Genomic DNA, 102,998 nt, shown 5'->3' with positions numbered 1-102,998 from the left:
GTGAAATGGTACCAGTTGAAGGGAGGCAGTTCCTGAATCCAGCCTACCATGTATGGGAGACAGCCAAGCAATCCCGTTGTTCAAATACTAAACTTCCTTTTTCAGGTGTTTTTCCAATCATTAAAAACAGTCAAGAATTACTTAGATTACCTTTAACAGACACTAAAGTAGGGTACTTTTAATCTAATCGATCATCAATTCAAAATTAATCCAAGAGGACAACAATGGATCCATCTGAACCATTGTTTCAGAATTCAAGTATTAAAAAAAAAAAAGAATTCAAGTATTCCCTGATTTCACCTGCAATCACTTTTTTGAAAAAGTGTCTAAAAATAGTTGTTCCCTGTTCCAATAAAAACAACAGCTGTAAATCCTAATTCACAAAATACAGAGTATGAGGGATTACCAATTAGCATGGCAACGTTTTTTTTTCCCTTTACAAAAGAATTCTCTGTCGCTTAAAAAACAGTCCAGAATTATTTATATTACCTTTAACAGATACTAAAGTAGGGTACTTTTAACCTAATCGATCATCAATTCAAAATTAATCCAAGAGGACAACAATGGATCCATCTGACACATTGTTTCAGAATTCAAGTATTGAAAAGAAAAAAAAAAAAAGAATTCAAGTATCCCGATTTCACCTGCAATCACTTATTTGAAAAAGTGTCTAAAAATAGTTGTTCCCTGTTCCAATAAAAACAACAGCTGTAAATCCTAATTCACAAAATACAGAGTATGAGGGATTACCAATTAGCATGACAACTTTTTTTTTTCCCTTTACAAAAAGAATTCTCTCTTAAAAAGGCGTAACAGTGAATGGATGCCTGTATTAACTTCCCTAATAAAGACGTCGCTCAGTGGAACAACTTAAGGGTAGGATCCAAAGCCACGTGAAGCCTCTGGAATTATAATGGAAATAATCAAAAGTGACTTGATTTACAAAATTGGGATTTAAGGACAACTTTCTGGAACAAGCCCACCGGACACTGCAAGGTAGGAAATCTTTTAGTTAACCCATAAAGCTGTAGGGCTTTGTGCAAAGAATTTGGGAGTTCGGTGGAATAGAGGGACGAGGGAAACTGGGGTTTGCCTGGTTTTCTTAACCTTGCTGGGCTTCCTTTACTCACGCATTCCGTGCTCTGTTAGAGAAAATACGTTCTCACTACAGTTTTGTATTTTATCAGCAAATAAAGTTTCTCTGCTTTAAGTCACGAGATCACAGCACGCGAAACTTACAGAACATACTTGATAATCTTTCTTTCTCGGGCCGTTCAGTTTGATCACCTTCAACCTGGGTTCCCACCGTGGTTTTCACTTTAGGATTGCAACGTCAGGCACACACTTACTTGTGCCTCCACGCTTATCACTTTCCCGGAGATACTCTGCTGCCATTTTAAATCGGGCTGCACGGTCGGTCCAGTCCCTGGAGGGAACTGCCCTGGGCAGCGTCCCCTAGCAGGGGGACCACACACTGTGGAGTCCGTGAGACCACTGACTTTTCTCCGTTCGCCTCCCAGCGGAGGCGCCCCGGAGGCTGCAGAGGGCCGGCACAGCGCCCCTCGTGGTCGTTCCCGAGAGCCTCCTCCCCCGCCCGATCCACTCCCGACACGAGCCGCCAGGGCCACGCGGGCTTCGCGGGGCTTCACGCGCACCCTGAATGGGGTCCGAAACTTCGCCGACAGCCCCCGCCCCGAGACGGCCCTTGCTTCCTCCAACCACTCCCAGGGGAAGGGGCGGCCGCTCCCGGAAGGCGTTCAGCGCCCGAGCCCCGACAGAACCCCACTCGGGCCCGGAGCAGGGCGGGGGTCCCGGGGCCGCCGCCAGGTCTTAGCCTTCCCGCGCCGGAAGTCCGCGCGTGCGCGCTAGCCAGCCGGGAGCGCGCGTCCGGCGCGGAGGGGCGGCGGGGGCGGGGCCGTGGCTGCTCACAGGGTGTCCCCGCCCCCGCCCCCCGGCGTTCCGCGGTCGCCGTGACAACCCGAGCGGCGGCAACGGCGGCGGGCGCGCGAGTCCGGCGCCGCCTCCCGGCCGTACCGCCAAAGCAAGCAGCCGCCGCCCGGCCTTGCTGCTCTCCCCGCCTCCCGGCCCGCGGGGAGGGAACGGCCCGCCCTCCGCCCGCCCGCCCGCCCGCCCGCCGGAGAGTGAGCGGCGCCCGGGCCGCCCCGCCAGCCCGCCGTTCCCCGGCCGCCGTCCGGGCGCGCGCAGCGAGCGGGCGCGACTATGCCAAGATGGTCCTGCAGGCGCGGAACAAGCACCGAGAGGCGGCCCCCAAGCCGCCCCAGCCGCCCCGCGCCTCTCAGTCGCCGCTGAGGGGGGCGCCGGACGCCGGCGCCGGGGAGCCCGGGCCCGAGCGCGCGCCCCGGTCCCCCGGGCGCAAGGGCGCCGCGGGCAGGAAGGGGCCCCGCGCCGAGCCCGCCGCGCCGTCCGCCGGGGGCGGGCTCGGGGGGCGCCTGGTGGCCGGGCTGCGCGGGGCGCTGGGCCTGCGGCGCGCGGGGCGCGGCCGGACCTGGACCACGCTCCTGCTAGGTGAGCAGCCCCAGAGCTCGGGCGCCGCCGGGACGCGGAACTTTGAGGCGCGGGCCCCTTTCCCCCTCCCCTAGACTCTCCTCCCACTTCCGCGCCGCCGAGCCCCGCCGCCCGGTCCCCGCCAGTTTGCAGCCCTCTCCGACTTTTCCTGGGACGTCCTCACCTCCTCTTCCCCTCCCCCTCCGCCTGGCTCAGCCTTCCTCGCTCCCTTCCCGTCCGCTCTCCGTCTCCGTTGAAAAAAAGAAAAAAAAAAAAAAATGGCCCCGAGATCAACAGCTGCCCGGCCTGGCGGCGAACTGACAGGTCTGCGCTAACGAGACTTGGGCGCCGCTGATTGGCGCGGACCGGCCGCTTTCCCGTTATCTCGGCCCCTGGCCGGAGAATGGTTTGCTTTTGGTTGGAAGCGATGCTGTGGAGCTCAAAAGCAGAAGCACGTTCCCTGTCCTAGAAAGTTGCTAAACTTATAATTAAATTTTAGCGTGCTTTTTTTCTTCTTGGCCGCAAACACTGCCGGTGCATTCCTCTCGGCACGTCACTTTCCAGGTTGTGTTGTGCTTGGGGCACTGGAGCTCTAATCCTCTCTGCTGACCTGGGAACATTTGGTGTGGAGGGCTTCCCTCCTTTTCCGCTTCCATGCACCAAATGGATGATGTGCAGCGATGTGCTGGGAAAAAAAAAAAAAAAAAGTTGAAAGAGTCACAGGTTGTGGACCGACTTTAGGTATCCTTTGTTTCCTGACTGACATTCCGATAAGGCGAGTTGTAGCAGTTTAGGTAATGGGCCTAATTTTTCTAAGCCAGTAAAATGTAATACTGCCTTTAGTATATAATACCGTTAATGGGCTTTGGCTACTGCATTATTTAACTATTGGTGATTTATGCCTAATTATCCTTTCAAATTCCCTCAGTGGCCCAAAACAATTTGGATTTCAATATAGGCGAAGGATTAGGACTCAGCAATTCGGCTTCCCCTGACATAACATCCACCACTAGAAGCCGCTCAGTTATAAAAGGCCAGAGTCATCTCCGTGTGTGTGTGTGTGTGTGTGTTTAATGGGCTCAGAAAGGTTGATACTGTTATTTGGATACTTTTATGTATTGTAGATTCAAGCCAAGAAAATTCAGTATTTTCTGTATATTCATCCTCTTTTCAGTAGCGAGCCTGAAAAACCTTACCAATGTGCAGGTTAGATAAGTTCACCTTGGGGAGGCAGCATGGTACAATGGATGAGACAAGCTCAAAATCCTGTGCAGAGTGGTGGTTCGGTTTAAGTTTCAAATTATTTCCTCTGTGAGCCCTTCCTTCTCTGTGACCTGAGAGTATCACCTCCCCTACTTACTGAGTAGAACTAAAAGGGGGTGGCTAATATATGGGAAGGCATTCTGTGTCTAAAGCCTTTAATGAGTTTTAATTGCTGTTATAAAAGCACATGCATAATACTGATTTGTGACAGAATGAAGCTGCATTTTTATTGAGTGGCTAGTGTAAACATTAACCACTTCATAGTGAAATATGGAAGGGCACCACTTCTTTTTCAGGGAGGTTACAGTAACACCCATAGGATAACCATCTTGCAGTTTTCTTGTAATTTGAATCTTTTATTGGATGGCTTAGCTTTGGATTTAGTAAGCATTATATTTAATGCTTATACCTAAATGCAGTTTTGTATTAATAGAACACTGTGGCACTTTACTTGACTTCCCCTTTGGGTATTGGTAAGAGGTACAGGGAAGGAGCGGTCTCACATCTGTGGGTGTACTCTGGACACTGGTCGTTGGATGGAGGTTGGATGATTTTCTATACATTTACAAAAGGCCATCTACCAGATTCTGGAGAATGAACGGACATAGGATGTTTGGTTCTTCCTCTGGCCTTGTACCCTTGGGTCCTGCAGGAAGGAGCAGAGTTTAGACATTTTTGAAAGCTTTCTCATTCCCTCTCTTTTTGCCCTTTGCAGAATGAGTGTGAATTGAGTTGACACCATGCAAGTCTTTAGTGAAGGATTTTGCTATCACAAAAATGGCTTTATTTCTGTTTGGGAAGAAATTTTACAACTTGAAGCTCCCTGATAGCACACATACTTAAGTGTTAGAAACTGACTAGAGGTTCTCGATTCGGTTTCTTTCATCTCCTCCGTATGTACTAAGCACTGATAAACTCACTACCTACCACGATGACCCTTTCTGCTGTTGGGCAGTGTTAAGCACTGTTTAAAAAATCTACTTAACAAACACATATGTTTTTCTTATTTTTAGACCTTATTTATCCATCCAGCGACCAGTGTTATTTAGTGGTAACAGTGATTATGAATTGTTTTTCAAATGTTTGTTTTTTGCAGTTTCACTCTAATAGCTCCCTACATCAGTCAAGGGGAGCAGCAATATAGTAAAGAAAAACCATGATGCTGTTTCTCCAACGTTATTGACCATAACTCACAGTAAGAAATACAATGTACATTAAATCTGCTCACATTTCTAGAAGTACAACCCAGTACATATACGCATGTTTCTGTTATTCCATTTAGGTATGTCGGTGTCCTGGTAGGAAACAGATTTAATAAATGGACTGTTTTCAGAAGTGAACAGTTTTAAGGAACCCATAAAAGACACTGAAACATCCCTGCCTATCAGCAGTCAGAAGGTGCTGCCACCTCTGGGCCTCCAGGGGAAGGGGTGCTTCATCAGGAGCTGACCCCGGGGAAGGCTGTGCTCTGGGAGCAGTATCTCCCAGGAAGGGGGACCCCAGATCCTCTCCTCCCACCCTCTGCTCTCCCGCTCATGCCCCTCACTGGCTGACCAACTGGAACCCCTCTGGCAACAGACCCAGCTGAAGCATTCTGTAGGCCCTGGAATAAGGCAGAGAAGGGAAGAGAGTGGGTTTAGAGATGCAGAAATGTGCGTATACTTGAAACAAGTGTCGTGTAACAATATTTACTCCTATAATGTGCGGTATACTCTGATTTCCTGTTCTGTTGTTTTTAAAAAATAAATGCCATTTACTAACTCTCGAGTTTTATGACATCGTATTAAAACTTATGGTTTGAAAACACTGCCTTAGAATAACTTTTTTGATTCTATACCTGTTTTTAACTATACCTAGTTAAAAACAGGTATAGAAAACAGGGCCTGAGGAAGGCATTTAGCTTCCCTGAGCCTCAGTTTGTGTATAAGTAAAAATGGGAGGCCTGGGTTAGACTGGTGGCTCTCAATCTTAGCAAAACTGGACTAGAGTCACCTGGAAGCTTTAAAAAAATCCTGATAGCCAAGCCACGCATCAGACCAGTTAAGTCAGAATCTGGGGTAGGGTTAGGTGGAGGGAAGTGTCAGTAATTTTAAAGCCCTATGTCCTGCCACTACTTAGAAGCAAACTGTCCAGCATCACGGGGCTGACATTCCTACATATCAGCGATCCCCTAGTACTAAGTGCTTCTTGCTTCCCGTCTTTTATTTATATTTTAAATTTATTTATTTTTAAGATTTAATTTATTTATGACAGAGATACTGAGAGAGGAAACACAAGCAAGCGGGGAGATGGAGAGGAAGAAGCAGGCTCCCTGCTCCGATATGGGGCTTGATCTCAGGACTCTGGGATCATGACCTGAGTCAAAGGCAGATGCTTAACTAACAGAGCCACCCAGGCGCCCCCCTCTTTTATTTATTATTTTATTTTATCTTATTTTTAAAAAATTTTAAAAAAGATTTTATTTATTCATTTGACACAGAGAGAGAGCACAAGCAGGGAGAGTGGTAGGCAGAGGGAGAGGGAGAAGCAGGCTCCCTCTGAGCAGGGAATCCAATGCAGGGCTCAATTCCAGAACCCTGGGATCATGACCTGAGCCAAAGACAGATGCTTAACCGAGGGAGCCACCCAGGTACCCCTCCCCTCTTTTAAGGCAGGGGCACAGACAGTCCAGTTTGCCCATTTCTCCTAGTCTCTGTTGTTTTCCCAAACCTGGGGTTGTAAGTTGCCATTCTTTGTCTGATATGGCTGTTAGTTTAGAGTTCTTTGTACCCATGTCTGTTATCAAAAGAGGGTAGTGAAAAGGATAACTGGAGAGGGGTCTGTGTTTCAAAGAGAAATGGAAGGAGTCCTTTCTTTGGCGGAAGTGAAGAATATGCATGTTAAGCACGCAAATAAAGCATGCCTGTGGCAAAAGGCTACAAGGTAAGATGTCATCTACAAAACATAATAAAATTGTAACCTGAATACGGAAGAGACAGGTAATGAAAACTATTGTTTTTCCCCTTACTTCTGTCCTACTTGACTCGTTTGTTACCTGTCTGGTTCCTAAAGTCAACGGCAACTTCACCCTACTGTAAGTGGGTCCTTTATTGGCAAGGCTTCTCATAGGCACCGTGAGGACATTTTGGATTGAATAATTCTTTGTTTGGATGGAGGCGGGGGAAGCTTTCCTGTGCATTGCATTGTGGGATGGTTAGTGGCCTCACTGGCTTTGAAGTAGCATAGACATCTCTGTACTGACCTGAATCTGAATCTTGTTTCTCCACTTAAAAGCTATAGGTCCTTTAATATTTCTGACTCTTGGCTGCCTCATCTTTAAAATGGGGATGATAAATGTCCCACATGGTTATGGTAAAGAATAAATAATATATGTAAACTGCAGCTTTACTCGTGTTTACCAATTACTGAATGCCTACTACGTCTGATGCTAGTTTAGGGGGATAAGATGGAAGAGAAGACAGCTGTAGCCTCTGTCTCCATGGAACTCCATTCTAAAAGGGTCAGGGACAAATAAAAGTAATACTACCTTGCAGTAAGTCCAGTGGAGGAAAGAAAAAGTAGCTGAGATAGAAAAAAAATAGGAGATACCTGCTTAAGAATCAGAAAAGTCTTTGGGGAGGTAGCCTTCAAAGTGAGCCCTATAAGCAGAGAAGAAGTGCACTGTCCAGAGGAAGAGAAAGGGCAATGTGGATGTGGCACACAGCATTTGCTGTGGTAGGCCACAGCTTAGCCTGTCCTACACGACAGGGGCACGGACCGGGTCTCCTTAAGGAGCTTGGGTTTTATTCCTTGTATTATGGGAAGCCACTGAGGAGTGTTGAATAGGAGAGTAGCATGATTTAATTTTTATTTTGAGAAATCTACTCTTGGGAAAATGGCTTGTGGAGTACAAGGGCAGAGCAGAGAGAAACCATGCAGGGGAGGCTCTGGCGGGGATCTGTAAGAGAATGGTTGGCTATGATGAAGGGGAGGAGATTTGAGATCTGTTTTGGAGAGTAAAATGGTAGGAATTGCTGATGAATTGGACTTGTATTGAAGGAAAGGGAAGAGTTATGAATCATTTCTAGGTTTTGGTTGCTGTAAGCAGGAAAACAAGGTGGCATTAATCGAGATCTTGAAGACGAGGGGCATGGGTGAGGGCATAGGTTTGAGAGAAAAGATTGTGAATTCTATCCTGGTTATGGTACCTTTGAGACATTTTGTGATGTGTCCAAGTAAAACTGCCAAGTGGGCCGTGGGGCATAAGAGATGTCAGAATGGAAACACAATAGGGCATCACCAGCAACTGGGTGGTATTAAATTAATGGGAATTGATAATAGCATCTTTTACTGATTCCGGGTTTACTCTGTGCCAGGCATAGCTCTAAGTGCTTTAGGTTAATTCATTTATCTTAAACTCATTTATTTCACTGCTAACTCAGTCCTGACAATGACTTTGTGATCGTCATACCCGTTTTATCAGATAGGAGATTTGGGGCACACAGATGTTAAATAACTTGGCCAAGATCATTCCTAGAATGTGGAAGGGTCAGGATTTGAACCCAGGCAATGTGGCTTCAGAGTTCATGCTCTTAACTGCTATGCTGTATTTCATCTTCTTTTAGGGCGGGTATAGCAAAAGAAGAAATGAAGCCCCAGGACTCAGTTCAGAGAAACCGCCAACTTTAGTATTCAATAAATGTTAGCTTTCTTGTTCCTTCCTAGGGGAAATAAATAAAAGAGGGATCATGCATAGAGATATGGGAATAAGAAGTGGGCATATTGGGGTGGCATAAGGGACAAAAAAAAAAAAAAAACTGAGGAACTATGAAGACACAGGGACCACTGGCCATCTTAGTGGGATGGCTTTCAAAGAAACACTTAGATACAACTGAGCATCAGCTCTAAGGGTGTAGGAATACATAGATGTTGGGCCAGTACATTTCCTTGGAAAGCCAGTGAATGAAATGGGAATTTTTGCATATTTAGATGTTGCTAAAATTTGAACTATAGCTGTTTTTATAAGTTCTATACACTTAGCCTGTTAGACTGTATTAATGTTTCTTAAAGTTTATCTTAATGAGATTTACATTATCGCAGAGACTGTATGTCTGTGTGCCCATTTCTAAGCGGGGTAGCTTTAGGCTTTATAATTTACATCTTTAGTGCTAAATTCCTGCTTTGCTAGTTTATCTTTTGCCATCAGATTATACTTTGCTCAAACCATTGGAACATTACTCTTCCAGGGATGAGTTTGCTAGTTTTCTTTGGTTATCATTCTAAAGAGGATTAATCATAAAAGTTAGTAAAAATTACATCTATTTCTAGGTCAAGACCTTTATGCTGCTGTTTAATTCCATAAAAGGCAGTATCATTTCATAGGAAAGATCAGTTCTCCATGAATGATCTTTCATAATTCAAGAATCATTGAATAGGAATAAATTTAAAAGTGGAAGAATTGATTTTTAGAGTACATAAATCTACAACTATTGTTAACTTTTTTCCGCTTCAATACTATTTTTTAAAAATTTTTTTCAGCATTGTTATTCTTTCCCGAATACATTTACCCCTGAATACATTCCCCCTGAATACATAAATGAGCAGCTCACACATCTTCACGCTTGTCCAGAATATTCCTTCGTGTTTGACTTCCTTTTCAAAGTAACCAGTTGCTGGGTGTGTTTTTCAAGTCTGTCACTGCACATGATCAATGCTTGGGCAGCATTTTGTAATTTTAACTTTTAGCAGCAAATGTTAACATAATAACCTCGTCACCAAGATCACTCACAGAAGTTCTATTGTGATTCATTGTACTGACCAAGGATGGGGGTAGTTTTTCTTCTAGTTTATAGTAGTACCAGCTGTATTTTAAACACAGTTTATAAATTACTTGGCCAATTACTTTTGAAAACTTGCCACCTTGACAGATTTTTAACTTGGGAAGTTTGTTATAATTGAGAAGAGTGAGGCTTTAGTCATATTTTTATACAACTCAACTCAAATTTGCCTAAAATGCTATTGCTCTGCACCGGATTTGTCTATTACTTCCTAACAGTAATCACTGCTTTTTGTAATGCAGCTTTTCAGTGCTTCAGTTGTCAAACCTCAGAATCTTTTCTCCACATTTTAATAATAATCATAAAGAACTTATGTAACTAGCACAGTGCCACTGTTTTCTACTACATTTAAAAGTGTGTTTTTTTTTAATAAGACCTTATTTCTCATTCTTTTGTCATCTTTGATCTCCATGGAAATATCATAAAAAATCTAGAACTGAAATGTTAGTTACTGGAATTTTACATGTGAAGAAAGTAAAGTAGGTCAGGTGAGTGGCCTGACGTCATTAGTGAGTTCGCAGGGGGAAGTCTGAGATCGAAGTTAAGGTCTCTTGGCTTGTTGAGCATATCTGTCAAATTGTAGGTTTCAGATCTATAGTTTTAGGCAGCTGTCAAAAAACTATCAAAGAAACATTAATACAGGGTGCCTGGGGTGCTGCATTTGAGTGTCTGAGGTTTCAGCTGGAAATCTCAGGGTTCCAAGATGAAGCCCTGTGACTGGCTCCGCCCTCAGTGCCTTGTCTGCTTAGGACTTTCTCTGCCCTGGTGGCCCCAAACCCCCTCCTCTCAAATGAATACTCAATTTTTTTTTTTTTTTTTTTTAAAGACACACTAATGGGAAGATGACCTCCTATATTCTAAGACCTGATAACTCTCTTGGCAAGAACACTACTTTTCTGCTTCTGCTTATTTGGGGGGAATCACTCTGTTATATCCTTATGGTCAACCTGTTAGTTTCCATTTTGTTTTTCCTAACTATTTTTTTTTTAATGATTAGATTTTGAATTATTTTGGATTGGTTGGTTGTTTGGCATTAGTATAAAACAGAGTAAAATAGTAATCAGTGATATCATGGTTTTCTTAACCTTTAAGGAATAGGGTATTTGGGATATCCAAGGGCAGTTTGTAATTTGTGGGGGACTCTATAACCTGAAGATTGGAATGATTTCTTGATTTTTTGTTTTTAAAGATTTTATTTATTTATTTAACACAGAGAGAGATCACCAGTAGGCAGAGAGGCAGGCAGAGAGAGAGAGGGGGAAGCAGGCTTCTGCGGAGCAGAAAGCCCAATGCGGGGTTCGATCCCATGACCCTGAGATCATGACCTGAGCCGAAGGCAGAGGCTTAACCCACTGAGCAACCCAGGCACCCCGGAATGATTTCTTGATTAATGAACTTGTTAAAATCTCTTGCCTAATGTGATAGGCCTAGGTTTATATTGTATATGTGTGGATCTTTTTTTCCCCTCTAAAGAAGAGCTGCAGCTTCTACGCTTTTTCCATTAGGTTTATTAAAGTTTTGCAGTTTTGCTGTGATTGCTCAGAAGCATTTAATGGCCTAGCATATTATTTTGGGTCTGTATTTATCTAGCTACTTGTACTTAAAACACTGAAATGCCTTTCTTTCAATAAAGAGAAAGCTACTTTGTGAAGATTAGTAATGTAGGTTACTGTTTGATTTATAAATATTTGTGTTCACATTATGTGAGGATAAGATTTTAAAGGAAGTTAGAATTTATTGCTGTAAAAACCCATATGCGGGTAATTGTTCTATTAAGTATTCCCTACTTTAATATATGTATATGCATAAATGTTTAAAAATGTGAAAATTTACTTTGTATATTTCTCTGTTTAGAAGCCTAATTATATTCTTTTTGAGAGTGGTGATATACATTTTCTATGCTCTGTTTTCATATATTCATTTTAAAATAAGACTTTGTCCTTGATTTTTAAATTATTTCTAAAGAATTTCCTTCCATATGTGAATGCATTCTTTTGGTTAAATGTGCTTATTAACATTTTCATGCCCAAGCTTCTAATTCAAAGGACATCAGTGGTCAGAGTCATAGAATCCAGGCTTTCCTCCAGGTAATAGTGTGTCCCACGCATGTGACCTTGTACCTCCTAGGAAAATAAGAGTCATATTAGACTCATGAGGACTCCTGGATCGTTTTACTTAATATGTGAAAGTGTTCTGTAAACTGCAACTGAAAAACAGATATTAGACATTGTCATTGTAATTGAGAGCTTCCTAGTTTTTTCCATGTATAAGGTACTGTTTTGGTTAATGCCAAATATATGGAGGAGATTCAAATGAACTAAAAGTCAGCCTTGCCGCCATAATCACATAGACCCCTGAATTCTAGAGCTTGGTAGTAGTGTCTTCATACATGACTGAATTTTTAAAGCGGTCATGGTCCTTGGGACTCAATATCTCTAGTAACAAATTGAGTGCATTTCTTTTTTTTCTCCATTCAAAAGAGAAAACAAATTAAAAGGGCCAAACCTGCAAAGACTTTTAGTTTAGGGAGCAGGAAGATCAAAATGAAAACAGAAAATAACCAGGCAGGCATCTTGGAGAGTGTGAAGTCCGATGTATTAGTAGTAATTGTAGCTATACAAGGTTTTTAAGTACAAGGGAAAGAGATAACTGAGGAAAAAACGCTTATTCACATTTGGTAAAAATGAGGCTGAGAGAGGCTAAATAACTTATAAGTCTTAAAAAATCCAGGGACCTATTTTCTTTTTAAGAGTGACTTTCTTGCCAGGGGAAGTAAAGAAGGATTTGATTTTTAGTTTAAAATTTTTCCCTTTCTTAATCATGTTTTCTGCTCTAGGATTTTGATAATTTCTCCTTCGGAGTGTCTTTTGAACTAATATTTGCCTTTTCCTAATAAAAATAGCTATAAGTGTAGATGTCCAAGCCCCAAGTGAAAGCTTTTGAGTCGGGGCCTTTGAGAGTGGGGGCCCACAAATGAAGTCTTAATATGCCTCTCCTAGATAAACACTCTCAACCCTCATTGAGAACATTAGAATCACCCCCTGTGCCAAACCTAGCAAATGTTCAAAGCTCCCAGGTGATTTCACTGTGCTGTCAGTGTTGACACATTGTCCTTAAAAGAGTTTCTGTATCATCCATCTAAGGGACCTTGTTAAAATGTACATTTGGAGTCAGGCTTCTGGGATGGGACCCGAGAGTCTGCATTTCTAACAAGCTCTCAAGTGATACAATTACTGCTGGAGGACACTTGGAATACACAGAGCCGATTTCACATTAAATTTTGTGAATTACCACCTACATTTTCTTCCAGTCATTTTTGTACCAATGATAATGAACCTTGACTATATACCAGAAACACTTGTGAATTTAAAAAAAAAAAAAATTCCCGAGGCACCTTGGGTGGCTCAGTCGTTTAATCTCTGCCTTCCGCTCAGGTCATGATCTCAGGGTCCTGGGATTGAGCCCTGCATGGGGCACCCAGCTCAGCTGTGAGTCTGTTTCTCCCTCTCCCTCTGCCCCTCTGCCTGATAAATAAATAAATAAATAAATATCCCTGGAATTTCAGATATAGAGGCTCTGGGTTAATTCTCAAGTATCTCTAGTTTTATTTTGTGCCACTGATGATTCTAATGCAATCTCAGGGTTTAGACCACTATGACTCTGTGTTACTGCATGGTGATGTAATCTCTGAAACTTGCTTTGGTTCTTTATTGAGTGGCTCAGTGCTTCCCAACCTTTTTCATATCCTGGCACACATGGAAAATAACAATATTTGTGTGGTATGGAGTGGGGAAGTGGTGTCTTCAAAGCCTGGAGGTTCTTGGCCCCCAGGGACTCTAGTTCTCTCATCCTTAGCACTCCAGGCCCCACTGGTTGAGAAGCTTTGTAAACTAGTATTCATGGAGCTCTGAGAGCCGGGCACACTATATATATATATGTGTGTGTGTGTGTGTGTGTGTGTGTGTGTATGTGTGTATGTGTATGTGTAGTGAGTAGGCCCTCAGTAAATGTTGTCTTGTTATTGCCTTTATCATTTATCATTTATATTCTGTACTGTGTATTAGTGATGGGAGTTTTTTGTTTGTTTGGTTTGGTTTGGTTTGGTTTTTTGTTTTTTGTTTTTTTTCCATGTTGGAGTCCAGGCCACATGCGGCTTTCCTGTAGCTGTCTTCTTTTCTGGCTACCCACCATAAATCCTCACCTAGATGGTAATCATATCTTGAGCCCTATCCCTCCCTCCCATCCCACTTTAATAGACCTGCCTTGAGAAGGTCACTACTAATCTGCCTTTTCAGATTTTTTTTTTACAGTTCGTAGACTTTGTGCCCTTTGCTTCAGTGCCTAATGTGTTCTCTCATTATTTTATGTGCCTAAATCTTATCTCTCAAAGGTTTTATTTTTAATGTTGGCTAATATTTCTTTAATGTTGTTGGTTTCTAGGAAAATGCATTATGCATCTAGTTGGCATTTAGATGCTTGTTGACTTTAGAGCACTTATATCTCTCAAAAATTCTAGGTGCTAGAAAGAAGACGGGAGCTGAGCTTGTGTATACATGACTCTTTTCCCTTTTTAAATTGGGTCCTACAGAATGTCTTTTCACTTGTTGCTTCATTACACAGAAACTGACCTCTGTTTCATTCTAGGTACTATAGACTGAAAATATGATTTCTTTGAATATTAATTTTATTGTAATATATATACCTACATGTAATGGGAACCCTTTGAGCAGTTTGGAATGCTTAGATATTATCTTTAGGAATGTATGTTTTTGTTTAGTTCGGTACATTCTGTAGTTTCTCTTACACAGTGATCATCATTTAACATTTCAACCCAGTGAGGTACCAGGCATAATGCTAAGGGTGTCGATATTAAGATGAATTAAACACAAGCTCAGCCTCAAGGCCTTTGCATTCTAGCAGAGGAAGTTGTTGTGTGCATGACTAGCTATTTAGGTGCTATAATAAAGGTTTTTTAGCTAGGGTGGCAGGATAAGCTTCACAGAATGTCAAGTTTGAATTCCTGTGACTTTGAAGGATGAAATAGGAGTTTACCGGCAGAAGCAAAGGTGTAGCCTTATAAAACACGTGGTATTTTAGGGAATGGTTGTCCAGTGCAGAGGGCAGGAAGGGTGTGTGGTGCGGATTAACTGGAAGTTGACTAGAATGTGGGCTCCATGGTCTGAGCTATGGGAAGCCATGTAACTTTTCAAAGAGGGGGATGAGACGCTTAAACCTGTACACTTAGAAATTGACTTCATTCTCTAGGATGATGGGGAACAAGAAGACTATTTACTGTTGTCCTTTCCATTTGGAAAGAAACTCTTAGACTCTGAATAGATCCTTGAGAAATAAAAAATGACTAGTAATATTAGGAAGAGGTTGAGTAAACTTGTCAAGGTTGACTTGGAAACCTTGTCCAATAGATTTAAGGGGAGGATCCTTAACCTCTTTTTGTCATTTGTCACTTGAGAGTTAGAAAGGTTAAAACTCTTTAGAATGCTTTAAGTATGGATTAACCTCAATTTAGGAATAAAATATATTAAATTTCACAAGTCATTTTGGACTTAGAATATATTTTTCCATATAAATATTGTTACAAGACGAGGTCATCAAATGCCCATGTGGGAGAGGAGGCAGTTCTTCCCCAGTGGAAAAAAATGGAGGTTTTGAATTAGAACCATCTCCAGGTGGTTCTTGCCATTTATTAGCTTTGTGCCTTTGGGGGAAATGACCCCTCGAAGGCCCAGTTTTCCATTTGTAAAATAGGAATAAATACCCCCAAGGCTGTGTGAGAATCAAATGAGAGAGTTGGTGAAGATGCTCTGAATTTCAAGTCAAATACTGGTTAGGAAGTACACACATAAGGGCAAAACGTAACCTGGATGGGAGTAACCTGGATGGGATAGCGCGGTCCTTATCAGGAATGCCTGTTGCTGGCTGCAGTTGCGGGCGAGTCTCCTCTGGGGTTACCACAGAAGGGCAAAGGGAGAGGCAGCCCCCCTTGGTTTTGTGGTTCTTGCTTTCCTCCCTTGAGGAGGAGAAAGAAAGAAAGGGCAGTGGGTCTCTAGCCCTAGAGTGCATGAAACTGAGTTGGGTATCTTTTTTTTTTTTTAAGATTTTATTTATTTATTTGACAGACAGAGATCACAAGTAGGCAGAGAGGCAGGCAGAGAGAGAGAGAGAGAGAGAGAAGCAGGCTTCCTGTGGAGCAGAGAGCCCGATGCGGGGCTCGATCCCAGGACCCTGAGATCATGACCCAAGCCGAAGGCAGCAGCCCAAACCACTGAGCCACCCAGGCGCCCCTGAGTTGGGTATCTTAAAAATGTATCACAGGGGGCACTACTTTCCAGCAATCCTGATGGCAGTGTGCGGGTTATCCACAAAGAAGCCCAAGACTTCAGAGTCATCTTCTTAGAAGGGTCAACTTGAGGGAAGGGAGGATGCTGGGAGAGGAGGTGAGTGCAGGAAGGGTTTGGGTGCTGGGTGGAGAGGGAATAGGGTTTAGGAGCCCCTGAAGATTGAGTGGAACCTATGGAAAAGCCCCCTCTCCCACATCTTTTCTGTTCCTCCTGCCTTCCCTCGGTTAGGGTACAGAGTCGACCACCCCTCAATTAGACAGAGAACACTCTCGATAATGCAGGTCACACAGCGAGGTTTATTTCCAGCTAGCTGGGGTCCAAGTGTCTGCCCAGTGCAGCGGGTTTCAACAAGGACCCCAGCACTCAAAGCCAAGGGTTTATATAGCATTTTTCAAGGCACTTCTTCATGGCTACATACATATCCTGTGCCACCCCACTTTGACAGTTTAACTTTGTTTAAACTTTTGCTACCCCAGCATCACCCTGGCGCCATCCTGGCGGTTAAGTGAGATTTAGGTTTAGAAGAAATTTAACTTTATTTACATTTCCTTCTGCCTCAGCCTCCTTCAGTTTTATAGTGGGGAGGGTGACCTTAGGCCTTGAGGAACTGAGCCCTTTGTCCCTGGAAATTGGGCCATTGAAGAGATAGCCCTTTTTGTTGTAAATCACCAGGACATTTGCAAACCAAGGGAGACTCCTGTCTTGCAGGATTGTGATCTCTGCAAGTTAACTATTTGTTTTTCTTTAACATCTGGTCCCTGTGGTGCTATCACCTAACCGCCCTGGTGGTATATGATTAAGTTGTTTCTTAGGTTTTAGCTACTTTCTCTTATCTCAAGTTCCATGCGCCCTATGGGCTGGTTAGGGACACTCAGTAAAATGGCTTCCTGGCCTTCAGGATGGCCATTCTTATGCTAACCCACTCTTACAGAGCAAGGTGCTGGCTTTTGCTTTGCCAAGATGGCTGTACTTAAGTCAGGGCTAGACTCGAGGTGGGTACAGCCTTGTTTTTCTTGGCCTCCACACCTGGAGCTGGTTTCCAGGACTTGTTTTTAAGGCCCTTGGGGGGAAGGGGAGCAAGGACAGTTTAAGGGTTAAACAACAGTTATTGTTTAACTTCAGTGGAAGCCTCTGGCTAAAATAGAGTGGCTCAGTGGTTTGGGCTGCTGCCTTCTGCTCAGGTCATGATCTCAGGGTCCTGGGATCGAGCCCCGCATCGGGCTCTCTGCTCCACAGGGAGCCTGCTTCCCTCTCTCTCTGCCTGCCTCTCTGCCTACTTGTGATCTCTGTCAAATAAATAAATAAAATCTTAAAAAAAAATAGAAATATAAAATAGGTCCTCACACCTCCTGCTGCTGACCACTGTGGGCCAGGCATTAGGGTAGGGCAGGAGGCATCCCCTCCCTATTCTCCCAGTGCACTGTACTTGCTGGTGTGGGACCATCCAGAGGAAAAGACATGATTTAGATTATTTCATTTTCCTCCTTAATTTTATCAGGTTGTGTCCATTAATTCAGCAAACATTTGAATTGAGCTCTGTGCTCAGCTTTGTGCTAAATACTATAGTATAACTTTCCGGTAAACATTGTTTCTGTCCTCAGGAAGTTACATTCTAGTTTGTTTAAAGGAGATTCTAATAACAGGAAGAAAACAATTTTCAGTGGAGAGGCTGTTCATCCCATGAAACTGAAAATCGATACATTGTGACATACAATCTGGTACAAAATTTCTTTAATCAAAAAGTGGAAGGAGTGTCTGGTTTAGTTTCAGAGTGTTGGTTATTTAGGTGCTTCCAGCAAAACGTTAAGAATTCTTTCAGAATTCTCAGCCATAGGATTGCAGTGTTTTGAATTAGATTACAGAGCAAATCTTCCTTCCTTGAATGCTTTTTTTCTTATGGGATAGGCTTAGATTTTTGAAATTTCAGTGTTGGGTTTTGTTTTTGTTTTTGTAATGTTCTGATTAAAACAAACAAAAAATGCTATATTTACTACAGTCCCTTAGGATGACAAAAAATAACATATGTATTAAAATGGAAAAAGGGATTATCAATTTTATTACACTCACAAAAGACTAGATGGGGTTGGTAATCACTGGACTAAATTTAGAGAAAATCGTTTATAATCTTTTCTGTAGGCAAGGAAGCAAGAAAAGCTCTAGGGGTGCCGTTAGGAATTTTTTGTCATTTTATGTCTTTATGCTTAAATTATATGCTCACAAGGCTGTATCTGCTTCACTGGGGCTTTTGTTTTCAATGACATATAGATATACACACATGTACTTACTTCAATTTTGAATTAATTAAAGTGTAGCTAATATGTCTTTCTCTTTGAGGGGGCAGGGAGAGAGGAGGAGAAGGGCAAAGGGAGAGAGAGAGAATCTTCAGCAGGCTCCATGCTCAGCACGGAGCCCTGTACAGGGCTTGATCTCATGACTTCGAGATCATGACCTGACTTGAAATCTAGAGTAGGATGCTTAACAGTCTGAGCCACTTAGGCGCCGCATAACTCTACTTTTTCTTTCTTTTTTCTAAATTTATTTTTATTTTTTTTTTAGAGAGAGAGAGCGTGAGCAGGGGGGAGCAGCGAGCAGAGGGAGAAGCAGGATCCCTGCTGAACAGGGAGCCGGATGTGGCACTCAGTCCCAACACCCTGGGATCATGACCTGAGCTGAAGGCAGACGCTTAACTGACTGAGCCACTCGGGTGCCCCTCTATGTTTATATATAAAACTTGGTAGTTTCTGTAAAACATACTGTTTCTAACAATAGATGAATTGCAACTTTCCCTCCCTTTTATCTTGGAGGGGGAGAAGAAGGGGAATAAGACACTTTATGGTAAGGGGAAGCCTGGCTTTTGTCTTTCCACTGCCCCCCACCCTCCAGCCCATTCTCCTCAACCCATGCAGTGTAAGGCTTTCTTGTAAGACTTCTTGTCCTTGATTAACTTCCCTTTCTCCGTCTGCTCACTTTGATTACACAAGTTACTCAAGTTAGTTCTGGTAAAGTATTTAAAAAGTATCTGGCATGTAATAAGAATGCAAATGTTAGCTGCTTTATTATTATTACTACTAAATTGAAATGAACAAAGAAATTAAAACTACTGGGCAGGTTATGAATTGACCCTGGAGGCTGGGAAAGAGTTCCATTCAAAAGCCTAAGAATTGTTTAGTGCTTGAGCTATTGAATTTAAGGAAGGCACCAAAAGCCACTCGGTGCCTTTGTTCTTCTGCAGAATTGTGGTATTCTGAGGAACTACAGAGGTGATGGCCTTGAGAAATCCTATTTATCACTCTGGAATTGTGAAGGTTAAAGTCTAATTTAAAAGCATATGTGAAATGCATTGCCCTTAAATTTAGTAGAAGACCTCATGCATTCTTTTACCAGAATTTTTGTCAAATAGTAGGCCCCCATTTTGTTGAATGACTGAATAAATGAAATTTGTAGATATTATTCTAGAAATGTATTACTGTTGTCAAATGAGAAGAAACCAATAGCAAAATTATAAAATAGGAGCAAAATTATCATTTTTAAGTAATATCATTCAGAATAGAAGATTGAGGATGATAAACCAAAAAACTGTAAGAATTAATGATAGTTTAGTAAATGAGTAAAACAAGTACATTGCAAAATAAGTACACGTCAAAAATAAATACATTAACAGCATCTAATAAAGTATAAAAAAGATTTCATGGATCTTAGTAGGAAAAATGTTAATTAAGCTTACAAGAAAGACAATATGAATAAACTGTAATAACTATATTAATTCTACTGATAAGATTTTTGTCAAGGCAATGGAAAAAGGAGTTGAATAATTGAAGGTATATACCATGTTTATGGTTATAAACATATGGATTCCTACTGTCAATGTGTAGATTCTTTCCAAATTATAAATGAAATCCCAATTATAATCTCAAAAGGATTACCAAAGTATTTGTGTCAAGTGTTATGTATGATAAAGATGGCATTTACATTTTATGAGAGGAGATTGATTTATTCAGAACATGACAGATTATTGAGAAAATAAAGCCCAAATTTCATTATTGCAGGGTTAAGTCTTTAAAGGCAGAAACCAAAAAGGAAATGGATGGTAAATTTGGCAACAACGACAACAAAAAAAATCAAAATTTTGAAAGCTCAAAGTACCATATATAAGCAAATGTCAAATGACAAACATGGTTAAATATTTGCAGTTGTAGTGATCTAGAAAGAGTAACTTTTGTCTTGTATAACCATTAAGATCTCCTAGGTAGAGTGTATTTTTTAATTTTTAAAAATATAAATACTACAGGCTCCTGGGTGGCTCAGTGGGTTAATGCTTCTGCCCTTGGCTCAGGTCATGATCCCAGGGTCCTGGGATCAAGCCCTGCAGCGGGCTCTCTGCTTAGCAGGGAGACTGCTTCCCACTTCTCTCTCTGCCTACTTGTGATCTCTGTCAAATAAAAAAATAAAATATTAAAAAAAATATATATATATATATAAATATTTCTTTAAGAATAAAGGCAATAAGTTCCAGACTGGTTTTCATTTCTAAGAGCATTTTCATACTTCAGTTCCTTATTAGTTATTTAATCAGAAGCCTGCAATAAGATGAATCTTGTGGCATAAGAAAATTGGTATTTTCTGGATTCTTCTTAGTACATTCTTTTTACTTGGACAGAAAGCAACTATTGATTTTCCTATGAGACTGATTTTATTATTACCTTGTTTTCTCTTCCTTACCTTTTCTCTCTTCCTTTTACCCTGATAAGAGAAAAAAACTCTAAAGGCCTGAGATATAAGGGAAGTCATTTTAGATTTCTTTCTAAGTCAGCATAACTATACATAAACTTGGTTTAAACCAAAAGCCTGATTTATGGCCTGCCACACATACATTATACACCTGCTTTGTAAATGAGTAGCCTAAAGGGAAACCATGTTGTCTTTAAGATATCGATCAATGCTCCTACTCTCTGCATTCCTTGACATTAAAACTTGTGTTCCCTGCCTGTATGCTAATCTATAATCTTTTGAACTTCTACAAGATGTAAAAAAGTATATAACAGTAAAAATTGTTTATTCCACAAAGCACTTTCTTCCCTGTGAAGAGTGTGTTTCCTGGACAGCTGTCTTAACTTGGCCTCTACTTTTAGAGATTCTAAAATGTTTGCTTGTTTTGCGTCAACAACCCCTCCATCTCTTGTTTTTATTTCATTCTACATTTGTTTAAAAAAAATAGGAAAGTTTATCATAAAAATCCAGATATTGCAACAATATACAAAAAGTTGTAAGCTCTCGTTTTATTCATTCCCAGTGCTGTGCCCTGAGGTCACCATATTTCTTTATTCTAGAGTTACCTTTCACTGCTGGTTCTGTCCCTGTGGCAGTGCTATTTGTGGAAGTTTCCATCTGAGGTTTTCTTGTGTAGTTTTTGTCAAATAGTAGGCCCCCATTTTGTTGAATGACTGAATAAATGAAATTTGTAGATATATGCCTAATTCTTTTATAGACCAAGCTGTTGGATTTTAAACCTAGCCCTAGGGTTTCTTTCAAAGAGTCACTCTCTTTCCCCAGTTGCTAAGAGTCCAACATCACATATCCCAAATGCTTATCTTTATAATGCTTTTCCATAAAGTGAAAACATTTCTTTATGCTAGTATACTAATTTAAATTTCTTTTTTTTCTTTCAGCTGCCTTTGCAGCAGTGTTGCACTGGTAAGATTGTTTTTTTTCCTCTGGTGTATTTTATGCAGATGTTTACAACTCACCGAAGCAATTTCTTGTATATATAAAGAAATAATTTCAGGATGATAAGGGTGAATATATATTATTACATGCAACACAATAGTCTGAAGAAGTAGTTTAATTGATAAATCAAGGTCAGAATAATGTAATTTTTTAATAAAAAAAGAGATCCATTATTAAAGAGGTTATATTTGAGACTCTATTTCACTTAACGTTAATATAGTGTTCATGTTGAGAGGAAGATTAATTTTTTTAATCTTCTGGATAGAGTGAAATATGAATTTCATTAATCAGACATTTCAGAGATGGTAATCCAATGACATTTATAGTTCAATTTATAATTTTATTGTACTTGACTTAAATTATTGTTATTCTGGTTCATTCTAATTTTAAGATCTCATTTGAATGTGTTTTCTATTAGAAATTTTAGTGGAATGTTACGACAGAGTGGAAAAATAGATACAGATACCACTGTATTTGAATTTTATTACAAAATTATGTGCAAGTTTCTAGATACCTTTATTTTTGCTCTTAGAGTTTCTTTTAAAAATAATACTTAGTATAAGCATCAACACTTGGTCTGTCACCCTTTTGTTTTTACAGGAGCCATATAACACACCTCTTTGAAAATGATCGTCACTTTTCTCACCTCTCAACATTGGAAAGGGAGATGGCTTTTCGCACTGAAATGGTTAGTTTTTATGTGATATTTTTGGGATCTAAAAACTTTTAAGCATTTTCTAATGGAAATTTTCAAAGAAGTTTGAAAAAAGAAAGAGTAGACACCTCCCCTTGCCCATTCCGCAGCTTCAACAACCGGTGACACAGCCATTTTTCCTTCGTATATACCTCCACACATAGGAGACCTTAGACATCATCATTTCATCAGTAAATACTTTTGTATGTATCTCAAAAGAAAAGAATTTTTTATTACCTACAGTACTGTTGGCACACTTGAAAACAATGAACGGTGATCTCTTAATATCGTTAAGTGTCAGCCACTGTTTAATTGGCATTATTTTTTCTTTTTATATTGATGTGTTTGTAGTCTGGAATCAGGATTCAAACCATGTCTGTACATTTCATCTAGTTGATGTTTTTCTTAAGTCTTTTAATCTATAAATTCCACTTCCCGTTTTTATTGTTTTACTATTTAGTTATGGAAGAGTCCAGGTTATTTGTCTTATAGAATTACACGTAGTAATTTATGTTATTTATTATGTCCACTGTCCAAAGTTCCCTGAAAATTGGTAGATAAAAGACTTGATAGCTGAAAGTTCAATTTTTTTGGGGGGTGGGCAGGAATATTTCATAAGTAATGTGCATTTATTGCACCATACAAAGAGGCACACCACATCTGATTGTCTCACTTTCTGTGATGCCAAGATTGATCAGTGGCATTAGGTATTGTCATGTTGGTCCTTCTGTTATAGCCTAGCCATCAGCCTAGATCAGGTAATTCATTAAGATTACCAAATGGTAATTATCTATTCTATTATTTTTCCCCTCTATTTGTTAACTGCAGTTCTTCTATAAAGAAGAATTTTCCCGTAATATTTATTTGGTTTCTATGATGTATAATTTGTACAGGTATGAGAGGTGAATATTTGATTTTTTTCTTTTTATTTACCACTTTTTGGAAAAATGAGTTGGTTTCTTAGCATTTTCTTCTGGTAACCAATTGAGTACCTTCTTTCAGATTCTATCATTATTATCTAATGGATTTTAGTATGTTTTGTGAACGTACCTGACAAGAGCCTTTGCAATTGACTCTGTGTCCTTTTGACATGACCTCACTAGTATTCTATAGCTTTCTTACTTTCTAGTACTATTAAGACATTTTCTCTATAGACCTGGAATCCTACCATTTTCCAAGGAGCCCCAGTTCCTTTCAGTGGCAGATGGTATCCAGATACCACAAATTTGGTGCTGGAGGTCTTTATTGCTACTACATTTGACCCTTAAAACAACAAGGGGTTAGAGGTGCTGACCCCCGTGCAGTCCAACATCCATATATAATTTTTGACTCTTCCCAGATTTAACCGTTAATAGTGTATTATTGACAAAAAGCTGATACCATAAACAGTAAGTTAACACATATTTTTTATGTTATCTGTATACTATATTCTTTCAACAAAGTAAGGCACAGAAAAGAAAATATTAAGAAAATCATAAGGAAGAGAAAATAAATTTGTAGTACTCTATTTATTGAAAAAAGTCAAGGTGTACGTGGAGCTGTGTAGTTCAAACCTGTGTTGTTCTAGGGTCAATTCAAATTTAGGATTAAGTGGTTTTTACTTACTTTGTTTTAAATTTGTATCTACTATTGTATCTTGGTTTCATATTACTTATTTTTGTGAAATAAAAGTACCAAAGATTATTAAAACTAAGATGATTGAAAACATTTTAAAACTTTCTTGCATTCCTTTTTGACTTTGGGATATGTGCCATTAGGGATGTACAGTAGAATCACTGTATCTTAAAGTTACTTGAAATCTTCTTCTAATTTGATAGTTAATTTCTCTATTTTATTTTTATTTTGATATTTAGGGACTTAAAATTTTTCATTTTACAATTAAATAAGATGTTTACATGATTCCAAAACAAACCTATGAAACAAGATATGTTGTGGTGGTGTTCTACAGCTGCCATAACAAATATACCATAAACCAGGTGGCTTAAAGAGCAGAGATTTATTCTTTCAGAGTTCTGGAGGCTAGAAGTCTGAAATCAAAGTGTTGGCAGGACTGTGTTCTCACTGAAGGCTCTAGGGAGAATCCTTCCTTGCCTCTTCCTAGCTTCTTGTGCTTCCTGGCAATCCTTGGTGTGCCCTGGGTGGCATCGGAAATGCTATCACTCCAAGCTGTGCCTCTGTCTTCATGGGCACTTTTCCCATTGTTTCTGTGTTTAAATTTCCCTCTTACTATAAGGATACCATTTATATTAGATGACCTCATTTTAATTTGACTACATCTGCCAGAACTTGCTCCAGATAGGTTCATATTCCCAGGTTCCCAGAGGATATGAAATTCAGGGAGATATTATTCAACCTAATACAGTTGGAAATATTTTTAAAAATAGTGATAGGAAAGCTAAGCATCTTAATATCAACACTGTACAGAAGGTGAAGTTTGTTTTTTGTGTTCATCTGTCAAACCCTGTTCTGCCGCTTACCCCCTCACAAGGGGAGCAAGTACTAGTACTTGTTGATTTTTTTGATCCATGCATTATTCCAATCTTAATATCTGTCTGAATTCCCTCATAATGAGAGTACCGCTACTGCACTCCTCCCTGATTCACACAGCCCCAGTCCTCCAGGGTTTTTACCTTATTCTGAGCTGGAAGGAAGGAAAATAGTCTGTAAAATTAGTTGGCATCTGAATGTAACTTACATGTAATATATTAACATGTAGTCTTCCTAATATATTTGGATTTTTACATGTAAATCTGGAGGAAGGATGACTGATAACACCATTTTGGGGATTCATAATGGGTTGTAGCGGGAAACATTTTTGGCTAGGGGAGGTTTCTTGGATCCCAGTAACTTAAGTTCCATAGTAAACCACTCATTTTCTAACACTTAAATTAGTAGGGATATGGAGTTTTCTTAAGTTACATATGTTGTCTGAGTTATGTATATTACTTTTTAAAAAAAATATTTTATTTATTTATTTATCTAACAGAGAGAGAGAGAGAGAGAGAGGCAGATCACAAGTAGGCAGAGAAGAAGGCAGAGGGGAAGGGGGAAGCAGGCTCTCTGCTAAGCAGAGATCCCGATGCGGGGCTTGATCCCAGGACTCTCAGATCATGACCTGAGCCAAAGGCAGAGGCTTAATGCACTGAGCCACCCAGGTGCCCCTGTATATTACTTTTAAACGTTGAAACTCTTTTTGAAGATATTTTGAGTTCAATTATTTTAATTAAGACAAGGTTATTCTAAAATACGTAGTTCTTTTTTATAACCCAAGATTCTATTAGTGATCAAACACCATGAGAATAATTGTAGCTATTATTTGCTTGATTGCTTTGTTTTTCAAAAACAGTGTATTTAATTTTTTTAAGCTGGTAAGAGGCATAGAAATTATGCATTTTAATTATAACTATAACATATGCTTGTTTCAGGGATTGTATTATTCCTACTTTAAGACTATCGTGGAAGCACCTTCATTTTTGAATGGAGTATGGATGATTATGAATGATAAGCTGACTGAATACCCCCTTGTTATTAACACATTGAAAAGGTTCAATCTTTACCCTGAGGTAAGTCACTTTTTCAATTGTGTGGGTTTTTTGTTTTGTTTTGTTTTGTTTTTACTTTTTAAAAGTGTTATTGCATTAAATACTGATTCTAAATGTGAGATGTATTTCAATATATTTCACCTCATTTTTAAAGAAAGATGTGTCTGTTTTCTTGGAAAGGAGTATGGAGAAAAGACTTATTTTGGTGGGCTTTAACTGATTTCATGGAAACCATTACGATTGCATGGTCTAGAAAATTTAAAAACTATCTAGATTTGGTGTGTTTGTAGAGATTATAGCAAGGAAGCACCATTACATGTCATTTGCCAAATAATCTTTCTTCCCTCTCTGGGATTCTTCACTTAATTGAATGCTCTTTTTTGGGTGGAGTCGGGGAAAGGGGATTCACCCAGGAGGTGAGGAAGGAAGCCAGTGATATCAGTAACTTTTTTGGCCTCTCGTTTACCATCCCTGCCCTAATTTGACACATCCGTAAGCATTTTCCAGGGCCAAGCTGAGAGGTGACTTCTTCAGCCAGATCCTCCCTGACTTGATATGAGGGTCATCTGTTAACACACTGTCCCCGTGACTCCCCCTTCTTAGCTTACTGATGTTGCTGGACAGCACGTCCTCGTGCCAGAGCCCTGGCTGCCTTGGTCCCTGGGGATCTCAAGCCCAGGCTCAGTACCTCAACTTATCTATCGGGGCTCTCAGGCATTTCCCATTGAATGAGAGAAGTCCTGTTTCCATCTAGATCAGTGAGTAAGCCAAATGATTAATGAGGAGATGGAGGTAGAGGAAGTAGAGACAAATAAATAACCACCAAGGTGAAGTATTGGTTCACTAATGTACTGTTTACTGAGTACTTTCTATGACCATGTACACATTTACTGCTACAGAAATGGGATCACACAGCAAATATTTTTTTATAAGTGATTTTTTTGTCTTTTAGAATATTTTTAACGGTCTTGTGTCCTCTTTTCTTCCTCAGGATCAGTTTTAGTGGCTATTTATACAGTCTTCTATTGTTTATTTAGTCCATCTTTTGTGAAAACGTTCATTGTTTTCAACTTCTAAAATATTCTAGAGCTGCCATAAGCATCCTTGAAGCTAAATTTCTGTTCATAGCCTTATGTTTTTTAAACTATAAATTTGTTGATGTGTAACTATATTTAGTTCAACAGAATATATACTTTAATTATTTTGATATGTGTTGCCAGAATGCTTTCTAGATAGGTTATACTAACCAAAGTTACCATTGGCAGTGTTTTTGAAAATGCTTATTTCCCTGAATCCCTGCCAATTTGGTAGACAAAAAAATTAAAATCACAGGGTATACTTTGTTCATTGCTATATATTTGTGTATATATGTATTTAATTCAATGCTATACATTAAAAATACATTTGAAATTTTAAAAGTAATTGCTTGCTTATGCCCTTTGTCTATATTTCTATTTGAGTATAGAGTAAGACCTCATTTATTACATGCTGGATATTAATACTGTGCTATATGGGTAAACATTTTCCCCCCAGCTTTTTGTTTGCCTTTCAACTTTGTGTGTGATCTGTGTGTATTCTTTCTGTATAGAAATGCTGTTACCTATTCACATCTGGAGAAATTAGATCTACTCAAGAAGACAGAGTATTTATTTGTTCAACTCTTCTTTTATGTACCTTACTAGAATTTTATACCTTTCAAAAAATATAAATCTTGGTGTGTTTCATGTTATATTTTATTCTTATGCATCAGTGGAGAGTTGAACACTGACCAATGCAGAATCTGTGTAGTGTAGGGGATTGTAAGGCTTATTTTACTAGGTTTAAAGGGAGCTAAGTAGATAGATGGTAGAGGGAAGGAAAATTTGATAACTATCAAAATATCTCAAAAGTATTTTAGTAATGGAACTGTTGATGATAATATCTTTTCTCTAAAAAAATCTAAAAAATGTCTTTATTTCTTTAAAAATAGGTAATCTTAGCCAGCTGGTATCGAATTTATACCAAAATAATGGACTTGATTGGTCTTCAAACCAAGATATGTTGGACAGTCACCAGAGGAGAAGGACTCAGTCCTATTGAAAGCTGTGAAGGCAAGTTTCTTTCCTTCTTTCCAATTTCTTTCCAGATCTTTGTTGGAGCACGTTAAACTAACTACAAATTTAGTGATATAAAAACTATTTTATTGTGCTTGTGGATTCTGCAAGTGAGGAATTTGGGCAGGGTATAGTAGGGTTGGCTTGTTTCCACCATGTCAGAGGCTTCTGCTAGACTCAGGTGGCTTGGGAAGACTGAAATTAATTGGAGACTGCTTCACTGACATTCTAGCTCCTGGCTGGGGTCTCCGCGAGGCTGGGCTCAGTTGGGACTCTCAAATGGGACACCTACATAACGCCCTGTCCACACACCTTGGGCTGTTGTATAGCATGTACCTCAGGGTAGTCAGGCTCTTCATGGGCTCCAGGTCAGACACTGCTTGGCTACTTCCAGCCGTAGAAATCCCATGTATGACCTCCGACGTCTTCTGTTGAGGCAGTCACCAACCCAGCCGTCATCAAAAGCAGGAGCAGAGACACCCCCCCCCCCTTTACAGGAGGCGTGTCCATGAGTTTGTAGCCCTGTTTAAAAACCGCAGCTCCTGCCTTGTTCTCATCTTTGCTCCGCAGTAGTGTCACGTGTTCATATGGGAACCAAGGCAACCATTTAATATATCTGTGCCATTTTCAAAATAAGCACATTTTAATATAAATTGCCAGACATACAAAGTAATTTATAGTTAGAACATATGTTTTATTTTTATTTTTATTTTTAAAGGATTGGGAGATCCTGCTTGCTTTTATGTTGCTGTAATTTTTATTTTAAATGGACTAATGATGGCATTATTCTTCATATATGGCACATATTTAAGGTAAGACCATTCATTGAGAATATTTTGATATGTGTTATAATACTATGTACTAAAATAGTGAGATAAAGATTAACTTGCAGTTCAGTTTTATAACTGTGTTATTTCTAATACATCTACTTATAGATATAAAATTCTTTCCTATTTGTATGATTTCATCATTGCATAGTCAGCTAAACTTAAAATAATTTTAGATGCTTAAATAAAGAGAATGGTGGAAATATTGGATAAATTTTAAATATTCACAGGCTTTTGAGCATAAACAGTATATTGTTTGCATAAAATATAAGGACCAGTCATCAAATGTTATTAATGACTATTTTGCTGACATTAAGATGGAAGCATATTCTATACAGATATTTAATATCTGACCTGATTAATAACGTCATAGTCCAACAATATTCCTTAAACTAAAAAGATTGACAAATTTTTTAAGGTTTCTATGTTTCTTCTTCTTTTGACAATTTGTTACATTGTATACTTGTTTAAATATTTAACTTGAGATTATCTTTAGAATTTTTTTTTTTTATTTTTTTAATTTTTTTTTTTATTTGGGTTTTTTATTTATTTATTTATTTATTTTTTAATTTTTTTTTTTAATTTTTTATTTTTTATAAACATATATTTTTATCCCCAGGGGTACAGGTCTGTGAATCACCAGGTTTACACACTTCACAGCACTCACCAAATCACATACCCTCCCCAATGTCTATAATCCCACCCCCTTCTCCCAAACCCCCTCCCCCCGGCAACCCTCAGTTTGTTTTGTGAGATTAAGAGTCACTTATGGTTTGTCTCCCTCCCAATCCCATCTTGTTTCATTTATTCTTCTTCTACCCACTTAAGCCTCCATGTTGCATCACCACTTCCTCATATCAGGGAGATCATATGATAGTTGTCTTTCTCTGCTTGACTTATTTCGCTAAGCATGATACGCTCTAGTTCCATCCATGTTGTTGCAAATGGCAAGATTTCATTTCTTTTGATGGCTGCATAGTATTCCATTGTGTATATATACCACATCTTCTTGATCCATTCATCTGTTGATGGACATCTAGGTTCTTTCCATAGTTTGGCTATTGTGGACATTGCTGCTATAAACATTCGGGTGCATGTGTCCCTTTGGATCACTACATTTGTATCTTTAGGGTAAATACCCAATAGTGCAATTGCTGGGTCATAGGGCAGTTCTATTTTCAACATTTTGAGGAACCTCCATGCTGTTTTCCAGAGTGGCTGTACCAGCTTGCATTCCCACCAACAGTGTAGGAGGGTTCCCCTTTCTCCGCATCCTCGCCAGCATCTGTCATTTCCTGACTTGTTGATTTTAGCCATTCTGACTGGTGTGAGGTGATATCTCATTGTGGTTTTGATTTGTATTTCCCTGATGCCGAGTGATATGGAGCACTTTTTCATGTGTCTGTTCGCCATCTGGATGTCTTCTTTGCAGAAATGTCTGTTCATGTCTTCTGCCCATTTCTTGATTGGATTATTTGTTCTTTGGGTATTGAGTTTGCTAAGTTCTTTATAGATTCTGGACACTAGTCCTTTATCTGATATGTCGTTTGCAAATATCTTCTCCCATTCTGTCAGTTGTCTTTTGATTTTGTTAACTGTTTCCTTTGCTGTGCAAAAGCTTTTGATCTTGATGAAATCCCAGTAGTTCATTTTTTCCCTTGCTTCCCTTGCCTTTTGCGTTGTTCCTAGGAAGATGTTGCTGCGGCAGAGGTCGAAGAGGTTGCTGCCCGTGTTCTCCTCAAGGATTTTGATGGATTCCTTTCGTACATTGAGGTCCTTCATCCATTTTGAGTCTATTTTTGTGTGTGGTGTAAGGAAATGGTCCAATTTCATTTTTCTGCATGTGGCTGTCCAATTTTCCCAGCACCATTTATTGAAAAGGCTGTCTTTTTTCCATTGGACATTCTTTCCTGCTTTGTCGAAGATTAGTTGACCATAGAGTTGAGGGTCTATTTCTGGGCTCTCTATTCTGTTCCATTGATCTATGTGTCTGTTTTTGTGCCAGTACCATGCTGTCTTGATGATGACAGCTTTGTAATAGAGCTTGAAGTCCGGAATTGTGATGCCACCAACGTTGGCTTTCTTTTTCAATATCCCTTTGGCTATTCGAGGTCTTTTCTGGTTCCATATAAATTTTAGAATTATTTGTTCCATTTCTTTGAAAAAGATGGATGGTACTTTGATAGGAATTGCATTAAATGTGTAGATTGCTTTAGGTAGCATAGACATTTTCACGATATTTATTCTTCCAATCCAGGAGCATGGAACATTTTTCCATTTCTTTGTGTCTTCCTCAATTTCTTTCATGAGTACTTTATAGTTTTCTGAGTATAGATTCTGTGTCTCTTTGGTTAGGTTTATTCCTAGGTATCTTATGGTTTTGGATGCAATTGTAAATGGGATTGACTCCTTAATATCTCTTTCTTCTGTCTTGCTGTTGGTGTAGAGAAATGCAACTGATTTCTGTGCATTGATTTTATATCCTGACACTTTACTGAATTCCTGTATAAGTTCTAGCAGTTTTGGAGTGGAGTCTTTTGGGTTTTCCACATATAGTATCATATCATCTGCGAAGAGTGATAATTTGACTTCTTCTTTGCCGATTTGGATGCCTTTAATTTCCTTTTGTTGTCTGATTGCTGAGGCTAGGACCTCTAGTACGATGTTGAATAGCAGTGGTGATAATGGACATCCCTGCCGTGTTCCTGACCTTAGCGGAAAAGCTTTCAGTTTTTCTCCATTGAGAATGATATTTGCGGTGGGTTTTTCATAGATGGCTTTGATGATATTGAGGTATGTGCCCTCTATCCCTACACTTTGAAGAGTTTTGATCAGGAAGGGATGTTGTACTTTGTCAAATGCTTTTTCAGCATCTATTGAGAGTATCATATGGTTCTTGTTCTTTCTTTTATTGATGTGTTGTATCACATTGACTGATTTGCGATGTTGAAACCAACCTTGCAGCCCTGGAATAAATCCCACTTGGTCGTGGTGAATAATCTTTTTAATGTACTGTTGAATCCTATTGGCTAGTATTTTGTTGAGTATTTTCGCATCTGTGTTCATCAAGGATATCGGTCTATAGCTCTCTTTTTTGGTGGGATCCTTGTCTGGTTTTGGGATCAAGGTGATGCTGGCCTCATAAAATGAGTTTGGAAGTTTTCCTTCCATTTCTATTTTTTGGAACAGTTTCAGGAGAATAGGAATTAGTTCTTCTTTAAATGTTGTAGAATTCCCCGGGAAGCCGTCTGGCCCTGGGCTTTTGTTTGTTTGGAGATTTTTAATGACTGTTTCTATCTCCTTACTGGTTATGGGTCTGTTCAGGCTTTCTATTTCTTCCTGGTTCAGTTGCGGTAGTTTATATGTTTCTAGGAATGCATCCATTTCTTCCAGATTGTCAAATTTATTGCCGTAGAGTTGCTCATAGTATGTTCTTATAATAGTTTGTATTTCTTTGGTGTTAGTTGTGATCTCTCCTCTTTCATTCATGATTTTATTTATTTGGGTCCTTTCTCTTTTCTTTTTGATAAGTCGGGCCAGGGGTTTATCAATCTTATTAATTCTTTCAAAGAACCAGCTCCTAGTTTCGTTGATTTGTTCTATTGTTTTTTTGGTTTCTATTTCATTGATTTCTGCTCTGATCTTTATGATTTCTCTTCTCCTGCTGGGGCTTAGGGTTTCTTTCTTGTTCTTTCTCCAGCTCCTTTAGGTGTAGGGTTAGGTTGTGTACCTGAGACCTTTCTTGTTTCTTGAGAAAGGCTTGTACCGCTATATATTTTCCTCTCAGGACTGCCTTTGTTGTGTCCCACAGATTTTGAACCGTTGTATTTTCATTATCATTTGTTTCCATGATTTTTTTCAATTCTTCTTTAATTTCCTGGTTGACCCATTCATTCTTTAGAAGGATACTGTTTAGTCTCCATGTATTTGGGTTCTTTCCAAACTTCCTTTTGTGGTTGAGTTCTAGCTTTAGAGCATTGTGGTCTGAAAATATGCAGGGAATGATCCCAATCTTTTGATACCGGTTGAGTCCTGATTTAGGACCGAGGATGTGATCTATTCTGGAGAATGTTCCATGTGCATTAGAGAAGAATGTGTATTCTGTTGCTTTGGGATGAAATATTCTGAATATATCTGTGATGTCCATCTGGTCCAGTGTGTCATTTAAGGCCTTTATTTCCTTGCTGATCTTTTGCTTGGATGACCTGTCCATTTCAGTGAGGGGAGTGTTAAAGTCCCCTACTATCATTGTATTATTGTTGATGTGTTTCTTTGATTTTGTTATTAATTGGTTTATATAGTTGGCTGCTCCCACATTGGGGGCATAGATATTTAAAATTGTTAAATCTTCTTGTTGGACAGACCCTTTGAGTATGATATAGTGTCCTTCCTCATCTCTTATTATAGTCTTTGGCTTAAAATCTAATTGATCTGATATAAGGATTGCCACTCCTGCTTTCTTCTGATGTCCATTAGCATGGTAAATTCTTTTCCACCCCCTCACTTTAAATCTGGAGGTGTCTTCGGGCTTAAAATGTGTTTCTTGGAGGCAACATATAGATGGGTTTTGTTTTTTAATCCATTCTGATACCCTGTGTCTTTTGACAGGGGCATTTAGCCCATTCACATTCAGGGTAACTATTGAGAGATATGAGTTTAGTGCCATTGTATTGCCTGTAAGGTGACTGTTACTGTATATGGTCTCTGTTCCTTTCTGATCTACCACTTGTAGGCTCTCTCTTTTGCTTAGAGGACCCCTTTCAATATTTCCTGTAGAGCTGGTTTGGTATTTGCAAATTCTTTCAGTTGTTGTTTGTCCTGGAAGCTTTTAATCTCTCCTTCTATTTTCAATGATAGCCTAGCTGGATATAGTATTCTTGGCTGCATGTTTTCTCTCGTTTAGTGCTCTGAAAATATCATGCCAGCTCTTTCTGGCCTGCCAGGTCTCTGTGGATAAGTCAGCTGCCAATCTAATATTTTTACCATTGTATGTTACAGACTTCTTTTCCCGGGCTGCTTTCAGGATTTTCTCTTTGTCATTGAGACTTGTAAATTTTACTATTAGGTGACGGGGTGTGGTCCTATTCTTATTGATTTTGAGGGGCATTCTCTGAACCTCCTGAATTTTGATGCTCGTTCCCTTTGCCATATTGGGGAAATTCTCCCCAATAATTCTCTCCAGTATACCTTCTGCTCCCCTCTCACTTTCTTCTTCTTCTGGAATCCCAATTATTCTAATGTTGTTTCGTCTTATGGTGTCACTTATCTCTCGAATTCTCCCCTCGTGGTCCAGTAGCTGTTTGTCCCTCTTTTGCTCAGCTTCTTTATTCTCTGTCATTTGGTCTTCTATATCACTAATTCTTTCTTCTGCCTCATTTATCCTAGCAGTTAGAGCCTCCATTTTTGATTGCACCTCATTAATAGCTTTTTTGATTTCACCTTGGTTAGATTTTAGTTCTTTTATTTCTCCAGAAAGGGCTTTTATATCTCTCGAGAGCGTTTCTCTAATATCTTCCATGCCTTTTTCGAGCCCGGCTAGAACCTTGAGAATTGTCATTCTGAACTCTAGATCTGACATATTACCGATGTCTGTATTGATTAGGTCCCTAGCCTTCGGTACTGCCTCTTGTTCTTTTTTTTGTGTTGAATTTTTACGTCTTGTCATTTTGTCCAGATAAGAGTAAATGAAGGGGCAAGTAAAATACTAAAAGGGTGGCAACAACCCCAGGAAAATATGCTTTAACCAAATTAGAAGAGATCCAAAATCGTGAGTGGGGAGAAAGGGGATAAAAAGAGGTTCAAAAAGGAAGAAAGAAAAAAAAAAAAAACAAAAAGAAAAGAAAAAGAAAAAAAAAAGAAAAGAAAAGAAAAGAATTTTTTTAAAAAAGAAAACACCTAAGAAAAATGTAAAAAAAAATATATATATATTAGATAAACTAGTAAAAAATCGTTAAAAAAGAAAAAGGTAACAGTTAAAAAAAAAATTTTACCCGAAGGCGAGGAAAAAAAAAAATGAAAAAGAAAAAATTAAATTAACTGCAAGACTAAAAAAAATCACAGGAAAAAAGCCATGAGTTCCGTGCTTGGCTTTCTCCTCCTCTGGAATTCTGCTGCTCTCCTTGGTATTGAAACCGCACTCCTTGGTAGGTGAACTTGGTCTCGGCTGGATTTCTTGTTGATCTTCTGGGGGAGGGGCCTGTTGTAGTGATTCTCAAGTGTCTTTGCCCCAGGCGGAATTGCACCGCCCTTACCCGGGGCCGGGGTGAGTAATCCGCTCGGGTTTGCTTTCAGGAGCTTTTGTTTCCTGAGCGCTTTCCGTAGAGTTCCAGAGGACGGGAATACAAATGGCGGCCTCCTGGTCTCCGGCCCGGAGGAGCCGAGAGCCCAGGGCCCCACTCCTCAGTGCGCCCTCAGAGAACAGCGCCCAGTTACTCCCGTCTGCCTGACCTCCGGCCGCGCTCCGAGCTCACCGAGCCTGCGACCGGTTCAAGGTAACACGGAGCTGCGAGCTTATTGTCAGCTCTGTCTCTGTAGCCGGCTTTCCCGTTCCAATATCCGCAAGCTCTGCGACACTCAGACACCCCCGATCCTTCTGTAACCCTGCGGGACCTGAGGCCACGCTGACCCCGCGTGGGCTTCGCCCCGGTTTAGCCTCTGGAGCGATGTCCCTCAGCGGAACAGACTTTTAAAAGTCCTGATTTTGTGCGCGGTTGCTCCACCGCTTGCCGGGAGCCGGCCCCTCCCCCCGGGGTCTATCTTCCCGTCGCTTTGGATTCACTTCTCTGCCGGTCCTACCTTTCAGAAAGTGGTTGTTTTTCTGTTTCCAGAATTGCTGTTCTTCTTCTCTTCGATCTGCCGATGGATTTTCAGGTGTTTGCAATCTTTAGATAAGCTATCTAGCTGATCTCCGGCTAGCTGAAGCAGTCTCAGCTTGCTACTTCTCCGCCATCTTGACTCCTCCCCCCTAGAATTTTTTTTTTTTAATTGCTTACTGATTTCTTGTTAGTACAGAAGTGTGAGCATAGATATATGATTTTCAGTTTGGGTTAATGAGTTTGAATCTACTATTATTCTATTATACTTGCTTTGGAAGTATGGCATTTTCAGTTTAGTACCTCAAAGATCTACTGCATTCCTTGCCTAAGTGCTTGAGCAGATAACGGTTACTTGTTAAATATTTGTCAAATGAGGAAGTTATTAGAAGATCAATTTAGAGTATATTTGCATATAGATTTAAGATACTGTGATGCTAGTACTTCTGATTTAGCTATAAGGAAGTTCTTTTAATTATGTAACTGGGGGAGATGGAAATGAAAATCCATGATTAAAAGAAGAGGTCATAAATTTTGTTTTTGAAGCAAGACACAAAGATAACTAAACTTATACGTAATCAGAAGTATACGTAATCAGAAGAGGAAGCTGACTTGAAAGAAAGCAAGGCTGGTGTGCCTGGTATGATGAGCCAAAGGTTTCTACTTTAGCTGGGGGGGGGGGTGCTATCAGCTATTAGTGCTGAGTACTAATGGATAGCTTTTCTACATTTGGGAGATTTGATTTTGAGTAAGAGAAGTTAAAGTATGGAATGTGGCAATGTTGCTAAATCGCTGATCTGTATTATGCTATTTTTTAAAAAAAGAATTAAAGTTTAAAGAAGAATTTCTAAACGTTTATTAAACATTCAGTATCGTTTTCTTATAGTGCTTATTACAGCCATTGTTTCAAAGGCCAAAGGTATACTGTCTGCTGTGGAGAGCCTGATGTTCTGGTTCTGACTGAGAGGTTCTAGGTGGTTTGGGCCCTGACCTCGGATTTCTCGGTCTTCAGCCCCAGCAGTCCCCTGACAGCAGTTTTCTCCCTGCATAGGAGATACATGTGCATTTGTCTAGTCAACATAAAGTATAGACCAGGTGGCTTCTTTTGGAGATGGCATGCTTGGGTTTTGAAACTATGTGGTGGGGTGAGGTGGGAGCTGGAGCCGTGCCAGGTGTGTCAGTGGGACACAGACAGCAAGGGGAAAGTGCTTATAATGCTGGAGGCCAGAGACATTTACTCTGTGTGGAGGGTTCCTTTAATTGTGTCTTGGAGCATCAGAGCATTTTGGACAAGTTGGGGAGAAAAGAATCCTAGGGAGAGGCAAAGGTGGGCAAGCTGGGATGTAAAACCTCGGATCAGTTTTGCTGGGATGCAGGTTATTGAGGGCCGTTGTAGAAAATGAAGACTGATAAAATGGGTTGGGCTGGTTGATGAATGACCTTGGCTGGTCTGAGACCATTCCAGAGCCAGTGAGAGGAATCAGAAATCTGACCAATAGAGGGGCAGAATTCAAGCTGAACTATCATCTTAAGAGACCATTGATTTCACCTCTCACTGAGGTTAGCTGGTGACTACTTGAGCATGCTGTCTGCCAAACTGCAGGGTGATTTTAGAATCAGTTTAGTGGGTTTGGCCCAGGACTTTTTTTTTTTTTTTTACAAGAAAAAGGAAAGATTATAAACATCAATAAGGGAGTACACAACACTTCGTAAGATGGGTGTTATTTAGAGCAACTTGTTTGTTGATTGTATATACATGTCTACATGTGCATATGCTGAGTTGTAGTGTAAAGTCTCATTTCTCGTAGTTTGAGTGTAGAAAAAAGATCTGTAGACCACTGCTTAGGGTAGCAAGAGGGAGTGACTTTGCTTAAAAGCATTTGAGTCTTGGGGCACCTGGGTGGCTCAGTCATTTAAGCATTTGACTCTTGATTTTGTTCAGGTCATGATCTCAGGGTTGTGAGATAGAAACCAGAGTCTGGCTTTGTGCTGGCTGGGTGTGGAGACTGCCTAAGATTCTTGCTCTCCCTCTCCCCTCTGCGCCTCCCCTTCTGCTTGTTTAACCCTTGCTCTCTCTCAAAACAAAACAAAACAAAAACAAAAACAAGAGGCATTTGAGCCTTTCCAGAGAGCTGTTTTTTGGTTTCTCTTTCTGGCTCAGAAGGCTGTGAACTGTTTCAGCTTCACCCACTTGACTGCTCTGGTCCCTTGCTGGCCCCCTTGACTCTTAGGCCCCCCGGGGTGCTCTGCTTTATGCCTGTGCTGGGCTGTAGACACTGCAGCGGTGGCACAGGTTTCTCTTTTTTTAGTTCTCCCTTTGTTCCATTTGCTAGTGTTTTGTTTTGTTTTAACCCTGGCTAATCATTTTAGCTCTACCCAAATACATCCTAAACTCATCTCCTTCCAGCCCCAAATGAGCACATGATAGAGCCCCTTGTATTCTCTGGAGCCTTGGCTATTGCCCTGTGCCTTGAGGAGGGCGGGTGTGTAAATTAGATTCCAGTGGTGATCCTGCTTTATACTGTGTTGAATAAAGTCTTCTGTCACTTCTTTCATCAGTCTTTTTCATCATTTTAAAAAATGTTCTTGACATGAGTATTTTTAGAGGTCTCAAATTGCTAGGTAGTTCTTATTGTTTTCTTCCTTGGTGGTTAGTTTTGTCACCCTTCTAACTTTTAAAGTGGGATGAAGCTGCAGACTTCTTAACATGTGGGTTAAGAATAAAGAGGAGGATATCTATAATTGTGGTTAGAATCTTTTTATAAATTGTATTATATAAATTTACAGGCAGATTGAGTATGACATTTTTACTCCAGAAGCATATTTCTTTTAAGATAGTACAGATATAAGTTTTCTGAAGTCAGATAAGCCAATCCATTTCACAGAAAATGAAAGTGGAAGAGAAAATAGAAAACACAGCCAAATGGTGAAGTGGGGCTGGGCTGCCAAGCTCTGGCTTGAGGAGATGAAGTCAGATGTTTTTGCAAATACAACTTATTCATGCTGTACCTCTTTTTCTAGAATTCTCAGTGTTTTGGTATTTTTAAAAGCAAAACACATTGTTTTTATTATTTTCTAAAAGCCATGTTGTTAATCCATGATTATAGTTATTTATTTTATAAGATGCCCTGACATGTGTCAGCTACAGTTTCTGGAGGCCAGTTCCTTAAGACTTGGTGTGTGTAAGTCTCTATTCTGTAGGGAGGAGGGCTCCCGGAGGGAACCTTCAGGGACTGTTAGTAGCTCCGCTGAGCTAGGTAGGATGGGGAGTTCAGCTGCCAGGTACTGGGGTAGTTGTTTAAAGCAATAAGCTAAAAACAAAAGAGTTAAGCCTTCTATTACTTACTGTGATGGTGTAACAAGATTCTAAAACTGGAAAAAACACAGACTCCCCTGGTCCACTTCCCCCCCCTGCAACAGTACCCGGGCTGAGATTGAGGGAATAGTGCAGACCTGGGGGTCATCTCGCTGTTGAGGAAGCCCTGAACAAAAGGCTCCAGCGTTTTATGTACACTGAGGTAGGAAGGGGGAGGGCGAGGGGAAAATGGCAAGGAATGGAAAAGTACTGGGTACTGAGTCAGACTGGGCAAAAGTGTCTTCAGGGTTTTTTTTACCCCTCCATAAGTGGACTTCCACCCCAAGTCTCAGATAAAGAGACCTAGGAATGAAGGTGCTGGGGTTAGGAATGCAAAGGAGGGCAGGGCTGGCCAGGGCTTCCTGAGTCCTCAGAGACTGCATTGTACTGACCATGAACCAGGAGTGTGTGAAGAGGGTAGCTGTCTCAGTGAGGCCTGTCAGGTAAACCTTTGTCATTGTGTATGGTTGGGCTGCAGAAATCATATATAGGTTTTTAATCAGGAGTCCAGCTACCTAGGACATTAGTAGGCAAGGTCGTGAGCTAGTCCTGGCATGTAGGGCAGGGGGATCTGGAAGAAATGCGGTGTGGGCCTGGTCCTGAATGTCCAGCAGAAATACTGTGATGGGAAGAGTTGTCGCCTGTTTCCAAATTCACCACTATGTACCCTGGCTCTCAAGAGCATACCAAAGCAGAACAATTTCTGTAGGTGAGATGAGTGTCTTTAGCTGATGCCAGCAGTAAGGCATGTAGAAGCCAAGACAAAATATAGACAACAATCTGTCCAGGCTCACTGGGGCATTATTCTCGGGTTAAATAAAACAGGAGGATCTGGGCATGAGTCAGTACTTGATTCTGGACTGACTGCTTTCTGCTGCTGGTGTGCATCTGTCACCTTGGCATTTTCCTTCACTATCCAGAGTTCTTTCACTGCTCTCATGATGGCATCTCTTATGCCATATTCTATGTATTCCTCTTTCTTGGTTTATTCTTTTACTCTGGCACATCTTCCATCTTCTAGAAGTTTTTGAGAATGAATTGATGGAAAGTAAATTTTTGAATCCATGTATGTTTGAAAATGCCTTTATTTTGTCTTCATGTTTGATTGAAAGTTTTGCTTGAGTATTAAACTCTGGATTGGAAATCATTTTCCTTCAGAATTGTGAAGTCCTCACACTGTTACTGCTTCGTGTGGTGCTATTCAGGCATTCCTAAATTATTCGGAATCCTAAATTTTTGTATGTGACCTTTTCTTCCCCCCCCCCTTTTTTTTTTTCTGAAACACTGTAGAATCTTCTCACTGTCTCCGTGGTTCTGAAATTTCACAATAAGTCTCGCTCTAGATCTGTCTGTTCCCATATTATCTTGGGCATGTGATGTGTTGTTTCAGTCTTGCACCTTATGCCCTTAATTTCAGGGAAATTTTCTTGGATTATTTCTTCACCTACTTGAGTCCTTTCGTTTTCTCTTTCAGAACTTTTTGTTATTTGGTTATTGCATTTCCTGATCCTCTAGTTTTCATGTATTTTCCCATTTTTAATATCATTGCTCTTCTATATTCTGGGAAATTCTGTCAACTTTATTTTTCCAACTCTTCTATTCAGTTTTTTATTTGTTATCTTCTAATTTTCAAGAATTTTCATTTGTTCTTTGAATGCTCCTTTTTTTAAAAAAATAGTATTTTATTTTTGTTTCATGGATTCAGTATCTTTCTTCCTGAGGATACTAATGATTTTTTTCCTCCCTAAATAATTTGGTATCTTCTAGTTCACTTTTTAAATTCTTTTGGTCTTTGCCCACCGTGTTAGAAGTTTCCCTTAGCTATCTGGCTATCCTAGGCTGTCATGATTGAGATTGGAGGACAGAAAGCTATATGGGAGCTCCAGATCGTGGGTGGAACCTGTTAACATTGAGTTTTTATATAATTTGAATAAATGATGTGGGAAGAACTTAGAGTGACTGCCAGTTCTTTGGTTTGCCTTTGGATGTAAAAGAAAATTTAATGTAACAAAGGTTTTTCAGGGTTGTAATAGGGAAATGAAGTGTTTCATAAGTTAACTGGAATACAAAATTATAGAATTTTTAAGAAGCGCCATGGTTGGAGGGAGAACACCTAAATGAGTTAGGAGACATTGTCTTCTATGTGGTAATACAATAAATTAATGCTTGCAAGTCACCTAGAAGAATGCCTGCTTTCAGAAAGTAGCTTTTAGTTGAATGAAGTGAATAAACAAATTAATTGGGGGAAAAAAACCTAACCCCTTGATTATTATTTACAAAAGACACAAAAATAATATATTATCTGTCACATAAGCTTTGTTAGAATTTTACCAATTTAGGAAATATTTTTTTCAGTGGACTCATCTGAAGCATTTACTCTGCAAATTCCACTTTTTTTTCTTTTCTCAGATTCTGGTCTTAAGATTGTTTATGTACTGAAGAAAGATGTATCTAGCACTTTAAGAGGTAATTCTGAGGAAACAGAGTCACAGGAAAGTTACTGATCCTAGAGGTCAGACTTGGGCAGCAAGCGGTGCGGTTAAATGTCATTTGCTGAGATAATGACCTAAAAAGGGACAGGTTTTAGAGAAAAGATGCCAGTATTTTCAACCATTAACTTTCATCAATTTTTGCATACTAAGGAGAAATACTTATCTTTTAAATATTCATATACAACTGTTAGACCAAATGATTAAAGATGTGCAAGAAGGCCAAGTTAATAGAACATTCCAACAGCAAAAAACAACAAAACTAAACAACCCACAGCAACACAGAGTTGAAAATTTTGAGCAGGTATAATTCATAGCTTACTTAAGACATGCTTTTAGTCAAAAATCCAGACTGCATAAACAGTAATGCTTGATATTTTAATGAAGCATGAACAACAGACAAATCTCAAATAAAACAATGGAAGCAAAGCTAAATTGGCATAAAGAATAAGAAGTTCAGCCCTGCCTTAAAACAGGTACAGGAAGGGGGAGGTGTGTATTGATTGATGTAAATAATTGACAGGAAAAGCTACTCTGTTCTGCAGCAGAGTAAAAAGGACACTGAGTCACTTCATAGATAACTTTGGCTGGATCATGAGAAGAAAATAGAGAAACTGGTTATATTAACTATGACTATTCACTCTCACTACTCAGGATAGAAAGGAGGATGTTAGCAAAATTTAAAGGAAGGTTTGGCATATAGATTAATCTACAATGCCTTCAGGGTTTCTGGAACACATCTACAAATAAAATAGTTAAAAATTCTTTCTGGGTGGGCACCTGGGTGGCTCAGTGGTTAAAGCCTCTGCCTTCAGCTCAGGTCATGATCCCAGCCAGGATCCTGGGATCGAGTCTGCATCTGGCTCTCTGCTCAGTGGGGAGCCTGCTTCCACCTTTCTCTCTCTGTCTACTTGTGATCGCTGTCTGTCAAATAAACAAAATAAATAAAATCTCTTAAAAAATACAGTTAAAAAAATTCTTTCTGGTATCAAAGAAGCATGAACTTTCAATGACCAAAGAAAACAATAGAGTAGAAAATCAAAAGATGAATACATTATGCTCTGTGACTGCTTGGTTCCTCCTGTGGAAGAAAAGGCATTTTCTGATGACTAGCTGTGTCTACAAAAGAATGGGCAGGCTTTTCTGACAAGAGCTGAGAAGCTGTGGAGAAGAGTAGAGACAGAGAAAGGTAAATATTCAAGAGGAGGAAGAGATCAGAGACAGATCTGAGTGGTCACAGTGATACAGAGCAGCAGACATTAAGTCTAGAGAAGCTCATAAAAAGGATCATTAGAAAGTTCTCAAAAAGCCACCTCAGTGCATTAGAGGGAATGGAGAAGAGGAACAGGGGACCCTGGACCCTGACTCTGTGAGTTAAGACTCTAGACATGCCCTTGACAAAGGAGAACAGCTGTGAATTATGGAGAACAAGCTGGAGTACTAGGAGAGAACTTCTGTGAGGAGGCAAGTGAGAGAAATGAGCTCAGAGAAGTAGGCTTTCATGAAGGGTCCCAGGTGAGGTCTGAAAGTAGCAATAGAGGAAGCTTTAGCCTTATCTCTGGGCCTTGAGCCATATAGGTGCATGGTGCCATGAGGAAGGGAAACTTCTCAGAGGAGGGTAAGGTTTCATGGTAGGAGGAGAAGGAAGCATCTGAGTAGAGGCCAAGGTTTCCTGGAAGGAAGTTGTTCCCCATGCAGTGGAGGTTCTTGAGGGCACAGTAGTAGGTCTGGATGGGGAGTCAAGCAGTGTGGTGGTTGGGTCACAGTAGACACTCCACTGAACCCATGGCTCTGATGATGAGCAGGTAGTGTGTCCAGGCCAGTGATCAAGGATGGCAGTGATGAGAAGTGTGGTGTGTTTGTCTGACAGTGTCCCCTCTCCTCAAAAAGGAATGCCAGCCTACTTTTGGTTGGGTAGTTTTTATGTTTTCATTTACTGCTGAAATACCTTTTGACTCTGTGCCATAGACAAGGCTCACGCCCAGTATTAGGCACTGTGAATGCTATGATGATGACCTGGGAAGTTCACAGTCTAGTAAATAAAATCTTCCGTTTCTTGGCCCTGGCGGACAAAGAGTTAAATTAAAGGCCTTAATTAGTTGCCTAGAAGTACTTAATTAGACTGGAAGGACTAAGCTGAGACCTTTTCTTGCCTTCCTGATGTCATTCTTATTCCTTACCTGTACTCTCTGCAGCTTTCTTTTATGCTCTAGAGAAGCCAGTGGATCCATGTGTGAATTTAGGGGAAGAGGCTTAGCTCTCAGCAGGTCTGCTGGGCATTTTTTCATCTGGCTAGCAAGGTGCTTGTGCCTTACCTTTCAAACTTGAGACTGGAATTCTCTTAATTCAATTATTTCTACATTATTCTCTCATTTTCTCTTGTATTAGCATTCAGCAGAAGTTCTTTAATTTAACTCACTCCAAGATTTATTTAATAACGTTCTGAAGTAATCTTGATTACTTTTTCTCCTTGAATGTTGAACTTTGTACATTTTGTGATTTTTTTTTGGTAAATCGATGTACAAGTATCAGTGATTAACCAAGCCTGCCAAAATATGATGATTGATTTGAATCCATGATACTTAGAGATGTGAGAAAGAAGAGAATTGTAAATTATTAAATGTCAGAATTGAAAATTTTTTTAAGATCTTTTGCCCCTTCATTTTATACCTGAGGAAATTGAGGCTCAAAAGGTGAATGAGATGAATGAGTAAATGTGCAAACTTAGACTATTTTAAAATTTGCACAATGGGAGCTTTCATATTTTCTGATGGTGGTAGTATTGCAGAAGAATCTTCTTTTTTTAACCACTAGGGAATGCTGAAATATCAACTGATGAACTATAATGGAAAAAAAAATCAGTCTTAAGTTTTCTGATTATTACATCTTTTCTGGTTAGCAAAATAAAATGACCTATGTGCTAGTCTATAAGGATTGGAGGGAAAGGAGGTAAAATGCTGGGGACGCTATTTTAGAGTTATTTTCAGTCACACCATTTCAAAATGATCATAAGTCAGATATTTATTGTAGATAAGCAGACTTTGTTCTCCCTCCTAGCTGTGCAGGGCATGAAAGTACCAGAAAATCTGCCTCCCTGGTTAGGTAAGCAAAGCTGTCTGTGTTCGTGGAAGATGCTGGGCCACGACCTATCTGGCAGTTATTTAGTGAAAAGAGAGTGATGTCACATTGATTCTACCATTGGGAAAATGTCCAGTCCCAGAGCCCCACAGGTCACATGGCACTCGAGTATGGATCGGAGACTTCTTGAGCAGACCCCATCATGAGACTTGGTTGGGAAACTGGACTTGGGATTTTTCTGTCCTTGTCCTCTTTTTATCCCTGTCCCTCTCTTTACTCTGCCATTAAAAAATTTTTTATCTTGTGGGGGTGCCTGGGTGGCTCAGTGGGTTAAAGCCTCTGCCTTCAGCTCATGTCATGTTCCCAGGGTCCTGGGATCAAGCCCCACGTCGAGCTCTCTGCTCAGCAGGGAGCCTGCTTCCTTCCTCCTTTCTCTCTAGCTGCTTGTGATCTCTATCTGTCGAATGGATAAATAAAATCTTAAAAAAAATTTTTTTTGATCTTGTAAAATTTCAATTTTGAATCTTTTTCCATTCAGGGCATTTTTAAAAGGGAATTTTATATTAATTTCTCAAAGTGTTGTTGTTGTTTTTCAGTCTCTCTTGTGTAGGTTGTTTTTGGATTATAACCAGAGAATGAGGAGTCTTTCCAGCTAGGTGTTCCAGATGCTATACAAATCATGTATATTCTCTGTATAATCAAAGTACTATATATAGATTTATAAAATTGAGTTTATTGATGATCTCATTCAAATCCTTAGTATGTTTTCTTTAGCTTATATGACCTGCCAAAGTCTGAAAGTGTTAAAATACTATACTATGATCAGATTTTATCATATCCCCATGTTTTTAGAAGTTTTAGCTCTAGATATCTGGTGGCTGTATTGCTTCTCCATAACATTTTTATTTAAAGAAATAGAATTGAATAAATGGAGAGAGACATACTATCCAACTGAATGGGCAGAATTACCATCACATAAATGACAGTTCTTCCAAAATTATATATAAATTTAATGACCTTATGATTAAAAAAACAGCACTTTTTTGTGTGTTTTGTGTGTGAGAGGGGGCACTGGTTAGAATTACCTAAAAAACGTTAGAATAAAAATTAACAAGACAGTAAACAACGCATGTTGGAGAGGATGTGGAGAAAGGGGAACTCTCTTAAACTATCGGTGGGAATGCAAGTTGGTGTAGCCACTTTGGAAAACAGTGTGGAGATTCCTTAAGGAATTAGAAATAGAGCTTCTCTATAACCCTGCAATGGCACTACTGGGTATTTACCTCAAAGGTACAAATGTCATGAAAAGAAGGGCCATCTGTATCCCAATGTTCATAACAGCAATGTCCACAGTCGCCAAACTGTGGAAAGAACCAAGATGCCCTTCGATGGATGAATGGATAAGGAAGATGTAGTCCATATATACAATGGAGTATTATGCCTCCATCAGAGAGGATGAATATCCAACTTTTGTATCTACATGGATGGAACTGGAAGAGATTATGCTGAGTGAAATAAATCAAGCAGAGAGATTCAATTATATGGTTTCGCTTATTTGTGGAGCATAAGGAATAACATGGAGAACATGGGGAGATTGAGAGGAGAAGAGAGTTGGGGGAAATTGGAGGGGGAGATGGACCATGAGAGATTGTCGACTCTGAAAAACAATCCGAGGGTTTTGGAGGGGCAGGGAGTGGGAGGTTGAGTGAGCCTGGTGGTGGATATTATGGAGGGCACGTATTGCATGGAGCACTGGGGTGTGGTGCATAAACAATGAATTCTGGAACACTGAAAAGAAATTTTAAAAATAAATAAAATTTAAAAAAATGTTAGATGGAAAAAACCTAGATATCCATCAATAGATGAATGGATAAAGAAGATGTGGTATACGTATACAATGGAATACTATGCAGCCATCAAAAGAAATGAAATCTTGCCATTTGTGATGATGTGGATGGAACTAGACGGTATTATGCTTAGTGAAATAAGTCAATCAGAGAAAGACAATTATCATATGATCCCCCTGATATGAGGAAGTTGAGAAGCAACGTGAGGGGTTTAGAGGTAGGAATAGAATAAGTGAAATAAGATGGGATTGGGAGGGAGGCAAACCATAAGAGACTCTTAAATCTCACAAAACAAACTGAGGGTTGCTGGGAGGAGCGGGGTAGGGAGAGGGTGGTGGGGTTATGGACATTGGGGAGGGTATGTGCTGTGGTGAGTGCTGTGAAGTGTGTAAACCTGGCGATTCACAGACTTGTACCCGTGGGGCTAATAATACATTATATATTAATAAAAAAATAAAACAAAATGTTAGAATACTTAGGGGTGGAGAATTTTCCTTATCATATGTTAATATTACAGAAATGAAAATATTTTGATATAGAATTAAATCAATTGACTGGAATTAACAGATTCTAGTATTGTGAGAAATTAATGTATGATAAAGTCTGAATTTCATTATACTGGAAAAAGGAATGTTTATTTGATAAATGGTGTTGGCATAATTGGCTGTTTCAAAGAGGACAAAATTAGGGCTTTATACATACATTCTGTGGGTGAGAGATTTAAATGTAAAATACAATGATACTAGAAGATTTAGAACACTGTGTCATTTTGAGGTAGGAAATATCATCACAGACAAAACAAGGAATATAGGAGAAATAAAGGAAAATATTGACATTTAACAACATAAAATTTAAAATTTCTTTTTGGCAGAATACACCATAACTTATATCAAAAGACTTAATCACACATATAACAGTCAAAAAATTGATACCCTTAATCTTTGCATAGGGAAATAGATGATCTGATAGAAAAATGGACAAGAATGTAAACAGGCAGTTCACAAAAGAGAAAATGCACATTGTCCCCAAAACCCATAAAAATGATGCCCCATGCTAGTAGGCAAGAGGTACAAATCAAAATAACAGTGAGAAAAAAGTTTCCGCCTACCCAGTGGGCAAAATATAAAAGGGTCTGGACATATCAGATGTTGTGTTCTGGAGAAGCAGACACCTCATACACTGTGGGTGGGGAGGGTGTGTGGACTGGTATGGCATTTTCTGGTTCACAGTCTTTGACTTGGCAGTCTCACAGTTAGGTCTGTCCTGTAGGAATAAAAACACCAATATTTACATGTACAAGGATATTTATTTTAACATGTCTCTGTAATAGTAAGAAATTTAAAAATACCTATATGTTTGGTAATAGGGAAAGGTCTGAACAAATTGTAGTATGTAGTATTTGTCCTATGCAATGTTTGACATCTATTAATAAGGATGTCTTGGGTTACATGTATTGATTAGGGATAATCTTTATAGGGGCACCTGAGAGGCTCAGTGGGTTAAAATCTCTGCCTTCAGCTCGCATCATGATCCAAGGGTCCTGGGATCGAGCCCCGCCTCAGGCAGGCTCTCTGCTCAGCGGGGAGCCTGCTTCCCCTCTCTCTCTGCCTGCCTCTCTGCCTACTTGTGATCTCTGTCAAATAAATAAATAAAATATTTTTAAAAAAGGAATAATCTTCATAATAGATGAATTAGAAAAGGAATAAATTTCAAGGAGGTGTTAATAACGTGATCACATTAATATATGGGTATAGAGAAAGATCTGGGCAGGTGGACACACACAAATGTTATTGATTATCTTGGATGAATAGGATTGAGAGAAGGGTGGCAATGAGGAGAACAATTTTTAAAATACGTAGACCTGGCGCCTGGGTGGCTCAGTGAGTTAAAGCCTCTGCCTTCAGCTCGGGTCATGATCCAAGGGTCCTGGGATCGAGCCTCGCCTCAGGCAGGCTCTCTGCTCAGCAGGGAGTCTGTTTCCCCCTCTCTCTCTGCCTGCCTCTCCGCCTACTTGTAATCTCCATCTGTCAAATAAATAAATCTTAAAAAAAATACATAGACCTTTGCACTTTTCTGTCTTATTGACATAGTTCAAAAACATTACTATTTATTTATTTTAACCCATAACTCACACTTAACTAATTTCTTATGACTTGCTGTGAAGCCTGGTACTGGCCTGCCTGTTGGTTGATTTTTAAAGGTGTGCTGGGCCTCGTAAGGGAGAGCCCTGTCTTCCGCTTCCCAGCCTGTATGACTTTCTGATTCCTTTATCTGTCCCTCTTATTTCTGTAGATTCATCACTTCAGCCATTTTCTGGCCAAAATGTCGTTTCTTTGCCCCTTTATATTTCATTTGTGCTGGTCTAGGTTGATCATTGGTAAAGAAAAATTGCACAGTTGTTCCATTAGTGTCCTATAAATTTGTGGTCTTCCAGCTTCCCACAATCCCTTAACGCAGCCCTTCTGTTTTCCCTTGTTACCTCTGTCCTTAAATGCAGGTGGTATTTCAGACAACCCCCTTCCTCAAACTTCTCACGCTGCCATCTCTTCTCTAGAGCAGCAAGGGGCTGGAGACTCTGTAGGGAAAATGGCAACTCCATAAACCACTCGCTGCTGAACATGCAGACTTGCCCCTCGTCTTGTGCTGAGGCTGACCGGCCCCCTGTGCTGGGACTACCAGCCCCCCTCTCTCCTGGGAGGCTGGGAGGGATGCGGAAGGGGTGTATGCTCTCTGCATGGATTAGCCCAGCCATCTCCTCTATCTCCTCCATGTTTCCTCATTTATACATCCCCTGGAATAAGTAGCATAGCCTAGAATGCCTGTGTCTGATTCCTTGTTACCTCCCTGGCTTGTCTATGTTCTACACATGCTTGTGTAGAAAGAAGGAAGGATATTTGGGTAAAATAATGAGAAAACAGCATGAGTTAAAGAGAGTAGAAGATCTCAAGAGCAAAGTGAAAGAAATGACAGAACAACCTAGAACAGCCTTTCTTCCCTATATCCAGATGCTTCTGGCCAGGGTGGGAGGAGAGTGGGGGACCCGCATTACTCTTACCCCAGCAAACGAAGGCTTATTTGTTAGGACAGCCAAACTATGGCATTGTGATTTCTTAGCTAGAGTTAGAAGCCTGATAGTCGTATTTTGATATTTGTGTTCTTTTGCACGTTTCTAAAAACAGATGAAAGATGAAACTTTGTAAACTGTGTTCTCCAAGCATGTTCTACAGGAAAGTAGCTTGGGCTCAGTCTTGGGAAATACCAAATTAATTACATCTTTAATGTGCTGGCTTGCTTTCTGAATTTCCAAGTGTGGTGTTTTCTACCTTTATGACCACAAAGACTTTTTCTGCACTTCTGTCCTCTTTCCTGAATGTATATCATGTGTCCCTAGAAAAATAGTTTGGGAACTGCAAGAGGACACAAATATGTGGCACTAAAGAAGAGAAAAGAGAGAAAGAAAAAGGTCAGGTTGCACAATGCTTGGTAACATGACTAGTCACCATTTTTTATTCACTGTCTTTTTTTGGTACATTTTGAAGATGGAAGATGCCTTTTTAAAAATGAAACTTATTTTGACTAATGATACTATAAAGGAAATAAACTGTTTTGTAAATAAGCATAGTAGAATTCTAGTGTGGCTAACACTTTGTGTAGAACTAGAAGTATGTCATATTCTATTATTTCATGGTTTCATTAGGATTGACCTGGATTTTTGTTCTTTGAGTTATGTTCTTTATCTTCTTTTCCAGCGGCAGCCGATTGGGAGGCCTGGTTACAGTGTTGTGCTTCTTTTTCAATCATGGAGAGGTAGGTTGTCAACACCTATTTTCAAAATTGTATTTTTAGAAATACAAGTTTCTTCTTGAAGTAGTAAGTCAAATATTCTTTTTTTTTTTTTGGATAATTTTTTTAAATTTATTTTTTATTTTCAGCATAACAGTATTCATTATTTTTGCACCACACCCAGTGCTCCATGCAATCTGTGCCCTCTATAATACCCACCACCTGGTACCCCGACCTCCCACCCCCCGCCCCTTCAAAACCCTCAGATTGTTTTTCAGAGTCCATAGTCTCTCGTGGTTCACCTCCCCTTCCAATTTCCCCCAACTCCCTTCTCCTCTCTATCTCCCCATGTCCTCCATGCTATTTGTTATGCTCCACAAATAAGTGAAACCATATGACAATTGACTCTCTCTGCTTGACTTATTTCACTCAGCAGAATCTCTTCCAGTCCCATCCATGTTGCTACAAAAGTTGGGAATTCGTCCTTTCTGATGGAGACATAATACTCCATAGTGTATATGGACCACATCTTCCTATCCATTCGTCCGTTGAAGGGCATCTTGTTCTTTCGACAGTTTGGCGACCGTGGCCATTGCTGCTATAAACATTGGGGTACAGATGGCCCTTCTTTTCACGACATCTGTATCTTTGGGGTAAATACCCAGGAGTGCAATGGCAGGGTCATAGGGAAGTTCTATTTTTAATTTCTTGAGGAATCTCCACACTGTTCTCCAAAGAGGCTGCACCAACTTGCATTCCCACCAACAGTGTAAGAGGGTTCCCCTTTCTTCACATCCTCTCCAACTCGTGTTGTTTCCTGCCTTGCTAATTTTGGCCATTCTAACTGGTGTAAGGTGATATCTCAATGTGGTTTTAATTTGAATCTCCCTGATGGCTAGTGATGATGAACATTTTTTCATGTGTCTGATAGCCATTTGTATGTCTTTATTGGAGAAGTGTCTGTCCATATCTTCTGCCCATTTTTTGATATGATTGTCTGTTTTGTGTGTGTTGAGTTTGAGGAGTTCTTTATAGATCCTGGATATCAACCTTTTGTCTGTACTGTCATTTGCAAATATCTTCTCCCATTCTGTGGGTTGCCTCTTTGTTTTCAAATATTCTTAAAAAATTTTAGGAGATTATACCTCCAGAACTACAGGTTTCTTTTTTAATTTTAATTTAAATGTAGTCCATGGTAGCATTCTTTAAATGTTTGGTCTTATTTTAATTCAAATTTTAACACTAGCACTTATTTTAACTTTTCATGAACATTATATCCTTTATGCGATATATCTCTTAGTGATTTGAAGTAATAGTGGCTCTGCGTCAATTCTTTATATAATTTCAAAGTGTGAACATTAGCTATAATAGAAATAAGTTGACCATGGATAAAGTTAATTTACTCGTGTAGTAATAACTTTTTTGGTAGGAGCTATATAGTATGTTTATATTTTAATGCATCTTATTACACTTGGTAGTATTTTTAAGTCTCCTTTTTAGAATATTATATTATACCTGTAAACTTGAACATATCCAAGGGTTTTCTAAAGAGAACGCTGTTGTAAAAAATATTGACTCTGGATCCAAGCTACCTGTGTTCAAATCCTGGCTTTGCTGTTAGGTAGCTCTGTGACCAGAGCAAATCATTAACCTCACCTGCCTTAGTTTCCGCTTTGTAAATGGGTGTAATGATGGTACTTATCTCATGGGATTTTTGAGGAGTTTAAATGAATTCATAAGTGTAAAGTGCCTGGAGGAGTGTTTGGCACATAGTAACCATTATGTAACTGTTACCTTATATTATTATTAATAATTTAGATAAAATTCTAATAAAAATTCAGAATTCCAATGAAATCCTTCCACTGTATCAGTCATAGTTGTAAATGAATTTTTATTAATATATCTCTACCTGGTTTTCTTTCATGGTAAATCTTGTGTGAGAGAAAGAGAAGAAAGGTCTTCAGCTTGTTTTGTGTGAAGTAAATTAATCCTTATGCATTTATAAACTCAGTGTGTATGCTATTTGAATATGCACATGTTACAAAGCCTAAGAGTAATCATACTAAAACTGAACTGTAAAGTCAAGGTTGAACTTCTTTTTTATTGTTCAGTGGATTACTAATGGATATTGAACCAACACATGCTTAATATTTAGAATCACAGAAATTTAAAGCTAAAATGGCCTTATAAATTAGAGCATTTGAGAAAAATCATTGCAATATGGCATGGTCTGACTTCTACAGAGAAAAGAAAGATTTTTTTTTTTGCCTCTTCTTGACTGTGGATGCTTTTGAATGTCGTAGTATGGACACAGAACTTGTGGAGGTTCAGATCCTATGAGAATGACCTAAGAAATTGGAAGTAACTTCTTAAGAGTGAAGGAAAGGAGCAGCTTTGAATGTTTGCAATAAGACGTTGGAGGAAAGATGAAAAATTTGAAGCCAAGGTCTGCAGTTTTAATGACAACTATTTGTGAAGCAGAAAGGTCTACTGTGTTACCCTCAGTCTAAATTAGAGGCTGTCAATTCCTGATCTTACGTTTTTCATATAATTTTGGTACTCATGTAGCATGAGCATCATTCCTTACCAAAGTCTTTTCAGTTTATACCAGTGAAATTTGGACTATTTTAGTTCATTTTCAGGTTGATAGACTTTTTTTTGATACCTTTCAGCTAATTGGTTTATTGTTTTATTTTTTCAAAATCTTTAAATTTTTTTTTTTTAGGAAATTTAAACAATTTTTTTTAATTTTTAAAATTTTTTCCCTTTTTAAAATTATGTTAATCACCATACAGTACATCATTAGTTTTTGATGAAGTGTTCCATGATTCATTGTTTGTGTATGACACCCAGTGCTCCATGCAATCTGTGCCCTCCTTAATCCCCATCACTGGGCTAACCCATCTCCCCACCCCTCTCCCTTCTAAAACCCTCAGTTTGTTTCTCGGAGTCCATTGGTTCATCTCCCCCTCCGATTTCCCCCCTTTCATTTTTGCCTTCCTTCTCCTAATGTCCTCCATGCTGTTCCTTATGTTCCACAAATAAGTGAAGCTATGTGATAATTGACTTTCTCTGCTTGACTTATTTCATTTAGCATCATTTAGCATGACCTCCTCCAGTCCTATCCATGTTGATGCAAAAGTTGGACATGCTTGCACATCACTTTCTAGTTAGGAGAGGGTAGACTAAATGTGATTAGAATTAGAATTTCAGTTTTGCTGAAATAGTCAAATAAAGAATCATACTTATATAAGTAACTTAGCTTTCGAGTAGAAAAGGGACCATTTGTAAAGACATTAAAATTGAGGGAATAAACTGTAGCTTTGGGTAAAATAAGTTAAGAACTTAAGTAACTAAAATAATTTAATATTTATTTTGGTTTTCAGACTGTGAGATTGAGACCCAATTATTTTCCTAAATTTTAAAAATGTTGCCCCAAGTCTGTAATTTTTATATGAGGGAAGTATCTGCTGTGGTAGTACCCATTCCCACATTTAGTGAACTCTGTTCCAGTGTCACAGTGTACTCACTGAAATTGCTGGTGGGTTACTGACTGGTACATGGTATCCGTTTTTCTTAGGAGAGTTATGCTAATCATGCCAATGAGTGGTTTACATACCAAAAAATAGTTGTGAGTTGTTACTTGCTTTTAAGTTCTATTTCCATTATTCAGTTCGCTCTGTATTTGAGTCTAAGATAGACTATGATGTACTTTTGAAAATACTCTTTTCACTCAGATGGTTTTATAAGGGAAAATTTGGCCTCAACAAAAGAACTGCAAGATGTGTAATATAAAGGGATTAATCAAATGATTTAAAACAGAAGTTGAAACCTTCAAATATGGAACCTGTGAAGATGTAAGAAAGAACTCACTGCTCATAGTAATGATCGATGATATTGAGGCTATACATTTCATAATAAAAATTATGTTGATGTTTTCACTTATCAAGCTTTTTTTATTAAGTGTTGACTCTGTCCCTGTTGAGAATAATTGCTAAGAGGAATGCTAAAAGTTTTGCTCTGCCTTTTAAATCCTTCCTTATTACAAGATCAGATGTATGTTCCATGGCTTGATGCTGTCGGATTTTTATCATGCCGACTGGAAAGCAGTTAGAGGAGTATATGGAAAAAAATGAGATATAATATTTTTCTTTAATTTTTGACTATTAAAAATTCATTATACGTGAAGTAATTTTGTTTACCTTTTTCATGAAGAGATTTTTAGAAAAGTTATTACCAGGCATGATTGATTGTGTTTTATATAAAATATCCTCACAGATAAAAAGATAGGCACATTTATGAGTAGGAAAATCCCCCCCCCTTTTTTTGAAACCTAAGTAAATCTAAGTAGTATATGAAAGAGGCATATCTAATTAACCTTTCTTTGGTACCCATAACATATTTCTGACCCATATTAGTTTCTTAAGTATTTTTTAACTGAACTGAGATAATGTACATGTAACTGTCCTTGTTTCTAATTAGTTATTGACATATTTATGTTATTTATGTAAGATTTGGAAAACCATTCTTAGAATACTTTGAAGAGAGTCTCATTAATCCTTAGAATGTTCTTGTATGGTAGATAAGTAGTAAATAATAATGTTCCAGTTTGTATAATAATTGGAAGCACTGAAAGGTTAAGTGTTTGAGTCAAGGTTGTGAAGCAGGGACAGGATTCTAAGTTTCCTGATTAACCAGTAATCTCTCCAAACTTCTCTCAGCACAGATGAGGGAAGCAGGATTTCAAAGATAATACCAAGGTTTATCTTTCACAAGTGAAAAGTACAGAGATCTTTCCTTGCTAATTTGTGAAACTTTTTCTCTTCCCTTTCTCTCTGTTTCTCTTTCTTCTTCTTCTTCCCTCCTTCCCTTTGTCCCTTTCTTTCTTCACTTTCTTGTAGGGTCCCATTTGGGCCAGGACATTTATTCTAGCTCTTCTTTTTATTCAGCTCAATAAGGACAGTATATACAGAGGGCTCACTGTATGCCTAGGATTTGTTGATAAGTCAGTAAAGCAAAGGTCCCTGTCTTTGTAGATAATCATGTGAAGGTAGGACCATCTTCTACCTAAGGTGGGGGAATACTGGCTTATATGGGGAGTAGCAAGGAGGCTTTTGTGACAGGAGCAGAGAGCGGAAGAAATGAGGCCAGTTAATAATGGGAAGTGGGATATGGAAGGAGCCTTTTCTCTAGTCCTTGTTGGTCATCATAAGTTTCATTTGAAGAAGGTGGAAAGGCCACATTGGAGGGTTACATGTAGAAGAGTGATATGGCTTAAATTATTTTTTACATTAATTTGGAACATAGTATGAGTGCAAGATGCATTATTTATTCAAGCTATTGAGAAATGTGCTTATGGATTTGTGAATTTACACTAAACTTGAATTAACTCCAAAAGTTACCCCCCCCCAAAAAAAGAGTGTACTGATCTTAGATGAGAATGTATCTATTGCTTAGATGAAAACTACCTAGAATGTAATAGAACTAGCCTAGCCTACAGCCCACTTCATGACCTGGGCCCCTCTGGGTCTCTCACTGCTGTCCAGGCTGTTTTCTTTGCTTCAGTCCCACTGTCCTTCCTTCTCTAGTTCCCAGAGAGGACTACTCCTTTTCCTTCCTTAGGGCTTTGGTACACACTTTCTCCTTTGCCTTGCATACTTCCCTCCCTTTTTATCACCTAGTCTTTCACATCTGAATATTTGTGTTTGGGTTTCAGTAATATTTTTTGTCCTGCTGATCTGGGTTTCCATCTGGTATAATTTCTCTTCAGTCTTAAGAACTTTATTTAACATTGTGGTGAAGATCTCTTGCCAACAAGGTCTCTTAGCTTTTGCCTGTCTAAAAATGTCTGTATTTTGCCTTCATTTTTTGAAGTGTATTTTTGCTGGGTAAGAATTCTAGGTTGGTATCTTTACCTTTCAGCACTTTAAATGTCATTCTATTGTCTTCTGTTTTCCGTTGTTTAATGAGATGTCAGTTATTGTTCTTATTGTCACTCTGCATGTGGAGTGTCTCTTCTCTGGTGGGTTTGAAGACTTTCTTTTTATATTTGTTTTTTATTCGTTTGATGGTAATAAACTTAGATTTGGTCTTCTTTGTATGGGCCCCGTTGACAGCTCACTGAACGTCTTTGTTCTATGGGTTGTTGTTGTTTTTATCAGTTTTGGAAAAATTTTAACCAATATCTTCTCTTCATATATTTTGTTTTTCCCATTTTCTCTCTTTTTTGAAGATTCTAATTTCATGTTGGCCACATATGTTTTTTTGAAAGTATTTGTAAGTTCAAGATTTAACAGAGTATTATAGTTAACACTAAGGAATGTAAAGCAGTATTATAACTAATAAGTCTGCATAGCATTCAGAAGTGGGACGATTTGTTTTAAACCTAAACATTATACCAACAGCAATTTATAACTAATCCTACAAATGTCTACTCTAGTCAGAACTCTTGGAACAAACCTTAAATATGATCTGTCTGATGCTAATTATAATTTATAATTCAGTAGTTAGTTATACCCCTATTTAGTTTTACATTAAGGAGAGAAGTATATTACATTATGATAGATTTCTAATAATAAAAGTGAGCTATTTTGAAAGTAAAGCTTACAAATGAAGCTTCCTATTACTAAAATTCCTTGGTTTTTGATTCTCGAGTAAATGATTTAAAATTCAGGCTTTCTAAAGAGACAATAGGAGCTTGTTCTTGTCCATATCTAGGCAATATTATGCCGCTGCGTTATTCAGTGCTTTGAAATGTGTGCTAAAAATTATATACTCTAAGAGGACAATTAAAGGAAAGTCAGATTTTCATTGAGTTCATTTTCACCATTGAGGAATGTCTTGTATTTTGCCTGAGTGCTTCATACAGTGATGTAATGCCTTGTGAAGGAGTTTGTAATTTATTCCCTTCTTTAATTCCTAAATTTCAAGATAATGACTTTAGAAGGCATTGGTGTTCTGAACTGTCCACCTATATAGGGAGCTGTATTATAGCTATATTTATTTGTTGAAATTTAAGGTATGATTAAAGCAAATATGTTTACTGTTTTCAGATTACATGGGGTCATCTGAACCAGCAATTATGTTTGTAGCACATCTAGTGAAGCATGTTGTGTCATTGGAGAAACAATGAGAAGCTTTCACATATTCGCGTTCATTCACTCTTAACACTGTAGAGGCGAAAGATCTTGCTCTTTGTTTCAATTCTATAATTTAGCCTTCTCATCCTACTTTACAAACAGTGCGATTGAATTTGGGAGAATTGAGTGCTTTCAGCTATTAAAAGAAACAGATTTCTAAGGGATGGCAACATGGTTGAAATTGGGTAACAAAATAATGTGAGTCAACAGTCTGTATGAAGAAAATTCTCTAATTGTACATTCAGGGTTAAAATATTTTCTCTTCTTGATTTTTGCATAGAGATTGATAACTTTGTAAATTGTGGTTATATATCTGTACTATCAATCATATTAAAATTTCTAGTTAATTTTGTGAACCAAAAGATTTTTAAAATTGTGTTCCGGCAACAACAAATACACATCAAAAAAGACTTTTTCAATTTTTTTCAGAATTCTCTTGTGTGTATACTTCATTTATAAATATTTATGTTAAATCTCATAGAGGATAGTGAATTTTGGTTAAAAAGAGAAGTAAATTGGCTCAAATTTTCTATAGCAATAGTAGAAAGATTTAATAGTCTGAGTTAGAGCTAAAATAAAGGAAAGGCTTATTTCCAGTATGGTCTTTGTAATTCCGTATAGTTTTTAACTGCTTGACTTGAAAGATGTCGTGATTTCTTCTAGTGTGACTAGCTTAGTTGGGGTAATATCAGATTATTTATATTTCATCCAGTGCAGTGTTCCTCTAATTAAAAAATAGACTTATTAAAAAAAAAAGATAGACTTATTAATTTATTTAGTGTAGATGCAGAAAAACGCTACACTGCTAAAATTGGGATGGAACATTATTTTTTTTTTTTAATTTTACTTATCTTGGTGCATGTGTGTGTGTGGAGGGAGAGGGATAGAGGGAGAGAGAGAATGGGATGCAACATTACTTAATTATGCCCGATGTGAGTTCTTCAGTAGAGATGGTACATGACATTTTAGGACTTTTGTTATTTTGTATTTGAACCCCACTTTCCCTTTTAAATTTTCACAGCCCAGGGTAGTTTGGGCAAAGGAGAAGTAAAAACAGAAATCAAGTGCTCTTTTTTAGGAGCATTGTGAATAGAAATGCTAATGTTGATGACTGCAAAGAGTTTTCAAGTATTGGTTATGGATGTTTTGCTGAAACTCAAGTGGAAGGGCAAAGTAAACTGGTTTATACACCAATTCCAGTGAAATGGTTTTAGTTTTGGCAGAACATTTTCTGGCTGGTACTTTCCCTACTTTCCTTTTAGGCTCTAGTTAAAATTTTTTGGTATTTGCTGTCGACAATTCATGTTAATATTTCACAAGATCTTATGCCATGTGTGTCTCCCTCTCAATAATGTTTCCTTCTCACTTTTTAGTTTTGCTCTTGGTGGAAAACCTAGCAGCTTGTTTTCCAACATACCATTTAAATTATGTGTGAAAAACTTTTTTGAGTTTATGAATAGCTGCTTTCGATTACTATGTCTTACTTAACAAATTTCACAAAGAGACCATACATTACGAATTGTGTTTTCAGTGCACTCGTGTGATGTGGACACCACCCCTCCGGGAAAGCTTCTCCTATCCATTCCTCGTACTTCAGATGTTGCTTGTGACTCACATTCTCAGGTAACTTTGACTCTCCTTAGGTCTTTGGTGTGTTTGTTTTGCACTGAGTAAACTTAAGCTGGGATTTTTTTAAAGTTTCGTAATAAAACAGTCAGTGTAATTAAAAAAAATTAAGATGATGTTGCTAAGTTGAATTCATGGTTATTTTAAGCATGTCACTTCAAAATATTTACTACCGAAAACATTTCCTTCGTCTGCCTTCCAGTCTTCTTCCTTTTTCCTTAGTGGCCCACCGAGCTGCTCAAGGAGCAGCAAATTTGCTTTCACTTCTGCCATCTCCACTTTCTTGTGTCATTCTCTGCCACCATCACAGCTTCCCAGAAAGTAGGCAGGAGGAAGGGGGAAGACTGATGGCAATAGAGCATGACCTGTATGATAGAGTCCTTCAGAGGAAAGAGCAGTTTGTAGAGTAATCATGGCCGGGTATGTTAACATGTTACTCTTCTTCCTATATTTGCTTAGCATCCTTGAGCATCAGATAGTAGGCTTAGAAAGAAACCACTCAGTAGGCCAGAGCTAAACTAGGAAAACTCCTGCTGGCAATTCAGGAATGGATTGGGTTCTCCCATGTTCATCTGGCCTTCAGCAAGAGACCTTACAGAGATTCAAGCACCATATGAGTGGAAGAGAATAGGACTGAGAACAGTTCGCTCCCCTTTCTGTCGACAAATACTGAGTTTGGACAGATGCTACCTTGATTCAGAGGGTAAAAATAAAACAAAATGGGGACTATGGAAAAAAATAGAATGAAGCATGATGAGAATCTGAAGATGGCTCACACTAAGAACTCCCTTTAAGGATCTGCAGAATTTAGGAGAAGCTGGTGGAAGTCTGTTACACCAAACCCTTTGGATGGTCCATTTCCCCCTGTGATGACTTTAGCAGCAGTAGAACAATTATGTGGACCTGTCTCTTAGGTAGTATTTCTAGACAGGCCTCTCTCTGAATGTGGGATATACTCATTCCATGAAAACTTTCGGGATTTTATCTAATAAAGTGATTTCATAGCTCACAAATAGGTGACCTAGATTTTTAAAAGACTTGATTGAGGGACATGATAGAAAGAGTTGGATTAGAATAGCAGAGGGGGATGTCCTTGGAGAAGGGATACTTAGGGAAGTAAAGAAAGGCATCTTGTGGTGCTTAGTGCCCCAGGTATGTTTATCCTGAGGAGCATTTCTTTAAGGTGCAGACCTAGTAACCTTGAGATGCTGCATATACACTTCACTTTGTGAAGGCGTTAAATGTTTTGGGGGCTTCACATGAGCTCACTGATTTAGGAGAAAAGCACTTCTTAAAAGTAGCATGAAAGATAAAATTACCTCACCTTTCTAAAAACCCCCTAAACTGCAAGTCAGGACCAAAGAGAGGCCTTGGCTCCAGATTGGCCCCTGGCTTTTCTCGCCTCTTCTCTTGTGTGTCCTTCCGTGCAGGACCCAGCTGTCCCCTCACATCCTCCACGGAGTCGCCCACTGCTCGGCCCATAGTCTCAATTCTCTTTGTCTGCAGAACACTGCTATCACTTGGAATATACTGCTCTCTGTGGTTTTTTATAGACATTCTCTGTCTCTCCAAATGAAGCTATTTGATGCAGCATTAAATATGTTCGATTATGAATTTACCAAAATAGAGTTTGACAAAATTCAATGGAAGTACTGACCCAGCTGCCCTCTCTGTCTTTGGCAAGCTTTGTTTTTATAGTAATAATGGGCATTTGGTTTTCACGGAAAGTTGTTGTAATTGAGTGTCGGGAAGTATAATTTCGAACCCATTGGTTCATCTTATGTCTGGTTTATGTTATAATGAGATCATGTTTAGAGATTCTAATTTGCAGCAGTTTGGGCCCATGCTAGAATATCTTGTGGTCAAACTTACTGATGTTTATTTTCTCTTCCCAAGGGCTACAAAACTTTACAGGGGAAGCTTGATTGCACTCTGCATTTCCAATGTATTTTTCATGCTTCCATGGCAGTTTGCTCAGTTTGTACTTCTTACTCAGGTAAGGTACTTGGATATTTAAGCTAAATTAAGCTTGGTATATTTTATTTTGTGAACTCATTTGTGTAAAATTATAGAACTGAGATCTTATATGATTCTTAAAGAAAGTTCAGGGTAGGCAAATATGTGAGATTTATTTATTAGTGAATATTAGTTATTTACTTACTAGTAGAATGCATTTATTGAATTCAAATCAGTAAGAATCCTTTGCTATTCAGTATTAGTGTCCTTAAAAGAGGACTAGCGCTATAACTTCAACCATTTCTCTTAAATAAATGTACTTCTTTTATGATTGAATGCTGTGCATTCTTACACATAGGATAAATGCACGTAAGATAACATAGGACAAATAACTAGTTCTTATTTATATAACTCCTCTACCAGTCTGTAATTTGTCATTTTTCTGTGCATTCTTGCCTCCCTCTCTCTTCAAGTAGAGGTGTATGGAGCTAGGTGAAGGTGCCTGCTGAGAGAGGGAGTCAACTGTGTGCCAGGCTCTCCCTGTGCTGCTCCCACCCCCAACAACTTCTGCTTCTCTCTCTGCCGGCCGTATTCATGTTCACATAAAGCAGCTTGGAGTTGTTCTGCAATCTTCTGAGACATGTCTTGCTTGAGTCCTAACTCTATCCACTAGCAGTTTGACCTGGACAGACTGCTTAGCTGTGCTTAGTTTCAGTTTTCTCAATGGTGAGATAAAGAAAATAAGGGTTAGGATCAGATGAGAGAGTGTGTATAAGACTGAACACCGTGCTGAATACTTAGCAAGATGTCAGAAAGGTTAGCTGCTTTTTTCAGTATTTTTTTTAAATTTTTTATTTTTTATAAACATATATTTTTATCCCCAGGGGTACAGGTCTGTGAATCGCCAGGTTTTTCAGTATTTTTAAAAAGAGAATCTATTTGTACTTAATTCTTTCTTTGATCCTACCTTTTAGATTCCTTTGTCTTCTTTAGCGTGGTGACATTTTAAATGTTCCTGGTTAAAAATGTTCCTGAAAAGAAAATGAAACAAAAAAAGTCCCTGAAAGACACTTCTTAAAGATTCTACCCTTGTAGGTCCGCTGTGTATTGCTTGGCCCTGGGGTGGAAAGGGAGAGTTCCCATGTCTTCCAGCTAGGGATGATGACCTGAGTTTTGGGGGGTGAGTGGGAGAAGGTGTTTCATGGAGTGCGGGGCTTATGTCGAGTAACAAGGCACACTTCCTCACAGTTACAGTGTCATACGAGTCTCCTCCTTCAGCAGGGCAGTGTTCCCCGTGGATAAATCTGGGGAAAGGGAAATCTTGTTTTTCTTGCTCATGGGAAAATCTGTCATAGATTTTGGATTACTTGGAGGTAAAAAAAAAATAATGAATGAAACTTAAGTTATATCTTTAAGTATTCAGCTACTTTGCTGCTTATTTATACTATGTTTGTGTAGCAGGGGAGGCATGGGATTTAATCACGAAGAAGGGTGGAGAGGCATTGTGTGGCATAGTAACTACATTTTACTAAGAGGTACACCATCATCATTTAGTCAATTAACTCACCTAAATAACTCCAGTACTCTTTGAATTCTTGGTCAATACCTACGCAGGTTTGTTCAAAGCTCTAAAGAAAGTTAAAAGTAATGAAAGTACTCCTTCTAATTGGAAATTTGATAAATTTGATTACAACGAATATTTGAATGTTTGTTCGAATGAACACTAATGGAGATTCTTGTAAAGAGTGACTAATAAGCAGAACTTAATGCATTTTTACACACATGCATTACGCAGTTACTTTTGAGATTAATGTGCCTTTCCCAATTATGTATTAATTGTCATCAGTTATAATTAAATTTTCATATTTCTTGATTGGGCAAAAGCACTTTGTAATTGTACATGTTGGCAGTAGAGTCACCCTGACATTAAAGTGAGAATTGTTTTTGAATAATCCACAAAGTAGATAATTCACAAGGTTAATTGAGAGAGCTGTTCATGGAAGAAAAAAATTCAATCTGTATTTGCTATATTAATATATTGACTATATTCAATAATAATTTGACAGGTCAGAGAAAAATTAAAGAATTCCTTTTGAGGGGCGCCTGGGTGGCTCAGTAGCTTGGGGCCTCTGCCTTCAGCTCTGGTCGTGGTCCCAGGGTCCTGGGATCGAGTCCCACATCGGGCTCTCTGCTTGGCGGGGAGCCTGCTTCTTCCTTTCTCTCTGCCTGCCCCTCTGCCTGCTTGTGATCTCTGTTGAGTAGACAAAATCTTTAAAAAGAAAAAAAATCCTTTTGAATATAAATACAAATCAGTGTGAGAAAATAATAAAAAATAATCTTTTTTTCATTCTTATAGCTATTCGTTACATATGTAATTTTTATTTGTAATTTAACTTCTTTTTAAATTTCAGATTGCTTCATTATTTGCAGTATATGTTGTGGGATACATTGATATATGCAAATTACGGAAGATCATTTATATACACATGGTAATGGTTTAAATTTTTTTTTTCCATTTAGTTTGACCTTAAAACAAACTCCTGATTAGTATTTGTGTTACACATGGTTGAAACTAGTTGTGACAGGATTCCATAACTAAAACAAGTGTCATCCAAATGCTGCGATATAATTACAGGCCATGTTTTAAATAGGCCACCCAGAAAATTTTAATTTGGGTCATATTATCTGATTTGAGATTGTGCCTGACTTGCTATAAGTAAAAGAGATAATTCATGAGAGAAAAACAGGGAATGGTATATTATCTAAGAGGCTTCTGTTAAAATGAAAGAGAATGTTTGTTTGCTGTGCACCAACTATGCAGGCATGTGGGTCATACTGCAGAATAGAAATATAAGGATCCCCGCATACATGTTCCTCACACTTTGGTGGAGTGGAGCAAGGTGAGAGGACAGAGGATAAATAATAAACACCGTAAATGGGCAACTTACATATAGTATGTTAGAAGGAAGTAAAGGATGATCAAAAAAAGAGAAAAGAACAACTCATGGTATCCCAGGGAGATCAAGAGGGCCAGTGTAAGGGGGCAGGGGATTAAGATAGCAAATGAGGTGGTGAGGGTAGGTCTTACTGAGGAGAGGAGAATGTAGCAAAGATTGGCGGGGAGGGGGTAGTGAGCTAAGTAGATGTCATGAAGAATATTCTTGGTACTAAGACTGGATGGTTGATTTTGAGGAATGTTTACCCTTTAAAAACATGTCTTCTTGTCATTAGCTCTACAATTTTGATGTTTTCTTTTTCCTAAAATTTTGATGTTATTATAATATGCCACATTATTTTTTATTCTCTAATAATTGATACATATAAAAGGACATTATAATATGTATAGGGAAGTTATGAACAAAATTATCATATGAACAAGCTTGAGCCCCCCTCCCCCACAACTGAACACTAGAGCCTTCACTGCTTAGAAGCCCTTGTGTGCTCTGGGGATGTCCCCTCACTTCTAGAGAGAACAGCTATCCTGACCTTTTAAATTATAACTAGCTTGCTTTTCTTTATGACTTTACCATATATGTATTCCTAAACAATACATCTTTATTATTAAATATTAGTATTTTTTTAAGTTTTATAAAAATGGTATCTTATTTATCAGACTTATATTTTTACTTAGGTTTTTGAGATTTGGATGTTACGGATTTCAGACATTTTCTTCCCTTTATATTTTCCATTCTATAAATAAAGCACAGTTTATTTGTCCATTTTCTTGTTGAAAGACATTTAGGGTCTTTTTCCCTCTTTTTTTCTTCTTTGAATAATGCTGAATGTTGTCACACATTCCTCCATAATGAGGCATAAACGCTAAGAGTTTCTTTAGGGTCTTTACCTGGTAGTAGAATTCCTGGGTGGTAAATTATATCCATGTTCATCTTTTTAATTTAATCCTATATCGTTTTTCAAAGATGATTGGACTACCTTGAACAGTAATGTATATAGTATTTTAGCTCATATTATTGTACATCTTCTTTTATTTTATCATAAAATGGGTGAGTATAAAATGGTATCTTATGGCCTTAATTTGCATTTTCTTTGATTCTCAATAAAGCCAAAGGTCTTTTGATATGTTTGTGGCCCCTCTGTGTTTCCTTTTTTGGGACATTCCTATTTTTGTAACATTCCTATTCAAATCATTTTACCAGTTTCTCTCTTATATCCAAGAGAAAATGGCATCTGTTTTATTTGCTGCAGTAAAATCCACTGTTTTCATTATTTATTTTTATGCTTTTATGCTTGACTTGTTCCTGATTTGGCCAGCTGCTTTAAGCTGGCTTCTTTGTCCTTTTAACATATCCTCAAGCTTTGAGCACTTCTTAAAAGAAATTAATAAAAGCTAAGCTTCCTCAAACACTTTTCTGTGTCTGGCTGTGTGATCCTATGTGTTTTTCTATCTAATATGTTACTGTGATGAATTATATTAATTGATATTCTGCATTAAGAAAACCTTGCTTTTCTGGGCTAAACACAACTTTTATATATTGCTGGATACACTTTGCTGCTGTTTTGTTGGGATTTTTAAATCTTTGTTCATGAATGGGGTTGGACAGTAATTATCCTTTCTTTACACTTGGCTTTTTTCCCCCCCAAACTGTCTAAAATGGCTTTTGTTTTTTCTTTTGCATTGCAGTAAAAAATCAGAATAATTGGTTAGCATTTAGAGTTGGTCAGCCACATGGCCACATAGGTAACTGTGGATGAGGTGTTTGATTCAATTACAGTTATAAAAGTACTAACATTATGGAGGTTTAATTTGTAGTAGGACCTATCTTGGGTGAATGGTTTATGTTTTACCATATGACTTACTAACTATGGAACTGGTTTCTTACTGTGGAATATCTTCTTCCATTATCCCTTTACAAATTTCTAAATCCCTATAGTTACATAAAGGAAAAAAATACAGAATTGTTTCCAAAAAGGAATTTTTTTCACATTTTTTATTGTGGTGAAATACACATAACATTTCCTGTCTTAATCTTTATAAGTGTACTTATCAGTGGTATTAAGTATATTCATTCAGTGTTTACATCCACCACTGCCGTCTCCCAAACTCTTTTCATCTGGTGAAACAGAATCTCTATACCCATTAAACAATAACTCCCTATTCCCCTTCCTACCCGCCCCCAGCTCCTGGAAACCCCCACTCTGCTTTCTATGTCTATGATTTTAACTTTGCTTGGTACCTCATGTAAGTGGAATCATGCAGTATTTGTCTTTTTCTTAATGTGCTATTTTACTTAGCATACTAATGTACTCAAGATCCACCCATGTTGATGCAAATTGAAGGATTTCCTATCTTATGGCTGAATGATTTTTGCATCATGTATATATGTGTGTGTATATGTATATACACACTGTTTCAAAATCTATTTATTCACTGATGCAAATTTATGTTGTTTCCATGTCTTGGCTCTTGTGAATAATGCCGCCGTGAATATGGGAGCACAGATATCTCTTTGAAAACTTGTTTTCATTTTCTTTGGGATGGCTGGATCTTATAGTAGTTCTAATTTTAATTTCTTCAGGAACCTCCACACTATTTTCCACAGTGGCTGTACCAATTTACATTCCCACCAACAAAGAAAAAGGATTCCTTTTTCTCCACATCCTCCTCAATACTAACCTCTTGTCTTTTTTATAATAACCGTTCTGACAGCTGTGAGGTGATAGCTCATTGTGGTTTGGATTTGCATTTCCCTGATGATGAGTGCTGCTGAACACCTTTTCATGTACCTGTGGGCCATTTGTGTGTTTTCCTTAGAAAAATGTCTGTTCAGGTCCTCTGCCCATTTTTAATCGGATTATATGGGCGTTTGATTGCTTTTTGGCTATCGAGTTGTGAAAATGACGTACATATTTTGAATATTAACTCTGTCTGCTAGATGGTTTGCAAATATTTTCCTCCCATCCTGTAGGTTGCTTCTTCCTATTGTGGATCATCTCTTTCTCTGTGCAGAAGCTTTTTCTTTAGGTTGATACAGTCCCACTTGTTTATTTTGCTTTTGTTGACTGTGCTTTTGAGCTTGTGCAGGACTGTCTACATCTGGGCTGGTGTGTGAGGGATGCTTAGCTGCTGTTGAGATAAGAGCTGAATTCACTACAGATAACTCAGTTTCCCATCGAAGCATTCTCCTGGGAGTTACAAGTCTTGGGAGACTCCCGAGTTCCCACATAGTTCCATTAAGACAAGTTTGGGCAGCATAGTTGTTGTCTAGGTGAGGAGATAGATTCCTGCCATTTTCCCAAGATCTTCTGGCTACACTTGACTGATTTGATATCAGATTTATTTTAGCCCTATAGAATTAATTGTAAAGTGCCCCTACCTTGCCTTTCTGTGGTAGATTTTGTGTGAGATGAGAATACTCCCTGAAAGTTTGGTGGCTCTCGTCTGCTAAACTATATGGGTCTGTTGTTTTCTTTGTGGACAGATTTTAAATTATTGATCTAACTTATTTCACAATAATAGAACAGTTGAGACTTTTTTCTTGAGTAGTTTTTGGTAACTTCTATTTTGCTAGGAATTATCCCTAAGTTTTAAAGTTCGCTAACATAAGTCATTCACAATGTTGTCTTATGTTTTTGAACCTGCTAAAATACAGATACTAAAAAAAGACACGAATACTAAATAATTTGTAATAATCTCGATTCTGTACCTTTCAAGTTCTCAATTTTCTTTATTAATTTTCAAATTTACTTCCTTGAATTTAAATTCACTCATGTTTGTGAGCACCCAGTTTTTTGTCAAACATTTCCCAGGTTCTAAGGAAATGGCAGTGATAAAAACAATACAAAGGAAAAAAAAAAAAACCAAACCCTTCCTTCATGGAGCGTATATTCAAGAGTACAAAGAAACAGATATGTAAGTGAAACAGTTATGTTAAATGTTAGTAGGTATTGTAGTTTTTCCGGCGAGATAAACACAACACCAGGCAAAGTGGGTGCAAGGCAAGATTTATTAAAAACACTCTCCGGCAAAGTTTCAGGGCTCAGAAGAAGGGGAGCCAGGAAAGTTGCACCGGGAGGAGGTGGGCACCCTCCAGCGAGGTTCCACCACTCTGGAAAGCAGAGTGCAGAAGTCGCGCCCAAGGCAGGGAGAAGGGGGCTTTTAAGGGGCCTCCAGGGGAGTTCAGGGGTCTTCTGGCAAGTTTCCCTTACTTAGATATTTTGCCTGCATGTCAGGGTCCCATTGGTCCAGGGGAGCCCGGCGCGGGAGGGTTTTTAGATTCCTGCTTGGGTCCTTGTTCTCCTGCCCCGAGCTCAGGTTTTGTGGCGGGGACTTTCGCTATCTTAAGTAGCCCTTTCTTTCTGCCAGCCTGTCAGGTATTAGTGAGGAACAAGGAGCGTGGGATTTGCTGAATATGTGGGGGAGGTCGGAGTTGAAAAGTGTGCAAAGACAAGGCCGCTCTGAGAAGTTACATGGAGATAGATTCAGAAGTTGAGGTAGCCAGCCACTAGGGTTAAGAGAAACAGCAAGCAGAAGCACTCTGCTGTGGAGGTGTACCCTCTGTGTTCTAGGATGTGCAAAAGACGGCTGGATTGGAGCTAGATGGGGAAGAATAATGTGAAATGAGGTCCCAGATGTTAGTGGGGTAGGCCCTACAGGGTCTGGAGGTGTGGGAAAGGCTTTTGGCTTTCCCTTAACTTGAGAATCGAAACCTTCGGAGCATTTGAGCAGGGCACTGACCAGACTGACTGCTGAGGTGGGAATGGACCTCAAATCTCTCTCCAGACCTTTAGCACCTCCTTTTTTGATACTGCCTTATATTTGTTTCTTGAATACCCTTGGCATTGCTTCTTGGTTATGAATCTGTTTATGCAAAGTGATGTTATTCTGCTAAATTTTATCAAAATTGATTTGGAAAGTTTAGAGTTTGTCTTAAATTTCAGCACTTATGGGAAAAAGCTATTGTTATAAAATTTTGAGGATTTAGTTGCTTACCTGTTCATAAGTACAGGAGAATAACATACCATGAAAAGTTAAGTTTGTTTCTGGGAATGCAAGAATGATTTGACACCATTAGAAATTATATCACTATAACTTAGCCATCAGTATATTTTAAAAAGATCAACAATATGATCATTTCCTTTGATGTTATAAAGGCATTTGATAAGTCAGTAGCTATTTCTGATTTTAAGATCTCAATCAAATGAAAATAGATGAGTGTTTCATTGCAATCTTAAATATATACATATACATCAATTCAAAAGCCAGTAGTATCACACAAAATGATGAATCAATAGTTGTATTCCCATTAATACCAGAAGCTTGACAAATATGCCACGCTTAGTGACATTACTTAGGCATTACTTAGTGGCATTACTTAGGTTTATTGCAAGAATATTAACTAATACAGTTGACTAAAAAATAAGGCTTTTGAAAATTTGAAAGGAAGATGAAGAAATATTATTTGTAGGTGATATGATTTTGAATACCAAAAAACCAAAATTTATAAACTAATTACTACTGGAAACAATGAGTGTGTTCATTTCTGCATATTTAACATAATGTTTCTATATGCAGTCAGAAAATATGATGAGAGGGGAGCGCCTGAGTGGCTCAGTGGGTTAAAGCCTCTCCCTTCGGCTCAGGTCATGATCCCAGGGTCCTGGGATCAAGCCCCACGTTAGGCTCTTTGCTCAGCAGGGAGCCTGTTTCCCCCCTCTCTCTCTGCCTACCTCTCTGCCTACTTGTGATCTCTGTCTGTCAAATAAATAAATAAAATCTTTTTTAAAAAAAAGGAAAAAAAAGAAAATATGATGAGAAAAGATTCCCGATACAATAACAAAAATAATACACTTAGAAATAAATTTAATATGCAGGATCCATACGAGGAAAATTTTACACCCCCCATGAATGTAAAGGAACACTTAAATGGCAACAACATGTGTTATTTTTGGATGTAAAGATTCAGCAGTGGACAGATATAACTCTAAATATGACATGATGTACATTATTGAATAAAGTGGTTCTAATAAATATGTCAGCTTTTGAACCATAAGCTGATCCTGAAATGCAGATGGAAATTCAAATATATGGATCAAAAATAAAACTTCTAGAAGAAAACATGCATTATTTTATTTTTAAAAGCTTTTCTAATTATAGAAGACCTAAGGGAAATGAACGATAAATTTGACTAACATAAAAATTTGGAAAATAACCGTAATACAGAAATACAACAAAGATAAAAATGAACTTAGAAAAATATTTACAATGTATTTGCCTGATAAGGAATGATATTTTCATAACATATAAAGAGAGCTCTTGAAATAGCTAAAACCTAATAGAAAAATGGGTGGTAGGAATAAGCAATTCAGACCCACAATAAAAACAACAAATAGGGGGCGCCTGGGTGGCTCAGTGGATTAAGCCACTGCCTTCGGCTCAGGTCATGATCTCAGTGTCCTGGGATCGAGCCCCGCATCGGGCTCTTTGCTCAGCTTCTCTCTCTCTCTCTCTCTCTGCCTGACTCTCCGCCTACTTGTGATCTCTCTTTCTGTCAAATAAATAAATAAAATATTAAAAAAAAAAAACAACAAATAGAAGAAAAGATGCCTGTCTCACCAAGTATTAAAACAATGGAAAAGTGAAACAGTGAGGTAATGTTTTTCTTGGTTGAGATGGTCAAACATTTTAAAGAATTGATAAGGGTGTGTATCAGCAGGAGCTCTCATGTCCTACTGGTGAAGGAGTAAATTGGTACAGTATTTTTTATGGCATTTTGTCAATATTTTTCAGATTTCAAAATGTATATACCCTTGACCCATCAATTCCACTTCTAGTAATTTATCTCATGAGTGTGTTAACATGTATCTAAGATACACACCTAAGGATGTTTATCATAGCGGTGTTTGTAATAGGGAAAACCATGTAAGAGCAAAATAAAACTGGAAAGTACTTACCTGTTCGGCAGTAGTCCTAGGACTGGTCAGTAAATTATGGTATGACTCTAGAGTGGTGTACTTTTCTCAACTATTCAACAGAATGAATTAGGTTGGTTTGGATTCATACGGAAAGCTCTCTGAAACAGAGTAAAAGCAAGCAGTAGCATCGCTTATGGGTCAAGTTTCCATTTGTGGTTTTTAAAAAATTCAAACTAGACTTTGTACTTGTGAATGTTTTGAGGGATGCACAGGAAACTGTTGATGGTGGCGATCTTTAGGGTTTTAAGTGTGGATAGGATGTGGGCTGTTTTCATGGTATATCCCCATTTATATGGTTTGAATTTCATCATGGGCATGTGCAATTTTCAGAATAAAAAGCTGTGTTCTTTTATGTGCATTAATTATATTTTTCTTGGATTTTTCCAGATTTCTCTTGCACTTTGTTTTGTTTTGATGTTTGGAAACTCAATGTTATTAACTTCTTATTATGCTTCCTCTTTGGTAATTATTTGGGTAAGTGTCTCTTAAGTACATGGCTATTTTTGAAACTAATGGTTCACCAGTTTTTTCACCAGTTTTTAATCACTGGCTTGGGATTGGTGAGGGATTTTTGATAAAAATTATCTCAGGCATTTTTACTGATTTTGTATATATGTAATAGAGTTTTCCAGTATTCCCTTCCCCAACAGGAAAGGAACACAAGAGTTCATACCAGAAATACTAACATAGCAACATAGCACCTTGTCTTCTACCTGGACTTTGCCCTTTCTCTTTCCTTGTCTTTTCTGTCACATGAATTTTGGTCCAGGGTTCATTTTAGAAAGGTTTTGTGTTTTCTTCTTTTTCTTGTTTCTTCCCCTTTGCAGTTTTTCTCCTATTTCTGCTCCATTCTCTGACCCCCTTGCCTCCCTGTGGCGTCTCATAGCAGTCTCTCCTGATTTCGCTGTGATCAGAGGCTTGGGGCTTTGGATTCTCTTAGGTTTTGTTTTGTTTTTTGTTTTTTTTTTTTTTTACTCTTTGAGTCTATTTATGTAAAATATTAAGATAGTTTAAATCAGGTGATGATTCAGTTATATTTTGCTAAAGCACTGCAAAGAGCAGATTTCAATAATTGGGAGACTGTCTTCTAGAATTAGAGCAAAAGGTAAAATGTCATCTAACCCCTGCCACTTTTGGCAGGATCACTTAAATATAAGTCTTCCTAAATTTAAGGACTTCCAGAGGTGGGTATGGCTTTTTTATGAATAGGCTTCACCATTACAGGGTTTTGTTAACCTAAAAGGAAAAAAAATTCCTATATTTCAAGTGCACATGCTTTAGTATTAGGCTGCTTTCCTGAAGACAAAAGTGCATTGTACTGTCTTAATTGAACTGTATTCTGCTTCTCAAATAGTTGTTTAAGTTACCCAGATTATTTTGGCTTTCTTAATTTCTAGAACCCACGAACAACTTGGGAACTTTGTATTTCTTTGTCCCATTTCACAAATAATATTTAAGATCCTGTTTCCCAAGAATATGCCTCTTCCCAGTCTGGACTGCTTCCCTTTTCAGGTTGTGTGGCTCAACTATGCTTAGTCACAGATGTTAGCAGTTACCATATGGGCCTGTGGGGTTTTCAGCAATGCCAAAAATATCATTAATGGAGTTGCTGTGCTTTGAGATTAATGATAGTTCTTACAGTCAGTGAATTCTGTTTGTAATCAGGAAATGTAACAGTACACTCGGTTCTATATTTACATGTGTTCACAGGCAAGCCCTGCTATTACTTAAAGTACACGACTCTTGAAACTTGTGTTCAGGTGCCAATGAAATATAACCCAAGTACATTTGGCAGGAAACTTCATTCCAGGACCTATAATGTATCAGGTTTTCTTTTAGGTGCTTGACAGTAAGCTGTGTCTTGGGTCTGAATTAAGCATATTTATGAATATTTCATATTTGGGTGTATAAAAATAAATGATGCCAACAGTTACAGAATATAGAGAATGTATGCATATATAACTATAAACACAAATTTGCTTATTTTTATTCGTAGTAATCTCTTTGAAACCTAAATCATAATACTTTTTGTATTCTCAGATATTCAGAAACTTCTGAAAAGATTTAATTTGAGTTCATGTATTTCTGTATTGATCTCCAAACATATTTTTGCCAAGTTTGAAGTAGGTTTAATTCCTTATAGGTACCATGTGTGGGAGTCTATTAATTTCCTAGAGAGAGAAAAGATTTGGTAGAAGAGAAGTATTTAGTTGATCCATTAAAAACTCACTTGTAGTTTATTCTGAGTTGATAATTTTTAACTTAAATCTTACAACTGTAAGACACCTGTCTAAAATTATTATATACTATATGTAATAGCACACATGTGCGCAAGTGTGTATGTATGAATGATACTGCTTCTGAGGTAAATCTGAGATGTAAAATCCATCATAGAAATTTATATTTGGTAAATGTGTTTTCAACTTTACGAAGTCACTAACTGATCTAATCTACATTGGATAAAACAGGGCGATTTCTTAAAGTCAGTGAGCTTGTTGTAATGCTATATGGAACATTGACAATGTGCTGAATTTTAGATTCTTGAGAGTCTTATTATTTAGAAATGTTTTTTGGTACTTTATGTATGTAAGTATTAACTGTATGCTATGTTATTTTCTCCATGAAGGGTATACTGGAAATGAAACCATATTTCCTGAAAATAAATGTATCCGAACTTAGTGTATGGGTAAGAATCAATCTATTTGAATGCATAAATTTTTCCTTTCCTAAAATATATCATCAGTTTTATGTCTTACTTTTAAGGAAATTAGCTATTCTTATGTAATCCAGGAGATCTAACAGCTTTATGATGTAATTAAGACTCAATTTTAATGTGCCAAATTTCCTTCCCTTCTCATGTGGCAAGTTAAAATTAATATTGGGTAGGTGAAGTATTCTGGCTTTACTTATTTTATCACCTATGTTTTTTCTGGGGAGCAATGCATGTGTAAGAGACTGTTAGTAGAAGGGGAATGTAACTGCAATTGCTGTGTAAATCTATAAGATATATTAATTTTGATAGTATCATATGTATATATTTTTATTTTTGGTGATAGCCCCTTGATTTTGGTTAACATTCTTTAAGCTACATTTTTTAGTATCTTTTTTGGGGGTATGGAAATATTTATTTCACATGTGATTAAAGCATTAATTTTTTTCTTCATTGGCTATGTCTAAGGAATGTCTGTATGAAGCATTAGTTTATTTTTGTTTTGTTTTGTTTTCCTTTTTTAGGTTATCCAAGGATGTTTTTGGTTGTTTGGAACCGTCGTGCTCAAGTATTTGACATCTAAAATCTTTGGCATTGCTGATGATGTAAGTACATTTATCTTTAACCTGGAAGACTTGTGAAGAATCATACAGGCTAATAATGAATTACTTGAGTTATTAAAGTACCACTATTTAAGCCAAATTCTAATATGAAGTCTATTCACTTATTACTTTATATAGTTATGATAATAGAAAGCAAATATGACTCTGTGTATAGTCTCTATTCTCCAGTATTAATTTCTTGACTCAATCCTGTTATTTTAATTGGTCTTTCTGTATCACAGAGATTTTAAAATTTTAAAGCAAGAAAGCTCTAAAGATGAGCTCAAATTTTAGGGTATATACAGTCATTTTTCTCTGGTTTCTTTATAATCCTTTGGTAACACATCAGTATGCCATCTTCAGAACCTCTAAAAACTATAGACCATATTATAGTCTTTTCCCCAAGCCCGTTTCCTGGTCGGTGCTTGTGAAAGATTTATTTATAGGTAATGTAATCCAAGTTAGTCTTATTAAGAGAAGGGGCTTTTGTTGTTGTTTTGTTTTAGTGTTCAGGTAGGAGAGAAAATAAAATGAGAAGAATTCTGCCTTATAACTTTAAGAATTCTTCTCATTCATAATTATTTTGCCTATTTTATTTTGGTGTTTTAGTAAACACATTGATTAAATTTAAAAAAAGAAGCAGCACAATGTCCAACACAGAAAGAGTAAAGCAAACCTCATATTTTTTCTGTAATGTATTTTAATTGGCTATCTTTCCTTCATCCATAATAGATTAAAGCTACAGTTTTGAAACTGGGTTTTGTGAAGTCCTGGAATTTGCATACCTTCTGTGGGGGTCTGTCTACTTCCCAACTTCCCTGGCAGCCTTTCACCCAGGGCAGTTGTGCTTTAATTTCTCACACACTGGGCAATTATGGAGCTTTTCATTTGAACAAGGGAATTTTTTGCTTTAAAATGATTGAAAGCAACTGGGTTGTTCATTGGGTGATCTACAACCTGTGGAAAGTAGAAAACTATAGTCTAAAGTTACTTACTTACTCATTCAGTATGTACCTGGTGATAGAATGTATCCTAGAGATACAGAACTGAGTAAGATTCCGTCTAGTGGGATTTCGGGACCATACATAGCAGCTCTAATATAATGTAATAAAGGCTGTGACAAAAGCAGGAATGCACAGGAGAAGAGTCAGAGAAGGCTCCTGGAAGTCCAATGAGAAGAGGAGCGCTACAAGGTCATTGAGTAGTGAGGATACAGAGAATGAATAGGAAGAAAAGGGAGACAGCCCAAGTTTGAGGGGAGTAGAATCTGTCTCCTCACTGGGGAAGACTATCCAGTTATGGTACTGATTCAGATAAAAGTGATGTTGTGATTTCTGTCATACCCTGATGTTGTAGCAAGGACCAAACAAATTTAGAAGTAATTCAATTGCAACTTCAGTATTTCTAGAAATCTGTAACACTGATCCAAGACATCAGCTCATAGATTCTGAATTGTGACATTGGTTAAATAAGAGACTGGCAAGGCCACACAGCCTTTAAGAAGCATTTCCGCTCACACTTCTCTATTAAGATAATCAGACACTGCCCTGTTCTTTAGGAACCACGTGAGCCATTTCTCAGTACATCCTCACTTCCCATCCCTGCTCCTGTCAACACTCTCCCTGGAAGAAGTCTGAGGTTGTTTACCAGGGAAGCTTAGTCAGTACTTAGAGACACATAGTTTTTGCTGGGGGCTGGTAACATAGGCACCTTCTGCCTGGCACATATCTAAATTCCAGACTCCCAGAAGGAATGTGGGTGCTCCGCAGAAACCAGAGTGTTTTAGGTACAGGGAGCCCCTACTCCTTCTCACTTAGGCTGGTAGGAGCCATCTGAAATCTAAGTTCCCTGATGCCAGCCAAATACCAGCTTTGCAAGCAGATTTTTCAAGGATATCATCGGGCTCACTATGTTAACTCTCATCTGAACATCAAGTTTGCCCCATCTTTTCCTCTCTTCCACGCCTTCTCTGCCTTCCGTGAATCTGCATGCCACCTCCCAGCCAGTTATAGATTTGTGAAGAAGCTGGGCTTCGGGATCCCTCAGCCTATGTGTGCAGTTTTCCAGGCCACCAGAGATGGGAGAATTGGTTTACCCCCTTGTTGGTTTTCCCATTTCCAGAATCCCTGTAAAGTCTCTAGCTCGTCTGCCAGTCGGCTGTTCACTGCAGGGATGATGCAACATTAGGCTGGCAAAGCATTGCCTGCTGTTTGACTCTTTTATTAACAGTATCTCTGAGCATAGATTTTTTTGCTCCCTGCCCCCAAACAAGTCAGCACCCTCCCGCAGCAAAGGTTCTGCTTCTCATAGCCAGCCTCACCCTTGTGGACCTCTTGGGCCTAACAACCCCGGGAAGTGGCGTTGCTGCTGAGGGTGGATGGGAGCCTCCCAGGCAAGAATGCTGCCGACACCCACTGTTTCCCTTTGGAATTAATCAGATTTTATAGGGATGAGTGCTTCTCAATTTGTTTTCTTTTTGGTCACTTTCTAAAATGGGATATGGTTATTTTTGACAGTTTTTTTCTAATTTTATAGGTGTTATTGGGGGAGGGGACTTGTCAGTTTCTACCTTTGCCATTAGGAAGTAAAGTCCCCATTTTCATTGATTCTTGAGTGTTGATCTTTGTATTTCTCGGATAACCTCACTTGCTCACAATATATTATTCTTTCTATAGATTGTTGGATTGGTTAATATTTTTAAGGATTTTTATATAAGGGAGGTTATTAGTATGTCATTTTATTTTCTTATAATGTTTTTGTCTGGCTTTGGTTTCAAGGTAATGTTAGCTTCCTTAAATTCTTGGGAAGTGTTCAATCTCCTATTTCTATTTAAAAAAATTAATTTACTTATTTTAGAGAGAGAACACGCATGTGTGTGAGTGCATGCAGGGCAGGGGAGGGGCAGAGGGAGAGAATCTCAAGGAGACTCCCCACTGAGTGTGAAGCCAGACATGGGCTCCATCTCATGACTTAGGGTTAACTCATAGGGATAGGGTTAGGATTAGGGTCAGGGTCATGACTGGAGCTAAAATCAGCAGTTGGGGGGCACCTTGGTGGCTAAATGCTAAAGCCTCTGCCTTTGACTCAGGTCATGATCCCAGGGTTCTGGGATCGAGCCCCACATCGGGCTCTCTCTCTGCTCGAGAGGGAGCCTGCTTCCCTTCCTCTCTCTCTGCCTGCCTCTCTGCCTTCTTGTGATCTCTGTCTGTCAAATAAATAAATAAAATCTTAAAAAAAAAAAAAAAAGAGTTGGTTGCTCAACTAACTGGGCCACCCAAGCACACCCAATCTCCTATTTCAAAGAGAATTTGTATAGAGGTGATGCTATTTCTTCCTACAGTGGTTGGTAGAATTTGACAGTGAAGCCTTCAGGGCCTGGAGTTTTCTTCATTAGAAAATTCTCTACTACAAATCCACTTCCTTTAGGAAGTTATTGGTTGTTTATGTCTTTAGAGGAAACTTACCTATTTCATATATGTCATCAAATGGATCATGTTTTTTTAAAAAAATTGTTGTAGGTTTCACTTAGTGAAAATTCCTATTAAAATTTTTGCATATATGTGAAATGGTCTTTTACATTCTTTTATTATCTTCCTTATTTGGATTCAGAATCAAGATGTGTTAGTCTCCTATAAGGAGCTGGTTTTTGAGGGGTTTTTGTGTGTGTGTGTGCTGTTTTTCCTGCTTTCTATTTACTATATTCATATTCTCAAAGTACCACCCTTTTTTGATTTTTTGAGTCTTCTGGTTTTGCTGAATTGCTCTTTGTCACCAAATTGTGTCATCCTTGTTTCTTATGTCTCTGTGCTTGTTCTGTAGCTTTTTCTAATGTTCAAGGGAAAGTGCTTGGCTCTTTTGTTTTCAACCTCTTTTATTTTCTGATAAATGCATTTAGAGCTATAAATATCCATATTAGTAATATTTTTTCTGTGTCTTACAAATTAACTATTTTGAGATTTTCTTTTTAGTCTGAAGGTTATTAAGTTTTATGTTATTTGGTTTCTAGCCAAAAAGATTTTCAAAGCCATTTCTAGTCATCTTACAATGTTATTGCATTTATGATTAGAAAAAAAATAATTTGTATTATATTGATTCTTTGAAATGTATTGTGGTATGGTATATGAACTTTTAAAAAACATTTTACTTATGTTCAAAGGTAATATGCATCCTCTCTTTGTGAAGTTTGTGTTTTCCATGAGCATATTAATAATAGTATTCAGGTGTTATATTAACAGTCATCTGCCTTTTCTATTTTAAAGGGAAATATTTAACATTTTCAGTGACCACGATCAACCTATCCTACTTCCTACAGTATTTTCAGCTCTTTATACCCTTTGAATCTATACTGTGAACTGCAGATATGTTCATCATACATATGACCTGTCTTTGCTCTTCACTTTATGAGTATAGAATGTCATTTGTTGTCTCTTTTCATTTATTTTTTGCTTGAATTCAGTTTTGTGAGATGTTAACGATTGCTAAACTAGATTTCTTTGGTTCAATTTTATCTTATGTTGTTGTCCTCTTCCATTTTCAACCTTTCTACATACTTTTGTTTTAAACATGTGTCTTGCAGACAATATAAAATTTGAATTTTTTCCCTGAAATCCAGTTTGAGCAACTGTCCTTTAATTTGTGAAATTAAGGTCTTTACATATATGGCAGCCATTGTATTGTGACTTATTTCTTCCATTTTGTTTTAGAGTTTCCAACTATTTTACTTGCTTTTTTGATTCTTTCTCCTTTTGTTTGGATGGTTTTCTTATGCTATTTAAGGCACTGTATATTCTCCCTTTTTTTTTTTATTTTTTATTTTTTTAATTTATTTATTTTCAGAAAAACCGTATTCATTATTTTTTCACCACACCCAGTGCTCCATGTAATCCGTGCCCTCTATAATATCCACCACCTGGTACCCCAACCCCCCCCCCGCCACTTCAAACCCCTCAGATTGTTTTTCATAGTCCAAGGCACTGTATATTCTCCCTTTTGATTTCTTAAACTTATCAGCATACATTTCCCCAACAAAATAAAGTATTTTGGAATTCTTTAGCACATTCCCACCATCCCTTAGTTCCTACTCTCTCCAGTCCTTTCCTGCTTCATGTACATATCATTTAGGATTTCAGCTATGTTTGTTTTATGTAATTTCCCTCCTTTTTTTTTTTTTGTTCTTGTTTTTTTAGACAATAATGAATTGAAAATTTGGTAAATGCTTTCTCATTTGGTAATTGCAAATAATCCTACTTTCCTCACATGACTTTTTATGGGAAGTAGATGAGATGATGTACGGGAGAGCACTGGGTAGCATGTAAAGAATCACACATAGAACTGATCATTATTTAAAGGTGGATGTTTTTCCAAAGCCTGCCCATTTTCTACTTCTTTCAAAGGGAAAGTGGGCCTTTTTTTTTTTTTTTAAGTGGGCTCCATGCCCAGCAGGGTGCCCAGTGTGGGTGGGGCTTGAATTAACTGACTGAGTCACCCAGGCATCCCTTAATCCCCTTTTCAGAAATCGATATTAATGTTTTCTTTTCTTTCACTCTATTGCACTCTGTCCCTTAGGATTGACAGAGGTCTGCGTGTGTTACCAAGCCTGCTCCCCCTGGTAGGTAGGTTCAGGAAAAGGAGGTGTTGTACAGTGTATTTTCTCAGGCTCAGCACACTGAGCAGGGAAAACCCAGGGATAAAAAGCCTTTGGTCTGCTGGTGATGGATCGTGGAAGGCGGGCGTTGCTAGAGCTATCATTTGCCAGCAAGAGAAGGGGAACCATGAAGTTGCAGTGCTTTAACAGAAGCAAGTCTGGCATGGGAACAGCGAGCTCTGTGATATAGTGAAAGCTGTTTTTAAATACTATGAAGATTAAAGTGCTTTACTACAATATATGGCATAGTCTAATGGTACCCCACGTTATTCCTTCCTAGGCTCATATTGGCAACTTATTAACATCAAAATTCTTCAGTTACAAGGATTTTGATACTTTATTGTATACCTGTGCAGCAGAGTTTGACTTTATGGAAAAGGAGGTAAGATGCAATTTCCATTTTCCTTCCTCAGGTTTTGGTCCATTCATTTTTCATAAAGGGCGCTCCTCTTATCTCAGACTCTCCTCTGTGCTCTTACCTCAGTGGGCAGGAAAGGAAAATGATGGCGTGGAGGAGGACATTCCTACTACTGTTAGTATGGCCTTTTCTCATTTTGATAATTGAGAAGCATGCCTTCAGACTAGCAATAGTGTTTTGGATGAGTAAACACGGAGGCATTTCAAGTAGCCTCGTTTCAGGGATGCTGCTCTCGAGCTCTCACATTTCCATGCACTCTGTGGTTGTTGATTTGAATAATCTCATTGCTCTGAAATATCATTGAGTACAACTTTTTCATTCCAACAGTGTTTTTCTTTCTAAAACTGTATTCAGATGTTTAAAAAGAAAGCAGAGAGTAGCGTGGGGGGTTGTGAGATGGAAGTCTGCAAGAGTACTTGAGGTTCTTGGACAAGCAACTCTCGTTTGTTCTTCTGTCATGGCTTACTAGTTCCTAGTGGTATGCTGCAAAAAGATACTGTGAGAACCAAATGAGATATGTAGAGAAGGATTTTGACATTTTAATGATATTTTGTATAAAATATGTTGTAGTGATCAGTGAGCTGGCTTGGTTCAACAAACATGTATATATATATGTATATATAGTTACAGATATACCTATAGATAGAGATATATAGATGTGTGTGTCTTTTTTAACACCACCCATGTGGCCCCAATTTATTATGATATTTCATTATCTATGAGACAGTTTCCTTCACAGCTCTGTGTGTGTATTTCTTGCACACACACACAAACAATACTCTAGTTCCCCTGATCCTGCTAGGTGGCTACGTCTGTGTCCTGAGTTACAGACCAGGGAATGATAGTGTACCCCACTGCACACTCTTACCAACCAGACATTCTGAATTGAGCATGTCCTGCAGATGTACTGTTTGCTCCAGTGATCTGTCAGTCTTCATTCCCAGGTTCTGGCAAATTTTGACACATAATGGCTAATATATAGTGTATGAATGATAGTATCGAGCCCGCCAGAAGAAACTAAAGAAGAGTGTCTTGTGAGACATTCAAATGCATGTTCACAGAAAATCAAGACTCCTTCAAGCAAGTGGTAAAGGAAGTAGAGGGTAAACCTCGGTAGAGCAGGAGGATATGGCGGAAGTCCTTGGGCATTATTGAGGATATTCACGCCACTCTAACCTGAGAGTATGCAGCATCGGTGAGGTGATAGAAGAAATTGTTTATTGAGGCATAGCGTGACTTCAGTTATTTTGAAGAAAATAACAAAGCTGTTTGCAGCCTGGTATTCCACATCTCTGTAGGTATCCTCCCAGGGCTGTGCTGTAGAGACAGTGTGGTGCCCGTCCCGAGAAGGCATCCATTGTATGATATGCCCAAACACTGGGAGAAAGGAAGAGTCTGTCATGCTATTATACTCATATGGAAAGACTTGTATCATGGAATGAACAAGTGGTATGCCCTTATTTGCCTATAATTAACATGTATAGAATAAGGTATAAGAGAGCAAACCTTTAACAGTGGTTTTTGATTAGAGAGTTAATGATTAAATTTTTTGCAGTTTGCATCTTTGAAATTTTAGGCAGTAGTCATATTTTAATTGTATTCTGCTTGAATTTATGACCCTAAGGTTGACCTGAGCTGAGATCAGCAGTCAGATGTTTAACTGACTGAGTAAAAACAAAGAGGGGGATCTTTCCTTTCTAGATATAGAAATGGTGAGCAACACTATTTAAAGTACAGCAATATTAAGGAACATTTTTATGGCCAAAAATAGACAATGCTTGGATAGCCCCATGTGTATGTACTTAACTGTGTTATGTGTATGTACTTGATATGAAATGAAGAGAGAAGCACAGATAAACAGTTAAAAATGCATTATTTCATAAATATTTGAAAAATGGGATTTGGGGTGAGGAGTTAGGTTAAAGCCTTGTGTCACATTATGCAATAAACCTCAATTCAGTTAATTAATGTGTCAAAATTAAATGAAGCCTGAAAAATAAATTTGAGAGACATTTCAATGAGTATTAGCTTCATTTTTTAATGAGCAAATAGCTGTTCAAAGCACATATGAGAATGATTAATAGATTTGACTGCATGTAACTTAAAACATCTGTACATTAAATATTATAAAAATTAAAAAGCAAATGACTAACTGGGATGACTCTTGCCATAAATATAACAAATGAAACTAGGGATTAATGTAGTGAGTATAGGAGATTGTCCAAATCAGTAAAAATTACCAAGGACTCTACCCTTCTCCACCACCAAAAATACATCCTCACTCACACACATATGCAGAAATGGGGGAAGGATATGAACAGAAAACTCATTGGGGAAGAAATTTTGACAACCAATTAAAATGCAAAACTGGTTGTCATCTTTATTTTTTCTGCATTTTTAAATTTTTACAATGAGCATGTATAACTTTTATGCTTAGAATAAAACAAAGAAATTCGTGGAAAAGGAACTTAATAATTCTAAAGCTCACACACATGTACACACACGCCTACTCTTTTCCCTGTGTGGTTTGTTTCCTTTGTATTTGTCCATGTGCCTATACTCTCCCTGACGGACCTTTTGGAATTGAGGAAATTGTGTACTTTATTTCCTTTATATTAATTCTTTTATATACTAACTCGAGTCCCTTCTGTTGGTTTCCTACTGAGAGTTACACTGAACTCAGTCACTTCTTATCCCCCTATTTCTAATTTATTGAAATACTATAATCAGTGACAATATTTTACTTCCCATATAGTTACCAGTGAAGTTATTTTACTTCTCCCCTCTGACCCCACTGTAGGACTCCCACTGCACCTTCATTATCTGGACATGTAACCACTCATGCTGTTCTATCACCTTTGTATCCCTGCCTTTGACACAGTTCTGTAGGTTGGTGTTTTTAATGCTGCATGTTCTGGGAAAGAAGCCTCTCATGCCTATTTCTTGATTGTGTGAAGATTACTCTCCAGTGGATTCCTCAGGAAGGGCCATAGGATCCATAATCCCTGAGTTTTCACATGTTCAAATATTTTATCAGTGGCTTTTATATGTGAATGGCTGGCTAGATACAAAATCTTTGGCTCATGTGTTTTTCCCTGACTGTCTTAAATAAATTACTCCACCATCTTCTGGTCTAAGTGTTGCTGTCAAAGTTTGATGCTAATCTGATTTTTTCATTTTAAGAAAAATATTAAAAAATATTTTAAAAACAAAGTTTTGGAATATAATTTTAAAATTGTTTGAGTTCTTTGTTAAATTTTGTTAAATACTTTAAATGCAATTTTGATACATTGCCTTTTTAAGGTAAACACCTGAATCTCACAACTTTTCTTACATTTATTGTTAGTTGTTATTAGCAAATGTCTAAATTTTTGAATAATAAAATACTTTTGGTTATATGATTTTTATGAGGTTAAGACAATTAAAAATTTACAAAATGGAAATAAATATATTTTAAAAGTGTAAGTATTGTGCAAATGTTTATAAAGGTAAATAGTAAAATAAAAACATAAAAAAGTCTCCTTTCAATGAGACTTCAGTGAAGTACACATTTGGGGGCTAATAAATTATCAAAATTACTTGTGTAATATGGGATAACAAACAAGAAAAGTGGACTAATGAGAGGGAAAATCAGAAAATACTACTTATATTTTATATTATTAAAATGTAGCAGTGTTTTTAATATGTTGAACCTAGATGTCTCTTGATAAACACATTTGGGAAAGTGTACATTATTTAACTCAATGATACAGGATTATTTTTGTGAGGGTAAATGTTGGTGGTAAGAAAATCAATTGCAATTTAGAAATTTCAAACCTAGAGTTGTTTAAGACTATGACTTCAAATGATTGTAAAATATATAGGATTGCAGTTGTGGGGTTTGTTATTAAATGTTCCTGTAGTTTTAAGGAAAGGTAAAAATATTTTTATTTCTCTTGTAAACATGGGTCATTAGTATGTGCGTGTGTGTGTGTCTTGGAACGATGGTTAAGATTTTTACCCCCCACCAAATGTACAGGAAAAGCTCATGCCATTTAAAGGAGTTCTGCTGACCTTAGGTGAATATTAAGTTGAATTCTCTAGTTAGAAAAGTAGTGTACAAAGAAGGAACAATAATCTTTCCAGTCCCATCACATTTTATACTTACAAGTGTTTGGGGACTGTATTTGTGTTTTCAACTCAACATTTTGGGGAAGTTTGTTTTTATGGAAATTCATCTTCATTTTTATGATGGGACTCAAGTCACTGGGTATATTGGACTCTGTTTACACTTTTTAAAATTCATTTTTTTCATTATTGGAAATGAAATTTTGTCTGAAAATAATATTTTCCTCTAACAAAGCATCTCTGGATTTCAGACTCCACTGAGGTATACAAAGACATTGTTGCTTCCAGTTGTTCTGGTTGTGTTTATTGCAATCGTTAAAAAGGTAGGTCTATCACATCTATTTCCTAAGAACTCTTTTTCTTTTTCCTTTTTTATTAATTTATCTATTTTGGAGAGAGAGTGGGCTGGAGGGGGAGGGGCAGAGGGAGAGAGAATCTCAAGCAGACTCCCCCTGAGTGCGGGGCCAGTTGCAAGGCTAGATTGCATGACTCTGAGATCATGACCTGAGCCAAAGCCAAGAGTCCGATGCTCATCTGACTGAGCTATCCAAGTACCCTTCAAGAGCTCTTTCTTAAAATAAAAGACTTTCTTGTTTCTATGCAGTAGTTAAGTATCTTAAGTTATATGTTAATGACACAATGTTTTATATGAATCTGTTGAAACATATTCTGTATTTTCTCACTTCTAGCCCTTGATGAACATTTACAAGCCTTAAAAATATTCTACTGTCTACCAGCATAAAATAGACATAGGAAAAGGATAGTTCGAGTTTTGATAGTCATGTATTTTTGAAAGACATGATCAAAGAGACCATATTGACCCAGATACAGTTATTTTTGTCTTTGTAAATTATTACTGACTTTTAGCTTTATGTAATATTTCACTAAAATATTTAAAATATGCCATTCTAAGTCATCTGTGCATTGCTCACAAAGTCCTGGATCGAGTTTATTATTATTGATCAAGAAAATAGAATATTAATAATGTATTACCAACATTGATATGATCGTTAGATTCCCAGCTTGGCTTTGATAATGAAATTCTAAGCCCAGATTTGAATCAGGTCAGGGAAGTTCCAGTTTTTAGCAAAAAACAGGTATGATATTCTCTTTTTTCTTTTAACATGTGGCAAATTCTGGAACTGCAAGTGTTTTAAGAGAATGAATAAAGATTAATCTGTAATCAAGATAACAGATGATGGACCCTAAAGGTTTTCTGAGTTGTAGTTACTGATCTCTGTGTCAACACAGTGTTATGTATTTGTAGAATATTCTGTGCTGTAATTACTGTTCACATTATATATTTGTACTCTCCCCAAACATATCCCATGTGTTATTGTACCTGCTTATTTGACAGCCCTGTCGGGGATATTATTATCCCCATTTTGACAGATGCACCTTTAGAAGATGAGAGAGGTTGTTACCAGACTCACATTGTGTCCATTAAAAAGCAAGGGAAGAGCAAGAATCAGACTCGGCACCTTTCCTGCCTTACTGGGTGTTGTGTCGTGTTCAGCTTTGAAGTCTCACAAGCTTTTCAAATCTAATGAGTTTATTGCCAATCAGTTTCTGCTCTATGCTGGCTTCTGTACTTCCTTTGCACTTTTGCATACTTTATGTGCTTGTGCACCCCGTAGGTAATCAAAGAATACCGATGTCGGCAATTCAGAATGCATTAAAAAGACAGCAGCCTGGATGGCTAGAGATGATGAAAACAGTTAAAACAGGTTAAAAAAAAAAAAAAGCTCAGATGTTTGATAGAAGAAGGATTCAAAAGGGGAAAAGGATAATTATTTTCAAATATTTAAAAGCCTGCCACTTGGAAATAAGAGTATACTCATTTTGGCTTCTTAGAATCATCGCCAATTCTAATGGGGAGGATTTTTGACCAGAATAAATCTGGAGACTAGGAAAGTATTACAAATTCAAGCAGCAGTTGGGTGGTTCTTCCAAGAGGTGGTTCTTCCAAGAGGTGGTTGAAAACCTGTGAGTAGTGTCATAGAGGACACCCACCCTGGGGATAGGATTCAGATTCGATGACCTTCCAGTTGCTGCTAAATATGCAAACTCAGTGTTGGGTTAGTTGTACTTATTAGTCTCCAAGCTCATTGTCCAGATATGTGTATATATGATTGAGGAGAGGCATTGCCAACAACCTTGGCATGGTGTAATTTACTGAATGTGAATTGGAAGCCAGAAGGTCGGGTTTCAGGGCTTCGCAATGCTTTCTAGTTTTTTCACCTTCTGGGAGATCATCTAATCTGTCTGAGTCTGTTTGCTCATTTACAAAATGAGGGTAATGCAATCTACCTGAACAGGGTTGTTGGATATTAGAGATGACCAAGTACTGTATAAATGGAAGAGTTTGGTGTTATAATTATTTCCCAGATTATTTCTTATCTCCATACTTCTTACATTTTTAAGTAGATGTTTGAAAGTTTAAAAGATACTTTAGTTGAAATTTTGTTTTTCCCAACACAGCTCTTCTAAAGTGTTAAAAAATCTATTTGCAGATTATTAGTGATATGTGGGGTGTCTTAACTAAACAACAGACACATATAAGGTAAATATGCTATTTAATCATTTGACATTAGTAAGTAGATATTTACACTGTATTTTTATAGTTGATGTTGCACACTCAGCATTTGATAACTAGTGTTTTTGATTGTCATTCCTCGTCTTTGCTTTTCTCATTATCGCTTCTCAGTGCAGAGCTCAGAATATCACTTATTCATACTTCAGATTCCATCTGCACAATCTGACTGTGGGCCTACTCGTAATCTATACGTGAAGGATACAACTTTGTGCTTCAGTAGTAGGGAACAAAAAATGTTTTAGGACCAATGGGCTGTCTTTTGAGAGAAGAGGAGGGAAATATAAAACTAATTCCATACTTTATGTTTTACACGGAATAAATTCCAGATGTAGCAAATATTTAAATGTAGGAACAACATAAAACTTCAATATTAACCAAGAGATTATTTTTAGAATTTTAGGATTAGAGACTGCGTTAAGTATGACATAAAACCTGTGAGCTAGAAGGAAAGATTAAAAAAGATTGGCCAGATAAATATTTTCGTTTGATAAGATACTGTGAACATTGTTCAAAGAAGAAGAAAAATGGAGGAAATACTCACAGTATATGACAGAGGACTAATGACTAGCATACATAAAGGAGTTCTACAAATTAATAGGAAAAATGCTAAAACCCAATTAGAAAAATGAGTGAAAGACACGAAGAGACAACTGAGAGAAAAAGAAATTCTCATTTTCCTCTTTTCCACTGCACTCATGTCCCATGGACCTCCTTTCTGCTCTTTAGCCATGGCGGCTGTTTCCTGCCTCTGTAGTTTTGCCCTGGTCGTACCCTAAGGTCATCACTTCGCCCTCTGCTCCCCACAGCCTGGCCCTCTATGTGGCCAACTCCTTTAATTCTTGTGTAAATGTCACCTCCTTCAAGAAGCCTTTCCTGACCATCACTTCTGAGGAGATTCCTTGTCTCCTTGCTTATTATTCTCCATCATCACAATGCTATCTTCTCTCTCAGCATTCATCACCATTCACACTTGAACACTGTACACTGCCTGTCTGCTGTGGCTCCACAGTTCTCCCCCTACCTCTCTCTTCTCTAGTCATGGTGTCTTTGTAGTTAGCCCATTAAGGACCTTCTCACTATGGGGCTCTGCACTTTCTGTCTGCCTGAGGGATGCTCAGTCTCAAACTCTCTCCTTCAGGTCTTGCTCTTGTGTCCCTCAGTTGGTGACCCCATGTTTTGACATACACCTTCCCGGTTACCCACACTCCTGGCATCTTTTGCCCTGTTTCCTTTCTCTCCACAGTACTTAGCACCATGTGACATATGCTCATTTGCTTTTTGCTAGTCTCCCTTGAGTTTGTGTAAGCTCTGTGAGGAGACAGGTATTTTCTTATCTTATTTATTGCTGGATCTCCAGTGCCATCAGTGCTCAATGGGATTGAGGATGGATGGGTTTGTGCCCTGTAGTCCTGAGGGGTCGGTTTTAGTAGGGAGAGATAGTTGGTAATCAAGAAACCAGTGAATGAACACTTTTGAGGAGATAAAACAGGGAAATGGAGTAGGAGTGATTATCAAGAGGGGCACTGAATATGGGTGTCTCCCTAATGTTTGACAGAGTAAGATTAGTCTAGTGTGATTGGGGCATGGTGACTGAGAGGAAATGTGGTAGATGATGAGTTTCAAGAATGAGAAGTAGGAAGACCATGTGAAGCATAGTGAGGATTCGGGAGTTTATTCTAATTACAAAAGGAATACATTGGAGGGTTTTAAGTAAGGATTGGCATGACTAGATTCCCATTTTGAAAATATTGCTGTCATCACTGTGATGATCATAGAAATGGGATGGTGGGGAGAGGGGGTGTGGGGTCACAGGGGGTTGTAGGAGGGCATATAGGCCTTAAAGCATATTTATTTTCTCAGGAAATTAAAACTGTCAAGCAAAACTAAAGGGGGAATTTTGTGGCTATTTGTATATTCCAAAGCCCCTGCTGAAAACATCTTTTTATGTGTGGTTTCCTGAATGATCTGTGTAGCAGCTACAGTTTATGGGGGAGCTCAGAGACCACTGGTGGTGAAAAGCAAGGGTATAGAAGTCTGAAGGCTTCAGGCTTCCCTTCACAGCATTCTCTGTTTGCCAGAATATCCCCAGGGAGGTATCTGATAGACCGTAGTGTGCCTTTTGTTGGCCTAGTAATTGTCCTTGTAGTCAAATGTTCAGGGTATGCAACATTGTCCTTTAGAAAAAAATCAAATGTCCTTTAAAAGATTGTGACATCAGTTTCAGTTTATAATTGTTATTTTTATTTACATATATGTGTCCTTGGAATATTGTATATGCAACTTACAACTCTCGTATTTCTGAGATAATAATGCAAATGATTGAAATAAGTGCTTCAGTAATGATTCAATAGTAGTATTTCTTACTCCATTTCAGGAAACACCAGTTTGATCACGGAGAGGTAAAGACTCAATATTACTAAAACGTTCTTTATTTTAATGTTTGTGTATATTTGGACTTTTCTTTCTAGTTCCAGTTTCTAGGTATTGGTAATTGTCATTAATCATCTTCAGAATAGGTCTGTATATGTTTTTATGAGACTATTACAAACACAACCATTCATTTGTTAAAATAGTTAAGTAGGAAACCCGCTTGGTCTGCTCTGCTCATCCTCATGATGACCCAGTTTATTGTGTGAGTGGTTGCTGCTCCCATCTCCTGGTGATTCCGCCTGCTTTCTTCCCTCCCTTCCTGCTGCCTTCCCTCCCTCCCTCCTTCTTTCTTTCCCCTTCCCCCTTCCCCCATTCCCCCTTCCTTCCTTTCTGTGTTTTTGTTTACTTCTAATAAATGTATGATAGACATTAACATGATACTGGTTTCAGATATACAACATAATTAATCAGATGTGTGTACATTGCAAAATGATCACCATAATAAGTCTAGCTAGCATCCATCACCATACAAAGTTACAAAAAATCTTTTTTCTTGTGATGAGGACTTTTAAGATCTACTCTCTTAGCAACAACTTGGTGACTATAGTTAATAATACCGTATTGCACATTTCAACCTGGTTTTTTTTTTTTTTAAAGATTTTATTTATTTATTTGACAGACAGAGATCACAAGTAGGCTGAGAGGCAGGCAGAGAGAGAGAGAGAGAGGGCAGCAGGCTCCCTGCGGAGCAGAGAGCCCGATGCGGGGCTCGATCCCAGGACCCTGAGATGATGACCTGAGCCGAAGGCAGCAGCCCAACCCACTGAGCCACCCAGGCGCCCCTCAACCTGGTTTTGATGGCTGCTCCAAGGCAGAGCTCTGGGATCTTAAACAGTACTTATTTTTGTTTACCACTTTCCTGTCTTAATCTGATGGTAGCACCAAAGTTGATTCAGAAATGTGGGTTTTATTAACTGCAGGCTTAACTCTGAGCAAAATTCTAAAACCACTTGCAGTACTGACTTATAATTTTAGCTTCTAATAAGATGGAGAAGTTTGAAAGTGAATTTTAAGACTCGTTTATTTCAGAAATCAAAATATTGTTACTAAGAAAAATTGCCCTTTTCTGGATATTCATCTATTTAACCATATATTAAATTTCACAAATAGTAGGAATGAAAAATATTTTCTCTTTCTTTCAGCTAGTTTATCATGCATTGCAACTGTTAGCATATACAGTCCTTGGTATTTTAATTATGAGACTAAAACTCTTCTTGACGCCACACATGTGTGTTATGGCTTCCTTGATTTGTTCAAGACAGGTAAGATGGTTATGTTGGAATTATAGTTGCTATGATCACTTTACCCCAGCCTTGTTATTGAATGGCCCTAAAATAATATTGAGTTACTCAAAAGTCTTTAAATTGTTGTAGTGAAAGTTCTTCATGGTTTTGTATTAATTTTTCCTAAAGGGCAAAGGCCAAAGAAGGTCATTTATTCTAAAATAGTGTTTGGCATACAATAAATGTCAAGTAGTGTAGGCTGAATTCATGAATGATTACTCCAGATGTTGATAGAAAACAGAGCTCCATTGTAGAAATAATTTTTTATTGTTTTGATATTCCTACCCCAAAGAATTCCAGCCAGTGATTCCAAGTTGCATTTACTTTCAAATAGATGTTCTTTTTCGGCATCAAGCTTTAACAATCTTTTTTTCACTTGAGTATACATTTGTATGCACATCCCTGACTTGACTTTTTAAAATTTAGTGTAAGGCATTTTGGTTATTTGCTACTTATTTTTCCTGGCTAACTGCCTCCTTGCTCTGTATCTACAGATTTATGCTTCTACACAATGTCCCCTTTTCATCAGACCATTAGCCAAGGTGCAGCAGCAGAAGTTCTCTTAAATTTAGCAAATGTTTACTAAGCATCTATAGCATGTTCAAGGGATGAGGGTAGAATGGTAAATAGAGACATCAAAAAGCAAAAAAACAAATATGCCCTCAAAAAACTGGTTCTACAGTTATGTAGAGAAATTAAGGAGAGAATGATAGGGACAAAGTGTTATTGAGTATGGACTATTTAAATGAAAATATCAGCCAACCTTGAGACTCCCAGTCAGAATGGTGGTGCTGTATTAGAGAAGCACTGCTTGCCTGAGGCCTGACCTAGGGATGAAGACTTCCTTCCTGACTCCTCCAGGCTGGGGCAGGAAATGAGGTTGATGGGAACCCTTGCCTCTTAAATCCCAACCTGCACCATGACTGAAGATAGAGGACCTTGCATCAGACAGGCTTCACAGGTGTGGAACCTCTGCAAACACATGAGGGCCCACCCTCAGAAGGACCCTACACCTACTTGGTTGCTCTTCTTTTGTTCTTTTGAACTTCTAAATAATTTTTGAACAAGAGGCTCGACATTTTCATTTTGTGTTGGGCCTGGCAAATTTCAGAGGTGGTCCTGGCTTTACCTGAACCTGGAATTAGAATAAATTGAGAGAACTGCTTCTTAAATTATGTCCCATCTGTGTAAGGCTAATGGCAAAATTCTTTTAATCCCTCTGGTCATTGTTTCTAGAACTTTCTCTCAGGATAATTAGTTCTTTATCTGGGACTCTACCAGAGAGTGTGTTCTTCTCTGGGAGGAATTTTTGTTGACTGGATGCAGGCTGCTTTGTATTAACAGTTATCAACATAGTCTTCATTTGGTTTCAGCTGTTTGGATGGCTCTTTTGCAAAGTACATCCTGGTGCTGTTGTTTTTGCTGTATTAGCAGCAATGTCAATACAAGGTTCAGCAAATCTGCAAACCCAATGGAATATTGTAGGGGAGTTCAGCAATTTGCCACAAGAAGAACTTATAGAATGGATCAAATACAGTACTAAACCAGGTATGTGTTTTCTCCATAGTTTTATATACCACTGCAAAATCTTAAACCCACATTACTTCCAATGACCTTACTCTTTGTAAGCAGTGCTGCTTCTAGTTATTCAGAAAAAAGATGTCAATCTTACTTAAATGGTTAGCAAAAGAAATGTTATATTTTTTTAGTAATCTATTCTGGTTTTTTCCCCATAAATTCTAATGTTTTTGTTTTTGTTTTTGTTTTTCAAAAAGACTTCTGTGGCATGATTTACAATAATTTTTTTTTGTGCTTATTTTCCAAAAGAGTTTTTAATCTTAGTCCTGCACATTCCTTCTTGAAATAAACTCATGGAATATGACATTATATTCAAGGGGGATTTTATTGTTATCTGAGTATCAGATGACTGCATTTTAAATCATTTTCCAGAATTCTTGGTGCTATAAAACTTTCCTAGTCCATCTAACACTTCTTCCTGGAGCAAGGAAAAATGTCTAGGACATTACAAAAATAAACAAGCAAACAAACCCACACCTCGGAAGTCCTCACTGATGAAAGGAGAAGGCTCTAACTTCCAAAGGAAAAGGTTTACCCAAACCAGGGGGCTTATAGCCATTTTACCGACCAGCTGACTTCAGTCTGGGTCTTACACTGAATCTTTAAAGTCATGAACCTCGCTGGGCCTCCCGTTTCTCACCTGCGAAGTGACCACGTTGACCAGAAGGAGACCTTGTAACGCTCACTGAGTGTCTTCCTGAGACTGCCTTTGCTGCTTTGCAGACGCGGTGTTTGCGGGTGCCATGCCCACCATGGCAAGTGTGAAGCTGTCTGCGCTTCGGCCCGTTGTGAACCATCCACACTATGAAGATGCAGGGTTAAGGTTAGTACAGTTCTCACATCACCCAAAACAAATTTCTCACATAGATCCTGAGTGAGGAAACTGGTAAAATAATGAGGAGTGTTTTTAGAAGGCTGTGGCGAACAGGGATTTATAACATTAGGGGAGAAAACAATGCTGAAATAATAGGGCTGAGTCAGATATAAAACTGTTTATTGGGCAATAAAACTACAACCTTTGGGGTTCTCTACTAGGCTGCAGAATGAAATCATAGCATGTCTGTCTTCTGCAGGTCAAGAGGGCTGCAAGATGTCAAGGCCCTTATTAGGCATCACTGTCCTTAAGCTCCCCAGAAGATTCATGAGCCGCTAGCCTTTATTCAGGTTTCCTTTTGGCTATTTCTCTTGAATTCTGAAGAGTCAGTTGAAATGGAATCCCATTCAAAGAGGGTTTTATTCTGATTTTTACCCATATAGCCTACTAGAATGATCTTGGTTTTTATTCTTAATACTTTTCATAAGTTAGAGTATTGTGTTCTCTTTGAAAAGGACATAGATTTAATTTTCATGCAATTTCTGGCATAGGTCAAGCTATTCATTTCCTAAGTGATTGGGTGAATCCTATTAATCTGTTCTTTTGTGTAACACTGAAACTTCTATTTTATAAATAAAAAAATCTTTCACTAAAAATTAAATTCAGTAAGCTTATTTCCAGAACAATTGTGTTGAATAAATTTAGTTTGTTTTTTGTTTCCTCAATCTAGGAATAAAATGGAAAGCTATTAATGCCAGTTCTGGCTGCTGTCGAAGTTGGGACTGCATTGCAGCCTTAACGTAGTCTGGTAGCCATGTTTGTGTGCATCTGTGCACAACATGCCATTTTCTCATGTATGATAGGGTCACAGAGAATACAGAACAAAACTAAGCAAGCAAACAATCAGAAAGACTAAGTTTGGAAATGCAGAGATGCATTAAACCGAACCTCTTCTCCCAGGGCTCTTATGCTATGATTCTGCTTTTCCTTTTGACCTCCCCGAAGCCCCGAAGCAGGAATTCTGTGAAGAATTCTCTTGACATGACTCTTCTGTGGAGTCTTTCTTCTTGTTCCGTTCAGTGCTTTCTTCCAAATAGATTGATTGCAGCCTTTTAATTTTGAAAATCTTCTGCCCAATTATTTTTCTTTAAAGAGCCAGAACGAAAATAGTTTACTCAATGTATAGTCGAAAAGCAGCCGAAGAAGTGAAACGGGAATTGATAAAGTTACAAGTGAATTATTACATTCTAGAAGAGTCCTGGTGTATAAGAAGATCCAAGTGAGTATTCAACACAGTTAGTATTTTATATTCACAAGACATGAAAAATTAATTCAGTCTTTGGCAAGTGCTTTCCTCATATGTGTGAGATATATGAAACATTCAGCACAGTATAAGTGGAAAAAAACTTTTTAGATCATTATTTGAATTGGAATTTCTTTCCATTCTAGTCATTACAAATGTTTCTTTTCTAATGATTTGCATGCATACACTACCTTAAAGGTATTATATTGGTACTGACTGACAATTTTCCAAATTGCTCATATTTGCCTTTGATATTTTTAGAAACTTTTAACTTAAAGTTTGATGTATTTTCTTTTAAAAATAATTGCAGAGTCTGCAACCGAATAATGGTGAGTCTCACTATAAGGAAGTAAGGCAGGCAGCTGAGAGTCGCACGCCCCAACTCCGCACCATGTCTATGATGGACAGCCCCCCTCCCAGCGTCACCTTACAGCGACCCTTCTTTCTTGCTGTTCCACATCTGATTTGAGTGGGGGAAATAATTAACTTTACCGTGACCCACATTCTCTTGGGTTTATAGTTTTAAAAACTATTTCTACTCAGAAGTCCACTAAGCAGAGGATAGCAAAAGTTAGTAAGATCTTCAAAGCAAATATGAATTTTGAAGTCGACTGTTTAGAAATCTTGCACCTGGGTGACTAGACAGCTAGTGATAGTAGCTTGCTATTAAAATACCAAAGCACTGACTCCACGAGGAGCACAGGCATGAGTAGTTTCATTATAGATCAAGAGTATTTTATGGAATATTATTATTTTAAAAATTCTCACTACTCTTTAAGTAAACAGTGGTTTACTTTGGTGGTTGCTGTATTTGTGGCTTAATCATACTTATTCACCATGTATTTCAGTGATACACAAGGATGTTAAGACAAAATAATTAAATATTGACTCAGGAGTGAGAATCGTTCTGTGATACAGTAGCTGTCCACATTGCCCACAAGGAAACGCACAAAATTGTTGATTATTAAATGATTTTCCTATGAATGAGTCCCAGGTGACTTGAATTTAATCAGGATCTATACAAAATGTTCTTAGAGTCGTAATTCAGAAAATGTTTTAGTTCCTTATGAACAGAAGAATATATTTAAAATTCATATTCTCACTTTTAATTAACTTGGTTATACAAACTTAGGACAAAAAGTCACAAGCATCTCTCATAACAATTTTATGAGAACATCGTAATATAAATGAATGGTGGGCTGACATTTGCAATCAGGAGAACATAGATTGGAGATTTCCACCCACACTGGGATCTTCTTTTATCGCCTTGGGCTTCACTCTCTAGTCCAGTGATCAGCCTGAGACACCTGTAGGTTACTGGAACATAAAAATAATGCTTTGTGACCTTTTTGTCCCCAAGGTAATGATGAGTCTTGATTCAAGAGTCTTCATTTTCTAGATGGTGCATAGTGTTTTGAATATGTGGGAATTGCAGAGGCTGGGCGCTTTATATTCTAAAAGGTTGATGCAGCTCCTCAGATTGGCCTCACTGTAGTGGTCTCATGTTCTGATGGGCAGAGTACTGCTTTATATACCAGAAGGGATGAAAGACAAACTTAGGAAATATGGCAATAAATCTTGTACACTAAACAAGGTCAGCAGTGAATTCACTGACTTTGGATCATTTCCATTTAGCACTCACTTATGGGCCCTAAGACTGAGAGTCTGGGGTGGGAGTGTGTGCTCGATTTCCCCATCTGGACCTTGACTTGCCGCTGTTGTGTTTCCAGCAGGAATGGAGAGGAAGAAGCTAAGGAAGTGACTTTCTCTAATCTGTTTTCCTTAGTAACCAAAAAAAAAACACTTCATCTACTGCAAGATTTAAGCCAGACTGATAATAAATCTCAGGAAACCTTGGGCAGGTCCACTTGCTTAAACCTTGAAACAAAACACAAGCTGTACCTTCTGTTCCGCCAGGAAAGCAAGCCGGGGACTGAAAGGGAAGAAGGACTAATATTTAGTGCAGTAGCACAACTGAGTTTCTTGACAGAACTTTCTATCAGAACTAGGATCGTTAATGCTTTGGCCCCCACTGTCCATGTTAGTTATGCCTGAGACATCTATAGGTTGCTGGAACAGAAAAGTGTGTCAGAACAGGGGGATCAAATGGGGACTCAGTAGGAGAGGAAAGGGAAGAGAGACACTCTATATCCATCACTTAAACTGTGCCTAGCACATTGGTGACACTATATTTATGTGATCTCAGTACCAGTGGCTTTAATGGTGTGGCTTGATTGTTCTTTAAATACTTAATACTGTGTTTTCAAATACAAGTATGAAAATATACTCAAATGCAAGTTGTAGATGGGTTTTTAATTAACTACTGTTTTATTCTTAGTTCTCTGTTTTCTTTCTCATTAATTCCAGTAATAGAGTTGACATAAAATTAAAGCACATGAATTCAGAAGAAAATTATTCCCATTTTCCATGATGCTATTTAAAGCTGTAGCTGGCTGGCTCCTGGGGGAGCTTCAGGAAACTCCGATAAGGACAACAGTGTGTTACACTTAGGCCGAAAGAGCTCACAAAGGCTGCTCTTAGCCTTTTCTTTCTCCTGAAAGCAGGTGAACTCGGGAACTAGGCCATTTTCTCTGTGGGGTGTTGTGCTCTCTACCGTCCATGGCCAGCAGTATAGTCACAGCTGGGCCTCGGCCTCTGTGAGGAAATGAAGTGGTAGAAAACCCAAGCCCAGTCTTAGTATCATAAGTGCTCAGTGTTTTAGAATCTGATGTCAGGGAGGGTGTGCAAAAAAATGCCCTCTACACTCTTCTTGAGAACACTCATTAGTAAAACCTTCTGGGAGATAATCTGACAGGGGCAAAGTGAAAATTATATAGCCTTGTGGTATAGTGATAGTGCTGCTTCTAGAAGTTTAGCTTGCAGAAGGATATCAGCACAAGGAAGTTTATATCAGCATCACTTTGCAATGGCAAAATGGGAAACAGAATATCCACCCATAAAAGAGTAGTTCATTAATACATAGAAGTACTAGCAACTATTAAAAAGAATGAAGCAGATATTTAGGTGCTGAGGTGGAAAAATGGCCACATTTTCTTGCCAAGTGAGGAGTCCCCAAATAATCTCCTTTTTTTAAAAGCAACCCGGGAGCACCTACGTATATAAATCCATGCTTACGTTTGTATGCACATGTGTCAACTCGGATTAAAAAGGTGTTGCAGAATGGGTGCTAGATTGTGTACACAAGCCACCTCTGAGAAATGGCATTGGAAGTGACAGTGACTTCCATTTTTTTTTTATTTTGATAGGCCTATATTTTGACAGTTTTGGAATGATAGTTACCTTTAAATTAGAGACGTTATTAAGAAGACAGGAACACACGTACTCCTGCCATGGTGTTTGCCTTGTGGTGCAGAGCAGGGGAGTGGCTTGCCTTTGGGAATAAAAAGGACATGATAGAAATGTTTTTATCTCTTAAAGTGAAGCAACCATGACAAAACATAAACATTTGCCAATTCTCTGTAATTTTCTGTGTTTTGCATTTTTCTTCTTTTTTTTTTTTTTTTAATTTCTCAAATAGCCCATAAGAAATTGTGAACATCCTCGGACTCCCTGCTCAGCGGGGAGTCTGCTTCTCCCTCTGCCTACTGCTCTGCCTACTTGTACTCTCTATCTGTCAAATAAATAAATTAATTTAAAAAAAAAAGAAATTGTGAACACCCTTTCACCTTTTTTGTTTTCATTGATATTTTGAAAGAGTTCAGGCCAGTGGTCTTCTAGGAATGTTCCATGTTTGGATTTGTCTAATTCCTTCAGCATGACTAGATTGAGTTTAGCAAATTGTGGCAAAGATATTAATTACCCCACAAGGGTTGTCCACAGTCCATAAGTTACTTGGGGAGGTAGAGATCACTTTGTTCTATCATTGGTGATGCTTAAGTTTGACCGCTTGATCTGTTAAGGAGGCAGATCTCCTTCAGAATTAGTAAGAGATCTGTGGAGATCCTTAGAGGCTGTGTGTTTGTCCTCTTTCTCAACAGAGTTTCACCAGTTAGCTCTTGCATCCAGTCTTGATTCTTGCCTGAATCAGTTATTCCACTGGTCATTATAAAACTGGTAATAAAGATTCAAAAGCACTGTACCAGGTACTGAGTGGTGTGGGCAAGGATGGATTTGATAAATAATAATTAATAAATGGACCTAGAGCTGTGGGCTATTTCTATGGAAAAAAATTAAAATTAAATCTCTATTTCACACCATACAAAAAAAATAATTTCAGATGAGTTATAGGTCTGTGAAAAGCAGAACTCTAAAACTTTCATTAGAAGAATGCACAATGCATATTCTCATGATATCCATGATAGGGAAGATTTCTTTATATGAGACATAAAAATCACCATCCTTAAAAGAGAGTCACATTTTGGAATATAAGAACACAAAAATCTTCAATGTAACAACCCCCCCCCCAAAAAAAAAGGAAAAAAAGACATTTGTAAACCCTAGTGAAAGCCAACAGTTATATCTAGAACACTGCTTTAGATTGAAAATAAATGTTACAATTATCTGCAGAAGTTATTGGGACAAATATCATACAATACCAATTTCACTTCTGCTATTCTTTATAAAATATATTGCTTTTAAAATTTAATTGTGAATTTAGCTAAGATGTGAGCTGAACACCACTGGATTTTCTTTAAATTGACTCATTCTAGGAGACAGTAGTGGGAAGTTGCATAAATTGACCTAAGCCTATCTGCCAATTAGAATTTTTAAGTCAGTATAATATATTAACCTCTTACCATGTGCCAGGCATAGCACTAGCTAGATACAGTCTCTCTCTCTCTCTCTCTCTCTCTCTCTCTCTGTAAGGCCTTATGAAACACCCACATAATGGGTATTCCCCTTTTGACAAATGTCGGGAGAGACTGCATGAGCTATCCAAAGCCACATTCTTGCTAAGTAGCTGAGGCAGAATTTAAGCAAAATGGTTCTTACCCCACCAACTGAATTCATGTATTTTTTTACGTCTTTTTATAGTCAACTTTGCTGCATTCACCTTGTTCTAAAGAGAATTTATGGCAGCTTAAATAAATATAAATAACTATAATGGGATTTTTTTTTAACCAACTTAATTTACATAGAAAGAACGAAATGGGGGCAGGAATCTAAAAAGTGTGCTTTTGCTTCATGTACTTTGATTTCTAATCTGTACCTTCATTTCTCTAGGCCTGGGTGCAGTATGCCTGAAATTTGGGACGTGGAAGATCCTGCTAATGCTGGGAAACCTCCCTTATGTAACCTGTTGGTGAAGGATTCCAAGCCACACTTCACCACTGTATTCCAGAACAGTGTTTACAAAGTCTTAGAAGTTATAGAAGAATGACTGCTGCCCACAGAGAAGTACATCAGTAATGGTTTTAATGTTTTGCTAATAACTCATGCCTTGTTTTTAATTCAAATCCCAAAAACTTTTATAGGTAACTGTTTTCAAATAGAAAACATTTTGTTTGGTCAATTCGAATGTTGTTCTGATTGTAAAAATACTTATACCTTAATCTGTTGGTTACTATTTCAATGCACCCTTAAAATTTGCTATGCAAATGAGTATATGTTTGTACCTGACTTAAATATTTGTGCTAAAGTGAGTGAGCAAAGCTGCCTATGTAAGAAATATGAGGGGTCATGACAAGAAAGGTATGAAAATATCATGAGTTCTGACCATTGTAGGGGCTGATTTTAGTGTATGGACTCTTAGTGGCCCTTGCTTCCTTTTCTGCCTCTTGTCATTTGGACATCTCTGTGACTGTCATAAGCTCCTCAGTCATGTCAGGCCCCTGTCAACAACTTCCGTAAGAGTAGATGGGGCAGACATGGGTATTTGCTATGTGGAGTTCTCTGTTTCACTTCTTCATGTTCTTTTGTTTATTGTTGCTCTTGTTAATGAAGCATTTCCTGCCCATTACTAATCCAGATTTTTGGATCTAGTGGTCAGGATCAAATTTCTGTAATTACCAACCCTGTGGCATTAGCGTGTCTTCTCTCTCCTTTCTCCCTCTTTCTCACCCAGCATTCTTTGTCAAATAAGTGTTATTTACTCATTTAGTTGCTTAGGAAGTACTTATTCTTGGTTAAAAAAAAATTAATGGCAATTGTGTATTTTTCTCATTTTTGGTATTACTCAGATGTTTATATTTTAGTACCTTTAAACCACTGTAAAATTTTTTCATGTTTAATTGTAGTTTTAAGAACAACTATTTTGAAAGACCCAAATATGATGATGCATCTGCAAACTAGTATTTGAGTAAACACAAATTACAGTGGAACAGTAGACTGTAGTATGTGTAGTTTTTCTTTTACTATTAAGATACAATAAAACATGACTAATTTTTCTGTCAAAAAAGTAAACCCATAATGAGAGATGAATGGAATTTTTATATTTTATTTTTTAAATTGCCTGTCTTTAGTAAGACAAAGCCTTAAGCCTTACGTTATAATTTGGATCCCCAAAACTATCATTTCAGTATGAAGAACAAATATACTCAACCTTCCTCTTTACGTTTTTTCCTTCTTATTTATTTATTTTAAAAGATTCCCAAACCTGCTCTGAATTCCTAGTATGAATTTTTGTTTCTTAGAAGTTAATTTGTGTGAAATGAGATTCTTCAAAGCAGTGAATCCTCATAGTTCTGAGAAACAGTTTTAAGATTTTAAATTCTAAGCAAACCATGACTCTGATGGACTACACATTTAATTATACAGTGTTCTTTTTATTAACCACAGGCAGATTAACCTCATTGTGGACTGTCCTTGAGACCTGAGTCCTCAGGGATGGTTTCCGGTGCCCACTCCTGGGAGCCACTGAAGAGCTGTTCCCTTTCTGCCTTCTCACCAGAGCCCAAGGACAAGCCTGGTCTGGGGGAAGCACTAGCTTGCTTAGAGCACAGAGCTGCAAGGACAGCCTGGGCTGGTGAGTGGGCAGCCCCCAGCCCGCCCCAGAGTCCGCGCTTCCGCTTCCGGGGAGCCTCCTTCCGGCGGGAGCTGCCGACAGTGTCTTCAGGCGCCAGCCCCCTCCGCTTCGCTCGCTGCGTGACTTTTATTTCTTGGGCTTCTGCCAGTTTCAGAAAATAGGGAAGCAGCTGGGGAGTCGTGGATTAGGAGTAGAATTTGAGCAATGATGCAGCAATCTGGAAAAATGGGAAGAGGGCACTTGAGGCCGAGGTGGCTGAGAGTTGTCGTGGGCGGGGGGAGGGAAGCGCGCTCCGCTCTCTGTGCCACTGTTCACGCCGACATGGCTGTCACCTACACGCAGCGCTGCCGGGTTTTAAAAAATTGTACTTTTAAGGTCACTGTCTTTTCTCCCCACCCTCCAGTCATTCCTTTCCTGATGAGGTCACGTGTAATGATTGGAAATTCTGTACAGGAAAAACATTAAAATACCGTTTTGACTGTTTCATATGGTGGGAAAAGTTAAAAGTGGTCAATTCGGGTTGTTCCCCTCCCCATGAGAATCCCTTTTGTAACGGTATTTATTAACATAACTACACCAGCGAGCTATGAGTGTATTTTAGGCCAGTCAGTTAAGAACAGAGGCCTTGGGCTGCACGGCATACTCAGCCTTGGTCCCATCTGGTAGCAGCCGGTGCTGTAGAAGGTCTTTTATGGGAACATAGAATAGTAGTAGTTTCCATATACATGACAAAACAGTATTAAAGCTCAGTATTCTACTTATTTTTAGCATTTGAAAATATTTTTTTGCTTTAGTATGAGGAAGGTAAGGATGGGCAAGGAGGTGGTAAAAATAGCTCTTGTGGCATATGAAAAAACAAAGTGGGGGCAGTATTTCTGTACGTAGAAAAGCCTTTAAAAACGCTTCGCAGAAAAAGTATCGTGTTAAAATAGGACAATGATATTAAGGAGAATGTGAAAGGCTGTATCAGGAATAAAGTGATATCACATGGAAGTATCGTATTTTTATGAATTTTATGCCAGTTTTACATGTACTATGTATGTTCAATAAAAAAGATCATGAAAAATCTAGAACATGGCTTTATTTTGTTATTTTCATTTCTACCTACTTTGACCCTTAAAATATGTTCAGGGTCATTCTGTAGTCAGATAACCATGAAGTTGGTGTGTGGCAGGCTATAGTCCTGAATGGTGGGGAAGAGTTCCAACAGTGGGGCGAATGAAACTGCTTAGTCCTCTTCAGTGGGGCCCTGTAGATACTGAGGTTACCCATACTCTTCTATATTTATGCCATTACACATTTACATTACTTTAGCATTTACATCGAGGGACACAATTATCCTTTAAAGTCATAGTTTGGGGATAATTTTAGAGTTACTGAAAGCTTTTTCTCATAAATTAAACTGTAGTGTGGTCTTATATTTCCCAACATATCTTCATGTTTTTGCTTGATAGAAGCATCAGCTTTGTTTATCTACTTATTTATCTGCTTGGAGGAAAGACAGTTTAGCTTAGTTCATGCCTGTATAATTAATTCCTTTACACAGTGACACCTTCCTTCTCTGAGCTCTTTGGGAGTGAAGTGTTTCTAGTTTAGTGGTTCTCAAATTCATTGTGCCTCAGAGTCACCTGGAGGGTTTGTTAAAACCCAGGTCGCTGCCCCCCACCACAGAGGCTTCTGATTCAGTTCTCTTCAGGTGGTGGGGTAGTCTGAATGTGTCCCCCAAGAATTCATATGTTGATATCCT

The 102,998-nt window shown here is 38.3% G+C and overlaps 1 protein-coding gene across 3 annotated transcripts; it reads left to right on the top strand.

The window, feature by feature from the left end:
- Positions 1-2,025: 2,025 nt before the first annotated feature.
- On the top strand, positions 2,026-102,324 carry DPY19L1 (dpy-19 like C-mannosyltransferase 1). Of its 3 annotated transcripts, none has more exons than XM_045062870.1 (23): positions 2,026-2,526; positions 21,610-21,634; positions 22,268-22,355; positions 25,787-25,924; positions 27,873-27,993; positions 28,715-28,808; positions 50,154-50,211; positions 58,858-58,949; positions 60,849-60,948; positions 63,320-63,397; positions 71,229-71,315; positions 73,468-73,527; positions 74,076-74,156; positions 80,078-80,179; positions 84,574-84,645; positions 86,836-86,885; positions 89,293-89,317; positions 90,491-90,610; positions 92,005-92,179; positions 92,933-93,032; positions 94,177-94,302; positions 99,511-99,684; positions 101,065-102,324. In XM_045062870.1, the coding sequence occupies exons 1-22, from the start codon at positions 2,229-2,231 to the stop codon at positions 99,665-99,667; spliced, it is 2,247 nt and encodes a 748-aa protein (XP_044918805.1). In that variant the 5' UTR covers positions 2,026-2,228; the 3' UTR covers positions 99,668-99,684; positions 101,065-102,324. The 3 variants fall into 3 exon arrangements, with proteins under 3 accessions (XP_044918805.1, XP_044918806.1, XP_044918804.1); XM_045062869.1 differs by having other exon boundaries at positions 2,027-2,526; positions 99,511-99,692; XM_045062871.1 differs by lacking the exon at positions 71,229-71,315 and having other exon boundaries at positions 99,511-102,324.
- The last annotated feature ends 674 nt before the right edge of the window (positions 102,325-102,998 follow it).

The sequence above is a fragment of the Mustela putorius genome, unplaced genomic scaffold (genome assembly GCF_011764305.1).
Source record: "Mustela putorius furo isolate JIRA1106 unplaced genomic scaffold, ASM1176430v1.1 tig00003845_pilon_pilon_pilon, whole genome shotgun sequence".
In the NCBI taxonomy this organism is placed as follows: domain Eukaryota; kingdom Metazoa; phylum Chordata; class Mammalia; order Carnivora; family Mustelidae; genus Mustela; species Mustela putorius.
The sequence above is the reverse complement of the archived record's forward strand: the minus strand, read 5'-3'. Positions and strand labels throughout refer to the sequence as shown.

Bases quoted from the DNA above. Each gene is read 5' to 3' on its own strand.
- DPY19L1 (XM_045062870.1), top strand. From the start codon at position 2,229: ATGGTCCTGCAGGCGCGGAACAAGCACCGAGAGGCGGCCCCCAAGCCG. The intron at 50,212-58,857 runs GTAGGTTGTCAA...TTGTGTTTTCAG, and splicing joins TCTTTTTCAATCATGGAGAG to TGCACTCGTGTGATGTGGAC. The intron at 92,180-92,932 runs GTATGTGTTTTC...GCTGCTTTGCAG, and splicing joins CAAATACAGTACTAAACCAG to ACGCGGTGTTTGCGGGTGCC.